This window comes from Pituophis catenifer, unplaced genomic scaffold, assembly GCF_029215685.1.
Source record: "Pituophis catenifer annectens isolate HBS135680 unplaced genomic scaffold, rPitCat1.0.hap2 SCAF_7, whole genome shotgun sequence".
NCBI classification, from domain to species: domain Eukaryota; kingdom Metazoa; phylum Chordata; class Lepidosauria; order Squamata; family Colubridae; genus Pituophis; species Pituophis catenifer.
In genome coordinates, this window is record NW_027256887.1 from 79,181,002 (window position 1) to 79,325,180 (window position 144,179).

Sequence of the window (144,179 nt, forward strand, 5' to 3'; positions counted from 1 at the left end):
ATGGTTTATAAACCACTCAGACTTTTTGGAGCTGGGCAGCCCTAATAATAAAAAATACAGAGAAATCACTTACTAAGCAATATTTCACTATGAACCTTTGTGCAATCAACTATTAATTAAAAATGATCATTTGAATTTACTACAGTGGTGAAATTCATTTTTTTTTACTACTGGTTCTATGGGCGTGGCTTGGTGGGCGTGGTGGGCGTGGTATGGGAAGGATACTACAAAAACCCCATTCCTTCCCCACTCCAGGGGAAGGATACTGCAAAAACTCCATTCCCTCCCCACTCCAGGGGAAGGATACTGCAAAATCTCCATTCCCACCCCACTCTGGGGCCACCCAGAGGTGGTGTTTGTCAGTTCTCTGAACTACTCAAAATTTTTGCTACCGGTTCTCCAGAACTGGTCAGAACCTGCTGAATACCATCTCTGATCTTAGCTACAAAGCCAGCTGCAAGGCGTTGAGGCAGTCAGATTTTCTCAACTCTAGGAACTCCAAACTACTTTTTCTTTTTATATATTAAGAGTGTGTGTGTGTTTTCATCAGTGGTGGGTTGTCCCCGGTTCGGACCGGTTCTCAAGAACTGGTAGTAAAACCGGTGGGAGGCCCCACCCACCACCCCGATGTTGTCTTCAGCGATCTGCGCATGCACAGAAGGCGCACGTGCGTGCACAAAACGAGCGCGCACACGTGATCCCGTTTCAAACTGGTGGTAAAGGTAAGTAGAACCCACCCCTGGTTTTTATATATATATATATACAAATATTGTTTATAAATATTTATAGTAAAATGTGTGTGTATATGTATATACGTGTGTATGTATATATACACACGTATATACATCAGAGGTGGGTTTCAGCAGGTTCTGACCAGTTCTGGAGAACCTGTAGCGGAAATTTTGAGTAGTTCCAAGAACCGGTAGTAAAAATTCTGACTGGCCCCGCCCCCATCTATTCTCCGCCTCCCAAATCCCAACTGATAAGGGAGGAAATGGGGATTTTGCAGTAATCTTCCCCTGGAGCGGGATGGGAATGAAAATTTTACAGTATCCTTCCCCTGCCACGCCCACCAAGCCATGCCACGCCCACCAAGCCACACCCACAGAACCGGTAATAAAAAAATTTGAAACCCACCACTGATATACATGTGTATGTATGTATATATGTGTACAAACTTACATACAAGCTCGCTTGGGCAGCATATAAATTAATTAAATAGTAAATAAATAAATAAATCTTCTAACTAAACTTTTATCCAATGGGAGATCAAGCCTGGCCTCTGGGGGGGCGGGGCCAGAAAGAGCCCTCCTCTTAAAGAGACAGTCCCTTTTTGAAAGCCCCGAAAGAAGCGCCGTGTTCTTTTGGCTTCGCCTTTTCTTCCTTTTCCCTCCTTGAGAGAGGTAAAAAACTTGCCAACGGGACAGATCGAACGGCGCTCTTTGGAAAGCATACGGCAATAATTCCCCTTACGGGGAATTGCTCAGGTGTCCAATGTGTGAAAAAGGAGCCCCGAGAAGGAAAGGAGCGGGAAAAAGAGACGAGGCCGAACCTTCCCGTAGTCTCTATGGCAGCGCTCCCTGCGACGTCACGGGCCCTCGCGCCAATCGCATCCCGATCCGGAAGTGACCATAGAGCCGAAAGGGAAAGAGCGCTCACCATGAGGGAGCTTCCGGCAACGACTATTCTTCCCTCTTCCCCCTCCCCTCCCATTTCCGGCCGCCGGTCCCCTCCGTCCCGTCACCAGGAGGCCAGGCCGCTCGCGTGGCCGTGGGAGACCGCTGCCTCCCCTTCACCCTCCCGGCCTCCCCCTTTCCGTTGCTCCTTCCTCTCACCCGACCGACCGGCGCCATGGCGATGAAGCAGACCCCGCTGACGTGCTCGGGCCACACGCGGCCCGTGGTGGACTTGGCCTTCAGCGGCATCACCCCCTACGGCTACTTCCTCATCAGCGCCTGCAAAGGTGAGCCCTGGATGGGGCGTCCCGGCCTTGGCCCGCAGCCCCCTCCCTTTGCGGGGATCGGCCTCCTCTCCAGCCCTCCCCACAACCCCCCGCGGGCCTGATCGGGGCTGCCTTTCGAAGGATCGGGGCTGGGCTTTGGGCAGGGGTGGGTAAAGGTGGCCCTTTTTTTTTTTTACAACCTGTGGACTTCAACTCCCAGAATTCCTGAGACAGCCTGGCTGTCTCAGGAATTCTGGGAGTTGAAGTCCACAGGTTGTTAAAAAAAAAAGGCCACCTTTACCCACCCCTGGCTTTGGGCATCGGCAGGAGTTTTCAGCCTGAGCCATGTGGGGCTACACCCCAAAAGGGCTTTTTTTTTTTTTTCCCAAAAGGAAACTGGACTTCCCTGGGTTAAATCCTCCCGCTCCCCCAACATGCCCTTTGCAAACGTTTCCCTTCTCATCTACTTCTCCAGTGGAAGAAGCTCCTTGGATGAGAAAGGAAACGTTCTCAAAGGAAGGGAAAAAATAAATCCAGCTGCTTTTTTGGGGGGGTGGGAGGAAACCACCTTTGGGACCATCATGGTCTGGATGATGGAGAATCTCATTAGACATGTCCGGCTATATAGTCTTTATGGGGTACAGATTAGTTTCAGAACCCCAGTGCGGACGGTGAAGTACAGGTAAGTCCTTGACTTAACAATAATTCATTTAGCAGCCGTTCAAAGTTACGGCACTGAAAGTCTATGGAGATTCTCAGTCATCCAGGTCAGGATTGTCCCAAAGGTGCTTTTTTTTTTTAAAGAGGCAACTGGACTTTCTTTGAAGATGTTTTGCTTCTCATCCAATGAGCTTCTTCAGCTCTTGACTAGATCAGAGGTCTTCAAACTTGGCAGCTTTAAGACTTGTGGAATTCTGGGAGTTGAAGTCCACAAGTCTTAAAGCTGCCAAGTTTGGGGACCCCTGGACTAGATGGTGGGGAATAGAAGGATTTATACTCCTTTGCAGACAGCTGGTCGTTTGCATTCTTTTGGCGGGTCGTTAAGGTCAGCTGGAGGTTTATCTGTCACCTAAGGTGGCCTAAGGTCACCTGAGTGGTGCAAATTGGTGTGGAGCCTTCTTGGAACTGTTGAAAGGACTGTGTTGTAGATTGGAGATAGATGATGTCTTATCCTCCCCCCCGCGTCTATTGAGAGAAGGCTGTTCAATTTTGACATAGATGACCTCTTTGACTCCTCTTGCAAACCAGTGGTCCTCTCTGTCCAAAATATGGACTTTGTTGTCTTCCAAAGAATGACCTGTGTCTTAAAGAGGGGTGGCTCAGTGTCTAAGGGATGCAGTGGCTCGGTGGCTAAGACGCTGAGCTTGTCGATTGAAAAGGTCGGCAGTTCAGTGGTTCGAATCCCTAGTGCCGTGTAACGGGGTGAGCTCCAGTTACTTGTCCCAGCTTCTGCCAACCTAGCAGTTTGACAGCACGTAAAAAAATGCAAGTAGGAAAAATAGGGACCACCTTTGGTGGGAAGGGAACAGTGCTCTGTGCGCCTTTGGCGTTTAGTCATGCCGGTCACATGACCACGGAGACGTCTTTGGACAGCGCTGGCTCTTTGGCTTTGAAACGGGGATGAGCACCCCACCCCCCCCCCACCCCCACCCCGAGTCGGGAACGACTAGCACATATGTGCGAGGGGAACCTTTACCTTTACCTTTACAATGTGAGAATATACTGTATATCCCTATATACTGTAGGGAAGGATGAAAAGGAAGAGAAAAATAGGATGTCCGTTAGAAAAATGGATAGATTCAACTACAATAGTAATAGGTGCACTGTTGGAACACATGAAGAACCAAGCTGGGTATAGAGAGTCCCAAAGAATATTTCTCTGTGGTTGCTCAGAGTTGACATCAACTGGAAGACACATAATTAAAATACATTTGTCTATTTGCGAAGAGTGGTTGTGTGGTTATGCAATTAGCAGGCAAGCTGCCATATGTTGAAGTTCTTGGATCACAGCTGAAAAAATAATCCAAGGCAATTTTTGTAACACTTTGCTAAACATTAGAATTCCTTATTAACCTACATGGGACTTTCTACCACTGGTAGTCCTCGATTTACAACCATTCATTTAGTTAATGGCACTGAAAAAAGTGACTTTTGACTGGTCCACACATGTACAACCATCATCGCATCTCCACAGTCACATGATCAAAATTCTGGTGCTTGGCAACTGGGAAAAATATTTGTGACAGTTTCAATGTTCCAGGGTCACCATTGCGACCTTCCCAGACAGCTTCCAATAAGCAAAGTCAGTAGGGGAAGCCACGATTCACTTAACAACTGCAGGGATTCACCCAGCAAGCGTGGCAAAAAAAGGTCATAAAATCAGGGTGCAACTCATTTAATCGCCTTGCTTAGTAACAGAAATTCTGGCCCCCACTGGGGTTGTTAGTCGAGGACGGCCTGGATGCTCTGTAGCCGTTTTCTGAATTTACAAATACCTCTAAACAAGTAGATGCTGTGTATTTGAGATTGTCTTACTTTTTTTCCCCCCCTTCCAGATGGCAAACCAATGTTTCGACAGGGTGACACAGGGGACTGGATTGGAACATTTCTTGGTCACAAGGGAGCAGTCTGGGGAGCCACGTTGAATAATGATGCCACTAAAGCAGCTACAGCCGCTGCAGATTTTACTGCGTAAGTGAAGAGTTTGTTGGATATGGAAATACTTGCAGCAACTTTAAGCTCTTATCAGGTCTCAACTCATTAAGTCAAACAATAGCTAGAAAGCTAACAATTTTGGGCAAAGGAGTCTGTATCTGGAGCTTTCTGAAAATACCATGTCATTAACTGAGGTTTTTGTTTGTTTGTTTGTTTCAGCAAACTGTGGGATGGTATTTCAGGAGATGAACTCCTCACGCTGGCTCACAAGCATATTGTCAAATCAGTGGACTTCACTCAGGTAAAAAGAAAAAGTACAAATGTCTTTTTGTCTGTCTTGATTTTCAAGATTTTGACTCTGCCTTTGCTTTTCTGAAGATAGTTGGCCTATCACTAATTTTACTGATTATTTTTTTTTAACTAATAAGATTTTAAAAGGTTCGGCATATAACCAACTTTCTCAATAAATGACAATGCTAATTTTCTCTTCTAGGACAGCAATTACTTGTTGACAGGTGGACAAGATAAATTGTTACGTATCTATGATTTAAACAAGCCAGAGGCAGGTGAGGTTTTTTATTAATATTATTATTCCTATGAATCAGTAAAATGAATACCAGAAGTTGCAAATATTTCTGTGCTAATTTGAAGGCTCAGCAAGCTGGCTTTTTTCATCTGGTTTTAATATTTTTTTTTATTTGTAACTGGTCAGAATATGTGAGAGTTGGGGGTGTCAAATAAACAAACAAATAAGAAAACTGTGATTAAGAAAAACCAGATTCAGACAAAATGTGTGCAAAATCTTCAGTTCACCCAACAAAATACAGGAAAGGACAGAATGTCTAGGGAGATTCTCAGTCATCCAGGTCATGGTTGTCCCAAAGATGGGTTTTCAAGAGGCAACTGGTCTTTTTCCTTGAAGACATTTTAGCTTCTCATCCAAGAAGCTTCTCCAGTCTACAACACTGTCCTTTCAGCAATTCCAAGAAGACTCCACACTGATTTGCACAGATAAACCTTCAGGTGGCCTCAACGACTCTCTAAAAGAATGCAAATGACCATCTGTCTGCAAGGAATATAAATCCTTCCATTCCCTACCATCCAGTCGAAGAAGCTTTTTGGATGAGAAGTGAAACGTCTTCGAAGAAAAACAAGAAAGTCCAGTTTCCTCTTGAAAAAGCATCTTTGGGAAAGGACAGAATATGATCCTGAACTTTATTGCAAAAAAAAAAAAAAAAAAACCCAAAACTTTGAACAGCTAATTTTGTTAATGTTGTAAATAAGTTGGATTGCCTTTATTATCATAATATCAGCAGAGTGGGATCTTAGGACAGGAGTCCATGGCCCTACTCAATGGAATAGGCAAGGGAAGAAATGAAAATGACAGAGCTCTCTTATCACTTCCTGAAGTAGTAGTAGTAGTAGTAGTAATAGTAATAATAATAATAATAATAATAGTAATAATAATAATAATAATAATAATAATAATAATTTTATTTCTATACCGCCCTTCTCCCGAAGGACTCAGGGCGGTGTACAGCCTATTTAAAAACACAAGACAAAACATCGATTAAAATTTAAAATAATTAAATAAATTTGGCTCAATTTAAAACCCCACAAATTTAAAATTCCCCAATTTAAAATTATTATGTTGCTAGCTCAGCCTGGCGGAACAACAAGGTCTTCAGTGCGCAGCGAAACACCCGGAGGTCGGAGATCTTACGTATCTTAAGTAAGAAGGGTAAATGCATATAGTCATATAAGGAGGACTTTTTTACGCCCAAAGCTGACAAAGGAATTTAGCCCCATGGGAGCAAGGAGAAACGTGATATATTCTTCCTCTGTTTTTCTTTAATCTTTCCCTGTATGCATGGGAATATCCCGAAATATCCGAACATGCACTATATGCTCTAATATACAATAATTACTTCCGTTATTTTTATTTGTTAACCACAGGTGTAGTGGGAAATACAACCTTACTGAAATGTAAGAAAAGAGGTTTTTCATTTTAAATACAAAATATTTCCTCTACTTTTCAGAACCTGAGGTGGTCAGTGGTCACACGTCTGGTATTAAAAAGGCTCTGTGGAGCAGTGATGATACGCAGATCCTTTCGGCAGATGATAAAACAGTCAGGTAAGAAATCATCAGTGCCTCTTCCCTTAGTGCTATAAAAGAAATGGGTAGTGGAATTGTCCAGTTATCACCTTCACTATAAAACTAGGTTTTGAATTTGAGCATACATGCTTGGCTTTCCACACATTGGGCTTTACCATGTAAGTCAGTGTCTTTCACTATAAGTAGTTCTGGATTTACGATCGTAATTGAGGCTGGAACTATGTCGTAAATTGCGGTGGTCCATTTTATGCAATTGTGTCTGGCTGATTTTACGACCTTTGTTGCAGCCGTTGTTCAATGAATCCATTTTAGAATAGAATAGAATTCTTTATTGGCCAAGTGTGATTGGACACACAAGGAATTTGTCTTTGGTGCATATGCTCTCAGTGTACATAAGAAGAATAAAATACATTCATCCAAGAATCATAAGGTACAACGCTTAATGATAGTCATAGGATACAAATGAGCAATCAGGAAACAATATCAATATAAATCGTAAGGATACAAGCAACAAAGTTACAGTCATACAGTCATAAGTGGAAGGAGATGGGTGGTGGGAACGATGAGAAGACTAATAGTAATAGTAATGCAGCCTTCGTGAATAGTTTGACAGTGTTGAGGGAATTATTTGTTTAGCAGAGTGATGGCATTCAGGAAAAAACTTTTCTTGTGTCTAGTTGTCTTGGTGTGCAGTGCTCTATAGCGTCATTTTGAGGGTAGGAGTTGAAACAATTTATGTCCAGGATGCGAGGGGTCTGTAAATATTTTCACAGCCTTCTTTTTGACTTGTGCAGTATACAGGTCCTCCATGGAAGGCAGGTTGGTAGTAATTGTTTTTTCTGCAGTTCTAATTATCCTCTGAAGTCTGTCTGCCTTGTTGGGTTGCAGAGCCAAACCAGACAGTTATGGAGGTGCAGATGACAGATTCAATAATTCCTCTGTAGAACTGGATCAGCAGCTCCTTGGGCAGTTTTCTGAGTTGGCGCAGAAAGAACGTTCTTTGTTGTGCTTTTTTGATGACGTTTTTGATGTTAGGTGTCCATTTTAGGTCTTGAGATATGATAGAACCTAGAAATTTGAAGGTCTCTACTGTTGATGCTCTGTTTGTCTAGTATTGTAAGAGGTAGTAGTTTATTTATTATTCAGTGACCACTCTTTTCTGGAAACCAGAAGTAAACACTGGCAAAAAAGCCTTCAAAAGTCACAATCATGTGACCCGGATGTCACAAATAGCTGTAAATGTGAGACGGTTGCCAAGCGTCCAAAAGATGATGTGACCAGGGCTGGGGGGTGGGGGGGGGCGGGATTTTGGAACTCCAGAAATGGGTCCTAAGTAGTTCTGGGGAGATGCATTGTAACTTCAAATGGTTGCTGAGCAACTGGTCTTTATGCGAGGATTACCTATGCTGTGATTCAGGTTCAATTTGATTTTTACTCGGATTCCGGTATCCCTCAGAGCCAAGTGCAAAAGGCTGTCGAGGTATCAAGAAGAGTGGTATATAGTATTTAATTTTAAGAAGCAGAGTGCTTGCACATGTTCAAGCTGGGATTTGTTTTCTTTAGAACAGCTGACCTCAGCTTTTTTTTCATTTTCCTTTCTTAGTTTACTCCCAAACTGCACTCCTCTATCTAATTTTAAGAAGCAAGTCTTACCACGTTGTGGTTTTACCGGTTGGGAGACAAGCAGTCCCTGATTTATTGCAGGGCTTCTCGATCTCAGGGCCTTTTAAGATGTGTGGATTTCAACTCCCGGAAATTCCCAGCCAGCCATGCTTATAAGCAGAGAATTAGAGCTTTCACAAGTGATCACACATTTAGTACAAATACATCAAAGGTTACAGAAATATGGTCTACAGTTGAAGAGTATGTTCATATACCGTATTTTTCGGAGTATAAGACGCACCTCCCTTTTTTGGTGAGGAAAAGAAGAAAAAGAAATCTCCCTCTGCCTCTGAGCAATTTTGCCTTGTTGCAGCAAACATCCTGCTTTACTTTTATTTTCGTTTTCAGCATAGCTTGATTAGCACAAGGAAAAAAAAAATCTGCTCCAGCAATTTACCTCTTTGCAGCAAGCAGCAGAGCCCTGCGCAAAACAGCTGAGAGTAAATCAGCTGAGAGTCGGGAGGCCGATCCAATCAACTTGTGCTAATTAGCCTGTGCTGAAGCTGAAAGGAGCTGTTTTTTCTTGCTGTTTGCTTGCAAGGAGGTAACTGCTGGGAGGCAGAGGCCAGTGGGTGGACGGGGCTACATTTGATGTATAAGACGCACCTAAATTTTCATCCCCTTTTAGGGGGGAAAATGGTGCGTCTTGTACTCCGAAAAATACGGAACTTAACCCATACTGATCTTACCAACATGGGGGATCTTAAACAAATGGTGGCCACAGTAGTACAAGTTTGTATCACGTGCACAATTCTCTATTTATACTTTCAGAATATTCAACTTGACAGCCAATCTTAAATATTCATTAGGGTATCCAGTAAATGGAAAACATGTTTTCGAATTGATAGTAAGAAACTTTTTGGATGTGTTTTTATTATATTAATAGTTGTCAGTTTTGTTTCCCATATTGGAAATTGATTTCAAACAAATGCTTTTAAAAATTCATTTCCATTGTACTCTCTGTTAAAATTGGGCTGTGTTGTAACTTTGAGATGACCATGGAACATATTGGCGTATGGTAAAACCTTGATTTTTACTGTTCAGCTAACTGGAAGCAATTGACGAAACTGTAGTTCAGATTTCACTCCCCAGAACCATACCGTTGGACATAAAGTAGATGATAGGAGTAAAGTTGCAGAATTTGTGTAAATTATACGAGCGATCTTAACAGTTTCATAAGGCATAAATGATTTCAATTCCATAATTGTGGAAATGATGTTAGTTTAACACAGAGGTTTTCAAACTTGGCAGCTTTAAGACTTGTGGGCTTCAACTCCCAGAATTCTCCAGCCAGCTGGCTGGAGAATTCTGGGAGTTGAAGTCCACAAGTCTTAAAGCTGCCAAGTTTGGGGACCCCTGGTTTAACAGGTATTCCGTCTGTCCAAATGACCCATAAAATCATATCATGGTTTGAATTGTGTTTAAGTCTGAACTTGGGATATTGGTTAAGACGGTGTTTCTCAACTTTGGATACTTGAAAAATGTGTGGACTTCAACTCCCAGAATATCTGGCTGGGGAATTCTGGGAGTAGAAGTCCCCTCATCCTCAAGGTTGAGAAACACTGGGTTAAGACTTCTGGTTAAGACTGCTGGGAAAGTACTGTTGATCATTTTATTTCTTTTATTAAATTTCTGTGCCGCCATTTCCCCTACAAGGTGACTCTGGTGGGTCATACAGGAAGTTCTCAACCTACAACCACAATTGGAACCAGACTTTCTGTTGTTTAAGTGAGTCGCACCAATTTTACAACTTTTTTGGTTGCTAAGCAGATCGCTGCTATTGTTAAGTGAATCACACAGTTGTTAAGTGACTCCAACTTCCCCAATTGATTTGGCTTGTCAGAAGCTGGTTGAGAAGGTCACAGATGGAGATCACATGACCCCAGGATTCGACAGTTGTCATAAGTCCATGCTGGCTGCCAGTGCCTGAATTTTGGTTATGTATCTGTGGTGATGGTGTGATGGTCGTAAGCGTGAGGGCTGGTTGTGAGTCATTTTGCTCAGTGCTCTGGTAACTCCAAATGGACACTATATGAATGGTTGTAAATTGAGGACTAACTGTGATGTTGTCAGGTAGTTTTGTCGATGACCCGTTAAATACTAAAGTAATTGACCATTTAAGTTTCCTTTTAAGAGTTTGTTGCTCTTCCATTATCAATCAGATGTGTTTTTTTTTTTAATTTAATTTATATGCCGCCCTTCTCCGGAGACTCAGGGCGGCTTACAATGCGTTAAGCAATAGCCTTCATACTTTTGTATATTTTTATACAAAGTCAGCTTATTGCCCCCACAATCTGGGTACTCATGTTAGAATTACAGATTTGTTAGGTTAAATACGTCTCATTTTCTGCCTCTTTTTTTCCACGTTCAGTGGGTTCTGCATTCATTCACACTCAAAGTGGGTGAATGCGTAATCGGAATAAATGTAACATGTTTTTCTTTTTATGTAACAGCAATGACAATTAAAAAAAAAAAACACTTGATATGCCTAAACTATATTGTAAGTAGGTTGAGAGATTATCATGGTAGCGAAGAGCATTTTATCCAGGAGTGTTTGGTGTTTTGACTTACTGGATTGCAATTATGAATTAAATAAATTTCACTCTTGTCTCTCCACTTCAGGCTCTGGGACAGAAATACACTGACAGAAGTGAAGGCGATAAACGTTGCCATGTCCGTGAGTAGCATGGAATACGTGCGCGAAGGGGAGATAATAGTCATCACCTATGGCCGGACCATTGCCTTTCACAGTGCAGAAACGTAGGTTTGTTTTTAACACGTGTGTGTTTCATTCATCAGGTCATGCAGACAAACTGGTCAAGCGTAGAATAGCCTGTAGAGACAGTGTGCCTATCATGGCATCAGTCTAAATAATTTCTATACTTTACATTAGTACATGTATTCAAGCCTACTTGTTTTTGCTGAAAAAAAGAAAGAATGTCTAGTTTGCTGGTGGGGAAGATTTTAAAATTTATAAATAGGATTATAATACCGCTGAAGAACTAGGCATGTGATTATATACTGCTCAAAAAAATAAAGGGAACACAAGCAGAAGACATCCGAGATCTGAATGAATGAAATAGCCTTATTAAATACTTTGTTCTTTACATACAGTAGTTTATACACTGCTCAAACAATTAAAGGGAACACAAAACTATTGTTATGTAACGAACAAAGTATTTAATAAGGCTATTTCATTCATTCAGATCTCGGATGTCTTCTGCTTGTGTTCCCTTTATTTTTTTGAGCAATGTATTTAAATGACCTTCAGAGTATATATATTTTTCTTTGCTAAAAAAAAACAGAGTTGTTGATTTCTTTTTGCTGTGATAGTTGTTTCCTGGTCTATGTAATAGTGGCACTCAACCTCCATTGCCTAGGCCAGAGGTCTCCAACCTTGTCAACTTTTAAGACTTGTGGACTTCAACTGCCACTCCACAAGTCTTGAAAGTTGACAAGGTTGGAGACCCCTGACCTAGGCTACAGAGCAAAAGGAATTCTGTTATCCCTGCCATCCCTGGCATTGCATGTGTGTGTGTATCTATCTGTATCTAAGGGAAAATCCCTGCATCTGATTGCAAATGATAACTATAATCTCAAATGTTTTTACAGAAGTTTCCTTTGGTTTCTTTTCAAGCGTGCCTTACTTTTATTGTGCAAAATATATTACAAAAATAAAAATCACCGTCCTCTAAAAATGGATCTCTTTTTGCTAACAAGCACTCAGCTTTCTAATAAGTGAATTTCGTTCAAATAAAAATCCCTCCTTATAGCGTTTTCTTATTGGTTATTGGTTATTGGTTCAATTTATATGCCGCACTTCTCCGGAGACTCAGGGCGGCTTACAATGCTTTAAAGCAATAGCCTTCATACTTTTGTATATACCTGCTTAGTAGGGCTTTTGGGCCCCCCTAAGCGGTGTTCTTTTTTTTATACAAAGTCAGTTTATTGCCCCCACAATCCGGGTCCTCATTTTACCTACCTCGGAAGGATGGAAGGCTGAGTCAACCTTGAGCCTGGTGACATTTGAACTCGCAGTAATTGCAGGCAGTCGGCAGCTAAATGCTACTTTAACAGCACTTTAGTCTGCTGCTCCACCAAGGCTCTTCTTTGACATGTTTTGTTCAATATCGGATTTTCTTTTTAAAAAAATAATCGTTGTGCTTTTTGTTTTCTCTCCATAGTCTGGAACCGATTAAATCGTTTGAGGCACCTGCAACAATCAATTCTGCGTCTCTCCATCCGGAGAAAGAATGTCTAGTTGCTGGCGGTGAAGATTTTAAACTTTATAAATATGATTATAATACCGGTGAAGAATTAGGTATGTGATATATTTAAATGACCTTCAGGGCATGTTTGGATGAATTTCATGGCTGTTCAAAAAACAACAACCATCTTAACTGCTAATTGTAAAAGTTTAAACTTGAAAGTTTTGGGGGAATTAGCAAAGCATTGATAACAATCCTAACTCATAATTGTCAAGTTGGTACTGTACTCATATTTTATTCCATTGGACCTTGAATTGTGGCTTTAAACATATGATGATGTTTCTCCAACTGCATTTGTTTATATGTCATTGTGTTCAAGTCACTTTTGCATCACTCATATTGCAGACTGATATATAAGTTTGCATGTAGACCCAATTATAATTAGCAGAATACTGTGTGCTCATGTCTATCTATGGGTGAGATATAGATAAAAAATAGACAAGAGTAAGGCTCCTAATTCCTTTTTCTTATAGTTAGCTGATAACTCAATTCTTTTTTTTTTAAAAAAAAAAAGGTCACTCGTCCGGATGGCTCATTTATCTTCAAAACCCCAATACTTTTGAGAACTGAAGTAGCTGCAGCCAAAAATGGTGCCGCCATTTTGGGGGAAAAAACACCTCACACCATTTTTTTCAATGCCATCTGTTGCAAGAATCGAGTGCAATTAAAGGGGCAGAAATACTTTTTTTTCTGTGGCAGGAAAGATAAGGAAATTTAGAACTCCTGCCATTAGGTATTAAAAGTTTGGGCAAGATTGCAGGAGAAGGGATATTAATAGACAGATTGAGCAAAAACTCATGTGCTAGTCATCTCCCGGATCGACTACTGCAATGCTCTCTACCTGGGGCTGCCCGTGAAGACCACCCGGAGGCTTCAGCTGGTACAGAATGCGGCCGCGCGGGTTGTTGCGGAGGGACCTGATACTCCCATATTACACCTGTCCTGCGCGGCTTGCATTGGTTGCCGGTTGCCCTCTGGGTGAGATTCAAGGTGCTGGTGATTATCTATAAAGCCCTTCATGGCTTAGGCCCAGGCTATTTGTTGGACCACCTGCAACCAGCGTCAACTTCCCATCGCCCGGTGCGCTCTCACAGAGGGCCTACTCAGGGTGCCGTCGGCTAGACAATGTCAGCTGGCGACCCCCAGGGGTAGAGCTTTCTCTGTGAGCGCCCCCACCCTTTGGAATCAACTTCCCTTGGGGCTCTGGTTGGCCCCTGACTTTCGCACCTTCCGCCGTGAATTGAAAACCGGGCTATTTATGTCCCCCGGCCTGGACTGATGGGGTAGTATATTTTAAAATTTTTAAAACTTTTCATATTTTTGTGTATATTTATTGATTTTAACAGTTGCTTGGTCGATTGTTGTTGTGAGCCGCCCTGAGTCCTTGGAGATAGGGTGGCATACAAATTTTATAAATAAATAAATAAATAAATAAATAAATAAATAAATAAATAAATAAATAAATAAATAAATAAATAAATAAATAAATAAATAAATAAAAAAAAACAGATAGAAAATGGCGCCTTAAAAAGCTGAAATGTGTTCAGTATCTGAAAGCTATTGGTAAAGCTGGATCTTGATTGTGCAAAAGTTCAAAAGTCACAAGTATAGGTGTAATTAGTTCGTTTTGACTGGACTGGATCCATACAGAAAGTTGGTTATTTTTTACTTCCTATGGCTTTTGCCAAAGTTCTCTTTGTAGTTTTGCTGGGAAAATCCCAAATTTCCCTGTACTATTTCCATGCCAGAGAATATTTATCACTCTTTAATTATTAATCCTTGACCTGTGTTTCTGTGACCCACCTGGGCATAGCAATAACGGTAACGATATTCATTAGAGTCACATCCTATTCTTTGCATATAGGAGCTCAGGGTGGTATATATGCTGCTCCATCCTCCTGTTTTTCCCTACAACAGCAAACCCTGTAAAATAGGTTGGGCTGAGTGAGAATGACTAGCCCATATTTCCTCAAGAGGAAACTTGGGTGGTCAATGGTGAACTTCAACCTGGGTCTTCCTGCTCCTAGTCCTACACTTAACCCACTACACCAGTGGTATCAAACTCGATTTCATTGAGGGACACATCGACGTCATTTGTGTCGGGGGACCCTGTGGGGGCCCAAATGCTCGGCCAGTGAAAACGGGCTCCCGAGCTCCATTTTTGGCTGCAACAGCTTCCTGCAACCCTCTGCCAGTGAAAATGGAGCTCGGGAAGGCCGCCCACAGCCCTTGCGAGCTCCATTTTCGGCTGCGATGGCCTCCTAAAATCCTCTTCCAGCAAAAACTGAGTTTAGGAGGGCCATTCACTGCCCTCCCGAGCTCCATTTTCACTGGCAGAGGCAGCTCAGGCCAGTCTTTCGCTGTTTCCAGGGCAGCTCCACGGGCCAGATCTAAGCACCCCGCGGGCCTTGAGTTTGATACTATACTGGCTATTTATATCAGGGAGATTGATATTGAATTTTGAGTTTCTCATCCTTGCAGTGAACCCTCTAGGAAATTCTCAGTTAACATCCCTGAACAGGGATAGAATAATATTGAGTGTGAGCTGATGTGGTTTTTGTCTTCACTTTTAACAATAAAAGTCTTATGTACCTGTGGTTGCTGCAATATCCCCTAATCTCATCTCTTTTCTGGTGGCAAATTCACATCCAGGCCATCAGAGGGCCCTTCTGTTACATCCTACAAGCGATGCTTTTCTAAAATTTGAGGCCTCCTTAATGTTGCTCCACAAGAGAAGGCAGAATTTTTCGCTTGAAGCCCCATCGCAGGGCAAAGCTCTCTCTCTTTTTGTTGTTTCCTTAAAAGCTTGAGCTGAGTCCTTTCGGTGCTTTCCCTCTCCTTATTGACGTGTTACAATTTCTTTGCAGAATCTTACAAGGGGCACTTTGGGCCGATTCACTGTGTCAGATTTAGCCCAGATGGAGAGTTGTATGCTAGCGGCTCAGAGGACGGAACGCTGAGGCTGTGGCAGACGACAGTAGGGAAAACATATGGTCTCTGGAAATGTGTGATTCCTGGTAAGAAGTGTTTTTTCTATTGGGATCCAAGCGTTCGCTAACTTGTTTGTTCTCTGATTTACGAGATAATTAACTACAGAATTCTACCGAAGCGGAGGCAGTCTTGCGACTTAACGACCATTCATTCTGTGTGACCGTTTGAAGTTTGGTTGTGAAAAAAAGTAACGCAACCATTGGCATTGCCCTTAACAGTCATAACGATCAAAATTTGGGCCCTTGGCCACTGGCATGTATTTATCACAGCTGCAGCATCCAGCTGCAAGGGACACCCGGGTTGCCAGTTGCAACCTTCCCAGTTGGCTTTTGATAAGCAGAGTCAATGAGGGTATCCCGATTCGTTTAATGACCGTGGCAAAACGACCGTGGCAAAAAGGTCATAAAATAGGGCACGACACACTTAACCAACTGCCTCCCTCGGCAACTGAAATTCTGGTCCCAAATGTGGCCGTAAATCAAGGATTACCTGCATTTCTTTTGGCTTCGCTGCTCAGTAACTTACCAACACCTGATCAGATTGTATAGCAGGAAAAGATTGGGCAGTGCATTTTGATTAAAACTTGCCATTAAAATGCCAATCCTGTATTGTACCACTTTGATCTGGGCCTGTTGGGGTTAGTGATGCTCCGTGTGAAAGAAACCACCTAATATCATCCTTTGAGAAGAGAAGAGAAGAGAAGAGAAGAGAAGAGAAGAGAAGAGAAGAGAAGAGAAGAGAAGAGAAGAGAAGAGAAGAGAAGAAACCACCTAATATCATCCTTTGAGAATATCATCCTTTGAGAAGGCTAGGTAGAGGTTTTCCTTCAGGCATGAGGGATGGGGTGGATTGAAGGCTATTAAGGAGGTAGAGCTCTCTTCCACCAACTGCCATGACCACCTGAAATGGAAAACTGTTGCTTTTCTAAGGCCAGTAAATTGTAGCTGGTTCATGATGCATATCTATGTAAGAGAGTAGATAGATCATCCCCAGGCAGCCTTATCTGAAGGAAAATCATATCAAACGGCTCTGGAACATGTTTTGTGCCTGGCGGAATGCTGCCTGTTTTGTAAATGTTTATGAAAGTGACAAGTTGAATGACGTAAAATTATGGCTAATTTTCTAATTCTGATTTCTAATTTTCTAATTCTCTTTCTCCAGAGGAAGAAGGTGGAGAGCTGGCTAAGGCTAAAGTCAACCTTCCAGGAACTGCAGAAGAAGAATTAGGTAATGATTGAATGGTAGAATCTAACCACAACCAGAGGTTGACCTTTCGGTGTGTAGGATAAGGTAGCAAGTAAGAACTGAAGAGATATAAAAGTTCCAATATGAATCACGTTAAACAGTGTTTCTCAAATTTGACAACTTTAAGATGGGTGGACTCATACTCCCAGAATTCCCCTGGCAGTTAAAAGTCCAGCCTATGAAAACAGAGGATACGCTATGAAACTATGATCATTTTCTATCTCGTTTCCATTAAAATATTTTAATAGAGGTAGTCTTCCGCTTACAACAGTTTGTTTAGTGACTGTTCAAAGTTACAACGGCACTGAAAAATGTGACTTATGACCGTTTTTTAGTTACGACCTTTCCAGCATCCCCGTCATCAAAATTTAGATGCTTGGCAGTTGGTTCCTATTTTAATGACTACTAATGTGTTCCAAGATCGTGTGATCCCCTTTTGTGACCTTCCAAGCAGCAAGGGAGAAGCCATATTCACTTAACAACCAGGTTACTAACTTACCAACTGCAGTGATTCACTTAACTGAGGTCAGGAAGGTTCTAAAAATGGGGCAAAATTCACTTAACTGTCTCACTCAACGACAGAAATTTTGTGGCTCATTGTGGTCGTAAGTTGAGGACTACTTGTAGCACCAATATTTTAACTGGCCTTTTTTTTTGGAAAAACCTCACAATGTCTGGAAGATAACGTTCCTTGTTTTTGGGCTGGTGTTGGTTGGAAGATCACAAGAGGGAGATTCACACTAGCCTACTGGCTTAAAGTTAAAGTTAAGTTAGGGATGCTGTGGCTCAGTGGCTAAGACGCTGAGCTTGTCAATCAAAAGGTCGGCAGTTCAGCAGTTCGAATCCCTAGTGCCGCGTAACGGGGTGAGCTCCCGTTACTTGTCCCAGCTTCTGCTAACCTAGCAGTTCGAAAGCACGTAAAAAATGCAAGTAGAAAAATAGGGATCACCTTTGGTGGGAAGGTAACAGCGTTACGTGCGCCTTTGGCGTTTAGTCATGTTGGCCACATGACCACGGAGACGTCTTTGGACAGCGCTGGCTCTTCGGCTTTGAAACGGAGATGAGCACCGCCCCCTAGAGTCGGGAACGACTAGCACGTATGTGTGAGGGGAACTTTTACCTTTTACCTTACTGGCTTAAAAGGCCAACTGTGACCGGATGCTACTTCCAGGAGCAAATCCAAGGATCTGTAGACTGGAATAGATAACTGAGTTATGGGTGAAATACAGGCATGGCAATACATATATTTTTTAATTAACCTCTGCTAAATGTTAACGGAGGATTTTTTTTTTCTTCTTGTTCTTCCCTCATGCTCAACTTGGCAGAAGACCTTGGCTCTGAAAACACAGATTCCATCTACAGCACACCTCCTGAAGTTAAGGCTTGAGCGTCACAGCCGTTAAGGACAACACACGCGAACTCGTTGAGATTCGATCCCAAAAAAGAAAAAAATGGAAAAAGCAAACAAACAAACAGCAGTCATATGCAACAGCACCGGGGGTGTGCGCAAAGTGAATCGAAGGCAAATAGAGAGGCAGTAATTGATGAGAATGCATAGGAACAGGTTGTCGAAAGGTGAATAGAGACAAAAAAAAAAAAAAGTTAACGGTTTGGCTGTCTTTTAAGCGTCATTGCCTTTTGTTAAGTCTGAACATAACCAGGCGCCAAGATCCTGTTTTTTCTCCAGTGTTAAGATTAAGTCATTGTAGTGTTTTATTATTGAGGAGAAATGTAACGGTATCTTGGTTAGAGTATGTTCTCTGAAAGTGGGGAAGGGGGAACAAAAGGCAGGGGGTTATTTGGTTAAATAAAATATTTGTGGTTTAAGGGGTTTTTGCCCTCCCAATTTTATTGTACACTGCTTCTGTTTCCAAATCATCTAAATAAAATGCTCCTACAATCGCACTCCTAGAAAACGTTATAAAGCTTACCAGGTTTAATTCATCTGTTTCTGAACAGTACTGAATAGCCTGGGGCTTTGTATTTTAAAAAAAAGAAAAGGGGGGGAGAGTAAGATTTGGGGGTGTGTTTTGCACGATAGGTGGCTGAATGCCCTGCTGCTTGAAGCTTGTATGTTCTTCTCCAGTAAAACTTGGTAATTCAAAATTTATCTCTAAAAAGATAACATGTGAAGGAGCATCCCTATATTAATTGCCTCTGGTCGAAATTGTTCATATACTATCTGAATTTACACTATTGTCAAAACATACCTACTTAGCCATTGTATTTCTTCTGGACTTCTTTTAAACGGAAGCAGCTAAGTATTTCTATATGATTTTTAATGTGTGTTTTTTTTTTCCAAAAACGAACTGTATGTATACATCAAATAATTCATATGCTGCATAGGAATAAAATGGTGGTTTAAAGAGTCATCTGCATTAACCGGAGACTAAATATAAGATCGGCCATTGACGTTTAGAAATGGCAGCATGTGTTCAGAATACACTACATCTAACATAAAAGGAATACAAGCCCATTATTTTAGAACAGCCTTTCCCATCCTCTTCCTCTTTAGGTATCCATTGAGTTGCAGTAAATCGTCTTACACTCATATCTATGATCTGAACGATGCAGTTCAGCAAATCTGGCAGGTTCAATGTTGAAAAAGATTCTAACAGAGCATTCTGTCAGCGCAAGGGGAGCTGAGAATTAAGATGAACTCTGCGACACACGGATTCTATGGACGTAGTAAAATACCTGAAATATTAATGCAGTTATTAGGATGGATTGGTTAAAAAGAATGCTCTCCATCTTTAGTGGAAAAGAATGTGAAAAAGATGAAAAACGTATCCTCTGAATCTACAGTTATATAGGACCATGCATTTAGGAATATGGCCTTTAGGAGAAATAATAACATTACTGCATTTTGAATACAGATTACAAAATCAAATAATACAGGAAGAATAATTGTAGCCTAGCCTTGGATACTGGTTTGTTTGTTTGTTTTTGCAGACGGTCTTTTTCTAGTGGGAAGGTCTGAGAGTGTTAACAAAAACAAAATTTGAATGAATCGGCTGATTCTAGAGTACCAACTCTCTTGGTTGCTTACAAATGCAGTAATTTTTCCCCCCTGTATCTTGCTGCTCCATCTTTTTTTGCATTCGTTTCTGGCAGACATTTTTGCTTGAACCCTCCATCTATACGCAAGTACATGGATATGATAACCTGATGCCATTAGCTATGTAGTAGAAAAATACAGGATGTTCATTTTCCTATAAGAAGGATTTCCCATTCTGTGTGTGCTCCCTTCCTATTGAAATGTTCAAGGGTAGATCTTGCAGAGATTACAGGTAGTGCTCCACTTACAATTATTCATTTAGCGACCATCCAAAGTTACGACGGCATTGGAAAAAAGTGACTCTTAATGCAGCATCCCCACTGTCTTGTGATCAAAATTTGAGCGCTTGGCAAACAACACGCACTTACTAAAGTTGCAGAGTTCCAGAGTCACGTGATTGCCATGTGTGACCTCCCCAGCTGGCTTCCAACAAGCAAAGTCAATGGGGGAAGCCCGATTTGCGTAACAATCGCACGATTCACTTAACAACTGCAGTGATTTGCTTAACATACATGGCAAGTAAAGTAAAAATCGGGTATGACTCAATAACTGTCTTGCTTAGCAAAAGAAAGTGTAGTCCCAAATTGTTGGCCATAAGGTTGAGAGCTACCTATATACTTCTTGACACATGCATAGTCTTCAAATTTACCACATTCTGAAATATCTTGCTTTTTCGTTGTGAAAAATGTTTGGAGACTGTTAATGCAGCAATGGTTTTGGAGCTTCATCTTGGAAGCAATAAAAGAAATGGCAGGTTTATTGGCACCATTTGTTTCTGTACATACATGTGCAGAGTCACTAACCTACTCCATTCCACCACGGCTGGCCTTTTGTTCTTAGCTGATAAGAGGGTTATGGAGTGTTATTAATCCTTGCTTGCAATTCAAACTATTTTGCAAAGAAAATGAGGGACGATACTGCAAACATAAGACATCCTATAATCAGTTGCACCTTCCAAAATATGGAGCTCTCCTTGTGGCTTCCTTCACCCCATTATCAGCGCCACATTTAAGCCAAGAAGGTAACTGAAAAGCTAGGATGTAGGTGGATTCCAAGCAAATATCATTTGTCATCCAGTGGCGCCTCTAGTGAAGGTCAGAACTTTTGCATTATGAAACTCAGGAAGGAGGGCTTTCTGAAGCAATTATATTTACTATTTTTGACCTCAAGAACAGCGGCCGATGCTATTGGCACAGCTTTTAACAACAATTGGAAATTTGCAGTTCTTAACGCTTCCGCAGGGAGAAAATGACACTTCTCTGGCCCCCGCCTAAAACTTGTAAGGCCAGAGGCTGCTTCGTCAAAAACCCAATAAATTGTGAATCGCTGAATTATCCTTTCTTGCCGGATTCCAAATGTGACATTACTTTCCTACCTTTTCTCTGAGAAGGTAAGTTGATGGACTCTTTCCCCATCATTTTATCACTGGCCCGATATGCCTACTTTATTGGCTGGAGGAGGGGGAGGGGGGAAAGCAAGGCCTACATTTAGCCGTTAAACTCCATGACTGTGGTGTTGTGACCAAGGCCCAAGTAGTGATTACCAAAAACAATTCAGTCCTCAACAAACTTACTTTATTAAAACAGCTGAGAATTAATTCATTTTCAGCTTAGTCCAAAACAAATTCTTCATAACCAGTCCATTGGCCTTATCACCAACCTTTGATGTCTTTGGCAACCTGCCAAAGGCTTTTCTTGGCAAAACCACCACAAAGTTCAAGAGACGCTGACAAGAAGCCGCTCTTTTCAGCCTTATGGGAGAGGCCAATCATCTTCTGGCCTTACTCCCAAATTGTCCTTTTTTCTTCAGCTGCTCTTGCCTTCTGGCAGCTCTTCGCATGCGTGCACTAGGAACAGGCTCCTCCTGTTCCTCTGCCTCTCTCTGTCCACCTCTGGAGACTCTGGAGTCCGTGCATCGTTCCCAGATGGCCCTGGCCCCATCTCTGCCTCCGACGCAGAGCCCTCGTCCAGACCTTCCCCAGACTCCAGGACTGGCCCATTGTCCTCCCCAGCCTCCTCACTGTCTGACTCCATTGCCTGTCAAGTTTCAAGGTCGTCTCAAATAAATTGCATTTCAAACAAAGTCTTTGAAGAAAAACTCCTATTTATTAAGCACGACATTCTAACCTGACTCCAAACGAAGCCAACACTGACTTCCAGCCCCAAAACCCTCCCTTTCCGTTCCCCACTCCCCTGCACTCATTGGCCATCTTCCAAGTCATTCTACCCCTAATCTACTTCAGCTCAAAGGAATTTCCCCCCTCCGATCCCATCTCCTAGGGGATATTATCTCCAGGGAAAATAAGTAGGTGAAAAGTCAAACGTCCCTTTCCAGACACCTTCGCTTCTCCTTATGTCAGCGCTAGAGTAAATGCAGGTTGAAGTGCTGACATCGCCAGGTTCACATGCTGCTGGCGGACCACAACGTGGAGATCAACAAGGGCTGCATTTTGACCTGTGATAACTGGTACACCGAGAGGCTGCTGTACATTGTCCAGTCTGCAATGTTGATTTATCTGGACGATGTAACTGTAAATCATTAATGAAGATGGCCTCCTGGTTGTAAAATCAAGGCAGCTCAATCACTGCAGTACTAATGGGGGCTGTTGCAATCGAGGAGCCCAAAAGCAGTGTAAGCTCATCAATCGCGACAACAGACCATTTTATCTTTGCAGTCCCCACTTTCCTGAGCGATGAATGAATATGAGTTCGTATTAAGCATACTATGCGTGCATTTTTAATAATAATAACAATAAACAATAATAAAAATAATACAAGCAGTGGCATGACAAAGTAGGTAAGGACTCAATAGGTAGACAAAAATGCCAAACCCAGTCTAAACATTTGGCTGGCTGTTCAATTAATAATAATAATAATAATAATAATAATAATAATAATAATAATAATAATAATAATAATAACAACAACAATAACAACAATAACAATAATAACAACAACAACAACAATAATCGGGCACTTGGTACCATGTCCAAGAATTTTACAAGATACACCAACAAATTGCAGCTTCCTGAAATAACACCAGCGGAACTGCAAAAAACTGCGCTACTTGGAACATCATATATCTTAAGGTTGATACCTAGGACGCTGGCAGCAACCCCTATCAACCATTAGCACCAGTCAGTGGTATTTGTGATGCATTTTTGAATGTTCAGTTGACTGAATTTCATGTTTAATGAATAAAGTAAATAATAATAATATATCACATTTGTTGAGTGCCGAAGCGTACAGTTTATTGATATCGCTGTACCAGGAGATGCCAGAGTTGAAGAAAAAGAACTGGAAAAAAATCACGAAATATCGCAACCTGACTATGGAAACTACATGGTTATGGCTGCAACATGTAACAGTGATATCCATTGTCATCGGGGCACCTGGTACCATGTCCAAGAATTTTACAAAACACATCAAGAAATCACAGCTTCCTGCAATAACACCAGCAGAACTGCAAAAAACTGTGCTACTTGGAACATCATATATTTTAAGAAGATACTTGGTTGATACCTAGGACGTTGGCAGCAACCCCTATCAACCATTGATAGCAGTCAATCATATTTCTGACACATTTTTAAATGTTCAGTTGACTTTCATGTATAATGAATAAAATAAATAATAATAATAATAATAATAATTATTATTATTATTTATTGGTTAATCTTTAGTGAGATTCACAGCCTTTGAGGCTGGTTAATAGCTCAGCAGCTCGAGTCCTAACCAAGGACCTAGGAACTGTTAAGGTATCGTCGGAGGATGTAAGCTGTTCCGAGTAAGGTGGTTTTTTGTAGAGTCAAAATGTTCAAGTCCGGCAAATTTAGAATTTCTAAATAGCGGGGTAGCCCTTTGGGTATTGCTCCGAGGGCTCCAATTACAATCGGGACAACACACGATTTCTTTTTCCACAGTCGCTCAACTTCAATTTGTAAGTCCCGGTACTTTGTGATTTTTTCTTGCTGCTTATCTTCAATTCGTGCATCACCAGGTATTGCAATATCAATGAACCATACTTTTTTCTTTTCAACTATTATGTCAGGTGTGTTGTGGACCAAGTGCCTGTCAGTCTGAATCCTAAAGTCCCACAAGATATTATTATTATTATTATTATTATTATTATTATTATTATTATTATTATTATTATTTTAAGAAGGTACTTGGTTGATACCTAGGACGCTGGCAGCAACCCCTATCAACCATTGGCAGCAGTCAATCATATTTCTGACACATTTTTAAATGTTCAGTTGACTTTCATGTTTAATGAATAAAGTAAATAATAATAATTTAAAGAAGATGCTTGGTTGATACCTAGGATGCTAGCAGCAACCCCTATCAGACATTAGCAGCAGTCAATCATATTTGTGACACATGTTTAAATGTTCAGTTGACTTTCATGTATAATGAATAAAATAAATAATAATAATAATTTTAAGAAGATACTTGGTTGATACCTAGGATGCTGGTAGCAACCCCTATCAACCATTAGCAGCAGTCAATCATATTTGTGACACATGTTTAAATGTTCAGTTGACTGAGTTTCATGTTTAATGAATAAAAGAGAGCCTTTTCTGTGGGGGCACCCAACCTGTGGAATGAGCTACCTGACTGATCCCGGACCTCCGCGCTTTCCGAAAGGCCCTGAAGACTTACTTATTCCAGCAAGCTGGCCTAGCTTAAAATGGTTTTAATGGGTTTTTTTAAACTTTCGATTTTATTGATTCTGGGTTTTAAATTGGGAACTTTTCCCAATCTTTTCCCAGATTTTGCAGATCTGGGATTTTAAATTGGAAATGCCGATGATTTAATTTATTTTTAGTTTTTTCTTAACTTTTGTATTATATGTGCTTTAAGTTTGGCTGTTCACCGCCCTGAGTCCCCTTGGGGAGAAGGGCGGTATACAAGTTGAAATAAATAAATAAATAAAAAATAAAAAGAAATAATAATAACAACAACAACCACAACCACAAAGCCTTTTGCCTCTCCTTTTCTTTGCTCATTACTCCAGGCGGGGATCCGCTTTGTCTTTATAATCTGCAGAATCGCGGGGCCTGCTTTCTTTGCAGTTTTGCAAGCGATCACCCAAAGAGGTGCGAATCCGATTCGCGTTTTGGGGGCCCTTCTGGAGGGGAGACGGCAGAAAGAGGAGGAGGAGGAAGAGGAAGAAAACGGGGTGGGGAGGGGAGGGAAGGAGGGAAAGGGCGTAACCAGGAAGCGCTGTGAAAGGAGAGCATCGACTTTTGCTTCTCCGCCGATCATGGCTGCTAGCAACCGGGGCATGGAGTTAGGTAAGCCGGGCCGCAGCGTGCAAGCTTGAGGGCGCACCTGGACAAAGGGTGGTGGACGGAACAGGCGGACTGGGCTGGGCAAAAGGCTTTGAATTTGGAGGTTTTCCCAGGTTCCAGATGTGCCAGAGAAGGTTTCTCCCTTCTGCTGATCGAGCGCGATGCCGGCTGTAGACCAGCGGTTCTGGGAGATGAACCCGGGCCTCTGAAAACGTCTGAAATGCATCCTCTTAATTAATCTTAATCATCATTTCTTCTATGCAAGGGTAGGCAAATGTGGTCCTTTTACAACCTGTGGACTTCAACTCCCAGAATTCCTGAGACAGCTTGGCTGTCTCAGGAATTCTGGGAGTTGAAGTCCACAGGTTGTAAAAGGGCCACATTTGCCCACCCCTGTTCTATGGGGCCAATTTGTTTAGCCCAAACCACTATTCCCAGGAAAGGAACTGGGCAATGAAAACCTACCAGTCAGTTGTTGGAGCAAATAAGAGAGCTGTTCCTTTATGTCTATGGAGATCGTCGGTTATCCAAGTCACAGTTTGGTCCCAAAGGGGTTTTTTTTTTTTCCCAAAAGGCCACTGGACTTCCTTGGTTGGTTGTTTTTTCTTTGAAAACGTTTTGCTTCTCATCCAAAAAGCTTCTTTGGTTCTGAAAAACCGAAGAAGCTTCTTGGATTCATCTTCATCTGTAGCAATTCTCGGTCATCCAGGTCATGGTTGTCCCAAAGGTGCTTTTTCAGGAGGCAACTGGACTTTCGTGTTTTTTCTTTGAAGACCTTTCGCTTCTCATCCAAGAAGCTTCTTCAGTTTTCCCACTCTCCTGTCAGAACCAAAGAAGCTTCTTGGATGAGAAGCGAAACGTCTTCAAAGAAAAGAAAAGAAAAGAAAAATCCTGTGGCCTTTTGGAAAAACACCTTTGGGACGAGAACAGTTCCTTAAGTTGCACATACAGCGCACAATAGTTGCTTTTCTTCCCGTCCCGTTCGTGCCTTGGTTTTTCTGGTTAGTGTTAATAGAAAGAAATATGATAGTCCCCTTCCACCTTGAAGGAGTTTAAAGGACACGGTACAGGGTTCACATTCTGCAAGAAGAAACAACAAGCGTGTAAGTGCCAGAAGTTTACTTATTTCGTTTACTTGATTTATAGCTGGAGCTTGGCAACTTTAAGATATATGGACTTCAATTCCCACAATTCCCCAGCTAGTTAGCTAGCTAGCTGGGGAATGGCTGGCTGGGGAATTCTGGGAGTTGAAATCCACATATCTTGCAGTTGCCAAGTTTGAGAAAAACACTGATTTATAAGGCTTAAGCGATCCGAGGGAGCTTACAGGAGTGTTCGAAACATAAAACCACTCAAAAAACAACAGTGCAGGGGAAGATAAAAACTGAAATTCAAACACTTCGGTGGATTCACAGTTCATTCTGGGTCAAGCATCTACTGCATGTTTTTAAGGCCTCAATCCAAGATGAACTTACGATGGCCATGGTAATTATTGGTATTTATATATTTAGACATCCCCGTCCCCAAACTTGAGGTAATTCTGGGAGGTTTATACTTTAAAAGAAAGGAAACAACATCAAAAACCATCTTTTATGGCCAGCAGAAAAAAAAAATCCAGACAGCTCAGAAACCTACGGGGACTTACAACCACTGAATGGCAAATTTTCAGAGACATTGAGATCACTGTAGTGACTGCAGTCTAACTCAGCTAAAGGGTGCTAAATCATACTTGACAAATATATCAGCTGATAGAACCAGTATTACCAAAGATGGTTGGAAGGTTCTTGGAAAAGAAATATAATCCCAGCTGTTAGCAAACATTGGCAGCCAACATATTTCAAAGGATCTAGGCCTGCAGATGAAAAGTCATTGTATCCTTTCGTTGTGGCTGTGGTTCTCCAAGGTGCAGATAGTCCTCAATGTATGACCGGTCGTTTAAAGCAGGGCTCTCCAACCTTGGCAACTTTAAGACTTGTGGACTTCAACTCCCAGAGTTCAATTGTGGGAGTTGAAGTCCACAATTCTTAAAGTTGCCAAGGTTGGAGACCCCTGCTTTAGAGACCATTTGAGGTTACAACAGACAACCCCCTCCCCAGCATTTATGACTTGATTCCGAAATTCTTGCAATGTCATCTGACCTCATGTTGGGCACTTGGCAACTAGGCCTCATTTATGCCTGTTTGTAGCATCCTGCAGTCACGTGACCATGTTTGCCAAAAAACACATTTGCTTCCAATTTTTGGCAAAAGCAGCCCATAATGAGCAATGGGTTCAATTTATGATTGCAGACACCATGATGGTCGTAAGTAGAGGAATTTATGATCTGTTGGTATTTCCTACTTCATAATTTGGGGAAAATGTTTCTTGGGAACATTTTTGGGTTGAAATGTTGTTTTAAACTGCCTAAGAAAATAAATATCTTATTAGGGTTTGGATTTGATCTCCAGAAAATATCAGGCACAAGTAATCAAGAGCAGGAGTAGAGTTCAAAGATAAAAAAAATTCTTATGTGCTACCTATATACAAGAATTTGATTTACTAATAGTCAGGATGAATTTTCATTAGATAAGGGTCAGTGGAATTCACGGGAGGCTGGTCTTAGGTGGGAATGCAAGGATTCCAAACAGTATATCACAGAAGTGGGTACACCCCCTCGCATTTTGTAAATATTTAAGTACCGTATTTTTTGGACTATAAGACGCACCGGTGTATAAGACGCACCAAGATTTTGAAGAGGTAAGTAAGAATAAAAAAAAGTTTTTGCCCTCCCCAGCCCTCAGGAGCACTCTTCAGGCCTCCCAAACCCTCTGCATGCCCTGTTTTTCGCAAAAATGGGCAAAAAAATGAGCTGTTTTTCGCCCGTTTTTGCGAAAAACAAGGCACGCAGAAGGTTTGGGAGGCCTGCAGAGTGCTCCTGGGGGCTGGAGGAGGGAAAAAATGCCCCTGTTTTGGTGAAAAATGGGCCCGTTTTGGTGAAAAATGGGGTCCACAGACGGTTTGGGAAGCTTGCAGAGTGTTCCTGGGGGTTGGCAAAAACGCCCCCGTTTTTGCAAAAATCAGGCGAAAAACAGGCCTGTTTTTTGCAAAAATGGAACGAGTGGGTCGGGGCTTCGGAAGGCCAAAAATGGCTATATTTGGTGTATAAGATGCACCTACATTTCTACCCTCTTTTAGGGGGGAAAAAGGTGCGTCTTATACTCCAAAAAATACAGTATATCTTTTCATGTGACAATACTGAAGAAATGACACTTAGCTACAATGTAAAGTAGTGAGTATACAGCTTGTATAATGGGGTAAATGTGCTGTCCCCTCAAAATAACGCAGCACGCAGCCATTAATGTCTAAACTGCAGGCAACAAAAGGGAGTACACCCCTAAGCGATAATGTCCAAATGGGGCCCAAGTAGCCGTTTTCCCTCCCTGGTGTCATGTGACTTGTTAGTGTTACAAGGTCTCAGGTGTGAAGGGGGAGCAGGTGTTTTAAATTTGGTGTTATCGCTCTCACTCTCTCATACTGGTCAATGGAAGTTCAACATGGCACCTCATGGCAATGAACTCTTTGCGGATCTGAAAAAAACGAATTGTTGCTCTACATAAAGATAGCCTAGAACCTATGGCATGCGTGCCACAGGTTGCACACAGAGCCATATCTATGGGCATGTGAGCGTTGCCCTAGCTCAGTTCCAGCGTGCATGCGCGTGCCAGCCAACTGATTTTCGGGGCTTCTGGGCCCACCGGAAGTCGGGAAACGGGCTGTTTCTGGCCTCCGGAGGGCCTCTGGTGGGGGTGGAGAAGGCTGTTTTCACCCTCCCCAGGCTCCTAGAAAGCCTCTGGAGCTTGGGGAGGGCAAAAAAAACGGGCCTACCGGGCCCACCATGCCATTGCATGGCAAAAGCAGGGGGGGTCGTGCACGCATGCGGGGGGGCGGGTCACATTGAATTATGGATGTGGGCACGCACAAGCGCAACCCCCCCGCGCTGCCCCCACTTTTGGCACGCAATGGCAAAAAGGTTAGCCATCACTGGCCTAGGCTATAAGAAGATTGCCAAGACCCTGAAACTGAGCTGCAGCACGGTGGCCAAGACCATACAGCGGTTTAATAGTACAGGTTCCACTCAGAACAGGCCTCACCATTGTCGACCAAAGAAATTGAGTCCCCGTGCTCAGCATCATATCCAGAGGTTGCCTTTGGGAAATAGATGCATGAGTGCTGCCAGCAGTTTAGACATTAATGGCTGTGTGCTGCGTTATTTTGAAGGGGCAGCACATTTACACTGTTATACAAGCTGTATACTCACTACTTTACATTGTAGCCAAGTGCCATTTCTTCAGTGTTGTCAAATTTATTTTTTTATTTATTTATTTTAAATTTATATACCGCCCTTCTCCCTGAGGACTCAGGGCGGTGTACAGCCAGAATTAAAAAACATAAAATACAAATATTAAAAAACAATTAAAATATATATAAATTTGGCCCCAAATTAAAAATACAAACCAATTAAAACATTTAAAATTTCTTCTTAAGCCAGCCCGGCTTGCTGGAAAAAGTGGGTTTTAAGGGCACGGCGGAAGGCACTAAGGTCTTGGATTCTCCTTATCTCTGGGGGCAACTGATTCCAGAGGGTAGGTGCCCCCACAGAGAAGACCCTCCCCCTGGGGGTCACCAGCCTACATTGATTGGCTGATGGCACCCTGAGGAGGCCCTCTCTGTGGGAGCGCACGGGACGATGGGAGGTCGTCGGTAGCAGCAGGCGGTCTCGAAGATAGCTAGGCCCGATGCCATGGAGTGCTTTAAAGGTGATAACCAGCACCTTGAAGCGCACCCGGAAGACCACTGGGAGCCAGTGCAGCTCGCGCAGGAGCGGTGTTACATGGGAGCGCCATACTGCTCCCATCACTACCCGCGCTGCTGCATTCTGGACCAGTTGGAGCCTCCGGGTGCTCTTCAAGTGGAGCCCCATGTAGAGAGCGTTGCAGTAGTCAAGGCGAGAAGTGACGAGAGCATGAGTGACTGTGCACAGGGAATCCGATCAAGAAAAGATATACTTAAACGTTTACAAAATGTGAGGGAGTGTACTCACTTCTGTGATATACCGTCTTTAACTCCGCCTTTGGATTCAACCTACACAAAGTGCCGCTTTGAAGAGCACAGATGGAGCCCCTTTAAAACAGCCACATCTTTTCCCAGCATCACAACTACAGAGGGCAGCTGTGCAACCCTGGCAGTGTTGTTCAGGAGTTTGTAGAAAGGTGCTGCGTTTATGTTTTCTAGCCCTCTCGAAGGCCTTTTGGAAGTCCAGATCCAAAACCTTGCAGTGCATTTGTTCTAGCGCGATTTTGGTTTTGGCTTAGCACAGTGATGGCTAACCTTTTTTGCCGTCGCGTGCCAAAAGTGGGGGGAGCGTGGCGGGTCATGGGTGCGTGTGCTCACATCCATAATTCAATGCGCCCCGCACATGCACACGTGACCCCCCCACTTCCCCCTGCTTTTGGCACGTGATGGCCCGGTGGGCCCAGTAGGCCCGTTTTCCCCCCCTCCCCAGACTCCAGAGGCTTTCTAGGAACCTGGGGAGGGCAAAAACAGCCTTCCCCATCCTCCTGGAGGCCTTCCGGAGGCCAGAAACAGCCAGTTTCCTGACTTCCGGTGGGACCGGAAGGCGTGAAAATCAGTTGGCCAGTGCGTGCATGCACGCTGGAACTGAGCTAGGGCAACACTCGCGTGCCCACCAATATGGCTCCGTGTGCCATAGGTTCGCCATCACGGGCTTAGCACCATATATGCCAGTTGGACCCAAGGCCAAATATACTGAGGGTCCTGGAATCCGGTGAGATTGCATTTTCCAGAGAAATGACCGAATACAGTTTTGAAGAGCAAAGCTTTGGAACGTATCTTCAGATGAAACAAAGCAGATTTCCATCCCCCATTCACACACACACACACACACCCCAGAGGGAAGATTAAAGAAAGTTGGCTAATTATCTGTAGTTTAACTACTTTAATTACTTTGATCCCTGAAGCCCCATGAATATTTGATTGGAACAGATGACATATTAAAAATGGTATTATTAACACTCCCAGGTTTAATGAATTGAAGCGTCTTTGTCTTTCAGCAGACATTCAAGATGATTCAAACTGTTCCTTCCCAGGTGTGCAATCCAGTTTTCCTTTTTAGAGCCGGTGGAATATTTATTTATATTCTGTCTTTCTTTCAGGAGCCCAAGATGGCATGCACAGTGCTTGTATCGCCATTATCCCCCCCACCCCCAAAATAGCAACCCTATGAAGTTAGAGTGGGAAAGAGAGAGAGGAGCTGGCCTAAAGTCATTGGGATGTAAATTGATAAGAATAAAAATAATAAATATACACAGGCCCTCCATTTTTAATTATGGTGCGTCATCTACAGCAGTGGTCCCCAACCCCCGGTCCGCGGACCGGTGCCGGGCCGTGGAGTACCTGGCACCGGGCCGCGCAGCGGCTGGGGGACATGAACGCTGCAGTGCAAAGGCTCCTGGGCCGTGCGCAATAGGCCGTGCGCAAAAGCTCCTGGGCCGTGCCCCCACCCCTGCGCGCGCTCAGCGGGCCGCGGCGATAAAAAGGTTGGGGACCACTGATCTACAGCAGTGTTTCTCAGCCTCAAGAACTTTTAAGATGCACAGCTTCAACTCACTGAATTCTCCAGCCATCATGTGGATAAGGAAGAACTTATTACAGATGTTGGGACTCCAGAAAGAGTGCAGAGAAGAGCAACAAAGATGATTAGGGGACTGGAGGCTAAAACATATAAAGAACGGTTGCTGGAATTGGGTATGTCTAGTTTAATGAAAAGAAGGATTAGGAGAGACATGATAGCAGTGTTCCAATATCTCAAGGGCTACCACAAAGAAGAGGGAGTCAAGCTATTCTCCAAAGCACCTGAGGGCAAGACAAGAAGCAATGGGTGGAAACTAATCAAGGGGAGAAGCAACTTAGAACTAAGCAGAAATTTCCCGACAGTTAGAACAATTAATGGAACAACTTGCCTTCAGAAGTTGTGAGTGCTCCATCACTGGAGGCTTTAAAAAGAGACTGGACTTGTCTGAAACGGTATAGGATCTCCTGTTTGAACAGGGGTTGGACTAGAAGACCTCCAAGGGCCCCTCCAACTCTGTTATTCTGTTTGCAATGATGATGGCAGTAGTATAAAACAAAGAACTTTTTAAATTCATATTTATTATGTTTTAACTTTTCTCCAATCTGGTCACCTCCAACCAAAGGAGGTGTTAAATGACACAGGTGATAGTTGCTGATAATATGAAAGAAGAAAGCCTAAAGAATTATAGGTCCAAAATTGGATCAGTGTCCAAGACTGCTCCTCCCATCTCCCCTTCAGATTCTGTTCTTCCCAAAATTGCTTTTGAACATAAGTGGCAATGGAAGTAAATCAGGGGTGAAATGTAAAATTTGTTACTACCAGTTCTGTGGCCATGGCTTGGTGGTGGCGGGGGTAATGTGACTGGGTGGGCGTGGCCAACTTTTTTTTTTTTTTTAACTTTTCATAGCATTTTTTCTAATGCTTTGAAAAGCCGCTCTGACGATCAGGCAACTCAGCTGGGATCGTCAGAGACTTCAAAGCATTTTTTTTACCACCTCTTCGGCCAAGAGGTTGCAGAAAAAAATGCTTTGAAAAGCCTCTGAGGATCCCAGCTAAACCGCGCGATCATCAGAGGCTTTTTTTTTTTTTTTACTTTTAAAAGCATTTTTTCGTTGGAAGAGGTTGTAGAAAAAATGCTTTTAAAAGTAAAAAAAAATAGCCTCTGATGATCATGCGGCTCAGCTTGGCATGATGGGGGAGGGGGGGGGCCGCGCAGGGATTTTTGCTACCAGTTCTCCGAACCACCTGCCGCCATCGCTACTGGATCGGCGATCCGGTCCAAACCGGGAGCATTTCACCCCTGAAGTAAATGGATGTTTCCCCCCCCCAGATCTCACATGGCTTGCACGGGTTCGAGTGAATCACCCAGCTGTTCTAAAGCGGGCAACACAGATTGAAACGCAACGGGCCATGAAAAAGAATTGGCAGGTGAGAATTCCCCTGTTCTTAGGTTTCCAAAAGAGACATTATTCTCCCGTGAATTTTAGCACCATCTTTTGTTCATGATGTTTGCTCCTTTTGTCATCAAAACTCAACAGTGAGAATGGGCCAGTGAAAGATGATATGTTTATCTGACTCAATTTCATATTTGGAAGGCCACAAAGAACAGCTAAAATACAAATGTTTTAAGACAGGAGTCCCCTGTCAGGGTTCCAAATAATGTATCCACCAAAAGCAGAACGCCGAAGCAGGTAGATTCCCTAAAAGAACATGTTTATTGGACTCACCTTATCGGCAAAGCTAGTGAAAACCAGCTCTTAAACGTTCCCGCTCGTTCCCCCCTTATTAAAAGAGCAAGTCACTGGAGCTCACTCCGTTATGCGGCGCTAGGGATTTGAACCGCTGAACTGCCAATCTTTTGATCGACAAGCTCAGTGTCTTAGCCACTGAGCCGCCGCGTCTCTTTTAGTGATTCATTTAACAGCAACCAAAAGGGATTTGTTTTATCAATGGCTAGATAATAAAGCATGGAGATGAAGTATGAAATATATGAAATTAAGGTAATGATAAAATATATGAAGTGTTTTCTTATGGGAGATAAGCCTATGTTAAATAACTGCTAAATGAGAATAATAATATAAAAGGAGATATAAAATTGTCAAATAAGAGAAATTAAATGATTTGTAAATTTTGGATTTGGGATTAAGCACAAAAGAATCTTAACCGATCGACACACTTTCTGTGATTGTATTGAATGATGGTTGTTTTTATGTTTTGTTATGTTCAAAAAAAATAAAAAATAAAAAAACAAAACAGCAAGCAAAAGATCATAAAATTGGACCTAATGCATTTAACAAAGGCCTTGCTTAGCGTCAGAAATTCTGGACCCGAATGTGGTCATAAATCAAGAACTGCCTGTACCCAGTTAGGTATGACCTCATTGATTAAAAACAACTTTCTAATTGATTTTTAAAAAGCTATTTGTCCTACCGCCTCTTCAGTTCAAATTGATTCTTGGAACAGTTTTCACTGTGTTTGTCTTCACAACTCATCTTGCAAACAAGGAGACTAGAATCCCCTTCCTAGCTGCTAATTGTATGTTCTTTTCTATTTCTTATAGATAACACGGGGATTCAGCTATATATATATTATTTATTTATTTATTTATTTATTTATTTATTTATTTATTTATTTATTTATTTATTTATTTATTTATTTATTTATTTATTTATTTATTTATTTATTTATTTATTTATTTATTTATTTATTTGGATTTCTATACTGCCCTACTCCCGAAGGACTCAGGGTGGTGAACAGCCATAGAATAAAACACATAAATACAAAAATTTAAAATAGAATAAAAACGAATTAAATAATTTGGCTGAGACAAATTTATATTACCCAATAATTTAAAAAGAAATTAAAATTTACATTTAAAAGGGGAGAAGATTTAGGCCAGGCCAGCTTGATGAAATAAGAAAGTCTTGAGCGCGCGACGGAAGGTGCACAGATCCGGGATCCTCCGTATCTCCGGGGGGAGCTCGTTCCAGATCGTAGGTGCCCCCACAGAGAAGGCTCTCCCCCCAGGGGCCGCAAGTTGACGTTGTTTGGCTGACGGCACCCAGAGGAGCCCCTCTCTATGGGAGCGTACTGGCCGGTGGGAGGCTATTGGTGGTAGCAGGCGGTCCCGTAGATAACCAGGTCCTAAGCCATGGAGCGCTTTAAAGGTGATAACCAAAACCTTGAAGCGCACCCGGAAGACCACCGGGAGCCAGTGCAAGCTCGCGCAGGAGAGGTGTTACCCTTTTCTACAATTTTTTTTAAAAAAACCTGCTTTAAATCAAAACAGAAAAAAGAATTGCACCCTTTTAATAATGGTGTGGAGTAGGGGAATAAGTTGAAATCTCTTTTTCTGCTTTCAGTGGTGGGTTGATACCAGTAAATATACAGGGTACCCAATGATGTTGGCATATACATGTCTTAAATAATTTGACCATTGTTTATGCAAAGCCAATATTTACTACCGTACTTAATTTGTGACTTGTTTAAAATCAAAAGCAGGCAGGTTAGAAGAAGGAGAAATACAGATAGACTTACAACTGTTCGTTTAATGACCATTTAAAGCTACAACGGGACTGAAAAAATGTGACTTGTAACTATTTTTCACACTTAAGACTGTTGCAGCATCATGATCAAAATTTAGACGCTTGGCAACTGATTATATTTATGACCATTGCTGTGTCCTAAGATCATGTGATCCCCTTTTGCGAACTTCTGACAAGCAGACTCAGTAGGAGAGCTACATTCACTTAACAACCAGGTTACTAACTTATCAACTGCAGTGGTTCACTTAACTGAGACAAGAAAGGTCATAAAATGGGGCAAAATTCACTTAACAAATGTCTCACTTAGCAACAGAAATTTGGGGCTCAATTGTAGTCGTAAGTCGAGGACTGTTGTGATCTAGGCTTACTGAGTTATTAAAACACACGAGTAGTCCCAAAAACCTCTTTTATTGCAACAGTTGTGAATTACTTTCATTCACAGCTGAGTCCTAATTAGTTGCAAAAAGTCCTTCGGGAGAAGTCCTTCGGAATAATAACCAACCTTTATCTCCCTTGACATGCTGCCAAAGACCTACTTGGCAAAGCCACACGGAGTCCAGAATCAAACAGAGATGCCGACTGGAAACAAAATTAACAACGTTGCTTTCCTGCAAAGGGCCCACGTGCCTTTGCTCCTCTTTTAAGCCTTATGGGAGGGGCCAATCATCTCCAGGCCTTACTCCCGAGTCGTCCCTTTTGTTTTAACTGTTTTGCCTTCTGGCAGCTCTGCGCATGCACGCACTAGGAATAGGCTCCTCCTGTTCCTCTGCCTCTCTGCTGTCCGACTCTGGATGCTCCGGAATCTGCGCATCACTCCCAGATGGCCCTGGCCCCATCTCTGCCTCTGATGCAGAGCCCTTGTCCGGGCCTTCTCCAGACTCCAGGACTGCCCCATGTTCCTCCCCAGCCTCCTCACTGTCCGACTCCACTGCCAGCTCCGCAGGCTGCTGGCAGACCACAACAAGGACTGCCAGTATAATAGATTAGAGACTGCTATTGGACTAGGACTGGGGTAATATCCATGTTTGTGTCTATTCTTGACCATGAAAGACTTTGAATCAGTTCAACTCACAGTTGTGATGTTCTGGAGATATAAACAAGGGAAGCCTCCATGCAACCTATGGTTCTTTCTGTGGTTTATCTGGGCTGTGAGAAATCTTAACAACCATCAGATGGTAGCAAAACACATAGAAAACTCTTTGCTGCCCTCTATTGCTCATCTGTGGTTGCTCTAATCAAGGGTCGAACCACAATTACCAGGTAGTTCTCGAATTATGCATACAGACGAGCCCCAAACTTCCGTTGCTAAGCAAGAGAATTGTTAAGTGAGTTTTGCTCCATTTTACGACCTTTCTTGCCACAGTCGTTAAGTGAATCACTGCAGTTGTTAAGCTAGCAACACGGTTGTTAAGTGAATCTGGCTTCCCCATTGAGCTTTCCTTGTCAGAAGGTTGCAAAAGGTGATGCCGCATATGAACGCACTATTTAAAAGAGATTATAAATACATGCTAGTTGCCCAGCGTCTGAATTTTGATCACGATGCTGCAACAACGATGCCCTTGAAGTGATGTCCCGGTGCCTGGAGGCCGTACGGATCTGGATGGGGAGGAACAGGCTCAGGCTCAACCCATCCAAGACTGAGTGGCTGTGGTTTCCGACGTCCCGATATAGTCAGTTGACGCCATCACTGACTATTGGGGGCGAATCATTGGCCCCCACGGAGAGGGCTCGCAACTTGGGCGTCCTCCTGGATTCACGGCTGTCTTTAGAAGAGCACTTGACGGCCGTGACCGGGAGGATTTTTCATCAGGTTCGCCTGATTCGCCAGTTGCGTCCCTTTCTGGATCGGGACTCGTTACGCACGGTCACTCATGCCCTTGTCACCTCCCGCCTGGACTATTGCAACGCTCTCTACATGGGGCTCCCCTTGAGGAGCACCCGGAGGCTCCAACTGGCACAGAGTGCGGCCGCGCGGGTGGTAATGGGAGCGACATGGCGTTCCCATGTAACACCTCTCCTGCGCGAGCTGCACTGGCTCCCGGTGGTCTTCCGGGTGCGCTTCAAGGTTTTGGTTACCACCTTTAAAGCGCTCCATGGCTTAGGACCCGGGTACTTGCGGGACCGCCTACTACCACCAATAGCCTCCCACCGGCCGGTACGCTCCCATAGAGAGGGGCTCCTCTGGGTGCCGTCAGCCAAACAATGCCGACTGGCGGCCCCCAGGGGGAGAGCCTTCTCTGTGGGGGCACCTACTATCTGGAACGAGCTCCCCCCAGAGATACGGAGAATCCCGGATCTGCGCACCTTCCGCCGCGCCTTAAAGACCTTACTATTTCACCAGGCCGGCCTGGCCTAATTTTCCCCCTCTTTTATAAAAGATTTTTAAAATTTTAAATATCTTTTAGTATTTATATATTCAATTTTAAATTGGTTTTAAAAGTTTGGGGTTTTAAATTTGTCGGGGCCAAAATTATTTAATTTGATTTTATTCTATTTTTTAAATTTTGTATTGTATGTGTTTTTATTGTTTGGCTGTGCACCGCTCTGAGTCCTTCGGGAGTAGGGCGGTATAGAAATCTAATAAAATGAAATAAAAATGAAAATGAAAACAGTCTTAAGTGTGAAAAATAGTTACAAGTCACATTTTTCAGTCCTGTTGTAACTTCAAACGTTCACTGAATGAACGGTTGTAAGTCTAGGACTATGTGTACCAACCATGTATTTCAATTGCAAGGACATTTTTTGATCATGTTGGTGTGTGTGTTTTTAAAATGAAGGCAGCTTGGTTATTGAGAGCCGTCACCTGCATAGACCTCACCACCCTTTCTGGAGATGACACCCCATGCAGTGTTCACCGATTGTGCCACAAAGCCAAACATCCCATCCGAGAGGATTTGTTACAAGCCTTGAAAATGCACGATAAAGGTACGTTGTTTTTATGGAACCTTGCTTCTATCCAGTGGTGAAATGTAACATTTGTTACTACCGGTTCTGTGGGCGTGGCTTGGTGGTGGTGGGGTAATGTGACTGGGTGGGCGTGGCCAACTTTTTTTTAAAAAAAACTTTTAAAAGCATTTTTTCTACAACCTCTTTGGCCGAAGAGCTTGTAGAAAAAATGCTTTTAAGAGGCTCTGATGATCCCAGCTGAGTTGCCTGATCGTCAGGCAACTGACACTTTTTTTTTCTTTTAAAGGCTTTTTTTTTTTTTTGCTTTTAAAAGAAAAAAAAAAGCCTCTGACGATCAGGCAACTCAGCTGGGATCGTCGGAGGCTTTTTTTTTTTTTTTTACTTTTAAAAGCATTTTTTCGGCCGAAAAAAAATGCTTTTAAAAGTGTAAAATAAAGCCTCTGATGATTGCGCGGCTCAGCTGGGCATGGGGGGGTGGGGTAGGGATTTTTGCTACCAGTTCTCCGAACCACCTGCCACCATTGCTACCAGATTGTGCGATCCGGTCCGAACTGGGAGCATTTCACCCCTGCTTCTATCTGGGTAAAGTGTACTGACAATTTTGAATGTCATTGTCCTTCATCAGACAAAGAGAAACAAGCTGAGTAGATAAAGCTAAGTTGGCAATGTGATAGGTAATGTGAAAATGGAAGAAATAAAGGAAAAGCATATTGCAAATTCAACAGCGCAAGAACAATTGACCCAAGACCAGGGGTGTCAAACTCGAGACCCATGGGCCACATCCACTCCACGGGGTGCTTATACCTCGCCCTCGGGGCCAGGCTGGAAATATCAAAGGACCGGACTGTAGTGCCTCTGCCAGCCAAAACAGGCTACGGGGGGGGGGGAAGGCTGCGTGTGCCCCCCACCCGGCCCGTTTTTGGCCTCCTGCAGCACCCTGCCAGCCAAAAAGACCGCGGGGAGGCTGCGCGAGGACTCTGTGCAGCCTGTTTTCGGCCTCCACTGCCTCCTGCAGCACCCTAGCCAGCTGAAAACGGGCCGTGGGGGGCCTTGCGAGGGCCCCGCGTGATCCCACTGCACCATGTTTTGGCCAGCAGGGTGCTGCACGAGGTGTCCATCCCGTCCCGTCCTGTCTCCTCCCCCTCCCCCCACAGCCTGCAGAGGAGAACTACAATGCTGATCTGGCCTTCCAAGAAATCCAGTTTGACATCTCTGCCCAAGGGGATCAAAAGTCTTCTTCAAAAACAAAACAAAAATAAAAATGGCAGGAAGATTGCTTGGTTTTGCTTTTTTTCCCCGTAGCTTCCTCCAACACTTTCAAGTGCTGGACGAGGCTAAGTGGAAGCTGGGAGAATAAGCAAAGCACTTGATCAAGGTAAATGGTGTTCTTTCTTGTCAGGTAATGGAAATCGCATTAAGGAACATTAGAACTACTTTGCACAGGCTTACAGTGGATCAATCCCAGCAGTGTGGCATAATCACTCTTCAAGCCATTCCCCTGGCATGAAAAATTCCCAGTGCTTGAGGTCCTGATAAATCTCAAACATTACGGATATTGCCAAGAAGAAATGTAGAATAAGAATAAGAATAAGAATAAGAATAAGAATAAGAATAAGAATAAGAATAAGAATAAGAATAAGAATAAGAATAAGAATAAGAATAAAAATAAGAATAGGAATGGAATGGAATGGAATGGAATGGAATGGAATGGAATGGAATGGAATGGAATAGAAAATACAATGGAATGGAATAGAATAGAACAGAACAGAACAGAACAGAACAGAACAGAACAGAACAGAACAGAACAGAACAACAGGAGAAATAGAAATAGAATAATAACTTTATTGTCACTTTGAATGTACACTAATGGGCCTACATTAATGTGAAAACTGAAATTGTTCTTAAACCTCTAAGTCATGGGAATTATCCTCTGGATTTTAGCTTGTTACGGCCATGATAGGACAAGCTTGGTCATGTGAGTTAATATTCCAATTATCGACTTGCACGTTGAACAGATTCACATAGGGTTTTTTTTTGTCTATGGAGATTCTCAGTCATTCAGGTCATGGTTGCCCCAAAAGTGCTTTTATTTTTTCAAGAGGCAACTGGACTTTATCGTTTTTCTTTGAAGACGTTTCGCTTCTCATCCAAGAAGCTTCTTCAGCTCTGACTGGATGGTGGGGAATTTTTTGTGTGTGAGAACATCTGAATGATCTCCTCCAAAATTCTCCTGCTCTTCCAAAATAATGTTTAACTTTACTGCCTTTACAATAGTCGGGAGATTACTTCGAAGGCTTTCTTTTGAAAGGCAAATTAAATGCTAGGGTCTCCTTCCCAAGCTAGATTGGTTGATCGTGGACTCTCATAATCCCTACGTGGCTGGGGATTTGGGTGGTTGAAGTCCATCCATGTAGAGTGCAAAATTAGGAAAGGCTCTATTGGCGTGAACTAGGTTAGTGGACAAGAGTCAGATGAAGATAACAGAGGGGTCCATGGGACTTGCTGAGCTTGGTGGTTTTCTTGCAAACGTTTCAAACTGCATTACTGTTTGGTTTGGTGGTTGCAGTGCCTCAGATAGAAAGTCCATACAGAGAGAGGTAAGGACAGCCGAGAAGATTATAGGAAGCTCGGCTTCCGTTATTTAGGATACTGCTTATAAACGCCATGTGCTTAGAGCTCAAAGCATTGTTAGAGACCCCGCACATCCACTTTACGGTCTGTTTCTGTTGCTCCCCTCTGGGAGGAGGTTTCAAAGTATCGCTAGCAGGACTATCAGATTCTGTAACAGCTTTGTTCCCTATGCCATCCGTCTGATAAACTATCAAGACTAGTTTTTCTTGCCATGTACTTTTATACATCTGAACTAGATTGTGTTGTTTCTCTGTGTCATATAATATATGTGGGTATCTATCTACCTATCTATCTATCTACCTATCTATCCATCCATCCACATTTTTGTCATGTTTATGTAGTGTATATTGGTAGGGAGTGGCCCTTTGAGATCTGTATCAGGGATGGGTTTCTACTGGTTCGCCCTGATTCGGGCGAACCAGTAGCAGCGGTGGGAGGCTCCGCCCACCTGCCCAGACATCATCAAAAATGCTCTGCGCATGCGCAGAAGCGCCACACACTCATGAAGTGAGCACACGTGCCCATGCGCTACTGATAGCGAACCGGTAGCACCAGGATTTGAATCTGATCTGTATGTAAAGAAATTTCATTTTAATGTATGCCGATTAGTGTACATTTAAAGTGACAATAAAGTTATTCTAAGTCTTAAGTCATTACCCAAACTAGACAACATCATGAGTGCTCAAGCAATGCTTGAGTTCTGCTGATGTTACCTATTTTGGGTAATGAAACATCCGCAGGAAAACAGACAAGCTCAGAGAGCACCAAGAACCCTGCATTTCAAAGCTGAGCTACAAATATTCTCCTTTATTGAGCATAACAGAGTCTTGATGATGGTTCCTTTCCAGGCATCACCACAGCAGCCGTTTGTGTCTATCCGGCTAGAGTAGCCGATGCAGTTAAGGCTCTCAAATCTGCTGGCTGCCACATCCCAGTAGCTTCAGGTAAGCTCTCCGCCTGAATTTCCGCAGGGGCGATTCAGAATCAGATGCTCATTTTATTTATTCGTTCATTAACGATTCTGTCTTGTTCTCGACTGATGAACAGTCAAGATGGGCCTGGTGGCTCAGCAGACTGATAGCATTGTGATTAACACCAGCTGTCTGCAATTACTGCAAGTTCGAATCTCACCAGGCTCAAGGTTGACTCAGCCTTCCATCCTTTCTAAGGTAGGTAAATTGAGGACCCAGTTTGTGGGGGCAATAAGATGACTTTGTATAAATATACAAAAGTATGAAGGCTATTGCTTAACGCATTGTAAGCCGCCCTGAGTCTCCGGAGAAGGGCGGCATATAAATCAAATTAAAAAAAAAACAGTCCCACGTTGTCGTGCCACATATTACTAGAAACCAGCCTTGATACAGTTCTGCATTAAAAAGAAAAGTTGATCCCTAACAACCTATGATCAAAATGAATGAAATGAAACGAGATGCACGGATAGTCCTCAACTTACAACCACAATTGAGCCCCAAATTTAATGTTGCTAATCAAGACATACGTTAAGTGAGTTTTATCTCATTTTACGAGCTTGCCGCATTTGTTAAGTGAATCACTGCAGTTGTTAAGTTAGTAACACGGCCATTAAATGAATCTGGTTTCCCCATTGATTTTGCTTGTTAGAAGGTCACAAAGGGGGATCACACAATCCCAGGATCCTGCAATCAGCAGGCCCTCTCTAGGCGGCCAGACCCGATGGTCAGATTTGCTGGTGTCAAATTATTCATGATATATCTGGATGATAGCTGTTTAAAGGTAAGGTTCAGCTCATGCTACTTTCTGCATGAAACAGCAGTGCTATATATATTTTTCTTTACTACTGAGACAGAGGTTGGGTTTCAGCAGGTTCTGACCAGTTCTGGAGAACCAGTAGCCGAAATTTTGAGTAGTTCGGAGAACCAATAGTAAAAATTTTGACTGACCCCACCTCCATCTATTCTCTGCCTCCTGAGTCCCAGCTGATCAGGAGGAAATGGGGATTTTGCAGTAATCTTCCCCTGGAGTGGGGTGGGAATGGAGATTTTACAGTATCCTTCCCCTGCCACACCCACCAAACCACGCCCACCAAGCCATGCCCACAGAGCTGGTAGTAAAAAAATTTGAAACCCACCACTGTATTGAGGCCAATGTTATTGGATGCTTACTCATCAACAATTCAGTCGTGGACAAATTTAACTTGGGCTTGATTTGCTCCAAATGAAGGCAAAGTTGCATGTCCCAAAGATAAAGTTGCAGGATCCAATCTGGGTCGGTCACCGGGACCAGACTTTCGGACTCGTGCTGGAGCCCATCTTCAGGGAATTTCTTCCTCACCAGAGTATGGTGAACTGCTCCAGAATTGCTCCATTGGGATCCTCACAGAGACTCCAAACACTACTTCAGAACGTTCATACTATTTCCAGTTTGGTCAAGGAGGGTTGATGTATTGATGCTATCTTACTATGAACCAACGGTTGACATCCCATAATGGTTTCACGTTAAGCTACATGTTAAACATCTAGCCTTTGGAGTGTTCTGCCCCAGCTACGGACCCCAAAGAACGCAGCACACACAAACTCTATACAAAGCTTATTTTACTCAAATAACTTAGTCTTTATCAACCAAAGGCTGTTAATAAACTGTCTTAACAGCCTACCAGAATTCTAAGATAAGGTAATCACAGTCTTACTAGAGTTGGCAGAAAGCCCAGAAACAATTTTGCAGAGAATCCAGACGCGAAGGAGATTGAACTAAAGTTGTTCCCTACAGCTTGCTGCAAGTGGCGTTCCTCCTTAAATAGGCTAAGGGAGTGGCCAATTAGTCCCAAGCCTTATCCTCAAGGAGACCTCCTCTTGAGGAGCCACTCCTGCCTTTTGGCAGCTCTGCCCACCCGTGCATTGAAAAGAGGCTCCTCCTCTTCGTCTTCTTCACTTAAAGGAGCTTCTGGAGGTTCTGAAGGCCCTGGCTGAATCCCTGCCTCTGGCACCACATCTTCTCCAGCCTCCTCACTGTCCGACTCGAGCGCCAGCTGTACAGGCTGCTGGCGCAGCACCACACCAGCCTCCTCGTTGTCGGAATCAGCTACAATCTGCACAGGCCGCTGACGGGCCACAACATGGAGTCCCCCATGGACTTTACCATTCCCTGCATTGATTGAGGCTACCCACTCAAGTAGCGGTCAAACCACTGTAAAATAGTGTTGTAATTCTGGTAGCCTGGAAGGATACCATGACTGATGGAATGGAAAGCTGCTGAGAGATCTAATAAAAATCCGACATCTAACTCCTGATATAGAATATTGCCACTATTTTAACATCCATGATATATTTAACGGATTTTGTTTTTTCTTTTCTTAGTGGCAGCTGGATTCCCAGCAGGACAGACACCTCTAAAAACCCGTTTAGAGGAGATCCAGCTAGCCGTGGAAGATGGGGCCAAAGAGATTGATATTGTCATTAATCGAACCTTAGTACTGACAGGCCAATGGGAAGGTGAGCATCTGCATAGTCCTAAAATCAAGATTCTAGGGCAGACTCTCTTCATTCCCCTCTTCCCCGCAGAATAAACCAGACAAGAAACTCAGCCATGGTGGCACAGTGCCTGCTTTGGAAATAGCCTTATTTTCCTAGGTAGTGGCTACATTTTGGGCAGAAAGAGAGACTTGTGAGCTCTTAGGAAAATAACTCAGGCATTTTGCTGACGGTAACGTACCAAGAGTTTGCAATCCTATCCAGAGTGTTCAAAACTTCCAAGCGATTCTTCAGAAATTTTGAATCTCCTTGTCAGGCCTGGAAGCCATCTTTTACATTGGGCCTTCAGGCCTGCCACATTTTCTACTGTGGGAAAATGGGAGGGGGGATTATATGGAGTAGAGGAGATATATAGTCAAAATAACATTCCTTTTTCAGAGAGTCAAGGATGTCTTGCCCTGGCACCTGGAGTCGGGTGACTGGGAGGCATCTCCAGTTGGGATGGTCCCCGATTGGGCCATGTGATGTACATGTGGGTGCTGGGCAGGGACTTGAACTTTCACTTGGGTGGGGAAAACCTGGAAACTTTCAGATTCGGGTTTTCCCAGTTGTGCCAATATGACATCTCTAATAAAATGAAACTTTGAGGAATCTCGAGCCTCAGAGTCTTCTGTCGTTGGGGGTGTCACTTGAAACCCTGACACTCCTTTTTTGCACGCTGGTAGGTGGTTGCCTTTTTTTAAAACCTAAATTTGTTTACGGCTGTTATAAATTTTGAAAAAACATCTCTAGATATTGGGTTTTTTTAAAAAAAACAAAAACCCAACCCTTTCTGCAAAGCTATTTTCTGAAAATTCAATCCATCCTCACTTTTCTCTAAATTAAGAGCAGGGGTGAGGGTGGGTGGGAAAAGAAAACTATGTGGGGTGCTATTGCTCTAATTATTTGCAACAGAATTGTTAAAAAGAATTCAAAAGAGGTTTGGTGTTTTTTTTGGTTTAGGTGGTGTGTCATGTTAAAAAAACAAAGTGTGCTGGATTCTTGACAACAAAATCTGTATTTTCTAATTGGTTTTCACAGAATTTCAGGGCACGTGTGGTACTGTTTAGATTGCTGTGGCTAGTTGTCTCCCCAGAATGCTATTAATTAGTAGATTTAATAGCATTTTCCTCTGCATAGTAATTGAGTTTTCCTTAATGTACCTTGAATGGATTGCCTGAAAGTGCTGACAGAACTCCAACAACTGGATTCTGTGTGAAGAAAAAAAGAGATGCAATTAAACATCCTTGCCTTAAAACACAACTCCCCCTCCTCCCGTTGTTTTGGCTGAATGATACAGTGCTGATAACCTCTACCTTTTTCATACAGTGTTTTTACTATGTTTGTTGGCCAAAAAGACTTCCAAAGTAGGTTACAAAACTCAGCTCTTGCTTTCAAGGTTGCTTTCAGTTGCATCCCTTTCTGGATCGGGACTCGTTAAATACGGTCACTCATGCTCTCGTTACTTCCCGCTTGGACTACTGCAATGCTCTCTACATGGGGCTCCCCTTGAGGAGCACCCGGAGGCTCCAGCTGGTCCAGAATGCGGCCGTGCGGGTGGTTATGGGAGCGACGTGGCGCTCCCATGTGACCCCCCTCCTGCGCGAGCTGCACTGGCTCCCGGTGGTCTTCCGGGTGCGCTTCAAGGTTTTGGTTACCACCTTTAGAGCGCTCCATGGCATCGGACCAGGGTATCTACGAGACCGCCTTCTGCTACCAATAGCCTCTCACCGACCAGTACGCTCCCATAGAGAGGGGCTCCTCAGGGTGTCGTCGGCCAAACAGTGTCGACTGGCGGCCCCCAGGGGGAGAGCCTTCTCTGTGGGGGCACCTACCATCTGGAACGAGCTCCCCCCAGAGATACGGAAGATCCCGGACCTGCGCACGTTTCGCCGTGCTCTCAAAACTTTTCTATTTCAGCAAGCTGGCCTGGCCTAACTCCCATCTTTTAAATTTTTTAATTTTTTAATTCGTGATTTTATAAATTGGGTGTTTTAATCTGTGTTTCGGCCGAAATATTTAATAATTTTAAGGGATTTTTTAATATTTGTATTATCTGTATTTTATCTTGGCTGTTCACCGCCCTGAGTCCTTCGGGAGTAGGGCGGTATAGAAATTTGATTGATTGATAGATAAATAAATAAATAAATAAATAAATAAATAAATAAAGTAATATTTGTTGTGGCCCACCGGCGGCCAGCGGAGCTGGCAGCAGAGTTGAACAGTGAGGAGGTTGGGGAGGAACATGGGCCAGTCCTGGCGGCTGGGGAAAGCTCGGACGAGGGCTCTGCGTCAGAGGCAGAGAGGGAGTTAGACAGCAGTAAGGCAGAGGAACAGCTGGAGCCCATTCCCAGTGTGCGCATGCGCAGAGCTGCCAGAAGACAAGAACAACTAAGAAAGCAGGGTCAACTTGGGAGTAAAGCCACACCTTGGAGGTGATTGGCCCCTCCCATAGGAAACAAAAGAGGAGCGAATGGGGAGGGGGCTTTTGCAGGAAACAATTCGTTTGTTCCGTGACTCTGAGAGACTCTGTGCCAAGTTTTGCCTTGTACTGCGTTTGGAAACTAGTTACCTGGCAGCTTTCTAAGCGAGATAAGGTCTGTGTTGATAAACATTCCTTTGAAAAACTGTTTGGACAGGCTTTGCTGACTGTGAATGAAAGGAATTCACAGTCGTGTAAATAAAAGAGGTTTTGCCAGGACCAAGACTCTGCTTCCTGCTTTTTAAGGGAGCCTAAGTCAGAACAATATTTAGAAGAAGGCAAGTGAGGAAAGAGGAGTGGGGAGGGCAGAAATTCATACAACCTATACTTTGGCATCCAAGTGGGAGAAATACAGATTGTCTTCGACTTAACGACCACAGACCAACATTTCTGATGCTAAGCGAGACATCTGTTAAGCGAGTTTTGCCTCATTTTACAACTTTTCCTGCTGCGGTTGTTAAGTGAATGACTGCCATTGTAAAAGTTAATAACATGGTTGTTAAGTGAATCCGGCTTCCCTATTGGCTTTGCTCATCAGAAGGTCGCAAAAGGGGATCACATGAGCCCGGGAGACAGCAATCATCATATATCTGAGTCAGTTGCCAAACATCTGAATTTTGATCACATGATCATGGGGATGATGCAATGGTCTTAAGGACTGAAAACGGTCATAAGTTGTTTTTTTAGTGCCATTGTAACTTCCAGCGGTCACTAAATGAACTTCGTAAGTTGAGGACTACCTGTAGTTCAGCTTGCTTGATGGAATTGCTCCAACTGAGTGTTTGTTTGTTTTGTTTTGTTTTGTTTTGTTTTATTAAATTTATATACTGCCCTACTCCCGAAGGACTCAGGGCGGTGAACAGGCACAGAATAAAATACATAAATACAAAAGTTAGAAACAATTAAAACCAAATTAAATAATTTATCCCAAGACAATTAAAAATCCCAATAATTTAAAACAAATTAAAATTTCAGTTTGAAAATTTAAAACAAAGGGGAGAAAATTAGGCCAGGCCGGCTTGCTGGAATAGGAGGGTCTTAAGAGCACGGCGGAAAGTGCGCAGATCCGGGATCCTCCGTATCTCCGGGGGAGCTCGTTCCAGATAGTGGGTGCCCCCACAGAGAAGGCCCTCCCCCTGTGGGCCACCAGTCGACACTGCTTGGCTGACGGCACCCGGAGGAGCCCCTCTCTATGTGTGATTTGAGAGAGGCAAGGGGCAAGTAATTTCTCAGCATAACTACCATATTTTTCAGACTATAAAACGCACTCCCCCCCTCCAAAAGTGGGTGGAAATTTTTGTGCATCTTACAGGCTGAATATGGGCCTGTTTTTGGCCTCCTGAGCCATTTTTGGTGAAAACAGGACGCATGGGGGGTTTGGGGAGGGCGAAAACAGGACACACAGAGGCCAAAAACTTTTTTTTCTTGTTTTTCTCCTCTAAATCTAGGTGCATCTTATAGTCCCAAAAATACGGTATTTGCTTTGTTTGCAATTCGGAGCCTTAAAACAGCTATTGGGTTTCCCTCTTTCTTTATCACTTTCATTGGAAATGGCTTGTAAATTGTTTTTTGAATATTAAGGATGACAAGTTTTATTACACTGACTGACTTTCCTCCAAACTGACATTGAAATAGGATTTACGTAAGTTTAAAAGTTAAAGAAAACTTTTTTTTAGTTGGAAATAAGCAGCAAAAGGGTGACTAGAATGTTAATTTTGGAAAGTTTTTAAACAGACTAAGGGGCCACATAGACTAGACACAACATTTTGAAAAAATAAGAATGCTTTCTGCAGTTTGTTTAAAATCTTATTAAAAGTATGTGAAGATTTTCAGTTTAAGCGCAAAAAGAGTTTTAAGAGTTACATTTTCTCTGGGAAAATATTAGATTAGAGAAAAATTAGAGAATTAAATTAGAGAAATTTAGAGTTAAATTAGAGAAAAAACATGGTAAGAGGAGATTTTAAAGTTGATTACCAGAAGCAACCAGGAAAAAAAATTATAATTTATCATAATGTATCATTATAATTAATGGAGAAGATCTGCCAATAACGAATGGGGACAAATATTTTAACTCTGGAAAAATGCAAGGGATATTTGGCAGGAAAATATTCAGAAGTTTCTATTTAAGATTGTCTCTTACTATAAAAATAGGTTTAAAAGAGGAGAGAAGAGGATGCAAGTGAGAATCAGTCTGTTTTGGCATGGATTTAAAATTGACAGGATACAAGAATGATATTAACATAGATGTTATGAAGGTTTCACAAATTAAATCAATGTTTTAATAGCTAAAATACACACAAGTAGTAAATCAGAAAGGTGACTTTGAATATATTTCAATTCAGAAAAGTGACCTGGATAACTTTTTTATTTTGGACTTACAGAAGAGATATTTTACATCTCTGAAGGGGTTCCTGAAAAAAGATTAAAAAAGGAAAAAAAAAACATTTCTGGAATACTACTTAAAAGGAATAACCATCAAGACTTTTAAAAGTAAAAATAAGATATATAAAGTTACTTTCTTTAATCAAGGTTAAAATGTATTTGATGGTGTTTTTTTTTTTTTCAAGATAGCTTTTAATGAGTTTTTCTTGACCAGGATTAAATGATGAAGCTTTAAAGATTTGTCTATAGATAAGATATGATAAGAAAAGATTTTTTTTTTGTTGTATTTTTAGAGAAAGTGATAAACTGTGGTATTAAAATGGCAAAAAAGTGTTAAACTTGTGAAGAAGTTTCTAAGAGGGATGAAGAAAAGATGATAAGAAATTAATTTGTGGGACGTGATTTGATGGGATTAAATTTCAATATGTTGTTGTTTCTGGTAGCTCTTCATAGATTTTTTTTTCTGATTAACCTTGAACGATGAGGCTTTAAAGATTTGTTTAGCAATATGAGATACGACATGAGAAGAAGAGATTTTTTAAAATATATTTTTAGAAAAAAATGATAAATTAGCGTGTAAAATAAATGAAAGAAATATGAAATTGATTTACTTGTTTAAAATAGATTATTTCTGATAGCTCTTAATGGACTTTTGAGGATTAAGATTGAATGATGAGGATTCATGATTTGCTAATAGATAAAAAATGAGACGGAATGAAGAGATTTTAGGTTGAAATGGTTGACGGTGAGATGGGTGGAATCTTAATTTAATAATTAAAACTAAATAAATAAATAGAAAATTGAAGACAATGTCATTCTTCAGTTGGGTGTACTTAAAGATAGAGAAGAACTTGATGTTGCATTTTCACAGGAATGGCAAGTTTGAGATTAGCAACATGGTTGTTAAGTGAATCTGGCTTCCCCGTGGACTTTGCTTATCACAAGGTCACAAAAGGGGATCATATGACCCTGAGATACCTCAACCCTTATAAATATGAACCAGTTGCCAAGCAGCCAAATTTTGAACACATGGCCATGGGGATGTTGCAATGGTTGTAAGTGTGAAAATTGGTCATAAGTCACTTTTTTCAGGGCCGTTGTAAAAACTTTGTTTTTTATTTTTTATTTTTTTTATTTTTAAAAGGTTTTTTATAAATAATACAAAATTAAAAAAAACGTTGGATATAGATATGACATCACTGGTTCCAAACATCTTCCATCACTTAATAATATTAGTAATATTACTAATATTAGTACTCATATAGTTCTTAAGCTTTGATCATTATTTAAACATAATATGATATATTATATAAATACTTTTTCCCTTATTTCTGTATATTTATTTATCTCTTAAACATACGTTAATCTATAATAACATCTATATTTTTGTTCTAACACTATACATTTGTCTTGGCTACCCTCTTGTTATCTATCCAATCATAAAATTGGTCCCAGATTTTGTAGTACTTAGTTTCGCTTTTATCCTTGAGTTCCAAAGTGAGTCTGTCCATTTCTGCGCAGTTAAAAATTTTCAGTAATATTTCCTCTTCAGTTGGAATATCTTTCTCTTTCCATTTTTGAGTGAAGGCTATTCATGCTGCAGTATGCAGTAATAAATAATTTGTCTCTTTCTTATATTTTCTTTCTATAATTCCCAGTAAGAAAAATTCCGGTTTGACTTCTATATTTGTTGACAAAATTTCTTCCAGCCAGTTCTTTAGTAAATTCCAAAATTTTTGCGCCTTTGGGCATTCCCACTACATGTGGTAGTAATTCCCAACAGTCTCTCCACACTTCCAGCATATCGAGGATTTCCCCTTATTCATTCGTGCTAATCTTGTGGGGGGGAGGTGCCACCTATAGAACATATTTTAGAGGATTTCCTTATAGGAAGTTGCTATTTATTTATTTATTTATTTATTTATTTTTAAAATTTTTATACCGCCCCCTCACCCGAAGGACTCGGGACGGTGAACAGCCAAAATTAAAAAACATACAATATAAACATTAAAATACTATAAAAACAAAATTAAATTTATATTGGCTTCCCCCAATTTAGAACCCCTTACCCATAAAATTCAGCAATTAAAAGATTTTTAACCCAGCCCGGCTTGCTGAAATAAAAAAGACTTCAGAGCCCGGCGGAAGGTCCGGAGATCCGGGATCAGTCGTATCCCTGGGGGTAGCTGATTCCAGAGGGCGGGTGCCCCCACAGAGAAGGCTCTTCCCCAGAGGGTCGCCAGCCGACATTGCCTGACCGACGGCACCCTGAGGAGGCCCTCTCTGTGGGAGCGTATTGGCCGGTGGGAGGTTATCGGTGGCAGAAGGTGGTCTCGTAAATAACCGGGCCCTAAGCTATGGAGCGCTTTGAAGATGAGAACCAATACCTTGAAGCGCACCCGGAAGACCACTGGAAGCCAATGCAGCTCGCACAGGAGAGGTGTCCCGTGGGAGCGCCATGTCGCCCCCATAAGTACCCGCGCAGCTGCATTCTGCACCAGTTGGAGCCTCCGAGTGCTCCTCAAGGGGAGCCCCATGTAGAGAGCGTTGCAGTATGCACATGCTAGTGTGATTTTTAAATTTTTTCCCCATAAACTTTGCCAATTGTGCAAATCGATATTGTGCCCAAAAATATTTACACCAAATTATCATCGTTTCTTTCGCCATTGTGAAAACTTTGAACCGTCATTAAATGTAAGCCGAGGAGTAGCTGTAGAGAAGAAAGATTCTGAAAACGTCTAGTGCATTTCCTTTGCTTCCAAGTTAAATGCATCTGCGTATTTGCTGTTCAGAGAGTCCACTAAAAAGTTTATTTGTGATGGGTTGCGAATTAAGAGAAGCTATCAGCTGCATTTTGAAAGGAATGGCCTTGAATGTTCCTCTCCCTCCTTCAGGCAAACACACACCCTCTCCATTTTATTTTAAATAAATAAATAAATAAATAAAAATAAAAGCTTTATAAAAAGCCTGTGGCAAAGTTGAGGGTCATGTTTGATGGAAAACCCGTTGGGCTCACTGAACAGCCTTTCAGCACTGAATGCAACTCTAAAATCACTGAAAATGTTAAGTACTCGAACGTATGTCCAATTATGCTCATCTTTAAGTTAAATCTGCTGTTACCTATTGTAGTGCATCTTCATAATACTTGAACTATAATTTATCTAAACCTGGGCTTTAACAATTATTGTAAGTGTTCTCTAATGGATTGGAATATAAAAGCAAGTTATTGTGAGCACCTTATCCATTTTTTTTTCATTTAGGAATGGAGTCCTTGCACTTGCAAAAAGTCTTTTTTTTGGGGGGGATGCTACCTGAGTTCTATTCATACTTCAGGCGGTGGGGGGGGAACCTAAAATTCTTGTGCGTTTTTTTTTCCCCCTCTAAGAGTATGCCATAAGCAATAGGAAAGGATAAGAGTTGTGTAAGTCTTGGAATCTGGTCTTGGATCCTTAAGATACTTGAAGATCAGGGAAGTCCTATGATCCCTGTTGCCAAGGTTCAATCAAAGCCCACCCAGTATTTTCAAAGATACACTGTCCTTGAAAAATGGAAATGGTATGCAGTCTCTTGTATACCTGTTAGTCTTCCAGGATAACGAGGCTTTCACTGAAATGATCAACATGTAATAAAACATTAGAAAAAGGATTTTGTTGCCTTTTGTTAGTTGGGCTCCTTGTGAATACTGTTGGGCCTTCAGAGAGAGATTGCTTCAACAGGTTTCCCACTGTCAGCTGCTACCTTATACTTGCTTGTGCTTCGCTGCTATGCGGTGTCAGACTGCCCTGAACTGTGGGGAGGGGGAATGAAAGGGAGAAGGCTTGAGGGAAAATGAAAGTAAGCGCTGTACCTCCTCGGGAAGCTGCCTCAAGGTCATCCAGCTGGAAGAAGGAAGGAGTCACATACCAAACCGCACTTGGACTGACCATTATAAAAACATCTTGCTTGAACCTGATTGGTTACGGTGGGTTGGGCAATGAGAGATAGTTAAAAGGAGGAAAAAGTAGGACTTGGGGATTTTGGTGTGCGATTCTCTGTTCGGGCTTTGCAATACTGCAATACACGTGACCAAGGATCATTTCTATTTAGAGCAGGGGTGTTAAACTCGCGGTCCACGGGCCAGATGCAACCTCCGTTTTAGCAAAGGGGAGGGAAGTTGCAATACGTCACGTGACCACAACATGATGCCGCAAGTTTGATTTGGAGGTTTAAATTGTGGGAGGTCTGACACCCACCCTGTCTTTTGATGATGATGACCCTGTCGATGATGATGATGATGATGATGATGATGATGATGATAGTAATAGTAATATCAACATGGACATTGGCATGGTACATAGGACTAGCATTCAACATCATCTTTATTTGCAAATGGACCCCTTAAACATTTTTTTAAAATAAATTGAAAGGTGATGGCAGCCCAGTTCTTTTTTGCCAGAATCTCAATCGTTTCCTCCTGATTTGGATCAGCAGTTGGCAGGAAAAAAGCCCTATTATGGACATGATGAGATCAGTTTTGAGTTTAATCTGTGGTTATTTGTTTTTTTGCTGTTTAAATCCAAACTGGAAAAATGATGATAAAGTAAAAGATGCTAGTTTGTTCTTGCTGCTCTCTGAACTTGGGTGTTTGCTTTCAGATGTTTCATTAGGTAACATTATTGACATTACCTAGTCCACTGATGGCTAACCTTTTTGCCGTCGCGTGCCAAAAGCGGGGGGAGCACGGGGGTGGGTCGCGCATGCGCTTGCCCACACCCATAATTCAATGCCGCCCCGCCCCCCCACACATGTGTGTGTGACACCCCCCCGCGCTCCCCTTGCTTATGCCATGGTGGACCCAGTACGGCCATTTTTCGCTCTCCAGAGGCTTTCTAGGAGCCTGGGGAGGCCGAAAACGGCCTTCCCCACCCCCAAGAGGCCCTCCGGCCCATTTCCTGACTTCCGGTGGGCCCAGAAGGCCTGAAAATCAGCTGGCCGGTGTGCTCATGCACACTGGAGCTGAGGTAGGGCAACGCTCGCGTGCCCACAGATATGGCTCCGTGTGCCACCTGTGGCACACGTGCCATAGATTCACCATTACATATGTTTTCCCCAAAATAAGACATCCCCTGATAATAAGCCCAATTGGGCTTTTTAGCGCAGGGCAATAAGGCCAAGCGCTTATTTCAGGGTTCAAAAAAATATAAGACAGGGTCTTATTTTCGGGAAAACATGGTAGTCATATACCGAAACATCTGCAAGCAAACAACCAAACCTAGAGGACACCATTGTTCAACCCAAAAACTATATGTATTCTCTTCAGTTAAAGGATACTAACAAGGTTTTTTTCCCCTCTACTTTTATTTATTTATTATTCTTCCCAGACCTTTATGAAGAAATCTGTCAATTCCGCAAGGCCTGTGGCGACATTCACCTGAAAACTATCTTGGGGACAGGAGAGCTGGGATCGCTTACAAATGTCTACAAAGCCAGTCTTGTAGCCATGATGGCAGGTAACTTCCACATCTTCGGATTAGGTAGCGTTTGCAACGGATTGCCACTTTGTGGAATGCTTCAGTTCTTTAAACCAGCCAACCATTTGACCTTTCTAATAAACTCCATTCTGTTCTTCCTTTTCTCTATTTTCATTTTTTTTTGTCTCCTCTAGGCCAGGGGTATCAAACTCAATTTCATTGAGGGCCACATCAGGGTTGTGTTTGACCTCAGGTGGCCAGGGTGGGCGTGGCCAGCTTGACATCACTTGTGTTGGGCGCCTGTGGTGGCCCGAGCGCTCTGCCAGCGAAAATGGGCTCCCGAGCTCCATTTTTGGCTGCGACGGCTTCCTGCAAGACCCTCCTGAGCTCCGTTTTCAGAGGCACCGTGGGCCGGTCCTTTTTCCAGAGCGGCTTCGTGGGCCAGATCTAAGCACCCTGTGGACCAGATCCACCCTGTGGGCCAGATCCACCCTGTGGGCCTTGAGTTCGACACCCCTGCTCTAGCAGTCAGCAGTTCTTGCCTTGGACATGCTGAGCTTTCATTGAACTGTTTTAGATCATTCTCTCTGCCACTCCCACCCCGGCATATTACGCTAAGCCAAAATCTATTTTCTTATGTTTTATTTTACCATATTGGTTCTAGACCAGTATGTCAAACTGGAGGCCCACGGGCCAGATGTGTCACGCGCAGGCCATGTCCATCCCAGCTCCGCAAAGGCAAAAACCGTCATGATATGTCACAATATGTCACGTGACACGATCAAGTTTGACACCTGTTTTTCTAGACCATCTATACTCGTGGTACATTATTTAGCATGTTGTGCGAAGACAACCAATTATAGTTTAATAAGCCATGGTTGATGGCAGTATCTGCTGTGTGAACCCAGTAAATGGTGGCATTTGTTAAATAGTTACAGGTAGTCCTCGTTTAGCAATTACAGTTGGAATTGGCCACTCTGTCACTAAGTGAAGTGGTCACTCAATGAAACCACCACTGTGCTTATGCTTTTATTCAGCTTTCTTTGCTTTACAGACCTGTGAAGGTCATAAATGCGAGGACTGGTGGCAAAGTTACATTTTGATCACTGTTGTAATTGCAAATGGTTCCTAAATGAGTCAGTTATTAAGTGAGGACTATCTATATTCAAAGCATGATTTAGGGCACTACAAAAACCAGAGGAGATAAGACTCAGTCAATGGTTGAAGTGGAAGCTATACTCTTTAAATAGATGGAGGAAAAAAAAGACACCAACTTTTCTCTGGATCTACTTCGTAGCTTGATTCCAGAAGTTATCAGTACTCTAATTAATTTCAGAAATATTGAGAACTGCTTAAAATTGTCTAAAACCTCTTCCCATCCACTCTATGAGTTTAAAGGGAAGGGCATTAGATCTCAGTAGATTTCTGTACCCACTTTTCATTTAGAATTTCATTTAGGAATAATACATTACCCTTTATCCTTTGTGTTTCCCCACAACAATAGAATAGAATAGAATAGAATAGAATAGAATAGAATAGAATAGAATAGAATAGAATAGAATAGAATAGAATAGAATAGAATAGAATTCTTTATTGGCCAAGTGTGATTGGACACACAGGGAATTTGTCTTGGTGCATACGCTCTCGGAGTACATAAAAGAAAAGATACATTCGTCAAGAAACATAAGGTACAATACTTAATGATAGTCATAGGGAAACAGTCAATATAAATCTTAAGGATACCAGCAACAAGGTTACAGTCATACAGTCATAAGTGAGAGGAGATAGGTGATAGGAACGATGAGAAGATTACCCTGTTTCCCCCAAAATAAGACATCTCCTGATAATAAGCCCAATTGGGCTTTTGAGTGCATGGCAATAAGGCCAAGCGCTTATTTCAGGGTTCAAAAAAATATAAGACAGGGTCTTATTTTCGGGGAAACACGGTAATAGCAATGCAGACTTAGTGAATAGTTTGACAGTGTTGAGGGAATTATTTGTTTAGCAGAGTGATGGTGTTCGGGGAAAAAACTGTTCTTGTGTCTAGTTGTTCTGGTGTGCAGTGCTCCATAGCATCGTTTTGAGGGTAGGAGTTGAAACAGTTTATGTCCAGGATGTGAGGGGTCTGTAAATATTTTCACAGCCCTCTTTTTGACTCGAGCAGTATACATGTCCTCGGTGGAAGGCAGGTTGGTAGTAATAGTGATAGGTTTTGGCAAGGCTTGGTTCCCCTGTTGCTTGCTGTTTAGCTCCCGAACGTTTCGTTACCAAACTAGGTAACATCTTCAATGGGGGGTTTGGGATGAAGTGTCTTGAGTTTTTGGGTCAAGACACTTCAACCCCAAAACCCCGCTGAAGATGTTCGCTAGTTTGGTAATGAAACATCCGGGAGCTAAACAGCAAGCTTTGAGAACAAACCCCCTGTCAAAACTTACAAGCTATGAATATTCTCAACAATCTGAGACAGGTTGGGCAAAGAGCAAGTGACTGATCCAAAGTCACACAACGAATTTGTGTGGATAAAGATAGATCAACATTTGGGTCTTCCTGCCTTTAGTCCGGCATACCACACTGGCTCATTGACAGGAGCTCTTTTGAGTGGTGCTTCTAATACAGGGTTACTGTCTTATTTTAATGTTTTCTGAGAAGTAGGTGCTATTTTTTTAAAATTATAATCCCATTCATCCAATTAGCTATTCAAAGTTAACGTTTAGGATGAACGTTGATTCCTCTACATTTTTAGCCCTGTAGTTTCACTGAAATACAGCAGATGGCGCTGCTGTTTACACAATTCCTTTTTTTTCTGTATGCTACACACACACACACACACACACACACACACACACACACACACACACACTGCTGTGTATCCTTATAAAAATACTTTTAAGTTTAACATCTACCCAAAGGGAAATCTTACTTCCCCCCCCCCTAAATAACAGGGTCCTTTTAGGTTTGCTGAGAGTAGGGTAACAACGCAAATCAGATCATCTCTTTTGTCTTCAGAAATTTTGAGGGACTAAATTGTGTCGCATCACCCTTGTCTTCTGAGTTCTAAGATCGTAATACTGAGAATTATAGGTTTTCTCATTCACGTTTAAAAATTAAGTGCATAATGCCGTTTTTGGGTTCCGTAAAAGTATAGAAATTGTGTTCAGGCCTTGATTTATACTTAAAATGATTAATATTTAACCTTGCCACATGTGTTTCATTAATTATTGCTTACGACAGAAGTTGTTATCTTTCCAAAGCCCCTGCCATCAGTGTGTGTGTGTGTTAGTTACTTTATAAGCTAAGATGCAAATTTTTCCTGATATCTCAGCTGTTTTATTTTATATTCTTCTTCTTTTTTTAAAAAAAAAGTGTATGTTTATTTATTATGAATACAGGAAGCACTATACAAGCATGTTTCAGGTAGTTTGGCATTTTGTGTTGTTCATTCCTGATTTGTAGAATTGCATGCAAATATGCCATGCCTTCCTGGTTATTGGGAGGTAAGGAATGAGGAAAGTCTATTTTTCCTTCCTTCCTTCCTTCCCTCCCTCCCTCCCTCCTTTGATTGATATGGTGCCCATCTCCCCTATAAGGCAGCTCTGAGCAGTTTACAGATCATCATATAAATAGAAAAACAATTAAAATGTTAAAACTATGCAAATTAAAAAATGTAAAACTATGCAAAAAACCTGAAGCCAGAAGACGAATAGCATGGAGGATGAGGTCTTTTCACCAACCTCCAGCAGTGAACATCCCCCTCAGACTCCCAAACCTATCTTCCTTCCTTCCTTCCTTCCTTCCTTCCTTCCTTCCTTCCTTCCTTCCTTCCTCCCTCCCTCCCTCCCTCCCTCCCTCCCTCCCACTGCTTCCTTCCTTCCTTCCTTCTTCCCTCCCTCCCTCTGCTTCTTTCCTTCCTTCTTCCCTCCCTCCCACTGCTTCCTTCCTTCCTTCTTCCCTCCCTCCCTCCCACTGCTTGGTTCCTTCCTTCCTTCCTTCCTTCCTTCCTTCCTTCCTTCCTTCCTTCCTTCCTTCCTTCTTCCCTCCCTCCCACTGCTTCCTCCCTCCCTCCCTCCCTCCCACTGCTTCTTTCCTTCCTTCATTCCCTCCCTCCCTCCCAATGTTCTCAACTTTTTTTATATAACAAAGGGACCCTTAGTTTTAATGGCATAGCAGGAGAAGACTTCAAAACTTAGAAGGGCCAAAGTACGAGTAAGTATAGCGATTGAAATTTGATGTAATCTAAATAAAACTAACTAACTAACTAAATATTATTAATATAATGTATTTGTATATCTATGAATATTTCACTACATGCTGGGACTTCATTTCCACTCCTGGGCATTTTAAGGGTACTCCTATGTCTCTTCAGTTATATCCACATGCTGATAGTTCAGTAGAAGTTCTAAGCCTCATGCTAATAAGGCTGCTTGCTATATAAGATCTTCATTTATCTGATCTTGAAGAAATTTCTGGGAAGGCACTGTGATTTCTACTTAATGTTACTTCTTTCAGACAAAGACTCAAAAATATCTTCCCAAGTCTGCCACTTTTGAGCTACCATCTGTATAATGCACCACACCATTAATGAAGTTTGGAACTTCTTATAATACTATTTTTATTCTGTTTTAGTTTGTTATATTTGTTCTTAGTTATTTTTCAGATTCTATTCTACTTATTATTTTCATATATCTATTCCTTCTCTCTCTCTCTCTCTCTCTCTGTGTGTGTGTGTGTGTACACACCTCCTCTCTCTCTCTCTCTCTCTCTCTCTCTCTCTCTCTCTCTCTCTTTCTTCCTTTCTTTTTCTTCCTTTCTTTCTCTCTCTCCTTCTTTCCTTTTTCATTTCGTGTATATATACAAAAGGTATATATACAAAAGGAACTAAGGAGAAATTTCCTGACAGTTAGAACAGTTAATCAGTGGAACGACTTGCCTCCGGAAGTTGTGAATGCTCCAATACTGGAAGTTTTTAAGAAGATGTTAGATAACCATTTGTCTGAAGTGGTGTAGTATTTCCTGCCTAAGCAGGGGGTTGGACTAGAAGACCTCCAAGGTCCCTTCCAACTCTGTTATTCTATTCTATTCTATTCTATTCTATTCTATTCTATTCTATTCTATTCTATTCTATTCTATTCTATTCTATTCTATTCTATTCTATTACATTACATTACATTACATTACATTACATTACATTACATTACATTACATTACATTACTATACTATACTATACTATACTATACTATACTATACTATACTATACTATATTATATTATTATACTATACTATACTATACTATACTATACTATACTATACTAATATTATATTATATTATATTATATTATATTATATTATATTATATTATATTATATTATATTATTTATAATATATACATATACAGAGAGAGAGAGAGAGAGAGATTGAGAGATTTTGAGAACTGAAGAAGCATCTTGGATGAGAAGCGAAATGTCTTCAAGAAAAAGCAAAGTCCAGTTGCCTTTTGAAAAAGTATCTTTGGGTCATTGGATTAGAAAATACTGCTGGGTGAACCTGAGCCACCACAGCATTTTGTGTTCATTTAAATTCGCTGGTGAATAATTTAAAGGATCCTGTTTACTTTTTAATACAAGTGAGAGATATAAATTGTCTTTGTGTGGGTATTATTACATACAGCTGCCAGCGAACAGATGCTTGGAGTTCTTAAATGGATATTTTAGTCTACCAGAAGTTACAGGAGTGAAAATCAAAACTTTTTTCTCTCTTTCATTTACACTCCCACCCATTCTTTTAAAATTGATTTTCTGACATGATATAACACGCTATTTTTATGTAGTTCACACACATACAAGAATTCCTTATAAAAACTTAATTTGCTTTGTGCTATTTTTTTGGGTGTTTTGGGAGGGCAGGGACTGAGTTTTCATGATGAGGATGATGATGGTGATGATGATAGACTATCTTAATATATAGCTCTTAATTAAGCTTCATTTATTCTTCTGAGCCCAACACACCCCAACATTCACTCCTCTGTTAATACTACATTAATACAGTTGTTATCCAGATGATCAATTTAAACCATTAACCGGTGTAAAATAAAAACTATATCCCCTACAATTTATTAGGTAAGATGTATCAAACCAAAAGTAATATTTAAAACAAACTTAAATATACCTCTCTTTATATCTTGCTTTCATCAGAGCAACACAAAATTTAGCTACTGCATACTTGTTGTTGTTGTTAGTTGCGAAGTCGTGTCCGACCCATCGTGACTCCATGGACAATGTTCCTCCAGGCCTTCCTGTCCTCTACCATCCTCTGGAATCCATTTAAGCTGACGCCGACTGCTTCAGTGACTCCTGTCCCCTTCTTCTTTTGCCCTCCATCGTTCCCAGCATTAGGCTCTTCTCCAGTGAGTCCTTCCTTCTCATTAGGTGGCCAAAGTATTTGAGTTTCCTCTTCAGGATCTGGTCTTCTAAAGAGCAGTCAGTGTTGATCTCCTCTAGGACTGACCGGTTTGATCGCCTTGCAGTCCACTGCATACTACCGCTACTATTTTAGTGTCAGAGCAAAGGTCCCACTAAACAAGCCACAAGTCATTTTTGGCTACTGTGAGGTCCTTGGTGCTTTTCTTCGAGCTTGGTTGTTTTCTTGCAAACATTTCATTGTCAAACTAGGCAGCATCATCAGTGCACTGATGATGTTAACCTAATTTGGTAATGAAGTGTCTTCAAGAAAGTTACCAAGCTGAGAGAGCACCAAGGACCTCACAGTGCAACCCTAAGCTACACATATTCTCACAAATTTTCACACTTGGTTCTGGATTTTCAGTCTAGTTTTAGTGTCTGACTCTTGGCCGTCAGTCTCTCTCATCCCAGCTCACCTCACAGGGCTGTTTTTGGGAAAAATAGGAGAAAAAGGTGTATTAGGTATGCCTTCAGTTACTTATACAGTAATAAAGGATAAAAAAATCAAATAATGGGAGTGAGAGAGAATGTAATAGCTGAGAATAGAGAATAGAATAAAATTTGAGTAATTTATATGTATTTCATATCGTAGTGGCAAAGATTTTGTTAGTGTTGCTTGGCATCTCATATAAACCTATTTCTACCTTTCCGACTTATTAGTGGATCAGCCTCAATCTTATTTGAATAGGCTGGTTTGACTTAGATAGTTGGTGTGATTCAGTGATTGGAACTGATTCAGAAAATAAAATTGCAATAATTTCCATCTTCCAAATCGCCTGTTCACAGGCATTTGATTCAGCTTTTTGATTTAGAGGACTGATTCTTTTGAAATTAAGTGTATGAATTGAAAACTTAAAGAGTTTGAACAAGCTGGTGGATTCAGTGCTGTTTCTTGGCTTCTGCTTTCTGTTCTTCTGTTTGATGGTTGTTGGTTTTATGTATTTGTTTTATTTTTAGTAAAATCTTAGTTGTACAAATCTCCATTCAGCAGTCTGTGGGTGTAATGGATAAAATCTGAATTTGCCAAATGCATCTCCTCTATTTTTTTAGTTTTGTGCTCTGCACATTGAAGAATTATATTCACCGATAGGTACCAATAGCAGCCACAATGATGTAAATGAAAATGGCAGGAATTACTTAAAGGTAAAGGTTCCCCTCGCACATATGTGCTAGTCGTTCCTGACTCTAGGGGGCTCATCTCCGTTTCAAATCTGAAGAGCCAGCACTGTCTTAAGACGTCTCCATGGTCATGTGGCCAGCATGACTCAACGCCAAAGGTGGTCCCTATTTTTCTACTTGCATTTTTTACGTGTTTTCGAATTGCTAGTTTGGCAGAAGCTGGGACAAGTAAAGGGAGCTCACCCCGTTACACGGCACTAGGGATTCGAACCGCTGAACTGCCGACCTTTCAATCAACAAGCTCAGTGTCTTAGCCACTGAGCCACCACATCCCTTATGGGAATTACTTATTTGATACTTAATTGATTTGATATGTGACTTGTGTTATTTGTGTGGTAACTATTGCTGAGCACATTGTAAGCCGCCCTGAGTCTTCGGAGAAGGGCGGCATATAAATCAAAATTAAAAAAAAAAAAAAAAAAAAACTTCATGACACATACACAGTCTCTTGCTCTCCCCTGCAAAGACCCAGGTAGTCTGTCTCTTAGATTGTACCTCTGAGATTGGATGGCCAAAATTCTTTCCCTCTTTTTTCTATTTTTGTGGAAAATAAGCTTTCACAGCTATTTTCTTTAAATTTCTTCATTTTCCCCAAATTGGAGAGGAAACAGCCACAACCTGCAGATTCCCTAGAAACCAAACAAATAATGCAGTAATGAAAACAAACGTGGTCTCTGGCCTCATAAAGTTTGTTCATTTTTGTTGTAATGTTCAGTTTTGGCGATCTTGCAAGAACGTGACTTCATGTTTGCAAGTGTGTTTTCACAATCTTGCATTTATAAAGATGATGGCTAGAAACACACAAACAGGCAATAAGCAAATAAACATTGTCTGGTGGTCATAGTAAGAGTCTTATCAAGATGAATTAGGGAGAAAGTGATGTTCAAAACAGCCCTCAGTCTTCGGCCAATCTATTGTGGTGCCGAAACTGAAAAACTTGGTAGACTGTGGTTTACAGTTCTAAGCACGGTTTATAATTCTAAGCACTGTTCCAATATTTGAGGGGCTCCTACAAAGACGAGTGGGGGGTCAAAGTATTTTCCAAAGCACCAAAAGGCAAGACAAGAAATTATGGTTGGAAACTAACCAAGGAGAGAAGCAAGGAGAAATTTCCTAACCATGAGAGCAGTTAACCAATGGAATGGTTTGCCTTCAGAAGTTGTGGGTGCTCCATCACCGAAGATTTTCAACAAGAGACTGGACAACCATTTGTCTGAAATGATATAGGGTCTCTTTCTCTAGCAGTGGATTGGACTAGAAGACCTCCGAGGTCCCTTCCAACTATTGGTCTATGTTCTAAGTGTAACCTCTGCATTGCCGGAAAGTGTAAAAACTCCAAACATCACTCAGATTCCCACCTTTAAAATCCATCTTATCTAAAACTTAGAAATGAGATCTAAGAGAAAATATTTGCCTCATAGCCCTCACTCATTACACTCCCCACATCTCAGTTACAAAAATATACTTATTTGGAGCTAGTCTCTCTAGCTATGTGAATCCGTAATAGACCGAGTGTGTTGAAAGCTCTATTAGGATAAGTCACAGGGACATAACATTTCCTTTTAAAGCTTAGTTGTTTATTCTGAGCAAAAATAAAAATGAGCCTTTTTGGTGGAGGCTTTGAAGTTGGACACAGAAGTGTTTGGGCATTCAAACTTTAAAGCCCAAAGGTTCAAATCCGAATATATTTCTGCCTTCCTTTAAGGCATGCTCTTTTATTACAGTTCAAGTGCTTTTATTGGGAACTATTGAAAAATACACTGAAGTTGACATTGAAGTGTGATGATCTTGGGTGCATGTGTGTTTTTTATATCCGCCTTTTTAAAAAAGTTACGCTTAAAATTCATAGCACTTTCAAAGGAGCCTAATTTTCCTGCTTGCTTTGTTCAGTGTAATATATTTTTCTCAATCCATTTCGAGCAGCTCGTTTTTTCCATTTCAGCAACTTTCCTGCCAGTTTGGTAGACAATAGGTTTTTTTTTATTAATAAAATTAGCTAACAACTTATTGCTGACACCGGAAAATAGCAAAGTTAAATCGGGTTTTGGGAAATATCTGTATCTTATACAATATTGCTTTTGGGGGTGGGGGGGGTTTGTTTGAAAACATTTGAGGCTGCAGTTTTGACAAAGCTAAGCATTGGTGTATTTTGTTCAAAATAAAAAAAATCAGTATTTTGATGGGAGGCCAACGAAAATCATATTTACTGGATTGGAGAAAGAGGTGTTTCACTTCAAAGCAAGTTGCAAAATAGGCAAATGATAACTATTTATTTAACTATTATTATACTGTAATAATAATAACATTTTTTTCTGTCAGTTGCTTTCATTTTTTAGATTACATCGATGTGTACGGGATATTTATAATGACAAGAACAGTAGGGGTTTTTTTTGTGAGTTTGATTTAAGAGATATCTTTACCATTCTTCTGTGAAGAGTGCCCAAAATAGTTTTCATAAAAACCATAAAAACGGCTCTCCATGCCAACAATTTAAAAAGCAGGACACGGAAAAGAAAAAAAAAGTTTGAGGGAAATCGAGCCACCAATTTTTAAAGGTGTACAGGTAGTCCTTAACTTTCAACCATTTAATGACCGTTCAGAGTTTCTGTGGCTCTGAAAAAATGAGTTATGAACATTTTCCACATGACCGATTCAGCATCCTCATAGTCACATGATCCGAATTTGGACGCCTGGCAACTGGCATGCAGTTATGACAGTTGAAGTGTCCCGAGGTCATGTGATCCAGATGTCAACTTGCAAAGCTTTCAAGTTGCCATGAGCAGGAGGGAGGGAGAACTGATGGAGCTGATTGATTTCCCTAACTGAAACTACATTCCACAGATGCCTTTCTACTGCAATCAGTAGGAGAGCTTTGGGTTTCACAGTCAGTCAAAGTGGTTAATTGGAGAATGTGATTTATGACATGGCCAGGGAGGAGGGGAAAGACAGGTTCATGGGGGAATGTAAATCTACGTGGGATTAGTTCTAACTGCCAAAATGGTGCTCCTAATAAATGACTGTATTTCTTTTGAAGTTTGGCTCGTGGCTCATGAATTAATTAGGGCATCTTTCGGAAACTTCACATCAGGGGTGAAATCCAGCAGGTTCTGACAGGTTCTGGAGAACTGGTAGCAGAAATTTTGAGTAGTTCGGAGAACCGGCAAATGCCACTTCTTTTTCAGACCAAAAACCCTCTTTATTTTCCTTTTGTGAATTAATTGCATTCACCCATCAAAAAGTCCAGGCATTAGTCCTTCAAGGAGTTAACTGCAGTACAGACCTTATCAGTTCCTTGGGATAGTTTCAAGGCCGTGAGCTCCCAAGACGAAAGGCTGCAAATTAAGTTCTACCAAGCAGTCTCTATGGCACGAAACGCAATGAGCAAAATCTTCAGAAATAAGAACTGTTGTCTCCTACAACAACCACTCCCCTTTCCTTCTACTTATTCCACAGCCAGGGAGGAGCCATTCAGCATCCACGTGTGCTTTGCTTCCCAAGTCGACTCCTTGTCCTCTGTTGTTTCCTCTCCTAACTGCTCTGCGCATATGTGCATCTGGAACAGGTCCCAGCTGTTCTTCCTCCTCACTTATCTCAGCCTCCAAAGGCAGCTGCCTCTCTGGTGGCTGAGAAATGTCGGATGGCCCTGGCTCTATCTCTGCGTCCGACGCAGAGCATCCATCAGAGCCTTCCCCAGACTCCAGAACTGGCCCAAATTCCTCCCCAACCTCCTCATCGTCCGAGTCTGCCGCCAGCTTCTCTGGCAGCTGGCAGGCCACAACAGACATGCTCCTTTCTTCCATGAGAAAGCCTTTCCTTCTCATAGTCTGGCAGGATACAGGTGGGTTGCATCCTGTTTTCACCTGAGAATGGAGAGGTGAGATGGCTTTTGCTTAATGTTGAGCCCACCGAATTTGGATTTTCCTAAGAGAAATTGGAAGAGATGCCAAGGTGATAACATCCGGCTGGTCGCTCTGCATTATTTTAAATTGCAGACTGGGTTCTTACTCTTTATTAAGAGGAAAGCAACGTTAAGCAATCTGAGATTATTGGGAGATAATGGCATCCCGAGGGGGTTTAGAGCATAACTGAAACATAAAGATTGCGATTACGCCATGATTGCTATGCTGTTTATTATTCTTTACTGCTTAATAATGGCTCCCTAATATTGTTCTTGTCTACAGCCAGCTAAATACTTTGCTCCAGTTTTAATCACATAAATGTTTGCCATTTACACGTTCCAGAAATGCTTTCTTTGTTTCCCCCCCCTTTTTTTTGCCTTATTATGCTGGCAGTGAAAGGGAGTGGTAACATGGAGCCTACACTCATATGGTTTTTATTAATAGATATTGCCTATCAGCATTTTTCTTTTGGGTTGTTATTTCTGGTTCAATGATTTCCAAAATCCAATGATTTCCAAAAAGCAACTCCGCTTTGGTTGCGGTACAGTATCCAGTACAGTATTCAGAGGTAGCAAATAATGTGCATTTACTTCTGATCTTTCCTATCGTATGTTCTGGCAGCTTTTAGGAATGTTGTTCTAGGAATGTTGTTATATTGTTAAGGCACCAGGCTAGAAAGCGGGATACCATGAATTCAAGTCCAACCATGGCCATGAAAGCCAGCTGGGTAACTTTGGGCCTCAGTCCAACTCACCTCACAGGATTGTTGTGGAGAAAATAGAAGGAGGAAGATGTGTTGGGTATGTTCGCCGCTGTTGTGGTCCGCCAGCAGCCTGCGGAGCTGGCAGTGGAGTCGGACAGTGAGGAGGCTGAGGAAGAACATGGGCCAGTCCTGGAGGCTGGGGAAGGCCCGGATGAGGGCTCTGCGTCGGAGGCAGAGATGGGGCCAGGGCCATCTGGGAGTGATGTGTGGACTCTGGAGCCTCCAGAGGCTGACATCAGAGTGGCAGAGGAACAGGAGGAGCCTGTTCCTAGTGCACACATGAGAAGAGCTGCCAGAAGGCAAGAGCAGCTAAAGCAAAAAGGACAACTCATTAGTAAGGCCAAGAGATGATTGGCCCCTCCCATAAGGCTGAAAAGACCAGCAACGGCTCTTGGGCTCTTTGTCGGAAAACAACATTGATAGATTTGTTTCTTGTCTTGCTGCATTTCTTTCTTGTCTTCTGCTTCTGAACTTTTGCCAAGAAAAGCCTTTGGCAGGTTGCCTAATTAGACCAAGGTTGGTGATAAGGCTGAAGAATTGTGTTATGAAGAATTTGTTTTGAATTAGTTTGGACTACGCTGAGATTGAGTTAATTCTCAGCTGTTCTAATAAAGTCTGTTTGTTTTCGAACTGATTGCGTCTGATAATACCTACTTGGGCCTGGGTCACAACAGCCTTATTGAGTTATTTGTAAAAATAAGAAAGGCGGGATACAAACAAAAGGACAAACGTCCCAAAGGTGCCTTTTCAAGAGGCAACTGGACGTTCTTGTTTTTTCTTTGAAGATGTTTCACTTCTCATCCAAGAAGCTTCTGCTTCCGATTGGTTGGAATGGAAGGATTTATATTCCTTGCAGAGAGCTGGTCATTTGCATCCTTTTAGAGAGTCGTTGAGGCCACTTGGGGGGGGGTTATCTGAGAATGTTGGAGAGAAGACTTGGGAAGTAGCTTCCCATATAAAATAACCATTTTTGATCTATCGAAGAAATTTCTGATTCGCAAATTCATAACCAGGAAGAACCTGTGACTTTTTCTCAAATTGCGACTCCAGATTTAATTATTGAGGCTTCTTGATCACATGCCTAGGTATTCTTGCTTTTTGAAGTGTTCCACCTGGAAAATCGATTGCTCAAGTTCGCAATAAAGATAAAGATCTGTTAAAAAAGAAAACAAAATACCTGGATGTCGCCTCTTTCCATTATTTAACACCTGGATAGCAGACAGAACCTGGTTGCAAGAGCCAGATTGGCACCCTCTGCTGAGCTATGATTTATTTAACCCTTGTTTATGGAATGAATCACAATTGGCTGGATTTGTACAGCATGCTAAACCATAAAGGAGCCTTGGTGGAGCAGCGGACTGAAGTGCTGTTAAAGTAGCACTTAGCTGCCAGCTGCCTGCAATTACTGCGAGTTCAAATCCCACCAGGCTCAAGGTTGACTCAGCCTTCCATCCTTCCGAGGTAGGTAAAATGAGGACCCGGATTGTGGGGGCAATAAGCTGACTTTTTATAAAAAAGAACACCGCTGGGGGGGGGGCAGCAAAAGCCCTACTAAGCAGGTATATACAAAAGTATGAAGGCTATTGCTTAATGCATTGTAAGCCGCTCTGAGTCTCCAGAGAAGGGTGGCATATAAATCGAACCAATAAATAAATAAACCCTGTTTAAAACAGTGGCTAGGTTTGTGTAACACAATCAACTAAAACAAACTACATTTTGGCGTAGCATGATTGTTAGCCTCACCCAGTCTTTTCAGCATGATGAGCTGCATTATATTTCTGATTCAGTTATGACTTTTATTTCCTTCTGTACAAATGTGTTAATATGTGTACTTTTTAAATAAACCTGGCTTCTTTTGTCCTCCTTTGCGTGATGCAAAGTAAGAGTTTTTGTTCTCGAAACACCACCTCATTATGTGCTTTGACCTTGCATTATCCTTGATTGTTCTAAAGCTCAACACAGATTGAGTTTCATTCGATGTTGTTCCCAAACTTGACTTTTGCTCTTGATACCTAGAATTTCTGTTGCTGCTCATCACAGCTGCTTCCCACAGTGGAATCAAACTTCGAGCCTTTCTTGTTTGCCGAAACTTTGTTCTTTTTTTTTCCTTACCAACCTGAGAAAAAAAGAAAAAAAACCATTGACAGGTGAATTATATAGCCAGAAACACCTTATTTATAAAACTAATATGAAATACGTTTAAGAGCCTCCATTTTAACAGCAAAGCTTCCATTTCTCTCCCTCTCCCTGTTTTCATTAGAGAAATATAAAATGTGAATAATACCTTTATATTGTAAAGCTCCATGCCAGCATCCATCTTCTGAGTTCTTTATAGTATCCTGCTAGCAAACTCTCTCCTGAATCATAAATAGAATTTGTTCATGAAGTAAAATAGTGCATTGTTTTCATTGTTAGAAGACGCTGCTAAATTGGCTGTATTTTGATAATCACATCCGAAGCCGATTATTCTGCTAATAGCCTTAAGATATTATTTTATTTTTTAAAAATAAGTGTTTCACTATAATCCTAATACTACTATTAAAAAAAAAATCCTTTCTTGTTTCTGCAAAGTCTGAATGAGATTTTCAAAATTGAATAATAATTTGATCCGTTAATCTTTTGAAGCTAGTAATTTTATTTTCCCCTCTTTGCGGTCTCCGAGGCTTGCAAATGAATAGAGCTTCATTACCGGAGCCTGCATTTAATAACCATTATCCATTATCTTGTAATTAAGACCCCTTGTAACGAATCATGAGGACAATGCAAAAATACATAGTACATTTCTTTAATGAACTGGAAAATGTTCATCTTGTTCTATTTAGTAATGAGTTGCTGAATAGTCGTTAAATCCACTGGAGAATACAGCGAGATGGATTTTGAAGACTATCTTGAGTTTGTGGTTAATCTATTAGAATTAAAATTTCATCTTCTATTTTTATCAACAGCCGATTAGAAGCCCTTCTGTTTGACCAAATTGATTATGAGACCCTATACAAGGGCAGATGTTGTTTAATGAAAGTTTTTAATGAAACCATACCATTGAGATTTCTAATTATCAGACTTATAAAAGCTTTGACTTACCTTACTCCGATAGGAGGAAGTGGGAGATAGGGGTGGAAGACTTAAACAAAAGGGCTTAAACTCTGTGATTTTTTTTATAAAAAAAATGAGGGGAGGGAGAACATACGAGTTGATGCAAAGAAGTTTACTTTTTTCTTTCTAAAGAGGGAACTTTCTCGTCTCTTTAAGAAAAGTTCTGTGGGGCAGACAACGTAGTGAAATGGCAAAGGACATAAGTAGTATCAAATGAAGTCAAATGCATCCAGATCAGTATTTTCCATGCTGCCTGGGAATTCTGCGAGTTGAAATCAAAGAGAAGAGAAGAGAAGAGAAGAGAAGAGAAGAGAAGAGAAGAGAAGAGAAGAGAAGAGAAGAGAAGAGAATAACAGGTGGAAGGGACCTTGGAGGTCTTCTAGTCCAACCCCCTGCTCAGGCAGGAAACTCTATATCCTTTCAGACAAATGGTTGTCCAACATCTTTTTAAAAACTTCCAGTGTTGGAGCATTCACAACTTCTGGAGGCAAGTTGTTCCACTGATTAATTGTTCTAACTGTCAGGAAATTTCTCCTTAGTTCTAGGTTGCTTCTCTCCTTGATTAGTTTCCACCTGTTGCTTCTTGTCCTGCCCTCAGGTGCTTTGGAGAATAGCTTGACTCCCTCTTCTTTGTGGCAGCCCCTGAGATATTGGAACACCGTTATCATGTCACCCCTAGTCCTTCTTTTCATCAGACTAGACATACCCAGTTCCAGCAACCGTTCTTTATATGAAATCCACACATTTTCAAGTTGCCAAGTTTGTAAAACATTAGAGAAGCCTTGTTGTCTATGCCTCGTCTCTTGAAGTGTTTTCTGGATAATGATCTTGACGGTTTATTCTCAGTTCTATATTAATTGAGGGTTTCCCCCAGGGGTGAAATCCAGCAGGTTCTGACAAGTTCTGGAGAACCGGTAGCGGAAATTTTGAGCAGTACAGAGAACCGGCAAATACCACTTCTGGCTGGCCCCAGAGTGGGGTGGGAATGGAGATTTTGCAGTATCCTTCCCCTGCCACGCCCACCAAGCCACACCACACCCACCAAGCCATGCCCACAGAACCGGTGGTAAAAAAATTTGGATTTCACTGCTGCTTTCCCCTATGCTTAGGTCTTAAATAGAGACAAAAATAGGTGGAAGGTACCTGAGAGGTAGGGGTACTGAGTACACTGTCATCTTTTCATAGTGGGAGTTGGTTCCATAGGTAAAACAGAGTGGAAAGATAGGAGGAAGAGTAATGTTTTGTGTAAATAAAAATTCTTTGGTGTAACCATGCAAAATAAGTACAGGTAGTCCTCTATTTACAACAGTTCATTTAGTGGCCATTCCATGTTACAATGGCACTGAAAAAAAGCGACTTATGACCATTTTTCACACTTGCATCTGTTGTGGCATCCCTAAAGTTACATGATCAAAATCCAGACGTTTGGCAACTGACTCATATTTATGACGATTGCAATGTCCCGGGGTCATGTGATCACCTTTTGTGACCTTCTGATAAGCAAAATCAATGGGGAAGCCAGGTTCATTTAATAACCGTGTAACTAATTCAGCAGTTGCAGTGATTCATTTAACAACTGTGGTAAGAACAGAAATTTTTGGCTCAATTGTGGTCGTAAACTGAGGACTATCTGTATTTCAGATGTCAATGATATGAAAGTCCTACTGGTATAGAAAATATAGGGGTAAAATCTAATCTGGTAATCTGTAGCATTCTTAGGAAAGTTGTCAAGATCATTTGTTTTAATATATATTGTCATTGTACGTATATACACACAGTATACCCATACAACAAAATTCACACAACACCCAGAGACCAAGCCTAACACACATGACAATCCCCAGACACACTCCCACCCACCAAAAATTCCCCACCCCTAAACCACCCAAACATCCACACAACAGATCAAGTAATGCTGTCTAACAGCTCACTGATGGTGGCCCTTTAGTTCATTGTTGAGTGCAATTATAGCTGTGGGATAAAAACTATTCAGAAGACCGTGTGGTCCGAGTTTTAATTGTTCTGTATCTCCTGCCAGAAGGCAACAGTCCAAAAAGATTGTAAGCAGGATGAGAAGAGTCTCTGAGAATGTTGTGCAACTTCCTCAAACAGCGAGATGCGAAGATGTCGTCCAGGGCTGGTAGCTGGACCCTGATGATATTCTGGGCCGTTTTAATAATTCTCTGTAGAGCTTTTATATCCTCTGCAGAGCTGCTCCCATACCATACAAGAATGCCGTATGTCAGGACACTCTCAATGGTGATGCGATAGTAGGACAGAAGTAGATGCTGAGATAGATTTATCTTCCTGAGCATTCTCAGGAAGTACAGCCTCTTCTGTGCCTTCTTCCCAAGCATGTCAGCATTCATAGTCCATGAGAGATCCTCCGAGATATAAATGCCCAGAAATTTAAAACTACCCACCCTCTCCACCTCCTCACCATTTATGTACAATGGTAAATGTACATCTCTTTTCCTCCTGAAGTCAATTATAAGTTCTTTAGTTTTTTTGGTGTTAAATGTAAGATTATTTTCTTTACACCCCTTGTACTTCCTTTCTATAAGCAGACTCATGGTTCTTATTAATGAGCCCCACCCACTGTCATGTCATCCGCAAATTTAGTTGTCAAAATGTTGGCTGACTAATTTCTGAAAGTATAACAACAGACAATGCACAATGACTAGAAGATCTCCCAGGTGCCTTTCAACTCTGCTATTCTGTGATTCATCACTCCGAGTTCCTTGTCTGAGACAGGTGGCTATAATAGATAGATAGATAGATAGATAGATAGATAGATAGATAGATAGATAGATAGATAGATAGATAGATGCTGACTTTTGAAAAGTAAATGAAAATGCAGTGTGGAACAGAATAGAGAAAGACTGTTGGCTGGGAATTATTTATTTATTTATTGTTTATTTATTGGTTCGATTTATATGCCGCCCTTCTCCGGAGACTCAGGGCGGCTTACAATGCGTTAAGCAATACCCTTTATACTTTTGTATATACCTGCTTAGTAGGGCTTTCAGCCCTTCCTAAGCAGTGTTCTTTTTTATACAAAGTCATCTTATTGCCCCCACAATCCGGGTCCTCATTTTACCTACCTCGAAAGGATGGAAGGCTGAGTCAACCTTGAGCCTGGTGAGATTTGAACTTGCAGTAATTGCAGGCAGCTGGTGCTATTTAACAGCACTTTAGTCTGCTGCGTCACCAAGGCTCTTTTGAACTGAAAGCGATTTTCCATCACAGCTGTTGTTTCAAATCCCATTATTTCCTGCCTTTGAAAAGAGAGGGGATCAGTATTGACAACGAACCTTAAATCGAGGAGTTCTGATATTATATTTTGCTGACATAAAGTTTTCTCCTCCCTTCTCTTCCTAAGGGTCCGATTTTATCAAGACGTCTACCGGAAAAGAAGCGGTGAATGCTATTTTCCCAGTGGGGCTGGTCATGGTGAGAGCTATTAGAGACTACTACTGGAAAACTGGCTATAAGGTAACATGATAGCTCATCTGTCAGGGTTCCAAGTAATACACCCATAGCAAGCAAAACTCCGAGGCAGTTAGATTCCTCAAAGAATAGCTTTATTAGATATACCATATTGGCACAGATCTGGTGAAAACCGACTCTGAAGGTTCCCACAATTTTCACCTAATTAAAAGTGAAAGGTTTTTTCTCTCTCCCCAAACAATCAATCACATGGTCAAATTGAGGTGCCGTCCGGTTGCCGGGTAACATCACTGGCAGAATGTCCTTGGTTCTCAAGGGAAAGTATTTTGTTTTGGCTACAAAACCCCAGCTCTCTCTATTCCTCCTTCCCTATCCCTCAGCTCCAGTATGGCAACACTGAAGCGGCAAAATGGCTTCAGTCAGGTCAGCTTCAGGGTTTGACATCCCATCCCCCATCCCCCATCCCCACCCTAGCTTGATTTTTACCCATGCACCTTGCCCGACCCCGTGCACCCCGGAATGGGCAGGGTCTTAACTAGGGCTTATTTGAGGGGTAGGGCTTATATTGGGCTCACAAGTAAAAAAAAAAAGCTGACACTCATAAATCCTTTCCTTGGGAATAAAATACAACATGGAAGTGTTAAATCAATACCAATGTGCTTCCTTTTATGATTTCATCACTTATTTTCTCCTTTCTGCCTAGCGGTAGAGCCGGTCCTACAAAATCTTATAAGAGAAGCACTCTTCTGATTAACTTCATGCCTTGCTTCTTCTCTCTGCTACCTAAAGGTTGATGTTCAAAGCTTCAACATTTAGCTTTATTTAACTTTTGAAACTGTGGAAACTTTTCATGAAAGAGCCTTGGTGGCGCAGCAGACTAAAGTGCTGTTAAGTAACACCAGCTGCCTGCAATTACTGCAAGTTCAAATCTCACCAGGCTCAAGGTTGACTCAGCCTTCCATCCTTTCGAGGTAGGTAAAATGAGGACCTGGATTGTGGGGGCAGTAAGCTGACTTTGTATAAAAAAGAACACTGGGGGGGGGCCGAAAGCCCTACTAAGCAGGTATATACAAAAGTATGAAGGCTATTGCTTAACGCATTGTAAGCCGCCCTGAGTCTCCGGAGAAGGGCGGCATATAAATCGAACCAATAAATGAATAAATGAATAAATGAAGGAGACACGATTCCCTTCCTCCAATCTTCTGTTGATAAGAGGTTGGTCACTATTATAGGTAGCACTGCTGAGTTTAATTTTTTTATGGTGGCCTCAGAGCTTGATGATCTCGGTCATGGCCTTTCCAGTGAATTCCTCTCTTCATTAAATTGTTGCTACCCAGTTCTTTGCCTCCCGTCTGAATACCCAACTCTCTGTCTAAACAGAGGGGGTTCAGAAGTTTCTGAACATTTCAGGGGTGCAGCATTGCTGTCATTTGTCTGGAGGGCCCCCAAGAGGATGCCAAAAGAGGGACAAAATGAAATGTGAATACAAACATTATTTTAAAAAAATAATTAAATAGAGGCGCCGTAGATTTAACTGCTGACAGTCAGCAGAATTAGCCTGCAATACTGCATTCTAAAGGGATGCGGTGACTCAGTAGTTAAGATGCTGAGCTTGTCAGTTGAAAGGTCGGCAGTTCAGCGGTTCGAATCCCTAGTGCCGTGTAACGGGGTGAGCTCCCATTACTTGTCCCAGCTTCTGCCAACCTAGCAGTTTGAAAGCACGTAAAAATGCAAGTAGAAAAATAGGGACCACCTTTGGTGGGAAGGGAACAGCGTTCTGTGCGCCTTTGGCGTTTAGTCATGCCGGCCACATGACCACGGAGACATCTTCGGACAGTGCTGGCTCTTTGGCTTTGAAACGGAGATAAGCACCACCCCCTAGAGTCAGGAACGACTAGCACATATGTGCAAGGGGAACCTTTCCCTTTCCCTTAACTTTGAGCCAACCTTGCCCTCGTGATATCTCTGTTAGAACTTTACATAGTTCTCCAGATCTCAGCAACAATCCATTTCAAGATAAAGCACCTGATCCAATGACATAAATGATTCAACAGAAGATTTTAAGCATTTCTCTTCCTCGAATCTTTGGCTTCAAAATTGACTGTTTCCAAGAAAAATAAAACACACAAAAAAAGCCCCACACCATTGGGGAAACCACGCACAATAAACATGACAGTTTTGAAGGATTAATCACTTACAGAGATACATATTTCTTGATCAAAGAAGGGAGGCTAGACACACGGACATTTTTCATTCATTTTGTTCATGCATTTTTCATCCAGAATCCATTGAGAAAGCTTTTACAATTTTGGCCTAGATGGCTTTAAAAAAATCACTTAGATTGCCTATTTGATATGTGAAAAAATGACACCTGGGGGCCAAACTCAACGGCATCTATTATCAGCCACAATTATGTCAAAAGATCTTGTGTGACTGGTCATTGCATAAATGCCATCATATCGTGCAGATAATTCCCCATCCCTCTGTAGATACCTACGTTCCTGTGGCCATTGTTCTTTAGCTTTTGAGATGTGGCAGTGTGATGCAGTTACGAATTGCTTCTTACAGATAGTCCTTGTAACCCATTTGTTTTGTGACTGTTCGAAGTTGCAATGACATTGAAAAAAGTAACTTCAGCGAAGCTTCAGATCTGAAGAAGCTTCGTGGATGAGAAGCGAAACATCTTCAAGGAAAAACGAAGAAAGTCCAGTTGCCTCTTGAAAAAGCACCTTTCTCATACACTTAAAGAGAATTCGTTGGGCAGAAATTTAGAATAGAATAGAATAGAATAGAATAGAATAGAATAGAATAGAATAGAATAGAATAGAATAGAATAGAATAGAATAGAATAGAATAGAATTTTTATTGGCCAAGTGTGATTGGACATGCAAGGAATTTGCCTTGGTGCATATCAGAGGTGGGTTCTAAAATTTTTTACTATCGGTTCTGTGGGCGTGGCTTATTTTATGGGCGTGGTTTGATGGTCATGTGACAAACCTACCAGGCTCTTAACTGCTTGCAGTGCCGTACCGGTCTACCCATTTGTTTTTGGAGCGCACTGGTCTACCACCACACTGCCTTTTACTGCTGTAAGACGACTTTTTGAAAAGCGCCACGGCAAGATTTTAAACAGTTTTTTGCTGCTCTGTCACCACCGAGAGCATTGGAAACTACTTTCAGGCAGCTTGGCCTCAGTTGCCAATCTACCACCACCGAGTGGTTTATAAGGAGTGGATCGGTTCTAGCCGATCAGTTGGGAGGCTTCTTGGCTTCTCAATTTAGAATAGAATAGAATAGAATAGAATAGAATAGAATAGAATAGAATAGAATAGAATAGAATAGAATAGAATAGAATAGAATAGAATAGAATAGAATAGAATAGAATAACAGAGATGGAAGGGACCTTGGAGGTCTTCTAGTCCAACCCCCTGCCCAGGCAGGAAACCCTACACCACTTCAGACAAATGGTTATCCAACATCTTAAAAACTTCCAGTGTTGGGGCATTCACCACTTCTGCAGGCAAGTTGTTCCACTTATTAATTGTTTTAACTGTCAGGAATTTCACCTTAGTTCTAAATTGCTTCTCTCCTTGATTAGTTTCCACCCATTGCTTCTTGTTCTACCCTCAGGTGCTTTGAAGAATAGTTTGACTCCCTCTTCTTTGTGGCAACCCCTGAGATATTGGAACACTGCTATCATGTCTCCCCTATTTAAAGCTAAGGTGTCTTGTTTTTTTTTCCTTCCCTTCTTTGTCAAGTGAACCCTGATTTATTTCTTCTAGCCGATCAGCTGGGACTCGGGAGGCAGTGAATAGATTGGGGGCGGGGCCAGGCAGAGGTGGTATTTACCGGTTCTCCGAACTACTCAAAATTCCACCACCAGTTCGCAAGAACCAGGGAGAACCGGTAGCAATCCACCACTGGTGCATATGCTCTTAGTGTACATAAAAGAAAAGATACGTTCATCAAGAATCATAAGGTACAACACTTAATGATAGTCATAGGGTACAAATAAGCAATTAGGAAACAATATCAATATAAATCAAAAGGATACAAGCAACAAAATTAACAACAAAATAAAATTCTGTTAACCAAAAGAATCCCATGCATGTACTCACTCTGAAAACAATAATAATGAAAAATACGTGCAAACTGAGTCTATATCTTTTTATTAGACAAAGACCATTTTTATCATTGACAGGAGATTCCTAAATGCTTTCTTTAACAAACCAATTCAGCTCCCACAACAGATGCTTTTCTGCAAAGGCATCGGCTAGTAAAAACAGGTTAATGCAGAAATTAAACTTCTCCCAAGGATGGAAGTGGGCTGCAGACTAACATTTATTGAATGATAAGCTGTCGCGGCAATATAAAAAGTATTTGGCATAATAGGAAATAAACTTCTTTTTTCCTGTCAATACTGAAGGACACACACAAATTGGTTTTTCTGTTGGGGAATTCCTAGCCCAGAGAAACTTATTACTTCTAATAATACAAGGTGACCGGGAAAAAAGTCCGAGAGATGAACTTATTAAACAAAATAATGAAATGCTGTGAAACAGCATGGGAATAGTAGCCAAATCTTTTATGGTTCTAGGACAAAAATATTCCACTATGGATAATGGCTTGTTTGGGGAAAGGAGAAGTGGAATTATTTGTGGGAATGTAAATGCTTCAGGTGGCGAAAGGAATTGAGGTCAAGTTCCAAGGCCTTACAAGTTGAGTTGCTACTTATATATAAAATAGGGGTAATGTACTATTAGTACTACTAAGATCAGATTACTGCACCACACAAACTAAATTTATGGAAAATTCAGAAGCAGCTTTCTATTCAGAAGCAAACCAAAAAAGAGCCAAGTTACATGCATCAAAGCCTCTTCTACAGGGGAGAGCAAATATGGCAACTTTATGACCTGTGGACTTCAACTCCCAGAATTCCTGCTGGCTCAGGAATTCTGGGAGTTTATTATTTATTTATTTATTTTTCATATTTGTATACCGCCCTACTCCCAAAGGACTCAGGGCGGTGAACAGCCATAATAAATACAAATACATATAGAAGTTAAAAACTATTAAAAAACAGATTAAGTAATTTAGGCTCAAAGATTAAAACATCCAAATTTATCTAAAGAGGTCTAAAACCCAATTTAAAAGCCAGTTTAAAAGCCAATTTAAAAGGGAGAGTTAGGCCAGACCAGCTTGTTGGAATAGAAATGTTTTCAGGGCACGGCGGAATATGCGTAAGTCTTGGATGTTTTGTAACTCCGGGGGAAGCCCGTTCCAGATGGTAGGTGCCCCCACAGAAAAGGCTCTGCCCCTGGGGGCCATCAGTCGACATTGTTTAGCCGACGGCACCCTGAGGAGTCCCTCTCTATGGGAGCGAACTGGTCAGTGAGAGGCTATTGGTGGCAGGAGGCGGTCTCGTAAGTACCCTGGTCCTGAGCCATGGAGCGCTCTAAAGATAGTAACCAAAACCTTGAAGCGCACCCGGAAGACCAGGAGCCAGTGCAGCTCGCGCAGGAGGGGGGTTACATGAGAGCGCCACATTGCTCCCATCACCACCCGCGCGGCCGCATTCTGGACCAGTTGGAGCCTCCGGGTGCTTCTCAAGGGGAGCCCCATGTAGAGAGCATTACAATAATCCAGGCGTGAGGTGACAAGGGCGTGAGTGACCGTGCGTAACGAGTCCCGATCCAGAAAGGGACGCAACTGGCGAATCAGGCGAACCTGATAAAAAGTCCACAGTTGAAGTCCACAGGTCATAAAGTTGCCATATATGCCCACCCTACTGAAGACAAGCCATAGATGTGTTTGAATCATGTTCTTTCTTCCCCCTCCTCTTTATTTTAAAGCAATTTTTCATCTCTTTTTCCTGACATGGAGGCTATCATTTCTTACAGCCCACTCAGTGCGCTCATGGATAAAGTTGATAAGAAGTGGAAATACAGAAATTCAGATCAAGGGGTTGATGTTCATGAAGGTTATTTATTGTTTCCAAGATTAGAAGAAGCTTGGCTTCATTGGCTGGCAGTGGGAACAAGAGAGCTTGTGGTCCTTCGTGGAGCTTGTTCTTTTCGGTGCAGTTGAAAAGGATGCTGGGAGTTGTAGTTCAGTAGGGACCCATCTTCATGTCCTGCTTACTAATGGCATAAAGATGCTCTAACACAACTTTTTTCCTTTTCACTAAAACGGTTGGTGTGGCCAGCGCATGATGCATTTGGCCCATGCGCCGCGAGTTTGACACCCCAGCTCTAACAGTTGCTTTTATGGAACATGTTATTTTATATGTGGCTCACCTATTCTGGAAGCCTAGAGGGCAAGACCACCAAAATTAGTCCTTCAGAATTGGAGCAGAAGGTGCCACCTTTGTTGAGTCAATGAAAGTACGTACACCAAATCCAGAAATTATTTTGCAGCCTAGAGAGCTTTTCTTTGCATTGATTTACTAGGAAGAGCAGGAAAGAGAAGTAGTTTTTGGCACTCGTGTCAAAAGCATTGAGGTGCTTCCGGGTTGAAAGGATTAGCTGGTGATGTCACCATTGTCCTTGGAGATGCTCCTTCCACGTCCCCGGCAGGAGCTGGAGTGAAGGATGGGAGCTCAACCCTGCCACACAGCAGCTCTTGGTCTCAAACACGGGATGGCTAACCTCCTGCCCAGCGTTCCAACCATTCGAGCCACTGTGCTCCATAAGAGAATATAGTAGTTTTGGTTCTCTCTCCTTTCTGAGGAATTCTGAAGTTGGGAAATTGCAGGATTCATAGGTGCTCCAAATCAGAAGAGAAGGAAAACTTCCATCTCTCCATCTTCCGGCTGGTGGTGCCATATTCTTTCAATGCCTCCCTGCTGTCTGGAATACTCTTCTACTTCATATTCAGGAGGTTATGACTATTATCTTATTTTTCGGAGTACAAGATGCTCCAGACTATAAGACGTACCTACCCTTTTGGGGGAGGAAAACAAGAAAAAAAAAACTGCCTCTCAGCAATTTGCCTCCGCGCGGCAGTAGGCAATGGCAATCCCTGCAGCCTGAATCAGCTGAGGGTCGGGAGGCTGATCCAACCGACAATCAACTGCTTGTGCTAATCAGGCTGTGCTGAAGCTGAAACGGGCTGTTTGCTGCAAGGAGGTAAATTGCTGGGAGGTAGAGGCCAAAGGGTAGGGGCTGGCGGGTGAGCAGGTGGGCGGGGCTACATTCGGTGCACCCAAATTTTCACTCTCTTTTGTGGGGGGAAAGTGCGTCTTATACTCCAAAAAATACGGTAAGTGTCTTAGATCAGAGTTCCCCAACCTTTTTAGCTTTACAGACCAGTGGGGGGGGGCAGAAAAGAGGGAACGGGGTGAGTGAGAACGAGTGGGGATGCGCACAGGTGCACGCTCGCCCACCCACTTCTGTGGCCCGGTTCTGAAAAGGATCACGTCCCATTAGTGGGCCACGGCCCAGATATTGGTGGCCCCTGCCTTAAATGTCTACAGTGGACATTCACCTCTTCCCCAGGTGTGAATGCCACGTGTGAGTTATATTCACTCTCTCGCTTCCCCTCACTTTTTAATCTATAGTTCATTCCAAATCCTTTTAAATTTACTGCAGTTTTATTTGTTGCATTTAAATACTTCTTCTCGGCTAACTTGCCATGCCAATTTTTCAAGATTGTTTTAATATTAGAAAGATATTTCTTCTTTAAAAGTAAACTCTACGGTTTCCCCCAAATTGGCTTTGAGGCTTTTAGTGCTCGTATAATACATACTATATCTCTCCTCAGATGTCTGGGGCTCCCTGGTTTCCAAGAGCTACTCTATGCTTCCATTTATATTTTTAGTGATTGTCTTTTATTTAGTAGTGTGTTTCTTCTTGTCATTATACTGTATTTTATTACCCTATAAGCCACTTTGTGCACCTGTATTTTGAAGAGGGAAGGCAGGAAAGAAATCCTTCTGTAAATTAGATACACACACAAACACACACACACTCTAGATAGATGTATGCATTTATATGCAAATTCCTATTTGCTGTACACCTGCAGTGACTTCTTTGGAGCCTAACATAATAGTTTTGTCTTTCTTTTTTTATTCGTCTTTCCTAAGGTTGGATTCAAACCTGCAGGAGGCATTCGCAAAGCCAAAGAGGCCTTGATCTGGCTTTCCCTGATGAAGGAGGAATTGGGAGAGGAATGGCTGAAACCAGAACTCTTTCGCTTGGGTGCCAGTACTTTGCTGGGAGATATTGAAAAACAGGTTAGATTCGAACCTGCTGCCTTTCAGCAGGAAGGTTCCACTTCCTTCAATACATTTAACCCAGGGGTGAAATCCAGCAGGTTCTGGAGAACCGGTAGCGGAAATTTTGAGCAGTTCGGAGAACCAGCAAATACCACCGATGGCTGGCCCCAGAGTGGGGTGGGAATGGAGATTTTGCAGTATCCTTCCCCTGCCACGCCCACCAAACCAAGCCACACCCACCAAGCCATGCCCACAGAACCGGTAGTGAAAAAAATTGGATTTCATCACTGATTTAATCCTTAATCTGGGCTAACATAACACAATTGTTGGGTTAAATAGAAGAATGTATTTATTTTTATTTTATTTTATTTTATTTATTCATTTGATTTGTCAAACACGTATAAGATAACAGATATAAGTATAAACATGATTATGAATGCAGGATAAGGATACAAATAAATAGGGACAGTAGGACAGGGACGGTATTTGCTTGGATTAATAAAACAATCCAGAGATGGAGAGAGTTTCAGTGGTCAAAGTACAGCCTCTTGACTTCTAGGGGGGAGGCAATATGGCTAGTCCTTGATTTATGACCACAGTAGAGCCTGGAATTTTCGTGATAAAGTCATTAGGGTCCTCAGGATTGATCAGGGTCTGCAGGATTGTCTGGGACGCTACACATCCACTTCACGACCTGTTTTCCTTCGTGTGTGTGTGTGTGTGTGTGTGTGTGTGTGTGTGTGTGTGTGTGTATCAGTGGTGAGTTGTTCCCGGTTCGGTTCTATAGAACCGGTAGTAAAACCAGCGGGAGGCTCCACCCACCGACCCCTGATGTCATCAGGAAGCTTCTGTGTATGTGCAGAAGCGCGCGCGCATGGCCCTGTTGTAAATCGGTAGTAAAGGTAAGTAGAACCCACCCCTGGTGTGTATGTATATATTTATATATGGGTGTGTGTATGGGTGTATGTATATCTTTATATCTACAGTACATGTGTGTGTATGTATATGTATATATGTGTGTTTGTGTATGGGTATATGTATTTATTTATATATATGGGTATGGGTATGTATGTATATGTGTGTGGGTGTGCATGTATATCTTTATATCTACGTGTGTGTGTGTATGTATATGTATACTTTATGTTATATCTCTATGGGTAGATATGTACCAAAAAAGTGACAATAAAGGTTATCTTATTTATAAGTCGACGCACCAAGTTACTAGATTCAATTTTACAACCATTTTGTGAAGGTTGTAAAGTGAGTCATATAATCATTAAGCATGGGCATTTTTTGCTGGAAACTGGCAAAACTGGCAGGGTCATGTGATTGCGGGTGTGTGTGTGTGCTACAACCAAGCATAATTGCGAGCCAGTTGCCAAATGCCCAAACGCAATCATGTGATCACTGGGGGGCAGGGGGCAGTCCTAATTTCAAGGATGGAACGTAAGTAGCTTTTTCCAAAGTCCATCGTAACTGAATGTCTACTGGTTAAAGGTTAAACTTATCAGCTGGAAAGATGACTGCCTGGGTTTGAGACCTGACAACCGCGTGATGGGGTGAGCTCCCATTACTTGCCCCAGCTCCTGCTCACATAGCACTCCAAAAGCATGCTAATGCAAGTAGATAAAGAGATACCATTTCAATGGGAAGGTAACAGCATTCAGTGCGCCTTGTTGTATAGTCAGGCTGACCTCAGCACCATGGAAGTGGCTTCAGACAACGCTGACTCCCTCAGCTAAGAAACAGAGATGAGAACTGCCGTCTAGAGTCGGACACAATCAGACAGGGGAAAACTGTGCCTTTTACCTTTACCTTTAATCTAACTGTACATGATTGATTTGGAATGAGTCCTATGTATCCCATTTTCTATGGAGACAGACAGAAAATTGCCAGATAAATGTAAGATGAAGCACACCAGGTGAAATAAATAGTATCAGCCTATATTTCCTTTTTAAAGAGAATGGCTTCAGATAAGGCATGCTCTTAATCAGTGTGAATAATTAAGTGTCTATCCGCTGGGTCCACCTTTGCATTAACCTACCCATAATTTGCCAGTTTTATTATCCCGGTTTAATTTTTGCTTTTTTGTTTCCATTGCACAGATTTATTATCACGTGACCGGCAGATACCCAGCTTCCTATGACCTGCCCATGGCTTAGGCCGGTGACGGATTCATACTGTGAAAGAGCGAAAGAATTAAACCAACAATGTCTTGGATTTTTTTCTATCCCCTGAAACCACGTCCTTACTAAGTGCTCTACAAAACGGATTAAAACTGTGGTGCCTCCATTTCACAGTTTCAGTGTTCTTAGAATGGCCCAAGGCCCAGGTGAATCAATGGAGAAATCTTTGAATGTTGAAGATTTCTAGTGTTATTTGTTTTGTAATGGCACACATTGACTTTGGCCTGGATTTCAGGAAACAACCAGGAAATGATTATTTTAGGGTGAATTTTGTACTTGAAATTAAGCATTTGTGAATTGCCATATATATAAATAAAGTATACCAAAATCTGATGATCAGCAATAGAATAGAACAGAATTCTTTATTGGCCAAATTGGACACCCAAGGAATTTGTCTTGGTGCATACGCTCTCGGAGTACATAAAAGAAAAGATACGTTCGTCAAAAATCATAAGGTACAACACTTAATAATAGTCATAGGGAACAAATAAGCAATCAAATCATATTAGGAAACAGTCAATATAAATTGTAAGGATACCAGCAACAAGGTTACAGTCATACCGTCATAAGTGGGAGGAGATGGGTAATAGGAACAATGAGAAGATTAATAGTAATGCAGACTTAGTAACTAGTTTGACAGTCTTGAGGGAATTATTTGTTTAGTAGAGTGATGGCATTCGGGAAAAACTGTTCTTGTGTTCTAGTTGTTCTGGTGTGCAGTGCTCTATAGTGTCGTTTTGAGGGTAGGAGTTGAAACAGTATGTGTCCAGGATGCGAGGGGCCTGTAAATATTTTCACAGCCCTCTTTTTGACTCATGCAGTATACAGGTCCTCAATGGAAGGCAGGTAATAATTTTTTCTGCAGTTCTAATTATCCTCTGAAGTCTGTGTCTGTCTTGTTGGGCTGCAGAACCAAACTCCAAATTCCAGTATTGGAATAGACTGTGATAAAAGCACCCCAGTGGTGCAGAGTTTCAAAATGATGCTATTTAGGCTATTTAGAAAACATATGAATCCAAACTGGTGTGTGTTATGAGGGGAAGGTATAACTGTGCCCCAACCTTGCAGTCCTGACTAGGAGTGTGGTCAATCAATCATGCCTTCTTCACGTTAAGAAATAACAGTGGAATTATTTGAAATCTCTTCGTTCTTCCTCTGAAAAGGTTCTACAGAGGACTGAATGAGTCATCTCCACCAAGCCTTATAGTTCCTATAAAGATCCAAATTTAGTCCCTTTCTATTGACGTACTGTGTTTCCCTGAAAATAACTGGGTCTTATATTAATTTTTGCTCAAAAAGATGCATTAGTGCTTATTTTCTGATTAGGTCTTATTTTGGGGGAAATACGGTACTAAATACACCCATCTGGCTGACAATCTTAATGGGGGCTTATTTTGGGGGTAAGGCTTATATTGAAAGCATCCTGAAAAATCCTGCTAGGACTTATTTTCCAGTTGGGTCTTATTTTTGGGGAAACAGGGTAGTAATTCTTGCAATTGCTGATAGGGTGATGATGTCTGTGCTAATTTGGCCCAGAAAACATCTGACCCTTTTTCAGTACCGTCACGTCCTGCTAGTTGTATGTGAGAGAATTCAGATAACAAGCTACCAGAATCTCAGATAACTTTGGCTAGATTGGGTGTTATTGGGAACATAGCAATAGCACGTAGACTTATATACCGCTTCACAGTGCTTTACAGCCCTCTCTAAATGGTTTACAAAGTCAGCATATTGCCCTCAACAATCTGAGTCCTCAGTATACCGACCTCAGAAGGATGGAAGGCTGAGTCAAACCTTGAGCCGGTGAGAATTGAACTGCCGAACTGCAGCCAGCAGAAGTAACCTGCAGTACTGCATTCTAACCACTGTGCCACCATGCCACCACGGCTTTCAACATCTCTTGAAAGGTCAATAGTTAACCCATTTGGATTAAAATTCCCATCAATACATGCATTTGAATATAGCCACATCAAACTATTTGAAGGATTGTTTTTTCCTGGTCACGTCTACCCAACCCACCAGAGCAGAGAAACAGGGAATGCTACTGGTTGCCTCTTCCAAGGTGGTCCATCAAGCAGGACCAAGAAGAAGGGCCTTCTCCATGGTGGCTCCCTCCCTCTTCCCCACAGAGATAAGATTGGCCTCTACTTTGATACTGAAAACCTAGTTTTGCCAATGAGCCCAGGGACTTCAGAATCAGATGGAACCCATCAAATGGCTGATCTGATTGTTGTCGCCAGGGACGTGAGGGGTTATTGCCTTTCTATTGTTTTCATATTGAGAGTGAGTTGGATGGCCATTTTAAGTTTTGTTAAATACCGTATTTTTCAGAGTATTTTTATTTATTTATTTATTTATTATTCAAATTTCTATACCGCCCTTCTCCTTTCGGACTCAGGGCGGTGAACAGCCAAAATAAAACATTTATACATAAAGTACGATTAAAAATAGATTTAAAATAATTAAATTTGGCCCATAGTTTAAAATTTATCAATTTAAAATCCATATCAAAATTTAAAATCAACCATAAAATCATAAAATCAAGAGAGACCAGCTAACTGAAAGAGATGAGTTTTTAGGGCCCGATGAAAAGTCCGGAGGTCGGAGATCACTCATATCTCTGGGGGTAGATTGTTCCAAAGGGAACAATCTACCCCCAGCTTAGTTTTTTGGGGAGGAAAACAGGGGGGGAAAATCTGCCTACCAGGTATTCATCTGGCTGGCGTCCTTAGTCTAGTCAGCTTCAGCACATTAGTTTGCTGGTTTTTTAATCCCCTGCTTGGGAATAAAAAACAGCTTCTAAGGCACAGCTGAGAGGAAGCAGCAATGAGAAAAGCAGGCAAAGCATGGGGGAGGGGGAGATCGCTTCACTCGGCTAGCACCTAGTTAGGGCTGAAAAAAAAAGCTTCTAAAGAACAGTTGAGAGTTGGAGCAAAGCATGGAGATCGCTTCACTCGCTAGCGCCTCGTTAAAGCACTGGATGGTCAAGGGAGCAGGCAAAGCTGGGAAGATCTTATTTATTTATTATTTAGACTTATATGCCGCCCTATCTCCGAAAGGACTCAGGGCATCTCACAACAATAAAACACACAAAGTTCAACTGTTTTTTTTAAAATACCCAATAAACTATAAAAACCATTAAAATCCACTCTAAAACCCCTTCAGTCCAAGCCAGCCAGGCGGAATAACCATGTTTTAAGGCCACGGCGGAAAGAGCGAAGATCAGGGGCCACCCGGAGGCCCAGGGGGAGCTGATTCCACAGGGTAGATCTCTTGCTAGCGCTTCATTAGCGCCTCATTAGGGCTGAAAAAAAGCTTCGAAAAAGCTACATTCGGAGTATAAGACGCACCCAAATTTTCAGCTTCTTTTAGGGGGGGAAATGGTGCATCTTATACTCCGAAAAATACGGTAAATAAATAAATTTACCATGCTTGGGCTACCAGCTTTAGCGTGGGCCAGCCAACATGGCCACCCATACTCACTATATAATAATGGGGGCTATAGTCTAGCTGCTGTAGCTAAATTTGGGGGAGGGGGGTTGTCAGCCCTCATGTTTCCAACTGTTCCAGCTTCTCAAGCCATATGGAACAGCAAAGTTTTCCCTGGTAAGTTTCGAAGTTGGGAGCTGTTGAAATTTTCTTAGATTCCCAGCTAGCCGTAAGTACGGTAGCTGCTTCACATGCTACAGTCAGACATAAAGGAATCTGCCTACGTGAAACTTCAACACGAAATAGCTTCCCTGTTATTTTACTTTTTTTTTTTTTGAAGCGTGCTCCCTATATAGAAGACGAGAGCTTCTTAAGAGTTTTGATACGTGATAGAATTTTAAAGAATTCTGAAATTTAAACAAAACCATTTGGCACAAATGAGTAAGGAAACAGGGTTGTTTGGGCCAGACGTCTACCAGGGGTGGGTTCTAAATTTTTTTACTATCGGTTCTGTGGGCGTGGCTTATTTTGTGGGTGTGGCTTGGAGGTCATGTGACTAGGTGGGCAGAGTCATTTCTGGAAGGTCCTTGCACTTACGACCAGTCCTCGCACTTACGACCCGACTCATTTGTTTGCTTTTAACACTGATCAGCTGTAGGATGGCCCTTTGAAGCCCAGCGGAAAGAGTTTAAACAGTTTTTTTCCCTCTAGTCATCAGCTGGGACTCAGGAGGCAGCAATAGATTGGGGGTGGGACCAAATAAAAGGTAAGAATAACGTGGGTGGGGGGTGGGAGGGGAGAACTGGTTCGGTGATGTCATATTGTCACCGCTACCGGCTCGGCCGAACTGGACCGAACCGGGAGGAACCCACCACTGACGTCTACGTTATATAGTCCAGAAAGTTCGATAGTGAACATTGTCAAAGCTGAAGAGGAGTTTTGAATTTGAAACACACACACATTTCAAGTTGAACTGCCCTATTTCACTGCAAACAGCTGTTTTTGAGTGTGAAAAAAAAACCCCACTCAAAACAGCTTGTTTTGCTTTGGGAGCAGCTGTTGCACATTGAAAATGGGGCATTTCACACTTCCAATTGGAATGTTTTGAATTACACATGATTGAGTTGCAACTATTTTATAGATCCTGACTTTTCAAAAAAAAAAAAAATTGTACTTCTTTGGGGACGAAGGAGGAAAAAAAAAACTACAAGCAAACAGCTTGGATCTGGGCCTCTTCATCTCTTGCCGAAAACAGAAAAGAGCTCCTGGGTGAATTTTTGTTACAGCCCTGATGTTGTAAAATCAATTGCTTGACATTTTAAGAACATATGTTTAAATAAACGAATAATCTGCAAGGGTTGTTCTCCCATTTCACTTGAGATTAATTACTGCCTGCACGCGACACAACTAAAAATAATATTTGAATCATTACCTTTCTAAAGATCAGGCTACCAGCAGTTCCACGCCTTATTTTGTCATGCCGTCTGCTAAGGAATTATTTTTCTTTTCTAGAAGGCCACCATCACATAAAACAAGTAATTCCAAGGAAAACAAAGGAACATATTTTTTTTTATTATATTCATAACATAAAATATTGGTGTGATTTTGTTTTAGAAAAGAAGGATGCACATTGTCAGGACAATCCCATAATGTTAGATGCATGGCGTTGGGCAGAAATTATTCAGGCATAATGGAAAAGCACCGAATGCTTTCAAAGTAACTCTCGGTGTCCGCTGGATGTGGCTTGTTACTGGAAATAAGTTTGAGATTGAATTGTAAAAAAAATATTTTTTTTTAACTAAACAAAAAAACTATCCCCAAAATACAGGTAATCCTTGATTTACAACAGTTCATTTAGCGACAAAAGTTACAACGCTACTAAAAAAAAATGACTACATTGTTAGAATTTTCACACTTCTGACTACTGCAGCATCCCCATGGTCGCGCAGTCAAACTTTAGATGCTTGGCAATTGATTCATATTTATGACAGTCGCCCTGTCCCAGGGTCACATGATCCCCTTTTGCGACCTTCTGACAAGCAAAGTCAATGGGGATGCCCTGTGCACAGTCACTCATGCCCTCGTCACCTCTCGCCTGGAATACTGCAACGCTCTCTACATGGGGGTCCCCTTGAAGGGCACCCGGAGGCTCCAACTGGTCCAGAATGCGGCCGCGCGGGTAGTCACAGGAACTACCTGGCGCTCCCATATAACACCTCTCCTGCGTGAGCTGCACTGGCTCCCAGTGGTCTTCCGGGTGCGCTTCAAGGTGTTGGTTATCACCTTTAAAGCGCTCCATGGCATAGGACCTAGTTATCTTCAAGACCACCTGCTGCCACCGACGGCCTCCCATCGACCTGTGCGCTCCCATAGAGAGGGCCTCCTCGGGGTGCCATCAGCCAAACAATGCAGGCTGGTGACCCCCAGGGGGAGGGCCTTCTCTGTGGGGGCACCTACCCTCTGGAATCAGCTGCCCCCAAAGATAAGGAGAATCCAAGACCTCGGTGCCTTCCGCCGTGCCCTTAAAACTTTCTTTTGCCAGCAAGCCGGGCTGGCCTAACACTTTTTAAATGTTTTAATTGGTTTGTTACTGTTTTTAATTATGGGGCCAAATTTATATATATCTTTTAATGGTATTTTAATATTTGTACTCTATGTTTTTATGTGGCTGTACACCGCCCTGAGTCCTTAGGGAGAAGGGCGGTATACAAATTCAAAAATAAATAAATAAATAAATGGGGAAGCCAGATTCATTTAACAACCGTGTTACTAACTTAACAGCGGCAGTCATTCACTTAACAACTGTGGCAAGAAAGGTCCTAAAATGGGGCAAAACTCACTTAAGAAATTCTCAGTAATTTTGGACTCAATTGTGATTGTAATTTGAGGACTCCCTGTAGAATTAAAAATAAGGGACTGCTTCATACAGGGACTGTGTTCAGCCGGTTATATCCGGTTCAGGCCAACCAGCAGTGGTGGCTGCGGGAGGCTCCGCCCACTCACCCGGACGTCATCACGTCCCGTTTTTGACACTGTGCATGTGTGGAAGGCCCTGCGCATACATGGAGGTGGCACATGCGCTCCCGTTTGCAAACTGGTAGCGAAGATAAGTGAATACCACCCCTGGACAGCTTCATTTAAAAGCAAATAGAAAGGGAGTTTAAGTGCGTAATATATGTATACGTATGTGGTCATGAGGAAAAATGTAAGTATTTTAGGTATTCATAGTCAACATTTCTATCCAAAATAATATTGGTGCAGATGAAGGTAATCTAGTGAAAAAAAAACATTGTTAGTATAATTAATAATAAATAGAAACCAGATTTGTGTAAATGCATCTTTCTTTGTAAGGGTTTTTTCCCCAAGGTCTTTTTCTGTCATTATTTTAAGGCAGAGCAATTCCCTTCAATTTTGAGTACCGCTAATGTTTTGAAAGGTATTCCTTTGGGGGGGGGGGTTGTGTGTTTTGCAATAAGAAATTCTAGTTTTTAACAAAAAGTAATTGAATAAATGGATTGTGTTACATTGGTTTATATGCCCTAGGAAATACGGTAATAAGAGGATTCATTGTAAAAGAGTTGGTTGGGTTTTTTTTTCTTCCTTATTTCTTCAGACTTTTAACCAAATGGAGATCGCCACCAATATGTATGCTTATTTATCACTCTATCATCATAATTTATAATTTTATCAGATTGTTAGTTTGTTATGTTTGAATTATATTCCTGGTCAATTCCTAACTACTTGCTGAAATCCCAAAGTTTTGGGGGGGGAGGTGTTTCAAAAGGCAACTGACCTTTCTTTGTTTTTTTTGAAGACGTTTCGTTTCTCATGTAAGAAGCTTCTTCAGTTCTGAACTGTCCAGTTGCCTTTTTGAAAAAGCACCTTTGGGACAACCATGACCTGGATGACTAAGAATCTCCATAGACCAGTGGGAATTTTATCCAATGTAGATTCCAGATTTGAACTATGGAAGGAATCTTGAACTCTTGAAGACCCCCAAGATAGAATATCTTGCTTAAACCCTCAAAACGACACTGCGCCACCAAGAGCCTTGATGGAGCAGCGGACTAAAGTACTGTTAAAATAGCACTTAGCTGCCAGCTGCCTGCAATTACGGTGAGTTCAAATCTCATCAGGCTCAAGGTTGACTCAGCCTTCCATCCTTCCAAGGTAGGTAAAATGAGGACCCGGATTGTGGGGGCAATAAGCTGACTTTGTATAAAAAAGAACACCGCTGGGACGGGGGAGGGGGGGGCGAAAGCCCTACTAAGCAGGTATATACAAAAGTATGAAGGCTATTATTTAACACATTGTAAGCCACCCTGAGTCTCCAGAAAACGGCGGCATATAAATCGAACCAATAAACAATAAATAAATAAATAGAGCGCTGCACACCAAGACAACTAGATACAAGAACAGTTTTTCCCCCGAACGCCATCACTCTGCTAAACAAATAATTCCCTCAACAGTGTCAAACTCTTCACTAAGTCTGCATTACTATTACTATTAATCTTCTCATCATTCCTATCACCCATCTCCTCCCACTTAGGACTGTATGACTGTAACTTTGTTGCTTGTATCCTTACAATTTATATTGATATTGATTGTTTCCTAGTATGATTTGATTGCTTATTTGTACCTTATGACTATCATTAAGTGTTGTACCTTATGATTCTTGATGAATGTATCTTGTCTTTTTATGTATACTGAGAGCATATGCACCAACGACAAATTCCTTGTGTGTCCAATCACACTTGACCAATAAAGAATTCTATTCTATTCTATTCTATTCTATTCTATTCTATTCTATTCTATTCTATTCTATTCTATTCTATTCTATTCTATTCTATTCACTGGATTCTTGGTGACATCAATAACGGGTCTATGCGGTTTTCTTGGCAATTATTATGGATGGATTTGTATTGCTTTCTTCCAGAACATTTTTCTGGTTTCCCAATCTAACAACCCTGTTACTTCTGGGTAGAATCTCATGCCAATACTAATGCGGTCCGACCTCACTTAGCTTTTTGAGTTCCAGACAATATTGGTTATCTGTTTCTTCCTGCCAAAAGCATCCTTAATATTAATTGTGAGCTATCATCGGTGTCAACTCTTAGTGACCACATAGATAGATTTTTTCCAGGAAGTTTAATATAACATGGATGAGATTCGCTTCTTATTAGATGAAATCATTGTTAGATCTTTATGGCTTTTGGAAAGGATTCAGAAGTGTTTTCGATCTTGTATAAGAGCTATTCATTAAAATCACTTGGCTTTTTTTAGAGTTTGGCGTGGGGGAAAAAATGCATTAAGAGCTTTTCTTCAGGCTCATGTGGAGCGGAGCAAAATTTCAGGCTACGTTAATGAGTAGCAGAAAGGAGTTGTGCTTTCCTAATGTCTAAAGCAACCCTGAATCATTTTCAGACTATCCATAATATTGCACATCCTGCCTACACTATTCTTAAATATTATTTTAAAAAAGGGCTTAACAGAAGAAACCCAGATGATTTTCAAAGGAATGGTTGAATTTGAATTCATTCAGCACAGGTAATCCTTGAGTTACGACCATAATTCAGCCCAAAATTTCCATTGCTAAGCAAGACAGTTGTTAAGTGAGTTTCACCTTCTTTTTTGGCTTTTCTTGTCACAGTTGTTAAGTTAGTAACAAGATTGTTTAATAAATCTGACTTTCCCCATTAACTCTGCTTGTCAGAACATCACAAAAGGTGATCACATGACCTCAGGACACTGGAATCGTCATAAATATGAACCTGTTGCCAAGCAGCCAAATTTTCATCACGTGACCATGGAGATGCTGCAACTAAATGATTGGTTGTAAGACAAGGACGACCTGTATTGAGTTGGTCCTTATGGCCCTTCCTTGCAAAATAAATTCAACAGTAAAATGGGTTTCCATCAATGATTACCTAATTTGATCCAACTAACCATCTTCCCATTCCTGGCCCTGAACATTTAAACTCATGCTTAAAAAGCAACTGGAGAAAGAGAAATTTTGGGAGCCAAAATTGTTTCCACTTTGATGTAAATTTAAATCACGGTTTGGAATGGTAAACTTTAATCCCTGAGGGTTTATTTTTTATTTTATTTTATTTTATTTCAAATTTATATACCGTACCTTCTCCCGAGGGACTCAGGGCGGTGTACAGCCAGATAAAAACATACAATACAAACATTAAAAACAATTAAAAAGATATATATTAATTTGGCCCCAATTTAAGATAACAGACTAATTAAAAATATTTAAAAATATGTTAAAAAATATATTAAGCCAGCCTGGCTTGCTGGAAAAAGAAAGTTTTAAGGGCACGGCGGAAGGCACCGAGGTCTTGGATTCTCTTTATCTCTGGGGGCAGCTGATTCCAGAGGGTAGGTGCCCCCAGAGAGAAGGCCCTCCCCCTGGGGGTCACCAGCCTACATTGTTTGGCTGCTGGCACCCCGAGGAGGCCCTCTCTGTGGGAGCGCACAGGTCGGTGGGAGGTCATCGGTAGCAGCAGGCGGTCTCGAAGATAACTAGGTCCTATGCCATGGAGCGCTTTAAAGGTGGTAACCAACACCTTGAAGCGCACCCGGAAGACCACTGGGAGCCAGTGCAGCTCACACAGGAGTGGTGTTATGTGGGAGCACCAGGTGGCTTCCGTTGGAGAGGGTTGGAGAGGGTTGGAGAGGAATGGTACTTCAACACAGAACATCAGAACATCAGAACAAGGATGGTCAGTTGAAAGATTCAGAGCAGAAGATCCATGGAGGTGGTAAAAAATTAAATATGATGTCTATTCATGAACTTTGTGTTGGGTTCAGAACCCAAAGTCTTGGATATGGCTTTTAAAAGAGACCCTACCCAGATTTAACCCTACCAATTATGGATAGAAGTTCTCTGCAGAAGAAAAGCTCTGGAGAATTCTACATTCACACACGCAGGGATATTGTGCTGGTGGTTATTACAGGTAGCCCTCGGCTTACAACCATTCGTTTAGTGACAGTTCTTAAGTGAAATCACTGAAGTTGTTAAATTAGTAACACCGTTGTTAAGTGAATCTGGCTTCCCCATTGAGTTTCCTTGTCAGAAGGTCTCAAAAAGTTATCACATGACCCCGGGACGCTGCATCCGTCATAAATATGAAGCAATGGCCAAGTGTCTGAACTTTGATCACATGACCATGGAGATGTTACAACGGTTGTGTGAAAAACAGCCATAATCACTTTTTTCAGTAACTTCGAACGGTCCCTAAGTGAACTGTTGTAAGTTGAGGACAACCCGTACTCAGGATCTCCATGTGAAAATGTACATTTCCAACAATGTTTCCAGATCCCATTTTCGAATCCAGCTTGAGATTCAGCTGGGGAATTTCTGAAGAGGTAAACAATGCATGTGATTTTTCTTGGCTTAATTAATAGTGGTTTGCTCTTGAGTTTTAATTTTTTTTTGCAGTCAAGCTTACCGCCTGGGGTGTGAATTTCTTCATCATCCTTTGAGCGATTCGCTCTGCTCAGGATTACACGTAGCCATTTCCCCTACTTTCCAAAAGGAAAAGAAGCTATCCATGCTTTTAAAAGAATAAACACCTCAGGGCCATCACACAGCTGTTTTCTGATGTTTCCGACTACTTGTGGCTCCTCTAGTAAATTATTCTGGTTTCCAGCCAATGGCTGATTCTATACAAATAGTCCTCGACTTACAACAGTTCTCTTAGTGGCCATTCAAAGCAACAATGGCACTTAAAACAGTGACGCATGACCAGTGGGATGGGATTCAAGTACTTTAACAACCGGTTCTCTGTCCTAATGATTTCTTCCAACAACCAGTTTGTCAAACTGCTCAAAAAGTTAACAACCGGTTCTCCCGAAGTGGTGCGAACCGGCTGAATCCCACCACTGTTTATGACTGCTTTTCACATTTACGACCATTGCAGCATCCTCACGGTCAGGTGATCGAAATCCAGACGCTTGGCAGCTGACTCATATTTATGACGGTTGCGATGTCCCGGGGTCATGTGATCAACTTTTGTGACCTTCTGACGAGCAAAATCAATGGGGAAGCCCGATTACCTTAACAACCATGTGACTAACTTACATCTGCCGTAGTGGTGGTATTCAGCTAGTTCTGTCCGGTTCGCCTACCCACCTGGACATAATCATGTCCCATTTGTCCACTTTTTTGGCGCTCTGCACATGTGCAGAAGGCCCATGCACCAGTGGTGAAATCTAAAATTTGTTACTACCGGTTCTGTGGGCGTATCTTGGTGGGGGGTGGGGTAATGTGACTGGGTGGGCGTGGCCTTTTTTTTTTTTTTTTTACTTTTAAAACCATTTTTCTTTGGTGAAGAGGTTGTAAAAAAATGCTTTCAAAAGCCTCTGATGATCCCAGCTGAGTTGCCTGATCGGCAGAGGCATTTAAAAGAAAAAAGTCTCTGCCGATCAGGCAACTCAGCTTGGATCATCACAGGCATTTAAAAGGAAAAAATCCTTTTTTTTTCTTTTAAAAGCCTTTGATGATCCCAGCTGAACTGCGCGATCATCAGAGGCTTTTTTTTTTTTTTACTTTTTAAAGCATTTTTTCGGCCGAAGAGGTTGTAGAAAAAAATGCTTTTTAAAGTAAAAAAAAAGCCTCTTAATGATTGTGCGGCTCAGCTGGGCATGGGAGGGGGGAGCAGGGATTTTTGCTACCGGGCGATCCGGTCTGAACCGGAAGCATTTCACCCCTGCCCTGCGCACGCACAGAGGCGCGCACTCACACTTGCGAACCGGTAGCGAAGGGAAGTGAATACCACCCCTGACCTGCAGTGATTCACGTAACAACTGTGGCAGGAAAGGGTGTAAAATGGGACAAAGCCAGTGGTTGGTTGCCCCCGTTTCGCACCGGTTCTCTAGAACTGGTAGTAAAACCGGCGGGAGGCCCCGCCCACTGACCCTGATGTCATGCAAACACTTCTGCGCATGCGCGCGAGGAAAGCAAGCGCGTATGGACAGCCCCATTGCGAACCGGTAGTAAAGGTAAGTAGAACCCACCCCTGGACAAAACCAGTGGTGAAATCCAATTATTTTTTACTACTGGTTCTGTGGGCATGGCTTGGTGGGCATGGTGTGGCTTGGTGGGCGTGGCAGGGGAAGGATACTGCAAAATCTCCATACCCACCTCACTCCAGGGGAAGGATACTGCAAAATCTCCATTCCCACCCCACCCCCGGGGGAAGGGTATTGCAAAATCTCCATTCCCACCCCACTCTAGGACCAGCCAGAAGTGATATTTGCCGGTTCTTCAAACTGCTCAAAATTTCCACTACCGGTTCTCCAGAACCTGTCAGAATCTGTTGGATTTCACCCCTGGACAAAACTCACTTAACAACTATCTCTGCAACATAAATTTTGGGCTCAATTGTAGTTTGAATTCTACCTATATTATTTTGCAACGGTTTACCTGGAAGGTGTAGAAAATAATACTTATCTAGAAATCAGCGCAGACCAATTCCAGTTCATACCTGCATCTCCTCATGCATCACATCTAGATAGCTTCTAATCCCAGGAACCTGAGAACAGTTTTATTGGTGCTGGTAAGAGAATTAGCTTAGCAGATGGGGCTTAATTTTGCCTGATGGATGTTCCTCCTGGCCAAATATTCGTTCTGAGTAATAATTTTCCTTTCCCCCCAACATAAAGCTTCCTAAATATTGATCCTTCCCTAACACTTGTCAAATCAATATGTTGGAAGAGATGACTGATAAAAGTCCAGGACTGAAAAACTGCTCTTGATGGACAGGAACCCTTGGCAACCTTTCCATATCTTAATTTGTTCATTTGTAACTTTGGTTGCTTGTTTCTTAAGAAGAATAGCCTTAAGTTTTATCCCGCTGATCTTGTGAAGATCAGAGCTAACATCTGGATAAGAGATAAAATGTCATGGGTAGGATTAAAAAGGAGAATAATTTTTAATTAAATGCAACCTGTGCAGGAAGACAAGATTAAGGAGGGGGATGAGAGTGTTGGAAATATCTCCATCTGGTCAGTTGTTTTAATAGGGCAGGCAGCAACCAAGGTATATTAATTCGCCAAGCACACTGCTTTAAATGCCTAATGGCCATTGGAATTAACATCCTGGTTATTCTAAATTCACAGGGCAGCCTGTCTGTCTGTTGACACATATTCTGCTCATCCTGAATTATTAGCATAGATTTCTGTTTAGGAGATGGAAGCATATATTTTTTTTAAAAGAAACTTTGGATGGTGTGATTAAAAAACAGTTTAAAAACAAAATTCATAGTATTGTGGTGAATTTGTATAATTCCATAATGCATATTGGAAATGCTGCCATGAATATAATTTTGGGTGCTCCGTGCAAAACAAGTGTTTAGAAAGTTGGGAAAGGTTCAGCAAAGTACTGGTAGATCAAGAATTTTTAAAGGCATCTTATTTATTTATTTATTTTATTTATTTTTAAAAATTTTATACCGCCCCCTCTCCCAAAGGACTCGGAGCGGTGAACAGCCAAAATTAAAAAACACACAATACAAACATTAAAATACTATAAAAACGGAATTAAATTTATCTTTGGCTTCCCCAATTTAAAACCCCTTACCCATAAAATTCCCCAATTAAAAGATTTTTAACCCAGCCCGGCTTGCTGAAATAAAAAAGTCTTCAGGGCCCAGCGGAAGGTCCGGAGGTCCGGGATCAGTCGTATCCCTGGGGGTAGCTCATTCCAGAGGGCGGGTGCCCCCACAGAGAAGGCTCTTCCCCGGGAAGTCGCCAGCCGACATTGCTTGACCGACGGCACCCTGAGGAGGCCCTCTCTGTGAGAGCGTATTGGCCGGTGGAAGGTTATCGGTGGCAGAAGGTGGTCTCGTAAATAACCGGGCCCTAAACCATCTTGACACGAGATGCCACCTAGCTGTCTTCTATGGCAGGGGTCTCCAACCGTGGCAACTTTAAGACTTGTGGACTTCAACTCCCAGAAGTCCAAGCTGGCTGAGGATTTCTGGGAGTTGAAGTCCACAAGTCTTAAAGTTGCCACGGTTGGAGACCCCTGTTCTATGGTTTCAATAATCTCCTACGGCAAGGGCCCCAACTCCCGGGGCATGGATTGGTACCAGTCTGCGACCTGTTACAAACCAGGCCACACAAGCGAGCAAAGCTTCATCTGTGCGTGCCTGTGTGGGAAGCCCCACCCTTCCTAGAAGAATGAAATATTTTGAGGAATATTAAAAAGGCAAGATATTATATTTCCCCAAAGTGAGAAATGGAGAAGCAAGCTCTTAAACCAGACCCAGTCTTCCTGCCCTCAAGCAGAAACTGAGGAGCCCAGCTTTTAAAAATGCAGATTTGGTAATCCATTCAAGACAGGATATTTTGAAACAAACAAAGGCAGAATGGTAGGATTAGAGGCAGCCCCTCACCCAAGATTCAACACAAGATGAAAGCCATCAGTCACAATAGGAACTGCCCAACACCTTTTCCAAGCACAATCCCCTTCATTGCACCACCCCCGGAGAGTCTAAACTTCAATAAACATAATCCAGAGGCTGACCAGATTAGCTCAGACAAACAATAGCTCTTATATACTGCTTCATAGTGCTTTAAATAGAATAGAAGAGAATTCTTCATTGGCCAAGTGTGATTGGACACACAAGGAATTTGTTTTGGTCCATACGCTCTTGGTGTACATAAAAGAAAAGATACATTCGTCAAGAATCATAAGGTACAACACTTACATGTTCTTGCACAGGAACAGGAAGCTCAAATGCAAAGCCCAAAGAAGGTATAAAAACCCACCCACTCTCAACTCCATTTTGTCAGCTATCCCAAAATCACATGTGATTCGTGGTTTTGTTTCATCAATAAACCATCTTTCCAATCAGCCTCCATGTTTCCAGTGTCTTTCTCCCAGCTTGGTACTGAACCAGATGGATATTTCTTCCCACAATTGGGATCTAGTTAGTGCACAACACACACACACACAATCCATGGAAAAATTGTTTTCCACAGAATCGGTCCCTGGTCTCCAAAAGGTTGAGGACTTTAGGTTTATTCTGAATAGCTTCAGGATATTATAAACCTCTGCCTTCACCTATATGCTTTATTTATACATAGCTAATCAGGATATACTGAATTAAACCTTTTGTGAGGTGCAGTTCCATGAGGAAACTCTGCCATCTTCTCAGCATACACTGGAATAAAATATGGCTGGGTAATTTGTAGGCTTGTGTCTTATGAATATAGTCATGGAGTCTCCTAGGTTTGCCCATTTCATCTTCCAATCACTAATGTTCCACCTCCAGCTATGCTATTTTCATAGCACTTCCTTCAACTTGGTCCTCAGTGAAGAGTAACTTTCCCCCATCACTGATTGGACAGGGCCCTGTTTATTCTGAGACCTTCAAAGTTCTGGATGTGAGTCCTTTAGCCCTTTCAAAGATTTCCACCAAATTATATTTTTTTGATCTGGTTGAAAATGAGACATAGTTATTTAATATTGGAAATAATCAGTATAATTCTCTTTATTAAGGGTTTTTTAAAATTAGTTTTAGATTAATTTAAGCCACGTTGACTTTTGTTTTGGCCCCATTTACTTTTTAGGGTGAATCTCTTGACATAATCCCAGATTACCGTATTTTTCGGAGTATAAAACACACCTTTCCCCCCCAAAAAGGAGGGTGAAAATCTGGGTGCGTCTTATACTCCGAATGTAGCCCCGCCCAGCTTCTCAAACGGAGGTTTCAGAGGGTGAAAAAAGCATCAGAAACAAAGCTTCATAAAAAAAAAAACCCAAACAGAGCTTCAGAAAAGAAGCCCCCAAATAGAGCTTCAGAGGCTTTTTTTCTGAAGCTCTGTTTCGGAGGTTTTCAGAGGCAGGAATTTTTTTTTTTCTGAAATGGAGTTTCATCGGGTCTTCAGTGCTTTTCAGAAGGTTATGAGGGTAGAGGCTTCTAAAATTCAGGGGGAAGTGTATTTCTGTAGGGCAGGGGCTCTTTAGCACACTTCCTGAATACCATCACACATGGCAATGTTTAGGGGAAGGAATTAGGAGTACGCCTACCCTACCTAACCTGGTAGGATGGGTAGATGTCCTTAAGGAAAGATGGTCCTGAAGATAACCTGGCCCTGTGCCACATAGGCCCTGTGCCAGTACCTTGAATTGCACCTGGACAGTATCTGGGAGCCAGTGCAGCTCACGCAACAGAGTTGTGACATGGGCACTTCATAAACCTAGGGCAGAGGTCTGTAACCTTAAACACTCAAAGTGCCATTTGGACCCATTTCCCACAGAAAAGAAAACACCGGAAGCCACAAAACCCTTCCCATGCCTAACTATTTCTTAAGAGGCCACAAAACTAGCATATATAGTTGAATTAAAGGTTTTGTTTTCTTCTGAAACTTTTCTTTTCTTGGATTTATCCATGGTTGGCCTACCGGGGGGGGGGGGGTTAAAAAGCTCAATAAATCATGTGCTGGCGGGTGTCGCACATTGGTGGTTGTGACGCATATTTTGAGTGACAGGGAGCTGCAGCAGATGGGTGAAAGCGCATCATGCAGTTCCAGAGCTGCAGGGGCACCCATTACTGCACATGCCGTCACATTCTGGATCAGTTGTAGTTTCTGGGTATTCTTCAAGGATAGCCCTATGTACAACGAAATGTAGTAATCCAAATGGGAAGTGACCAAGACATGGTCTTGACCTCTGTGTCCTCCTCCAGGCAAGTTGATAAAAAAAAAATGCACGAGTCAATAGTATAAGACAACAGCTAGATTCAAAAGCAAGTAAGTTGAGCAGTGGTGAAACTCAATTTTTTTTTTACTACCGGTTCTGTGGGTATGGCTTGGTGGGCGTGGCATGGCTTGGTGGACATGGCAGGGGAAGGATACTGCAAAATCTCCATTCCCACCCCACTCCCAGGGAAGGATACTACAAACTCCCCATTCCTTGCCCATTCCTGTGGGAAGGATATTGCAAAATCTCCATTCCCACCCCACTCTGGAGCCAGCCAGAGGTGACATTTGCCAGTTCTCCGAACTACTCAAAATTTCCGCTACCGGTTCTCCAGAACCTGTCAGAACCTGCTGAATTTCACCCCTAGAGCTGAGGGACCTTGGCAAAGGGTTGGCACTCGGAAAATCTTGGATAAGTTGAGTCAAAAGGGAATGAAAGAAATCGGGGAAAGGTCCTAAGGATTTGACTGGGCAAAAGAGGGAGATGGGCACAGAACAGAAATTTACGAAGGGAAGAGAGGCTGCCGTCCATGTGCTGATGTGGAATAATAATCAAGTTATCCTTCTGTACAAGTGGCTTCCATCCATTTGGGCAATATAGATAGTGAGAGTGCTTTATCGTGCCATTTTTAAACTCTGAACTAATGGGTACTTTGGCAACCGCTTCCAAGCCTGAAATCATTATTAATTCCTTTAGTACTGTAATAACGTTGATGGAGACGAACTCTTATAACATTGAAATAGTATAGTATTTAGCAGTAATTAACGTCCTCTAATTAGGAAATGTTGCCAAGTAGTTTTTCTCTGCTGGCTCCACGAGTAGTTAAGTGCAGCTGGATGAAAATTAACCACAAAGGGAACAGCTTGTGTTTTATGTGAAGTTTGCCTTTGATTCCAAAAAGATATTTGTTAATAACTCTTCATTATAAGAAAGGGGACAGACATGGAGTTATTAATGTTAGAGAGAGCAATGAGCTCCGGTGCCCTACCATACAATAGGCTAACTTGAAGAGGTCAGAAGCTAGAAAATTCACCAACTGGCCTTACTACCTGGCTACTCTTCCAATGCTAGGAGAATTGGAATTTAATAGAGCTGTTTGCTATAGGAATAGAAACTGCTGACCAATGAATTTGGAGAAAGAAGTTATGACTTTCATTTGCAGTGAAATACCATATTTTTTGGACTGTAAGATGCACCTGACTATAAGACGCAACTAAATTTAGAAAAGGAAAACAACAACAACAAAAGTTTTTGGCCTCCCTTTTTTCGGGCCTTTTTTGGGGCCTTTTCCAGTCTTTTTTTGGTCTGTTTCTGGGGCTTTTTTTGGCCTATTTTGGAGGCTTTTTTTGAGCTGTTTTGGGGACTTTTTCCAGCTCAGTTTCAAGGCTTTTTGTGGCCCATTTTTGAGGGTTTTTTGCAGCCTGTTTTCGGGGCTTTTTTTGGCCCATTTTCTAGGCTTTTTGGGGGCCATTTTTGAGGCTTTCTTGGCCTGTTTTTGAGGCTTTTTTTTGGCCCGTTTTCTAGGCTTTTGGGGGGCCATTTTTGAGGCTTTTTGGGCCATTTTTGAGGCTTTCTTGGCCTGTTTTTGAGGCTTTTTTTGGCCTGTTTTTTCAGCGTGATCCTATTGCGAACTGGTAGTAAAGGTAAGTAGAACCCACCCTTGGCTTGGTGGGTGTGGCAGGAGAAGGATACTGCAAAATCTCCATTCCCACCCCACTCTGGGGCCAGCCAGAGGTGGTATTTGCCGGTTCTCCGAACTACTCAAAATTTCTGCTACCGATTCTCCAGAACCTGTCAGAACCTGCTGAATAGCACCCCTGACCTGTATACATAATACCTGAGATGGAAAAAAAAAATGCATTATAGCAAACCAAGCAAATGACAGGATTTACAGCAATATGCACAGTGGCCTATGTATATTAGAAAGATTTGTATCTTTAGCATATCCATCAATTCAATAATAATTATTATCCCAAATAGCAAAACAAGCCTAGATAAGCTTGTCAGAGGCATAAATGCTCCCCCCTCCAATTTTAAAAAAAGAAGGGTTATTTGATAACATTGCCACGAGTTATTTCGATTTCTGCACATTTTAAATAGTCACAGCTAATGCTCTAAAATACTTTTTTTTTAATTTAAAAAAAAAAAGAAAACCCAACCCCAGCAATTTAACCTTGGATATATTTCAACAGCAGGCCGTTGGATCTTGCTAAATCTTGTCCCACCCTCTCCTTTAAAATCTTTGTCCCCTTCCTTAATGGCACCCCCGTGGTGTTGTGTAGGCCAGATGCGGTTTTATAATGGAGCTTGGAAAAAAAATATCTACGGAATAATTAGCTGGTATGGATGTAACCGAAGAGGGCTTTTGTTAGCAGCAAAGGCTGAAATCTTTGGGAATTTCTAATGCTGTCTGGAACACTCTTCTTGGTTCATTGTGAAACTTCAGAGCATATGGTGCTTCTGCTGGTAGGTGTTATTTCAAAGTTTTCAAATCACACTACGAGAGAGTCCCTCTGGTGAGCTATTGGAATGCTTAGCAACTGTGAATTGGAAGTGACAGAATAGAGAAAGAGGGACTAAAAAAAAAGAAAAAAAGAATCAAGCCAGCGATACGTTCTGTTTCCAAGAAAAGAGTACAAAATAAATCTATAAACCGATACAGCTTTACAAGGGGAAAAGAGAGGCCAGTGTTCCAAATCGGGAAGTGTGTATGTGTGTTTGTGTGTGTGAGGAAATAACGCCTAAATTGTTTTAAATCCCCTCCCCCTCCTTACGGAGATCTCCCCTCCCTGCAAAAGTCATCTAAATGTTAAAATAAAAATATGGTCACTTTCTCGTGCTGACGTGATAAACCATGTAAATTCAAACAACTGGCAGATAAAATATGGAGTCGCTTAAGATAGCTCTCAAAGGGCCGAGTGGCTTTATGGAACGAGGAAAAAACCCCGTCTTTCCGTTCAGTTCGATCGGGCGGAAAAATCTTCGCTCAGATCATTTTCTCACGTGCAAAAATCAGAAGGAGTCTAGAGGCCCTTTTTCTGACTGACAGTTTTTATTCAAAGGCACAAGCTTACAGGGGCTACAGCTCCCTTCGTTGGGTGCACATGGAAGGGACTTTCACTATCATTTGGCCCCATCCAGTATCTTTGGGAAGGGAGGGGAAGGCAGGAATCCACCATTGGAATTGAATTGGGTAAGGCCAATCTAGAGAAAAGAAGAACTATGTCCAGGGGTGAAATCCAGCAGGTTCTGACAGGTTCTGGAGAACCGGTAGTGGAAATTTTGAGTAGTTCGGAGAACCAGTAAATACCACCTCTGGCTGGCCCCAGAGTGGGGTGGGAATGGAGATTTTGCAATATCCTTCCCCCAGGAGTAGGGAGGGAATGGAGATTTTGCAGTATCCTTTCCCTGCCATGCCCACCAAGCCACGCCCACAGAACTGGTAGTAAAAAAATTTGAATTTCACCACTGAATATGTCAGAAGATTCATGAACTGGAATAGGGCATAGTAACAAGGTCAGCCAATGAATAGGCATGGCAACAGGTCAGCAAATGGGAACTGTTTGGAAACTGAAACAGTATTTGACTGAAACAGTAAGGAGCCTGGGCGTGGCTTAACTGCCCTGTATAGAGAAGGTTATCTTTGTCTGTATTAAGCTCTGAGCTCTGAAACTGAAACTAGTCTGCTGAATTGAAACTGAAACTGTTCTCTTTTCTGCCTGTGTTTGCCTGTACTCTCTACCACGTTGGAAGAATCAGCCATTGATACTGTATATTTATTTTCATGTGTTCTGTTATATATCAAGAGAAGTTAATGATTCCTGCTGAATCCTGTGTGTCCTTTCTGGATTGGATTGCTGCAACAAACTCTGACAGACTAGGAGTGACATGACAGCAGTGTTCCAGTATTTGAGGGGCTGCCACAAAGAAGAGGGAGTCAAGCTATTCTCCAAAGCACCAGGAGGCAGGACAAGAAACAATGGATGGAAACTACTCAAGCAGAGAAGCAACCTGAAATTAAGGAGAAACTTCCTAACAATGAGGACAGTTAATCAGTGGAACAGCTTGCCTCCAGAAGTTGTGGGTGCTCCATCACTGGAGGTTTTAAAGAAGAGACTGGACAGTCACTTGTCTGAAATGTTATAGGGCAGTGATGGCTAACCTTTTTGCCATCGCGTGCCAAAAGCTGGGGGAGTTGCGCGCGTGCGTGCCCACACCCATAATTCTATGCACCCTGCCCCCCCATGCATGCGTGCGCAATCCCCCCATGTTCCCCCCGCTTTTGGCATGTGACGGCCCGGTGGGCCCGGTAGGCCCGTTTTTTTGCCTTCCAGAGGTTTTCTAGGAGCCTGGGGAGGGCAAAAACAGCCTTCCCCACCTCCCCGGAGGCCCTCCGGAGGCCAGGAACAGCCCGTTTGCCAACTTCCATTGGGCCCAAAAGGCCCAAAAATTAGCTGGCCCGCGCACGCATACGTGCTGGAGCAGAGCTAGGGCAACGCTCGCGTGCTGACCAATATGGCTCCACGTGCCACCTGTGGCATGCGTGCAATAGGTTGGCCATCATGGTTATAGGGTCTCCTGCTTTGAGCAGGGGGGGTTGACTAAAAAACCTCCAAGGTCTCTTCCAACTCTGTTGTTTGTTATTCTGTATGGACAACAGAGCAGGACAGTCTCAGTCTGAGTGTTCAGTAAGGATGCGTTCTGGGAAATGTAGAATTATTACCTCCTATGATATTGAAGCTATAAATGCAATCTACCTAAGCCAATTGAAGAAGAGACTGGACAGCCACTTGGTATGCTTGAGCAGGGGCTTGGACTAAAAGACCTCCAACTCTATTCTGATTCTGATTCTGATTTTCTATTGAGAACATGATTCATTCTTTCAAACAATTGGATGGATGGATTGCAGGGGTGAAATGTAAAATTTGTTACTACCGGTTCTGTGGCTTGGTGGGGGGGTAATGTGACTGGGTGGGCATGGCCAACTTTTTTTAAAAAAAATTAACTTTTCAAAGCATTTTTTAAACCACCTCTTCTGCTGAAGAGGTTGCAGAAAAAAATACTTTGAAAGGCCTCTGAGATCCCAGCTGAGCCGCGCGATCATCAGAGGCTTTTTTTTTAACTTTTAAAAGCATTTTTTTCGGCGGAAGAAGTTGTAGAAAAAATGCTTTTAAAAGTAAAAAAAAAAAAAGCCTCTAATGATCGTGCGGCTCAGCTGGGCATGATGGTGGTGGTGGGCAGGGTTTTTTGCTACTGGTTCTCCGAACCACCCGCCGCCATCGCTACCCGGATCAGGCGATCCGGTCCGAACCGGGAGCATTTCACCCCTGATCTATTGCTTTCATTCAAATAGTAAAACTAGTTGTTAGATCATTATTGTTTCAATATTTTGGGCTTTCCTACTTAGTTCCATTTTCTGGGATTATTGACTGTAGAGAAAAAGAAAGTAATTATAGTGCCATAAAATGCAAGAAGTGCAAGAACTCAAAGAAAGGGTCTGCCCTGGACTTCCTGCAGTCTTCAATGGGTCCTGGTGCTTCTTATTTATCACTAGGCAATGCTTCTGAGCAACCTAGTGAAACTGCCTCTCACCCCTTCCTAATATCACCTTCCTTATCTCAAGGATCTTGTACTCTGAGTTGGAGTAAAGCTTGGTCTCCAGAATTGGATGTTTGAGAAGAAAATGTGGATCACCAGAATCTCTGGGCAGAAGCTCTCCAGAATCTGATCTCTGATTGAAGACCTTGGTCTCCAGAATCTGATGCCTGGGCAGAAGGTCTTGGTTGGCAGAATCTGATCTCCAAGCAAAAGCTATTTCTGTCATTACAATCACCAGATGCAAGTTATTTCTAAAATAGAGATGTGTTTCCTTTCCTGTTTTCAGGAAGACAGTTGGTCAGGAAGACTGGGCAGGAGTCCCCTCCTGCTGGAGGAGTGTCACAGGGTACCAGAAAGGAGCTTACATTTCAGAGGCTCCAGTTACACCATGGCAGAGAGTCAGAGGTAGTATTCAGCCGATTTGCACCGGTTCGCATGAACCGTTAACGGAAATTTGGCCAAGGTCACCAAACCAGTAGCGATGCCCGGCTGGCCACGCCCCAAACCGGTTCCCCAGTCGCCACTCACTCGCCTTGCCCGCCATGTTCGTTGCTGCCATGATCTTCAAGCATGTGCATCCCATTGCCTTGCAAGTCCAATGGGATGCGCATGCGCGAAGAACATGGTGGCGACGGCAGCAGCTTTTTCTGCGACCTCTGGTACTTTTCGGTGGCCTGCAGCCAGCCACAGCCTCTTTGAGAGCCGCTTTGCAGCTGTGGCGGCTGGCTGGGGGTCACCAAAAATTCCGGTCATCTTGCCTTCCGGACTCTGGACCAGCTGCTGCGGAAGGTAAGCAGCCTGAACAAAGAGGTGGGGGTGGGGGAGGAAGCGGGGCTAGGGCCGGGGCCACTAAAGGAGGGGAAACGGAGGCGACTGGTGAATGGAGGGTGGGGATAGATAGGTGGAAATTCCAAAAAAATTCCAACCTTTTCCTGTGGGCGTGGCTAGGTAGGGGGGTCATGTGACTGAGTGGGCATGAGTGATGTCAGATTGGCCACATCCACTCAGTCACATGCCCCCCCCTGCCATGCCCACCGAATCTGTAGCAAAAAATTTTGAAACCCACCACTGCAGAGAGTGCCGCGGTTATATTTCCTACTGTCAACATTGGCAAGTAGGAGCAGAAGTAGACGTCAAAAAAAGGTTTTCATCTTCACCTTCCATCAATCCTCTTTTGCCAGCCTAGAGTCAACACTAATTCCCTCTCCCCTCACCCACTGAAATGAATGTGGGGGGAGGGAGGGAAAACATTACTACGTCAAAAGAGAAGTTAGGTCGATCTTAACACCCATAGAGATACTCGAAGACAGGCAGAAGGCTTTGGACCTGGAAGGCAATTCGCCATTTTGCACACATACACCTCCATTTAATCTCCATTAGCACTGCACACTGTAAGCTTTTAAGGAAAAAAAAAAAATCTGAATTAGCTTGCTACGCTTTCCTTTTTATAAAGCTAATTTGGAACCCATTCTCATGCAATAATTAAATTTTCAAGTTAAAATGGAACTGAAAGTCGAAAACAAAACAAAATAACTTGATTGCAATGAAAGCACTCAGACAGCATAAAAAAAAAAAAGTCATTCAACATGTAGTATTGGCAAAACACATCAACAACTAATTCCAGAAAGTAGGCATCTCATCTAGTCTTTTCCGGAGAAGAGCTTTGGAGCTACAACCAATAGGAGACTGGTTTCTCAATATAATCAGCATATTGTTGCTATTCATATTTTTGACAGTCATATCTACTACCGTGGTAGCTGGGCACTAATACAGTTAGTCCTTGACTTAGGACCACAATTGAGCCCAAGAGTTCTGTTGCTAAGCAACATGGTTATTAAGTGAGTTTTGCCCCATTTTATGACCTTTCCTAAGCAAAGTGCTGCAGTTGTTAAGTGAATCATGTGGTCATTAAGCAAATCTGGCTCCCCCCCCGCATTGACTTTGTTTGTTGGAAACCATCTGGGAAGGTTACAAGCAGTGGTGGGATGCTGTTGGTTTAACAACCAGTTTGGTGAGCGCACGCTTTGTGCTCTTTGTGCATGCATGCGCCTAAGGTGGTTGCGCGCATTACTGAAAATGGAGCATTTAGAAGCTCAGCTGCTTACCTTACAAGTCAGCAACAGTAAGTAGAACAGCAAGGAGGGGAGAATCAGCTGTGTTGTGCCATTGAGATGAGCTACAAAGCAGGAAATAAAGGACAGGATAGACCGGGGTGAGTGGGCGGGGCTAACTAATCATCGGAACTACCGGTTCGCCTGAACTGGTCTGAACTGGCTGAATACCACCTCTGGTTACAAAGGGTGATCACATAACCCCGGAATAGTAAAACCGTCATAACTACATGCCAAGAGACCAAAATTTTGATCACGTGACCATGGATGCTGCAACAATTCTAAGTGTGAAAACCGGTCGTAAGTCACTTTTTCCAGTGCCGTGGTAACTTTGAGTTGTCGCTAAACAAAGAGTTGTAATTCGAGGACCACCTATAATAAGTTAATTTTAGAAATTAGCCTTTGCAGGTTTCGTTGACCAACAAATATTTCCCAAAGTAAGCTTTATGTTGCAACTTTGCGGATTGTAGTTAGGCTTCGATGGTTTCCGAAACAAATATGCTTGCTCAAAAGGCTAGAAATCAGGGGTTGGTAACCTTGGGCCGTTCATGCTGGATTCCAATTTCCCTCAGCTTAAGGAATAAAGTATGCTATAGTCAGTGGTGAAATTCAATTTTTTTTACTACCGGTTCTGTGGGCGTGGCTTGGTGGGCGTGGCAGGGGAAGGATACTGCAAAATCTCCATTCCCAACCCACTCCAGGGGAAGGATACTGCAAAATCCGCGTTCCCTCCCCACTCCAGGGTAAGGATATTGCAAAATCTCCATTCCCACCCCACTCTGGGGCCAGCCAGAGGTGGTATTTGCCGATTCTCTGAACTGCTCAAAATTTCCGCTACCAGTTCTCCGGAACCTGTCAGGAGCTGATGGATTTCACCTGTATTTCACCTGGGCTGTAGTCCAGGGGTGTCGAACTCCATTTCATTGAGGTCCGCATCAGGGTTGTGTTTGACCTCAGGGGGGCTGGGGTGTGTGTGGCCAGCTTGACGTCACTTGTGTTGAGGGGCGTCTGTGGTTGCCTGAGTGCTCAGCCAGTGAAAACGGGCTCCCAAGCTCTGTTTTCAGCTGTGATGGCCTCCTGCAACCCTCTGCCAGCAAAAATGAAGCTTGTGAAGGCTGCGTGCGGCCCTCCCGAGCTCCGGTTTCACTGGCAGAAGCACCGTGGGCCAGTCTTCGCTGTTTCCAGGACAAATTTGCGGGCCAGATCTAAGCCCCACCGTGGGCCGGAGCTAGCCCCCGGCCCTTGAGTTTGACACTCCTGTAGTCCAACCTTTATCTAATGAGCCATGGTGGCACAGTGGTTAGAATGCAGTATTGCAGGCTAATTCTGTCCATTGCCAGGAGTTCGATCCTGACCGGCTCAAGATTGATTCAGCCTTCCATCCTTCTGAGGTTGGTAAAATGAGGATCCAGATTATTTGGGGGCAGTATGCTGACTCTGTAAACCGCTTAGAGAGGGCTGTAAAGCACTGTGAAGAGGTATATAAGTCTGAGTGTTATTGCTACCACAAGGTTAGCATTTTGGTGGGCTTTCATGAACCTCAGTTCTCATTCAGGTTCCAGCTAGCACAATTAAGAGCAAGTATTACCCATCAATTATCATTAACTATCCTTAGGCATGAAAACCAGCTGGGTGACTTTGGGCCAGTCACTCTTCTCAACCCAATTCACCTCACAGGGCTGTTGTTGTGCAAAAAAGAGGAGGAGGAAGATGCGCTGGGTATCTTTGTCACCATGAGTTATTTATAAAAATAGTAAAGGTGGGATTCAAACAAATAAATGAAAATTATGGCAATCAGAGTGTAAATACCTGGAGGTAAATACCTATTAAAGATGGATTCTGGGGGGTGACTTTACATGTCAAGACAAACCAGCCATCTTGTTACTGATATAGTCGTAAGTCGAGGACTATCTGCATTAGTTAAAAAATGCAGAATTAGAGCCTTATGTATTTCAGTGCTAACTAAACTAATTTCTAACCCATGATATCTAGCCCTCTGTCCTCCAAGCCCATTTTCCTGGCAGCAGTCCTGTTAAATGGGTTAGCCTGAGAGATGTTTGGTCTAAAATGGCTGCTCCAACTGTAGGAAGTTAGCACCCATCCTTCTCCTAGGAAAATGAGATATTTTAGGAATTATTAAAAGGGCAGAATATTTCCCCTAAAAGCAGGGGTGGGTTCTAAATTTTTTTACTACCGGTTCTGTGGGCGTGGCTTATTTTGTGGGTGTGGCTTGGAGGTCATGTGACTAGGTGGGCGTGACTAGGCTAGCTGGTCAGAGTCATTTCTGGAAGGTCCTCGCACTTACGACCAGTCCTCGCACTTACGACCCGACTCATTTGTTTGCTTTTAACACTGATCAGCTGAAGGACGGCCCTTTGAAGCCCCACGACAAGAGTTTAAACAGTTTTTTTTCCCTCTAGTCATCAGCTGGGACTCAGGAGGCAGCAATAGATTGGGGGTGGGACCAAATAAAAGGTAAGAATAACGTGGGTGGGGGGTGGGGGGGAGAACCGGTTCGGTGCCCGTCATATCGTCACCGCTACCGGCTCGCCCGAACCAGACCAAACGGGGAGGAACGCACCACTGCCTAAAAGGGAGGCAGAAGCTCAGCCCCCCTTAATGTCAATGGGCCATTAAGGCCTGGGCCAGTCTATTCTACATAACAAAGATCTACCTCCATCAGGCAGAGCCATAATAGGAATCCAAAGCCCTTTCATTACATCAACACCCAGCAAGGCTCAACCAATCTTGGAACATAGACAACCTACAAAGTTACCCCTGCATGGCCCCATTGGAGTCTGACAACCTATTAGAATACAAGCTCAAATTCAAAGCCCAAGAGAGGGTATAAAACTCAGGCACTCACAACATCTCTCCCCTTTTTTTCTTCACCCAAGATCTTCAAGGTATGTGAGCCTGTCCACCAGGGGTGAAATCCAGCAAGTTCTGACAGGTTCTGGAGAACCGGTAGCGGAAATTTTGAGTAGTTCGGAGAACCGGCAAATACCACCTCTGGCTGGCCCCAGAGTGGGGTGGGAATGGAGATTTTGCAGTATCCTTACCCTGCCACGCCCACCACCATGCCCACAGAACCGGTAGTAAAAAATTTGGATTTCACCACTGCTTCCAACTCTGTTATTCTGTTAAAATCAGCCAGTAAATCTTCCCTGCTGAAAATGGCTTTGAACTCACTCTTTAATCTCTGCCGGTTTTACATCACTTTGTACAAATCACATTTTCTTATGCAACTCAGTGGTTTTTTGAGGATTGGGGTGCTAGTGGTTTTATTTTTTTTTAACATTACTAGTAGAGCACAGAACTAAATCCGACCCGGAGTAGATCTTTAAAAACGTCTTAACAGGTCAGGACTTCAGGCGAGACTTTTGGAGTAACCATGTAACTCCCTCTCTGGTTTCCCTTTTTTATAAAACTTCTTCTGCATCCATCTCACCTCCTTTGTGCCTCCACTCCAGACATGGAGCTTTGATGGCAGCTGTGCCATTTTAAAGTTTTATCTCTACTGTAATTAAGAAATGGAATATTCAGCAATAGTTAAATTTTCACATAGGCCAGCTGTTTCTACAAAGGAATTGCTATTTCAGAAGCACAGGTCCTCCTCCCTCCCCCCATTTCTGCAAAAATCTGATGATTGCTTCAGATTTATTTCTTCAGTTTTTATTAAAGGTAAGCTTGTCTGTTCCCATATGTAATTTGTAGTCCTTGATTTTTTAAAAAATTCATAACTGAATGTAATGTCAGTTTTCTCTTATACTGTTCAGTTTAGCAACTGTTAGAACATAGAATAATAGAGTGGGAAAGGACCCCAATGATGCCCTTGAAGTGATATCCCGATGCCTGGAGGCCGTGCGGATCTGGATGGGGAGGAATAGGCTCAGGCTCAACCCATCCAAGACTGAGTGGCTGTGGTTTCCGACATCTCGATATAGTCAGTTGACGCCATCACTGATTATTGGGGGCAAATCATTGGCTCCCACGGAGAGGGCGCGCAACTTGGGCGTCCTCCTGGATTCACGGCTGTCTTTAGAAGAGCACTTGACGGCCGTGACCGGGAAGATTTTTTATCAGATTCGCCTGATTCGCCAGTTGCGTCCCTTTCTGGATCGGGACTCCTTACGCACAGTCACTCATGCCCTCGTCACCTCCCGCCTGGACTATTGTAACACTCTCTACATGGGGCTCACCTTGAGGAGCACCCGGAGGCTCCAACTGGTGCAGAGTGCGGCCGTGCGGGTGGTTATGGGAGCGACATGGCGCTCCCATGTAACACCCCTCCTGTGCGAGCTGCACTGGCTCCCGGTCGTCTTCCGGGTGCGATTCAAGGTTTTGGTTACCACCTTTAAAGCACTCCATGGTTCAGGACCTGGGTACTTGCGGGACCGCCTACTACCACCAATAGCCTCCCACCAGCCGGTACGCTCTCATAGAAAGGGGCTCCTCCGGGTGCCATCGGCCAAGCAATGTCGACTGGCGGCTCCCAGGGGGAGAGCCTTCTCTGTGGGGACACCTACTATCTGGAACGAGCTCCCCCCGGAGATACGGAGGATCCCGGATCTGAGCACCTTCCGACCTTTTTATTTCACCAGGCGGGCCTGGCCTAATCTTCTCCCTCTTTTTAAACAATTTTAATAATTTTAATATTTTTTTATATTTTTAATACTCAAAGTTTAAATTTGTTTTAAATTGATTGGGGTTTTAATCTGTCTAGGCCAAACTATTTAATTCGATTTTAATTCTGCTTTTTAAATTTTGTATATATGTATTTTATTGTTGGCTGTTCACCGCCCTGAGTCCTTTGGGAGTAGGGTGGTATATAAATCAAATAAAAGTAAAGTAAAAAAGTAAAGGAGCTCTTCTAGTGACAGTCATAAGTCACTTTTTTCAGTGCCGTCATAACTTCAAACAGTCTCTAAACAAACTGTTGTAAGTTGGGGACTTCCTGTCTGCTATTTCGAGACTGATTAGTGGCACATCGCGTGAGAACTCTGAATGGATTTGTATTCTTCGCTACTCATGGTATTCTCAGGAGACTTTTCGAACCCTCCCAAATGTCACTACTTCGAAAGTGTCAATATTCTTTGCTGCTGCTTCATAGTCCAAAAATGAAATTGCTTGCCTCCTTTTTCTGAGACTTCTTAATGATCTTGGAGTTTACCTGAATATCTCAAAAGCAGCATTTGGGGGCCATGCTTTCCTACAAGAGCATTGCAACATTGTGGTTTGTTCAACTGGGATTTAGCAGGTAGCCTAAATCTCACCATTGTGCTTTTAGATCTTGGCTTGCGCCTTTGTGCATGATGTGAACATAGTCAAATGTGGCTTATTCAACGCATCAAGGGGTGATGTGCAAATCCAGGCTACAACCTCCAACCTCTTCAGAATTTAGCTATTCCCCTTATAATTGTCTTTCTTATTCCCTGAGACTAACGTACCTCCCTTAAGTGAAGAGAAGAGTGGACACAGGAGAGCTAAAAATGCACTTTCTTATACTTGTCTATTCCATATATAAAGAAATGGGTTGAGATATATGGGTTTGTTTGTTTTTTTAATAAAATCATTGGGGTCTTGGTAACCAAGGCAACCTTTTTTGGGCGGGGGTTTGCCTTGAGCCACATTTTTGGATGCCTGTCTATTGCAATGCCAGTAATTGTAGATGAAGAGGCTGCTTGTTATGAAAGGCAATTAGCACTTGAAAGAAAAGAACAGATTTAAATAAATGGGGTGGGGGGGGAGGAGAGAGAATTGAGTGGTCTGCTTCTAAAAAATGAGCTAGGTACTTTTTGAGGGGGCGGAGGGGAGAAAGGAAAACAGATGCCATGGTTTTAGTGTCGACTTCCAATGAGTCAAATTTCAGCTAAATCTAGTTTTGACTCCAAAGAAACAAGCCCAGGATAAATCTAGGGCAGAGCAAAACCGTAGGATAAAGGCAGGAATTCTCTGGAAGAGCAAATATGGCACGCAAAGCAGTAGTGGGTTTCAAATCCGGGCGCTACCGGTTCGCTATTGGTAGCGTGAGGGTGCGCGCGATCACCAAAACACATGCACAGAGCGTTTTTGATGGGCGGAGCCTCCCCCCACCGCCGCTACCAGTTCTCCCAAACTGGAGCGAACTAGGAGTAACCCACCAGTGATGCAAAGCTCTACTAACTGTCTGAAGCTGGGGCCAAAGGTCCCTTTTCTATTTTTTTTTCCTTATTTATCTTTTTATTAAATTTGTATATCACCCATTCCCATTGTTCAGCAACTCTGGACAGATGCTTACGCATCTTAGAAGCACAATATAAAATAATGAAAGCATTAAAAACATTAAAAACATCCAGCATTACTGTCAAGCATGAGGGGAATCAGGAGATCCACACAGTTCAAATCGTTTATTTCAAGCTTAAGCTCTCTACAAGAATCTGACCTACTAATGTTCAAAGCAAATTGGCGGTAGATAGGAGTCAAAGGGATTTCAAGGTGGGCTGGACTTAGATCTCTTGTGAGTGGAAGGAACTCATGACTGATGACATGTTTGACCCTTCCCTCAGGCTCAGCCTGTTCACATCCTACAATTACAATTAAAACATTAAAGATTAACAAGATTAGATAAAAGTGACCAATTCATGGAGTGGAGGAAGAATTTTCTCCTAATCTCCTAATCCAGGGGTGGGCTTCAAAAATTTTACCAAGGGGTTCTCTGCCTGGTTGCTGGGTGGGCGTGGCCATGGTGGGCATGGCCTAGTCGGCCTCCTGCACCACAATGGGGGGGGGCATTTTTGCCCTACCTGGGCCCCGGAGGGTTTCCTCGAGTCTCCAGGAGGGCAAAAATGTCCTCCCCAGGCTCCGGAGGCCCTCCATTTCCAGGCCAAATGGATGGGGCCAGATCTTACCTTGAGAGCACAATGTTCCAAAGGGCAGAAGCCATGGCAGAGAAGGCTTTTTTCCTGGGCCTCACCACTTAAAACTCCTTGGATGATGGAGTCTGCATCATACCTCTTTCTTATTTGCTTTATCTCCTTTTCTCTCATTGACCAGAATAGCAGGAGATTAATATCCAAAGCTGGCCTACTCCTAAAACAGGGGTGTCAAACTTGGGGCCTGCGGGCCAGATGCGGCACCTGTTCGCCATGCCCACCCCCGGTTTAGCAAAGGGGAAAAAAAAGTCACGATAAGTCACATGGCGACAATGTGATGCTGCAAGTTTGACACCCCTGTCCTAAAGCATCTTGAAAATTAACATGAAATTCATACCATCGTGGTTAGGTAGAACTTCTATTACATTATCACTACCAGAATTTCAACTTTTACTTTACACTGTGGAGCCCCCTGCTCAGCATACCATGGGCCCATGTCATGTTCCAGTTGTGTAGTGTTGTTTCCCACCACTGATATCTCTCCAACACCAACAGAACACCACTGGTAAGACAGCAGCAGTGGCATTTGGGGTTTTCTTCTCAAGGTTAAGGACCATATCTGTCTGAAATCCAGACATTTAGAAGCTAAGCACAATTGGGCCTAGTTAGTGCTTGGACAGAGAACTCTCTGGGAATCTCTGGGCTGTTTTGTGGCCCGCCAGTGGCCAGCGGATCTGGCAGCAGATTCGGACAGTGAGGAGGTTGGGGAGGAACATGGGCCAGTCCTGGAGTCTGGGGAAGGCTCTGCGTAGGAGGCAGAGAGGGGGCCAGGGCCGTATGCCAGTTATCAGCTGCCTTTGGAGTGAGACATCAGTGAGGCAGACGAACAGCTGGAGCCTGTTCCCAGTGTGAGCATACGCAGTGTTGCCAGACGAAGGGAACAGCTAAAGAACAAGGGTCGAGTTGGGAGTAAGGCCACAGGTGGACAATGAATGGCCCCTCCCAGGGGGAATGAAAGAGGAGTGAAAGAGGAGTGGAGTTTGCAGGAGACAATTAGTTCATTACTGCATTCTTGTCAAGTATTGCAGCGTCTGAAAGATATCGGCCTGGCCACTCTCCAAGCCTGATAAAGGTCGGTAATTGTGAATTATCTGGAAAGACTGTGGGAGAGGAAAGACTTTACTGGAGAGGAATTCACTGTAAATTAAATAAAAGGGGTTTATTCGGGATGAGGACTCTGCTTCGTCCTGCTGGGGAAGCCTAGGTCAGAACAGGCTGTAATCTAATTTAGGAAATGGAGGAAGTATTCTGGAAGAAGGCAATGGCAACATACTTCCATGTTCTTGACAAGAAAGTCATTTGGAGGAGTCCATGTAGTCCCCAAAAGTCAAATTTAGGCTGGGGGAATCTTCACTTGGGAGAAAACAGTAGTGGGGTCTTTTCCTTAGAGCTTCCTTATAATGCAGTGTTTCTCAAACTTGGCAACTTTAAAATGGGTGGACTCCTTCAATGGTGGGCTGGGGAATTCTGAGAGTTGAAATCCACACATCTCAAAAAGTTGCCAAGTTTGAGAAGCCTTCTTCAATTGCATCTTTTAACAAACACCTGCTCAAGCATGATGCCTAGGATACTGTATTTTTGTGAATGGAATCAATTCAGTCAATATTTGCTTTTCTTCTTAAACACTGAGATTATCATAATTCATTGTAACAAATTGTTTTATAGATGTAGATCAGATATACCATTTCAGACAAATGACTGTCTGATCTCTTCTTAAAACCGCCCAGTGAAGGAGCACCCACAACTTCTGGAGCTGTTCCACCAGGGGTGAAATCCAGCAGGTTCTGACAGGTTCTGGAGAACCAGTAGCGGAAATTTTGAGCAGTTCGGAGAACCGGCAAATACCACCTCTGGCTGGCCTCAGAATGGGGTGGGAATGGAGATTTTGCAATATCCTTCCCCCAGGAGTGGGGAGGGAATGAGAATTTTGCAGTATCCTTCCCCTGGAGTGGGGTGGGAATGGAGATTTTGCAGTATCCTTCCCCGCCACGCCCACCAAGCCACCCCCACCAAGCCACACCATGCCCACCAAGCCACGCCCACAGAACTGGTAGTAAAAAAAATTGGATTTCATCATAGTGTTCCACTGATTAACTGTTCTCACTGTCAGGAAATTTCTTCTTAATTCTAGGTTGAATCTCTCTTTGGTAAGTTTCCATCCATCACGTCTTGTCCTGCCTTCAGGTACTTTGGAGAACAGGTTGATCCTATCTTGTTAGTGTCTCAACTATTGAAAGTCTGCTATCATGTCTCCCCTAGTCCTTCTTTTCATTAAACTAGACATACCCAGTTCCTGCAACCGTTCATCATATGCTTCAGCCTCCAGCCCCCTAATCATCTTTGTTGCTCTTCTGTGCACTCTCTTGAAAAGCTACCTCAGCTGATTATAACATAAATAACTATAACTGAAAAGTGTTTCAACATCATTTCTGATGTACTGACACAGTATTCCAAGTATTGTCTTAAATATTTACCGTATTTTTCAGAGTATAAGATGCACCGCCCCCCCCCCCCCCCAAAAGTGGGGGAAAGGTCTGTGCATCTTATACTGCAAATTGTTGTGGCTCCGTTACCTGAGCCTGTGTCATCGCAGGAGAGGACTCCGAGAGTGAAGGAGAGGAGTTGGCAAGGCCTCCCTCTCCAGGACCCTCCTCTCTGGCAATGCCTTCGGTGTCCTCTGAAGAGCAAGAGATAGGGCCGGGGCCAAGCATGTCCACGCAGCCACAGATGGACAGTGATGAGGGTAATGAGTCTTGGCTGGATCCACGCCAGTGTCGCAGAGATAAGCGCGTGCAACAGAAGAAAAGGCATGCCCGAGGTTAGGCTGAGTCACTGGACCACACCCCACAGGATATAAAAGGGAGCGTGGTGGCCAGTCAAACCTTGTGACGAAAAAAAGCTGAAAGCTTGCACGCCATTCTGCATTGCCGGACTTTTGCTAAAGGCTTTGCTGGATTATCTCTGGACTTGATTGTAATTATTGAGCTGTTTCTTTTGATGTATCAGAAGTGGGGAGAAGTTATCTCTCCTCTTCGTAAATAATAAACAGTTCCGTTATCATAAGGAAAAGGATTTTGCCGGCTGGTTTGGTCTTTAACTCTTGAGCGTCTGTTGGTGTGTGTGCGTGTGGTTGGGGACAGAACACAAATATTGCGGTGGGGGGGAGTTGGTGCAGTGCCAATCAGCAGTTCTAGAATGGGCCATGGCAGCTGCGGCAAATGGGCTGTGGTGACGGTGAACAGACTGTGACAAACAGGCCGCGGCAAACGAGCCACGCCAAATGGGCAGTGGCGAACGGGCTGCAGTGAATGGGCAGCGACAAAGTGCCACCGTGAATGGGTGGCGGCAAACATGCCACGATGAATGGGTGGCGGCAAACGGGCTGCGGTGAAAGGATGGTGGCAAACAGGCCGCGCCGAATGAGCAGTGGTGAACAGGCTACGGCAAACAGGCCAGATGAATACTGGATGGATGCTGGGATGCAGAGGCAGATTCCCCTCCACCTTGTTTTCCTCCCCAAAAGCTAGGTACGTCTTATAGTCCGGAGCATCTTATAGTTCGAAAAATATGGTATTTATGAATCTTTGTAAATCAAGCAAACAATCTTCCTTGTGTGATGTTCCAGTCATGGAACTGCTTTGTTTCTTTTCTTGAAGGCCCCTTCTGTGTCTTCAGAGCATCTTGGACTTTGTCTTCTCCTTCCTTTCCTGACACAATCTCTGAAGGTTTTATTTATGCTCACTTCACTGGATGAAAGAAAGCTAGCTGTGAAGAAGAATCGCTTTCAGGGAATAATTCTGCTGACTCTCCTTTTGTTTCCAGGGATAAATAAGCTGCCTCAATTGGTTACACAGCATCTAGCCAATCTTTTTTGGCTTTAAAAAGCTAAGCAGAGCTTGGCTGGTGTTTGGATGGGATTCCACTTCAAAACTCCAAGGTCATTGGTGAGATTGGGTAGTCGAAAGAAGCCTAAAAGACGCTGCAAACTACTTCCATGTTCTTGCCAAGAGAATTGCACAGATGTGCCCGTATACTCATCAGGACTTATCTTTGACTTAAAAGAAGCCTTTTAAAGGTTATCCTCAGCATAATTGTAAACCGTAATTAGTTTAGGCTGCCTTCTCCCCACGTGAACTACCTGCCTATTGTGGTAATCTCTGGAGGCACTTTTATATATCTCCAAGCCTGTGGACATATATAAGGGACGCGGTGGCTCAGTGGCTAAAATGCTGAGCTTGTCTCTTGAAAGGTTGGCAGTTCAGTGGTTCGAATCCCTAGTGCCGCGTAATGGAGTGAGCTCTCGTTACTTGTCCCAGCTTCTGCCAACCTAGCAGTTCGAAAGCACATTAAAAAAAATGCAAGTAACAAAATAGGGACCACCTTTGGTGGGAAGGTAACAGCGTTCCATGCGCCTTTGGTATTTAGTCATGCCGACCACATGACTACGGAGATGTCTTTCGGACAGCGCTGGCTCTTCGGCTTTGAAATGGAGATGAGCACCACCTCCTAGAGTCGGGAACGATTAGCACATATGTGTGAGGGGAACTTTTACCTTTACCTTTAAGCCTGTGAGATACGTCTGTCTAGTTGGAATTACACAAAAGACTATTTCAATGGGATGCAAAACTGGAGGCAGGGGAACATGTGTTTCCAGATGTTAATGAACTACAAGATTGAGATGTTCTTGGTAGATGTTCTTTGCCTATGATTAGGATTATAGGAACTTATAATTCAGTAATACTTGGAGAAGCCATATAGCTTCTAACCTTTAGGCTAGGCTTTGGGCGGGCTCATTTTTTTTTTTTAAAAAAAAGATATCTTTATTAATTATATGTTAAATGTGAGTGAAGAATAGATCAAGCCAAAAGAATCTTTTAGGAAGAGACGGACTATGTAAGTTTAATTTACAGTTGTATCTTCATTGTGTTCTGCAATTTCAGTTGCTCTTGTGGCATTGTATCCTGTTACAGTATAAAATTACTAGTGGTGCTATTAATTATTAAATTATGAATTGAACTCTGTTGGAAGAAATGTCCATCTGGTTCAGTTCCAAGTGGGGAGAAAGACGCTGGAAACATGGAGGCTGATTGGAAAGATGGTTTATTGGTGAACAGGACCACATGGGTTTGAGATCCTGGGCAGCTGATGACATGGAGTGGAGAGTGAGTGTTATTTATACCCCCTCTTGGGCCTTGCCCTTGAGCTTCCTGTTCCTGTGGCAAGGACATGTATTCTTTTAGTTGCTGTCAGACTCCCAGGGGGCTATGCAGGGGTCATAGCTAACTTTGTAGGTTTTCTGAGACAAGCTTGGTTGAAACCTGGGCTGATGCAATGCAGTTCCTACTGTGGCTGAATGGCTTCGCCCTGAAGGATAATCCCATCATCCTGGAGCTGAAGGCTTTTTGTCTTGTAGATAGGCTGGCCCAGTCCTGTTTGGGCTATTAAGATGGGGGCTGCTTTCCAAGGGCATATTTCTCCTTTAGGGAAATACAATATTCTGCCTTTTATAATATTTCTCAAAATATTTCATTCTTCTAGGAGACGGGTGGGTGCTAACTTTCTACAACTCTAAGCTGCAAGCAGGGAACTTTTTTTTTTTTTTCTGTGTTAAAAAGTCTGGTTTGAACCCCATTTCTCCTGAAATCCTTCCAGTTCAGGATGGTTCCGCTACCAAGCAATGGTGAAATGTAAAATTTGTTACTCCCGGTTCTGTGGCCGTGGCTTGGTGGGGGGGGGGGGGAGTAATGTGACTGGGTGGGCGTGTCCAACTTTTTTTTTTTAACTTTTAAAAACATTTTTTCTACAACCTCTTCGGCTGAAGAGGTTGCAGAAAAAAAATGCTTTTAAAAGCCTCTGATGATCAGGCAACTCAGCTGGGATTGTCAGAGGCTTTTAAAAGCATTTTTTTCTACAACCTCTTCGGCCGAAGAGGTTGTAGAAACGTCTGCTTTTAAAAGCCTTTAACAATCCCAGCTGAGCCGTGCGATCATCAGAGGCTTTTTAAAAAAACTTTTAAAAGCATTTTTTAGGCCGAAGAGGTTGTAGAAAAAATGCTTTTAAAAGTAAAAAAAACAGCCCCTGATGATTGCGCAGCTCAGCTGGGCATGGGAGGGGGGCTCAGGGATTTTTGCTACCGGTTCTCTGAATCATCCGCTGTCATCGCTACTGGATTGGGCGATCCGGTCCGAACCAGGAGCATTTCACCCCTGCTACCAAGCCTCACCTGAAGTATACTGTACACCTTTAGTAGACTTTTTTACTCTACTAAAAAGACTGTGTGTTTATATCACTAGCCAGAATCACTTTTGGAATTGCATCCCTAGGTCCAATTTTCACCAGCTCAGAAAAAGGACCTGTATATATTTTTGAAAGCATCCCACATAAAGGGGCGGGTGCTTATTTATTGTTAGAGTTACCATCTTTCTAAAACCATAATGTCTGTGCTGTCAAAGTTGGTTCTTCCTCCAAATGCCTTCCTCGCTGATGCTCAGTGGGTGCTAGTTGCATTAATAGCTTCCCAGAATAGAGTTAATGTTTGTAAGTTTCCACTCTTGTGTGCCTACAGCTAATCATGCTACCTAACAGATGGTGCTTATGTGTTTCCTAATGCAATGACTTGTATCTGTGCAGTTGTCATCATTAAATAATGGCTCCCTACACCCACTCATGAAACAACAGTCCAGAGATGTAATTCTGAAGGAAGCGAAAATGAATATTTCTTGTGCTTGTCCTAGGAATCTAACACACTGAAGAAACATCCCATACAAATGAACAGAAGCTCATCGCTTTCTTATTTCTTTGCATCTTTGGTCAGGGGTGGGTTCTACTTACCTTTACTCCCAGTTCGCAACGGGACCGCGGATACGCAGATCACCCATGATGACGTTGTGGCGGATGGGCAGAGCCGCCTGACGGTTTTACTACCGGTTCTATAGAACCGGACTGAACTGGGAGCACCCCACCACTGTCTTTGGTTATGTGGAAGGTTAACACCCACCCCACTGCTAGAAGAATGAACTATTATGAGAAATATTAAAAAGGCAGAATATTATATTTCCCTGGATGAGAACTGGAGAAACGTGCTCTTGGAATGCAGCCTCCGCCTTTCTTAATAGCCCTCAGTAGATGTCAACACTTAAGAGATAGCTAGCTCTATTCATAAGCAAATTTCCCTGCAGGAAGGTCTGAACAAAGGAGGGATTAGCCCTCAAAGGCTCAGATATAATAATAGGAATTGCCCAACACCATTTCAGAAGAAAAGCTCCTTCATTGCAACATCTCAGTTGCACCAACCCCCAGCAAACTTCAACCAAACTTATCTCAGCCAACTTACAGAGCCAGCTATGAGCCCTACAACAGCCAATAGAATACATGTTCTTGCACAGGAACAGGAAGCTCAAGTTCAAAGCCCAAGAGAAGGTATAAAAACCCCTCACTCTCAACTCCATGTGGTCAGCTGCCCAGGATCATCCATGTGGTTCTGCTTCATCATTAAACCAACTTTCCTATCAGCCTCCAGCCTCCATTTTGTCTCCAGGGGCTTTCTCCCGGCTTGGAACTGAACCAGATGGATATTTCTTCCAACAGTTAAATGGAACAAATACATGCAATCTACAACATCCAGTCAACAATTTATATATGGTAGAACTCGACATAGATGGCATCTTGGCTACTTCTGTCAAGAGAAAAGAAACTGGGAACATGACTTCTCTGAAGTTCTCAAGAGAAAATGGAATTCTTTCATACTTTTTCAAGGGCGAGTTTCCCTCTAGTACTGATGTTAGATCCATATGTTAGATCTATATGAAGGACTAGACTAGGGGTGACATGATAGCAGTGTTCTGATATCTCAGGGGCTGCCACAAAGAAAAGAGTGTCAAACTATTCTCCAAAGCACCTGAGGGTAGAACAAGAAGCAGTGGGTGGAAAGTAATCAAAGAGAGAAGCAACTTAGAACTAAGGAGAAATTTCCTGACAGAACAATTAATCAGTGGAACAACTTGCCTGCAGAAGTTGTGAATGATCCATACTGGAAGTTTTAAAGAAGAGATTAGATAACCATTTGTCTGAAGTGGTGTAGGGTTTCCTGCCTAAACAGGGGGTTGGACTAGAAGACCTCTAAGGTCCCTTCCAACTCTGTTAAATTATTATATGTGAAAAAAATTCCTGGGTTCCCTTTAGGATTTGGGAAACCATGGTGACTGCAAACTGGAAAGATGAGGGTATAATGAAAGGCAAGATACTCATATCCCTTAACCACCTTTTGCAGGTTGTCCTCGACTTACAATGTTTTGTTTAGTGACCGTTCGAAGTTAAAAGAGTACTGAAAAAAGTGACTTATGACCGTTTTTCACACTTACAACTGATCCATGGTCATGTGATCAAAATTCAGGCGCTTGGCAACTGACTCATATTTATGACGTTTGCACTGCCCTGGAGTCACATGATCACCTGTTGCGACCTTCTGACAAGCAAAGTCAATGGGGAAGCCAGATTCACTTCAAGGCTCTGTTATTAACTCAACAACTGTAGCGATTCACTTAACAACTGTGGCAAGAAAGGTCGTAAAAATGGGGCAAAATTAATTCCTTCGGGTAGCTACAGAAATTCTGGGCTCAATTGTGGTCCTAAGTTGAGGACTACCTACCATCTAGAAAGTTCAAGGAACCCCATGTTGCGAGATTATGAGGATTTCTCCATAAATAAATTCCCAGTAAAAATTATTCTTCATCAAATCACATGAGAACTTTTATTAAAAATTCTTTATCTGGCCTTAAGAGGTGACCACCAATACCAAGGATGAACTTGAATCCAAAGAAAGGTTGGTTGGAGATTCTCAGTTAAAGGTGCTTTTTCAAGAGGCAACTGGACTTATTTGTTTTTCTCTGAAGATGTTTCACTTCTCATCCAAGAAGCTTCATCAGAGCTGAAGAAGCTTCTTGGAGTGAGAAGCAAAATGTCTTCAAAGAAAAGCAAATAAATCCAGTTGCCTCTTGAAAAAGCACCATTGGGACAACCATGATCTGCATGACTGAGAATCTCCATAGACCTATAGACCAGGAGTAGGACATCATATCCACGGAATGTTTCCCAGTGTGATTCCTGCAGTATCTTCTCTTTGCCCGAAGTGGTTGGGAGAGTACAACTTTGTGACAGCAAGACTTCGCATAACACTGGTTGTAAATCTTAAAATCCAATCACTGGATGTTTAGCGTCATAAAATATGCCACAGAAGCAAGAAAGCAGTGAACTGGTAAATCCGAATATCATACAGTATATCAATTCAGTAAAAAGCTTAGCTTACAATCAAGGTTTTCCTCCATCCCTCCCCGCCTTCCCATTAAAAAAATCTTAAGCAATATGAAAACATTTTAAATAGATGAATACTGTAAAAGAAAACCTGATGCAAGTTGCTGTTTTGTTGGGGTCCAGACCACACACACACACACACACACACACACACACACAAAACACCCAGCCTTATGTTCAGGTTTTGTGATACACTAGTTTCCCAAAATTGAAGCACAATATAGATTTTGTATAGAAGAATCTATGTAGAGAGAGAGCATCACCTTATATTCAGGGGTGGGATTGAAACATTTTAGTAATGGGTTCTCTGCCCGGTTGCTGGGTAGGCGTGGCCATGGGGGTGTGGCCTACTTGGCCTCCTCCATCATGGTGGGGGGGGTGTTTTCACCCTCCCCAGGCTCTGGAAGCTTTTGTCGAGCCTCCGGGAAGGTGAAAACGGCCTCCCCAGGCTCCGGAGGTCCTCTAGAGGCTAAAAGTGAGCCCATTTCCAGACTTCTGGGACTTCCAGGAGGCAAGTTTTTCACTCGCCAAGAGCCTCCGCACGGGCCCTGTACTTACCTCGCATCCAAAACAGACCGCATGGAGACTCCTGGGAGGCATGGGGTGGGGCAGGCAGGGCCACCAATCCTTGCAACTACTGGTCCAGCGAACCAGATGTAAAATTAGCATCCGGTTCTCCTGAATCTGTCCGAACCAGCCGAATCCCATCGCTGCTTATATTTCCTTATATCCTGAATAAAGGATTGTTTGGTGGCAGAAAACAGTCACACAGCAATCAGAGATGAGCTTTGATTCTGAAATTACTCCTTGGTCTTTTTTTTCCTGAGAGATAATCTGAGTCACCTTCAGTGGAGTTTAGGATTCAGAAAAGAATCTAAACAAGTTGGGTGATGTAGAGAAGTGAAATTTTCTTTCTCCATCCTAGTTTATCGTACTTTAAAGCAGGGGTGTCAAACTTGATTTCATTGAGGGCCGCATCAGGGTTATGTTTGACCTCACAGGAGTTGGGGGTGTGGCCAGGGGGGCGTGGCCAGCATGACAACATTTGTATCGGGCAACTGTGGCGGCCCGAGCACTCTGCCAGCGAAACGGCTGCAACGGCCTCCTGCAATCCTCTGCCAGTGAAAATGGAGCTGTGGGAGGGTGAGGGTACACATGACCCATGCAAGCTCCGCTTTCACTGGCAGAGGCACCGCAGGCTATTCCCAGGGCGGCCCCGCGAGCCAGATCTAAGCACCCCGCGGGCTGAATCTGGCCCCCGGGCTTTGAGTTTGTCGTCCCTGCTTTACATTAACTTGTATCAAGCTTTCTTTCTTTTTCAGGGGAAATGAGGAGGCACATAATCCAGAAAGGGCAATTTGGGGAGGTAAGTTAAAAGAAGGACGGCTTTCTACTTTTTTATTCCCAGCTCGCTAAAATGAACTTTATTTCAGCTTTTACAAACCGACTGACATATGTGTATTTATTAAGCATCTGTGTGGCTGGTTTGGCTTATGTCAGATGTAAATGCCTTATTCTCTAATGTGTAAATAGTATATGAATGGGATATCAGGGGTTAACTTATTCTTCACTTCTTAATGTATTCATAATTCACCACTCCCACTTATAGCTCCACCCATTGTATATATAAGGAGCCACCTACACCCTTTTCCTTGCTTCTATCTGTGAATATTCAGCGAATATAGAATGCCTATTGTAAATAAAAGGAAGTATATTTAAACCTTTAACTCTCACTAATTTTATTGAGTCTGATCCTGAAAATATTGCAACAAGCTGGTAGCAGAGGATGGTTAATTGACTCAATAAAAAACTTAAAAAATGCCTAAGAAAGATAGGTCCAACACCAGGGCCTACAGCAAAGAAATGGAAACAGAACAAGAAATAATCAACGAATCCACAAACGCAATTTCGAGAGAATCCGAAGAATACACCACTGAAGACGAAGAAATAATAGACGAAAATGATGACCAGGAGGAAATCGAAATAGAGAATAACGAACTCAGGTCAGAGATATTAAAACTATTAAAAAGCCAGAAGAATGATGAAAGCCTCATCGCGAACCTCCAAGAAATGCTGAAGAACAGCGGAGCAGCGAGAGAGAAAAACATCACTAATGAGAAGTCTAAAGACCCAAAAATAGTGAGTGATATGACCGCAGAGAAAGTCATTACGAAGAAGAAAAACAGTGATCCCGCGCGAAATTTTGAATGGCAGCCATCTTGGTTTCAACAGGCCTCCAAGGTGAGCGAAGCAGAGCCAATCAAAATGCTCAATTCAAAATTTCTGGCGCGAAAAACGTTATCAGACAACGAAAATGAAAAAGAAGATTCGAATTCCTCAGAAGAATCAGAATCAGAAAGTGAAGATGACTCAACAAAATCCCAAATAAAATCAGCAATGAAAACACTTTTTGCTGCATTTGGGCCAAAACTAAAAATTACCAAAGAGCCACCGAAGAAGCGAGCAAGCAAGCCGATGCCTCAGGACCTGCCCGCTCCCATCCTGACTTCGAGAGTGACGACGCCCGAACCCAGAGAGCCTTGTCGATTCCGCCCTACACCACAGACCGAGGCAAGTGCCAACGCCCCCAAAAGAAGAAGAAGAGCAGCCGCCGTCGTCAGAACTCCCAAGGTCGAACCAGAGACCGACTCGTCTGAAGCAGAGCAGAGCGAGCGAGCCACAATGGAGAGAACCTTCCACGACGACTCCAAAGAAGAAATGGACAACGCGCATGCGCGAAACTACGCAGACGGTCCGGGAAGACATGATCTGGCGAGAGAACCACGCAGACTCGTTGCGAGCATCCCCATGCCGTTTTGCAATTTTCTACACTTGCGAGACCACGGACTACCTCAGGTCGTAAGTAATGGACAAAATAATGTCGGAAATTTACCCAGTGACTTCCCAAAACTAAGGGTTGATGGCATTAATTTGCAAGAATGGTATCAACAGCTCCAGGTTGTCTTTATGAAAGAAAATTTACTATTTTTTATCACTAGTCCCCCACAAAGACCTTGGACTTTAAAAATAGATTGTTTACACCATAGAGCATTTTTCTTAATAATATCTAGTGTGTCTCCTGCAATGTATCATAGCATCAAACCTAATCTGACTGTTTCAGAAATTATTCAATGCATGTTTAATTTGTTTCACAGCGATAGTGTGGCTACCACCACAAGAATCTCTAAGGATTTCTTTTCCTCTAGAGTGAAACCAGGGGTTTCCATAAGTGAGCATTTAATATCTTTAAACAAAATAAGAGCTGAGCTGCATTTGAGGGGGGAGGTGATTTCAGACCAAACAATGAAAAGTGTTATTATCAACTCACTTGATTCATCTTGGGATAGTTTTATGTCACATTTAGACACTATCAATCTAGGATATTTATCCATAGAAAGTCTATCCAATAAATTGATAGCAGAAGACAATTCAAGAAGAAATCGTTCTAGCAATCACACAGAACACAAACCTTATAGGAAAGTAGCTTTCCAAGAAAAATATAATGAAACATTTAAATGTCACAATTGTGGATCCAGGGAACACAATAGAAGAGATTGTCCCAAAATTTCAAAGGAAAGACATAGGTCAGAATATAGGAACAAACACAATTATAGACAGTCTTCCATAGATAGACATAGATATAGAAGCCCACCAAATTACAAAGAGAATAGAGGGGGCAGAGATAATTCAAAGGATAGAAAATCTGGTTCACTGAATGGATTAAATAAACAAGACAACACTAAAATACAGCAAAATGAGAACAATAATTGGCTTATTGATTCTGGAGCAACTAATCACACCACTAATAACAAAAATATATTGTCTTCATTTACAGAAGATAAATTTGTAATAAAGGTAGCTAACCAAGAAAAGGTTCAAGTATTAGGCAGAGGAACTGTAACCTTGCCTGGTCTAGGAAAAATAGAGGGGGTATTGTTAATACCTGAAATACCTCATAACATACTAAGTGCCATAAAACTAAGTAGAGATTCTGACATTAATATAGTTTTCTCAAAGGGAAAAGCGACTTTGGAGAAGAATAAAATAAATATAGGCACTGTGATGATTAAAGGAGGCCTACCTTACCTGATAACGAAGGAAAAATGGTTGCATAACATTGATTCAAATATGGAAGATTGTATTGAAGCAGATGATGAAAATATTAGTAACAGTGACAATGATGAATGTAAAATATCTCATGATCACACAGATGCACACAATGAAAAAAAACCAAAAATAGGTAAACCAATTCATGATGAGTGTGCTCACATCTTACATAGGAAGTTAGGACATGCCAGTTTTCCTGTAGTACAAAAAATGACTGAACACGCAGAAGGTGTCAAAATAAAAAATTGTGAAAACTATTTGGAATGCTCAGTATGTAAATCTACAAAACTAAAAACTACTCCCAGGCCAAGAAAATCTACTAGATCAACTAACAAAATTTTTGACTTAGTACACATGGACTTAGTTGGCCCATTAACTCCATCAATCACCTATAGAAAACGTTACTTCCTGACAATAGTAGACGATTATAGCCGTTATGGGTTTGTTTATACATTAAAACACAAAGATGAAACCTTTCAAAAATTTAAGGAATTTTACAAACGCATAGAAACACAACACAATATCAGAATAAAACAAATTATGACAGATAGGGGATGTGAATTCATGTCTAAAGAATTCTCCCAATGGTTAAAGGATAGAGGAATGCTACATTACACTTCTAGTCCATTTTCTGCGTTTCAGAACGGGATTTCAGAGAGAAAGAATTCCACATTACAAACCATGATTAGATGCACATTGGAGGATGCTGGCTTAAGCAAACAATTTTGGTCAGAAGCCTTACATTATTCAAATTACACACAAAATAGAACCTGGTCCAGTATTGTAAATAAGACACCATATGAAGTAATGTATAATAGGAAACCAAAATTAGCACACATGCACATATTTGGAGTCACTGCAGACGTACACATACCTAAGCAGTTGAGAAGAAAGGGAGAAAACGTATCCAGAAGACTCAGATTTATGGGATATGAAACTGGCACCAAAGGGTACAGATTCATTGATAATAATAACAAATTTATAGTTTCCAGAACAGCTGTGTTCCATGAACAGGCCAACTGGTCTAAATTACATCTTAATGAAATATTTCCAAATAAATGTAAAGATACAAAATCTCATGAGAAAGGGACCATAGAAAAACAGGATATCAACAAATATAAAAGCAAAACCAAAACTTGGACAAATAGCCAACACAAAATAAAGACAGACACACTAACAAAAAAAGAAGCAAGATATTTGCATGATAACAATAGCAAACCTGAAAGAGTCATTAGAAACAACAGAAATCAAATGCCAAATAAATACAGAGATTACATAATGCATATGGATGGTGAGCCAATAACACCTAATACTTATGAGGAAGTGTTAAAACTCCCTCGTGAAGAAAAAGAAAAATGGGAATTAGCTATGAAAAAAGAGATGGAAAGTTTACAAGGATTAAATGTATTTACACCTGCGATTGCACCCAAAGATAAAACAATTATTGGTACCAGGTGGATATATAAAATTAAGAACTTAGAAGGAGGCAATACTCTATATAAAGCTAGATTAGTTGCACAAGGTTATGCACAGAAATATCCGGAGGACTATACTGACACGTATTCCCCCACTGTAAGAACAGAGAGTGTCAAAACAGCTCTAGTGGTAGCATCAGCACTCAATCTTGATGTATTTCAATATGACATACAGACTGCGTATCTACACGCAAAACTAGATAAGGAAATATACGTAAGAGCACCTCACAGTCAATACACCAACAAAAATGAAATTTGGCTGTTGAACAAGAGTTTATACGGATTAAAACAATCTGGTAAAAGATGGTACGACTGTTTAGTAAAAGTACTTAAGACCATGGATTTCAACGCTACCACTGCTGATAACTGTTTCTTTGTAAAAAAGGGTGATGATCACATTGAATTTGTGTTGATTTATGTAGATGACATTTTATATATAGGAAAACACAAAGAGAGAAGAGAAACTTTTGTAAATAAGTTAAATGAACATTTCTCGTTGAAATCTCTAGGTAAAGTGAACAAATATCTTGGTGTTCAAATTAATAAGACTAGAAGGGGATTCAAACTTACTCAGAGAGATAAGATTATAGAACTTTTAAATAAATGCAATTTAAACAATGCCAAACCCTGTGATACTCCTATGCAAACTGATTTTCTTAGAAATACTGATGAATCTTCCCCTGAATTCAAGGACAACACGTTTTATAGATCAATCATAGGTTCACTTCTTTATATATCTAATTGGACTAGACCAGATATCGCCTTACCACTCAATTTATTATCCAGACACGTCAGCAAACCAACAATGTATCACTGGGAAGCTGTTAAAAGAATTTTAAGATATCTGAAAAGTACACTAGATTTTTGCTTGGTATTGGAACCTAGTGATAATAAAGAACCAAAGCTTGCATGTTATGCAGATGCGGACTGGGCTGGAGACACATCATGCAGAAAAAGTACATCTGATTATATTTTTCTATTAAATGACTGTCCAGTTTACTGGTATACTGGTAAACAAGAACTAGTAGCCACTTCAACGACAGAAGCGGAATATGTTTGTTTATCCAAAGCTGCAAATAACCTTGTATGGTTTAATGATTTAATTTCAGATGTTTGGAAAAAACCTGCTTTGCCTTTTGTTATGCATGAAGACAATAAAGCGGCCATTGAAATATCTAGATCTGATGCCATTGGGCAAAGGTCCAGACATATAGATATAAAATTTAAACATGTGAGGCAATTATCTCAGGATGGATTTATTAAAGCAGTGCATTGTGATACTTCAGAACAATTAGCTGACATATTGACAAAGCCTTTACCTTCTAAGCAACACAAATATTTAACATCTAAATTGTATGTCTTGTATTGTCCTGAATCAGAATGTAATTGGTGTTGTATAACGAATCGGCATTTAGAGGGGGATTTGTCAGATGTAAATGCCTTATTCTCTAATGTGTAAATAGTATATGAATGGGATATCAGGGGTTAACTTATTCTTCACTTCTTAATGTATTCATAATTCACCACTCCCACTTATAGCTCCACCCATTGTATATATAAGGAGCCACCTACACCCTTTTCCTTGCTTCTATCTGTGAATATTCAGCGAATATAGAATGCCTATTGTAAATAAAAGGAAGTATATTTAAACCTTTAACTCTCACTAATTTTATTGAGTCTGATCCTGAAAATATTGCAACAGCTTAAACCTTAAACTCAGCATGGCTGTGAAATATCTCCCCCCCTTCCCTAATTTAGGCTGTTTCCCACGTGGTAATTGCAGCTATTACTCAATAACTTGAGGATGTATAACTGCTATCCTGGGTCATTTATCACTTGATCATTGTCTCTCACTTCATTAGGCAATTATTAAACAATAGGCTACAAGCCGGGACACGATCAGCTCTTTATTTAAACCGAACCTGTTCTGACATGCATCAAACTTTCTTTTCTGATATTCGTTATAATCTAGAGGTGGGGGGGGGGATTTTTTTGGACATCTTTCCTTCTTTCCTCTGAATCCTTTTTAAGTTGTTAACATTTGGTTTGAACATATTCTGGGAGCCAGAATATACGATGCCATCGGCTCTGTTTTTCCAGTGCTGTAAGAAATAAAGGTAAGTTTTCTTCTTTCAGGAAATTTAAAATAAGGTTTGGGGATTTTGAGTAATTACAGCCTAGATGGCTATCTCGAAGCAGAGACAGGAGTCACAGGGAAAGCACTGATTTAACCCAACATTAAATCACTAGGCAAGGAAGATTAACCTTCTAGTCATCCTGCAAGTAGCCTTGGCTTTTTCAATTGTTCTAAAATGGGTTTTCTTTTTTCTTTTTCTTTTTTTAACCGAGAGCTTTAAAATCTATTTTTGCAGCAAAAAGGAGGAAGCCGAGGGGATTTTTCTTTCAGTGTGAGACTGTAAATGATGCCTCAATTTGGGAATTCTGGTGTTGGAAGAAATGTCCGTCTGGGTTCAGTTCCAAGTGGAGAGAAAGACACTGGAAACATGGAGGCTGATTGGAAAGATTGGTTTAATGGTGAAGCAGAAAACCATCAAGCACGTGTGATTCTGGGTAGCTGACCACATGGAGTGGAAAGTGAGAGTTATTTATGCCCTCTCTTGGGCCTTGCCCTTGAGCTTCCTGTTCCTGTGGCAAGAGCATGTATTCTATTGGTTGCTGTAGTCAGACTCCCATGTGTAGTCATGTTTGTCTGAATCAAATTTGGCGGAACCTTGGGCTGATGTAATGTCCCCAGGTGATTTCGCAATGCAGTGAGCCCTGCTGTTAGATGGGTAGAGGGCTAATCCTATTATGTCCTGAGGGGTCATGTCTTAATCCTATCACCCTGGAGCTGAAGGTCTAATTGTCTTGTAGATAGGCTGGCCCAGTCTTAATGAACTCCAAATATTTGCTGGGGGACAGGGAGCTGCTCTTTGTCTTTAAAAAAAAAATGTTTCTCCTTTTCTCATCCAGGGAAATACAATATTCTGCCTCTTTAATATTTCCCAAAATATTTCATTCTTCTAGGAGAGGGGCAGGTGCTAACTTTCTACACTGAAATGTGAAGTCTACCTTTTCATAGCAAACGTGGTCTACCAACCACAATCCTCTCTCTTTGCTCCAAGGTTAATTTTGTCTAACCTCAATCCTGCTGGCAAGGACTTGAAGCAATTACCCATCTCCTTCAGCATGAGAATGTAGATAGAATGTAAGCAGCAAAGGGTTCCACAGAAAGTATTGTATGCCCAGGTTTTCACAACACACATTGACACAAACTCTACGCTAAAAATGGACATGTTGGGAACCCAGCCTAGTCTTTATCGTTGGTTTAGTTTTCTTGTTCATTAATTTATACAAAATGTTTACTTCTCACCTTTCATCTGTGAGATCAATGTGGTTGACAGCATTACCGAAAATATCAACTTAACGTTTGATTAAATACATGTGTACAACGTTAGCACTCACCCGACCCATCTCCTAGAAGAATAAAGTATTTTGAGAAATATTTTAAAAAGACAAAATATTATATTTCCCTGGATGAGAAATTGAGAAACATGCTTTTTAGAGGGAGAAAGCAAGATAGCCCTCAGCAGATGTCAGCACTTAAGTGATAAAGAGTTTATTGATTATTGATTATGCCCAGAATCGAAAGAATTTTGGAAAAAAATACAAACTTGGTTACAGGAATTAACTGGCTTTCAAATAGAATACACACCAGAATTGTTTCTTCTTGGGATAACGAAAGGGAAATATGATAAAAAACCAACGTACATCATTCTACATATAATAACTGCGGCAAGCCTTTGTGCAGTGTTGGAAAAATACAAATATACCCTCTGAAGACTTAATAATTAAAAAAGTTTTCGACTGTGCTGAAATGGACAAATTGACACTTGAACTAAAAGGATTGATGGATTTGAAATTCTACATAATATGGGAGAAGTGGTACAAATGGATTGAAAATAGAAAAGGAAAAAAGAATTAGATAAACTAGGATTGGATTTAGTTAGAATGTATAGAATATAAGTAAATTATAGTAATATGTCATGTAAATGGTTATGTACATTATGTAAATGATTTAATTTGATTTTATCTGGTTTTAAATTTTGTGTATTTATGTATTTTATTGCTTGGCTGTTCACCGCCCTGAGTCCTTCGGGAGTAGGGCGGTATACAAATCAAAAAATAAACTAAATAATAAATAAACTAAATGGTCACAGTTATGCACAAGAATTCTTTCTTTTTGTATTTTAATTATTGAAAATTAATAAAATATTTTTTTAAAAAGAGTTTATTGAAAGAAGCCAAATATCTAGGTAGCTCTATTCATGAGCAAAAATTCCCTGCAGCAAGGTCTGAACAAAGGTAGGATTAGCTCTCAGCCACAATAGGAATTGCCCAACGCCCCTTCATTGCATCAGCAGCCCAAACTTCAACCAAACCTGGGAGCTCAGACGACCTACAGAGCCAGCTGTGACCCCTACAACAGCCAATAGAATACATGTTCTTGCACAGGAACAGGAAGCTCAAGTTCAAAGCCCAAGAGAAGATATAAAAATCTCTCACTCTCAAATCCATGTGGTCAGCTGGCCAGAACCACCCATGTGCTTGGTGGTTCTGATTCATCATTAAACCTTTTTTCCAATCAGCTTCCATGTTTCCAGTGTCTTTCTCCCGGCTTGGAACTGAACTAGATGGATATTTCTCCCAACATATGCAACAATGGCTTAGGGCCGTGATGGCGAACCTATGACACGCGTGCCACAGGTTACACACCGAGCCATACCTGCGGGCATGCAAGCCGTTGCCGTAGCTTGGCTCCAGCACGCATGCGCATGCCAGCCAATTGATTTTTGGCTGGCCCCACCTATGTCCCCCTCCCCTCACAAGAGTCTCCACGCGGCCTGTTTTGGATGCCAGGTAAGTACAGGGAGCCACAGCAGAGGGCCCAAAGAGCTGCATGAGGCTCCAGAGCCACAGGTTGCTGACCCCTGTACTAGACCAAATTGTCTCTTTGGATATTATTGCAATAGGTTCCTATGGGAGAAGATCAGAGGTGGTATTCAGCCGGTTCGGATCGGTTCGCCCCAACAGGTAGTGGAAATCGTGCCCCGGTTCTATGCCATCCTATTTAGGCACGTTTTTGAGGCTGGGCATACATGGAAGACTGGGCACATATGTGGATGGGGCCCCGTGCGAGCGAAGCAAGCGAGCGCGTGCGCTCACATTTGCGAACTGGTAGGGAAACTAAGTGAATATCACCTCTGGAGAAGATATTCTTTCAAATAACCAAACCGTAAGAGGGAGGAGGGAGAAAGTTTGATTCTTTCAAAGATCACAAAGACTGAAATTCTTTTAGGTCAGAGAGGTTCTTTTGAGTCTAATCTACGAGCATGAATATGTTCTGGATCTCTGGCAGAGAATTTCCTTCTAAAAACATCACAAGCAACAATAGTTTATTTTTATTTATTTTTTTTTAAAAAAAGTTAAAAAATTCCTGTTAAAAAAATAAAAATAAATCGTTGGATTCTTTTTCTGTGGCGGTGTTGGTGCCGGTGCCTGTTTTTCCAGACGTGCGTGTTACCATAAATATGCAGCGCCGCGTTCTCCTTACCATTTTATAACTTCTCTCGCAGGCTGTAATCTGTTTACAGAGAACATGAATCAGACTGGTAAAAAATAATTGGGGTGCATGTGTATTATAGTAAAGCTGTCGAAAAGTTCCTCTTGGTAATGAAAAGCTTTGTTGTTATGACAATTGCATTATCTTTTTCCACTTTTGAAGGTGCTCGCGGCATTCCGTGCAATCGGCAAAAAAGAAAAAAAACCACACCAAAAAAAACAAACAAAAAACAACCCAGCAGGAATAATTAAAACAAATGGCAAATGAAGGGAAAGAAAGGAACATCTGCAAAGACAGATCTCTGACAGAAAGCTTTCAAGTCACACATGTGAAATGACAAACTTCAAACAGGATGATGTATGTATGTGATGTATACCTGCACCCCCTCCTCCTCCTTCGCGCATAGAACTTGTCACAGAGGACTTCGCAACTCACCAGCTGCCACCGCGGATGAACAGTGTCGCACAGTCAGGTCCCTGGCACAGAGGAGGCATCCTCTTTCTGCTTTCTCATTCAATCCATCAGGAAGGGTGCACGATGCCACAGACACTTTTGGTGACTGAAGCCGGAGAAATTTTGCATCATGCCTTATTCTCTTTCAAGAATTACCCATGCTGTTCTTATCACAAGAAGTTCTGCAAAAAAAAAAGAAAGAAAGAAAAAAAAAAAAGCACAGCGGGGAAATGTGGGGGAATCGAAACCCCTGCCGGATAGCTTTGCCTTCCGGACAGACCTTTGGAGTGGAAATGCAGGGATGGGTTTTGGAAGAGAACAAAGCATGATGGGATTGGTGTCAGACCCTAATTGGCCACGGGAGGTGATATGGAAGCTGCAGCTGGTACAAAGCATAGTGTGTCCATGAGTGGCATACAAGATCACTCGTGGGCTGCTGTATTTATCAAACAAGATACTATTTAGATCTTGGGCACAATTAGGGGAAAAAACAGACAATTGTTCCTGCTAAGAGACTAGACTCGACTCGACTCGAATTGAATCAAATCGAATGGAATCGAATCGAATAGGTTGGAAGGGACCTTGGAGGTCTTCTAGTCCAATCCCCTGCTTAGGCAGGAAACCCAATACCATTTCAGATGAATCATTGTCCAATCTCTTCTTCAAAACTTCCAGTGTTGGAGCATTTACAACTTCTGGAGGCAAGTCGTTCCACTGATTAATTGTTCTGTCAGGAAATTTCTCCTTAGTTCTATTTGCTTCTCTCCTTGATCAGTTTCCATCCATTGCTTCTTGTCCTGCCTTCAGGTGCTTTGGAGAATAGCTTGACTCCCTCTTCTTTGTAGAAGCTCCTGAGATATTGGAACACTGCTGTCATGTCACCCCTAGTCCTTCTTTTCATCAAACTAGATGTATCCAGTTCCAGCAACCGTTCTTTGTATGCTTTAGCCTCCAGTCTCCTAAATGGTCTTTAGGGGACCTAAATGGAAGGATATATATTTTCCTCCACCCTTGCCGTGTTTAGCTGTGGAAATAATAACAGCTATGCATTTATAACAGAATAACAGAGATGGAAGGGACCTTAGAGGTCTTCTAGTCCAATCCCCTGCTCAAGCAGGAAACCCTATACTATTTCAACCATTTGTTTTTGTCTTAATTTCTCCCCTAAAAGCATTGGGGTCATAACCCCCAGAATATCCCAATCCATTTATGTTCCAGAATTTGCAATTCTCAATATTTCTAAAATAGCAGGGTTTTTCAAACTGTCACCGGGGGGTTTGTGAGAGACTAAACTCATTTCTCACAAGTTCACCCAAACTCAGCCAACAGCATCCATAAAAAAAATGTTCTAAGCCTTTGAACAAAAAAGTATTCCATGTTCTATCACTGTGATGGCGAACCTACGGCGTGTATGCCAGAGGTGGCACGCAACGCCCTCTCTGTGGGCACGCGAGCCATCGCCCCAGTTTAGCTCTGCTGCGCATGCACACATGCCCACCGCCGATCAACTGGTTTCTGGATCTCTGCTGTGCATGCGCGGAGGGCAGGGCGCATGTGTGGGGCGCATGCATAGGGTGTGTATGCATGCATGGGGGAGGGGCAGGAGTGAAATCTACTTACCTTCCTTACTGGTCCAGAAGCACGTGCACAGCACACACACTTGCTTCACTCACATGAGCATGCAGACCTTCTGCACATGCGCAGAAGGTAAAAAAACACATTACTTCCTGGTTAAAAGCAGGAAGTAATGACACCCGGGTGGGTGGGCGGAGCTTTGCTCCGCCATGACTACCGGATTGCCAAACCACCGGCCAAAATCGCTACCGGACCAGGTGATCTGGTCCGATCCAGGAGTATTTCGCCCCTGGGGGAGGGAGGAGCATACGGGGGCCATACGTGCATTGCATTTTGGGGGTTTGAATGCGTGCTTTCGGCACTTGGTCCGGAAAAGGTTAGCCATCACTGTTCTATCACCATGCTTTGTCTCTTGATTGGGAGTTCTGGAAATTTTGAAAACATCCTTGCTAATACAGTTAAGCGGGTCAACTAGAGATGATCAGTGAAGGTGGGAAAAATGATTATAACTTCAAGTTCAATTTCTACCTTCCTTTGGGGCTTTCTTTCTTCCTCCTTTCCTCACTCTCAAATTGTATCTTGATTATTCCTGATGCTTTTCTTCGGCTTATGGCTTAATATGCAGTACAATGTATATTAATGATACAATGGGCTCTTTAAGACAAGAGTCTACATCCCTGTAATAATCAGGATGAGTGTTCTGGCATTATTATCCGAGGTGGTATTCAGCCGGTTCGGAGTGGTTCGCCCGAACTGGTAGCGGAATTTGCGGGTGGGCCCGTCCACCTGCCCTGGCTCTATGCCGTCCTATTTAGGCATGTTTTTGAGGCCGGGTGCATGTGCGGAAGGCACACGAGTGAGCTAAGTGGAAGGGTGTGTGCATGTATGGACGGGGCATGTGTGAGCGAAGTGAGTGCACATGCGCACGGTCTCACATTTGCGAACCGGTAGGGAAAGTAAGTGAATACCACCCCTGATTCTTATGAGAGGATAATCTTCAAAAATTTGAAGGATTGTCGCACATAAAAGAGGATGGACTTATTCTCTGTTGCCTAGAAGACAAGGTCACAACCAAAGTGTTACAGTTAGAAGAAAAAGGTATATAACAGGAGGACTTTTTGAAGTAGAAGTCATCAAACAGAGGTGGATGTTCATTGGTCAGAATTAATCTACTGCAGTGTTCTCAACTTTGGCAACTTTATGATGTGTGGACTTCAATTCCCAGAATTCCTCAGCCACATGCTGGCTAAGGAACTCTGGGGGTTGAAGTTTACACATTTGACATCAACTGCAAACTACAGTTTCAACTATACAGTTAAAGTCCACTGATCATTAAAGTTACCCATGTTGAGAAACAGAGCTCCCTTGGATTCCACACTGAGCTAGAGATCCATCCATCTCTGTGGCTCTTTGCTTACAGTAGTGGCCAAAATTGTGGAAACCTTTAGGGGAAAGTGTATTTTTGAGGTTTGATGGTTAATAACACTACTTTTTTTTTTTTAGTTTCAAGATAATCCTATTCCACTGCTGGAATGGCCTGGGAATAGCCCAGACCTTAACCTAATTGAAAATCTATGGAGACGACTAAAGAAACTTTTTAGTCAGAAGCGACCCAGCAATAAAATTGCTATTAACCCAGTTAATAGAAGCAATCATTCAATCTTGGTTTCACATTGTAACAGCTGCAGAATTAAAAGACTTGGTTCACTCCATGGGAAGATGTTGTAAGGCCATAATTCATGCTAAAGGTTCCCCAACTAAGTATTAACTGACATGGTGATAATTTTTGTATATCTCGTTTTTTTCTACGTGTTTCACTTTTTTTCTTTATACTGTAACTGCTATTCTAATAGCAAATCCTTCATAAAAATTATTGCATTACATTCTTGATTAAATTTCCATTGATATATATAATTTTATGATACTACTCCCCCCCCCCAAAAAAAGTGGTGTTATTAGCTAGTTTTAGAAAATACACTTTTCCCAAAAGGTTTCCACAATTTTGGCTACTACTGTACGTTTCTTTTTTTAAAATAATGTTTATTAAATTCCAAAAATTAAAATACACAGTACAAAAACATAATACACAAAAAAACAAGACACACACAAAAAATATAAATAAACAAAAAACAAACATATCAAAATTTCAATACTAGTAACAACTTTTCTGCATTGGTATCTCTAACCTATTTATTTATTTATTTATTTATTTATTTATTTATTTATTTATTACATGTATTTATATGCCACCATTCTCCCGAAGGACTCAGGGCGGTGAGCACAAGCTAAGAAACAAGTACAATAAAATCATAATTTAATCCAAACAATTAATTAATAGTAAATAATAAAACCCGGAATCAGAGTCAGCTTATTTGTTTGAAAAGCCAAGTCTTCAAGTCCCGACGGAAGAAACGGAGATCAGGAGCCGTCCGGAGCTCAGTAGGTAATTCATTCCAGAGGGTGGGAGTACCCACAGAGAATGCCCTACCCCTGGGCACAGCAATACGACATTGGCTCGCCATCGAAACCCTGAGGAGAACGGCCCTATGTGAGCGAACAGGACGGTGAGAGGCAGGCAGGAGAAGGTCATGCAAATATCCCGGACCTAAGTCATGCAGGGCCTTATAGGTGAGGACTAGCACCTTGAAGCGGACCCGGAGAACCACTGGTAACCAGTGCAGCTCATGCAGGAGGGGTGTTATATGGGAGTAACGAGGGGCTCCTGTAACAACCTATGCGGCTGCATTCTGGATCAGCTGGAGTCTCCGGGTGCATCTCAGGGGCAGGCCCATGTAGAGGGAATTGCAGTAATCCAAGCGGGAAGTAACCAGGGCATGAGTGACTGTGCGAAGGTCATCTCGGTCCAGGAAAGGGCGCAACTGGCGCTAACCTCTTTACACAAAATATCTCTGCCTTAAACTACTGTACATTTCAATATTCCCTGAAATATGGGAGAATAACAGCTGAGCGATAGCTGGATTATGGTTCTTCATGCTCAGCTATTGACTAGGAAGAATCATGGATGTTTGGACTGCTCCAAGCCTGGGAATGAGGATGAATATTTGCAAAACATTGCAAGATAATAGCAGATGTAAATTCCTTTCTTCCTATCAGACAAATGAGTAGCAGCATCTCTGCTGTATCAAGGGGCAATTGGGAAGAAGATCAAAGGCCCCCAAGAGGTCTTTAACATTCTCAATAATAAATAGGGGTTAAAGTACATGTATCGAGTTCCAAGTATTCTAACATAACCCCTTTTCTCTTGCAATAAATCTGACTAATAAGACTCAGTACAAATTTATTGATTGGAAGCAGACATTAGCCACTTGGCACTGGTTGTCAGTTCTCCGTGAGTTCTGAGCTGGATTGAATCCGAAGAGCTGGGCTTTGAATAGACGGCTCATCTAGAAATGCCAGGATTCACTCATGGAGCAGATCATCCTCGAGTTACGACCGCAATGGAGCCTGCCCATTATGGCTCTAAGTCGTAACCGTTGTAAAATGGGTCAGTCACATGATTGGATTTTATGACATGCTGCTGTGACCTAGGCCCAAGTAGTTATTACCAGACACAATCAGTCCTAAACAAACATATTTTATTAGAACAGCTGAGAATTACTTCATTCTCAGCTTAGTCCAAATTAAATCCAAAACAAATCCTTCATAAACAGTCCTTCGGCCTTATCACAAACCTTTGTCTTCTTGGGCACCCTGCCAAAGGCTTTTCTTGGCAAAACCCCACAATGCTGACAAGAAACAAATGTAGCAACGTTGCTTTCCTACAAAGATCCCAAGAGCCTTTGCTGCTCTTTTAAGCCTTCTGGGAGGGGCCAATCATCTCCTGGCCTTACTCCTGAGTTGTTCTTTTTGCTTTAGCTGCTCTTGCCTTCTGGCAGCTCTTCGCATGCGTGCACTAGGAACAGGCTCCTCCTGTTCCTCTGCCTCTCTGCCATCTGCCTCTGGAGGCTCCGGAGTCCGCACATCGCTCCCAGATGGCCCTGGTCCCATCTCTGCCTCCTATGCAGAGCCCTTGTCTGGGCCTTCCCCTGACTCCAGGACTGGTCCATGGTCCTCCCTAGCCTCCTCACTGTCTGACTCCGCTGCCAGCTCCACAGGCTGCTGGCGAACCACAACACATGTTGATATTTTTTTCTCAGGAATTGTAAAATGAACTCCATGGTTTTTGAGCTAATGCCACGGTCGTTAAGCAAGCGCTGTGGTCCTTAAGCAAACCAGTGGCTTGTTATGGCTGGAAGCAAGTGTCAATTTTCTGCAAAATTGTCGTAAAACATGCCCACATGACTATGCAAACAGCAGTAAAGGTAGCTGTGTGAGCCTGAAGTGAGGTCATGTGACTGTGGGGTGGGTGGAACTTCAGATCCAGGTCCTAAGTCCCCTGTTTCAGGTAGGTTGTAACTTTGAACGGTTGCTAATTGACCAGTCATAGATTGAGGACTACCTGTATTTTGCATGCAGACAGTGCCATGTTCATTGCCCATTCTATCCAGTTGGTGCTAGGAAAGAGCTGTGCTGCTTGCAGTGGTTAGAGTGCAGTATTGCAGGCTAACTCTGTTCACTGCCAGGAGTTCGATTCTGACCGGGTCAAGGTTGAATCTGCCTTCCATCCTTCTGAAGTCAGTAAAAGGAGGACCCAGATTGTTGAGGGCTATATTCTGACTCTGTAAACCTCTTAGAGGAGGCTGTAAAGCAGGGGTGGCAACTCCAGGCCCGCAGGCCAGATTCTCAGATCTGGCCCGTGGGGCTACAGCTGGAAACAGTGAAGGACCGGTCCGCAGTACCTCTGCCAGTGAAAACAGGCTCCCAATCTCTGTTTGCGGCTGGGACAGCCTCCTGCAACCCTCTGCCAGCGAAAATGAAAATGATGCTTGGGAGGGCTTGGTTAGTTAGTAACGTGGTTGTTAAGTGAATCTGGTTTCCCCATTTGACTTTGCTTATCAGAAGGTCGCAAAAGGGGATCGTATGACCCCTGGACGCTGGAACCATCATAAATATGAGTCTGTTCTGCCCCAGCTAAGGACCCCAAGGTTTGTACTTTGTGTACAAACACAAAGTTTGTACAAACCTTAGTTTACTAAATTAAATCAGTCTTTTTCAAACAAAGGCTGTTAATTAACTTTCTTAACAGCCGACAAGAATCCAAAGAATAAATAATTGTAATCTTACTAGGATTGGCAGAAAGCCCAGAAACAATTTGCAGGACACTGATAAAGGAACTAAGATCCAGATGCGAAGGAGAGTGAACAAAGTTGTTCCCTGCAAATTGTCTCAGTCGTCGTCCTTCCTTAAATAGGCTAAGGGAGTGGCCAATTAGCCCCAAGCCTTACTCTCGAGGAGACCTCCTCCTGAGGAGCCACTCCTGCCTTTTCGCAGCTCTGCGCGCCCGTGCATCGAGAAGAGGCTCCTCCTCTTCTTCCTCTTCACTTATGGAAGCTTCTGGAGGTTCTGAAGGCCCTGGCTGAATCCCTGCCTCTGGCACCACATCTTCTCCAGCCTCCTCATTGTCCAATTTGAGTGCCAGCTGCACAGGCTGCTGGCACAGCGCCACACCAGCCTCCTTGCTGTCGGAATCAGCTACTAGCTGCACGGGCTGCTGATGGGCCACAACAGAGTCAGTTGCCAAACATCCAAATGTAAATCAGGGGATCGTGGGGATGTTGCAATGGTCATAAGTGTGAAAAATGGTCATAAATCACTTTTTTTCATGGCCGTTGTAACTTCGAACGGTCACCAAATGTACTCTTGTTAAGTGGAGAACTACCTGTCGTTCAGTAGCCATATATATTAATGGGTAAAATACAAATTTGGACACTAGATGGTGCTGTAACAGTGTTTGCCAAGCAAGTAAATAATAGAGCTGGGAA

At 42.3% G+C, this 144,179-nt stretch overlaps 2 protein-coding genes across 2 annotated transcripts; both read left to right on the plus strand.

Annotated features, from left to right (window-relative positions):
* The first annotated feature begins 1,709 nt into the window (after positions 1-1,709).
* Positions 1,710-19,253, plus strand: STRAP (serine/threonine kinase receptor associated protein). The gene is made up of 10 exons (XM_070947125.1): positions 1,710-1,963; positions 4,498-4,633; positions 4,817-4,898; positions 5,091-5,163; positions 6,637-6,733; positions 11,000-11,137; positions 12,562-12,698; positions 15,513-15,662; positions 16,798-16,863; positions 18,207-19,253. Exons 1-10 carry the CDS (start codon positions 1,852-1,854, stop codon positions 18,266-18,268), a joined length of 1,053 nt encoding a protein of 350 aa, XP_070803226.1. The 5' UTR covers positions 1,710-1,851; the 3' UTR covers positions 18,269-19,253.
* A 5,933-nt stretch (positions 19,254-25,186) lies between these two features.
* Positions 25,187-84,017, plus strand: DERA (deoxyribose-phosphate aldolase). Its single transcript, XM_070947153.1, has 9 exons — positions 25,187-25,232; positions 33,191-33,288; positions 38,183-38,330; positions 41,792-41,887; positions 44,276-44,410; positions 54,653-54,781; positions 73,515-73,627; positions 81,666-81,815; positions 83,903-84,017. Exons 1-9 carry the CDS (start codon positions 25,202-25,204, stop codon positions 83,957-83,959), a joined length of 957 nt encoding a protein of 318 aa, XP_070803254.1. The 5' UTR covers positions 25,187-25,201; the 3' UTR covers positions 83,960-84,017.
* The last annotated feature ends 60,162 nt before the right edge of the window (positions 84,018-144,179 follow it).

Bases quoted from the DNA above. Each gene is read 5' to 3' on its own strand.
- STRAP (XM_070947125.1), top strand. From the start codon at position 1,852: ATGGCGATGAAGCAGACCCCGCTGACGTGCTCGGGCCACACGCGGCCC. The intron at 4,634-4,816 runs GTAAGTGAAGAG...TGTTTGTTTCAG, and splicing joins GCCGCTGCAGATTTTACTGC to CAAACTGTGGGATGGTATTT. The intron at 6,734-10,999 runs GTAAGAAATCAT...TCTCCACTTCAG, and splicing joins GCAGATGATAAAACAGTCAG to GCTCTGGGACAGAAATACAC.
- DERA (XM_070947153.1), top strand. From the start codon at position 25,202: ATGGCTGCTAGCAACCGGGGCATGGAGTTAG. The intron at 33,289-38,182 runs GTGAGAATTCCC...TTTAAAATGAAG, and splicing joins CCATGAAAAAGAATTGGCAG to GCAGCTTGGTTATTGAGAGC. The intron at 41,888-44,275 runs GTAAGCTCTCCG...TTCTTTTCTTAG, and splicing joins CCACATCCCAGTAGCTTCAG to TGGCAGCTGGATTCCCAGCA.